The sequence below is a fragment of the Astatotilapia calliptera genome, chromosome 17 (assembly GCF_964374335.1).
Source record: "Astatotilapia calliptera chromosome 17, fAstCal68.1, whole genome shotgun sequence".
Taxonomy (NCBI): Eukaryota; Metazoa; Chordata; class Actinopteri; order Cichliformes; family Cichlidae; genus Astatotilapia; species Astatotilapia calliptera.
In genome coordinates, this window is record NC_137438.1 from 14,386,039 (window position 1) to 14,530,217 (window position 144,179).

Consider the following 144,179-nt stretch of genomic DNA (forward strand, 5'->3'; position numbering starts at 1 on the left):
TTCCCCGTTTGATTGAAATATGTTAGAACATTCTATGTTCTATCATGGATAAAATATGGGTTTATGAGATTTACAGATCATTGTATTGCGTTTTTATTTACATTCCACACAGCCTGAACTACCTTTTTGGAATGGGGATTGTAAAGTGATACGCACAATACTCAAAAAGCAACTATGATTCAGTAATATTATGGATATGATTCTGTAGAACTTTTATTTTGGGTATTTGGAGTACAATTTGATGCAAAACCTTTGTACTATTTGGGTATTTAAACAGAACCATAATTTAAATCTTAACAACTCTAAATACATGTTTATCCCTTCCTAAAACAGGTATTCAGTGCAAAATGAGGTTTAAACTTTTGTGCATACATTTTTCAGGAGCTACATCTGCATGGCAGTACGGAGCCTGAAAGTTATCCTGTGTTATCCGTTTATGCAATTAGAGTACAAACCTCGAACCTATAAACACACCGTTTTCCCTGCTCGTGAAGACTCCACTCGCTGTTTTCCCTCTTGTCAGCGCGCATCTGCGTCTGTGTGTTCTGCTCCATTTCAGGGAGGAGCGCAAACTGTTTGGCTCTGTCCAGCACCGGCTCCTCTCTGCGTGTAAATGCGCACTGTCTCACTCACCGGACACTGGAGAGAGACCGGGCGGCATTAATACCGGCGAACTGTCAGCCGGCTGCTCAGTTCATTGGGTGTTGACAGTCGTGGAAATTTAAGGAGGAAATAGTTTGTTGTAATCTGTTTTTTCTACTTTTCTACATGCACTTTGCAAAGCGAGCATAGATGTCATCGCAGAGCATGCTTATCACTGGAAGCTCACGATTGAAATGGACGGACGCATTTCTTTACTTGGGTCTGTTCATGCAGTCGGCGGTTTGGGAAACGGTGAGTCCAAACGCACAGCTTAACCTCATCTGTCTTATCACAAGGAGAGTTGGAACATGAAGTAATGTGTCTGTGTGGGTGATTTTAACACGATTTCAGTCACATTGTTTTTATACTGACATGACTTAAAAGATTTGAAAATTATTTTTCAATCAAATAAGATCAATTCTTTTACTTTTTTTTTATTAACTTTTACTTTTATTCACTTTGTACATTTATGAATTATTTCATTGTAGTAGTGGGACTGTACATTGGGTTTATCATGAGTGTAGCCTTTGTTTGAGCATTGAGGAAAGGGAATTAGGGATCTTTGCCCCTTTAAATTAGAAGTTACAGACTAACAGACATTTTGTGTGTGTAAAGCTTAGAATACAAATACAATATGAACAATAAAAACCCCCAAAAACGATAGTAACTGTACAATCTATATTTGTGACATTTTAAGATTCTCTTGTTCAGCTTCAGTCTGGGAGTTTAAAAGAAACATAACACATTTTAGTCTTATTATTATAGGCAGGCAGGATTGATAAGGTTTGCTGCCTAATGGTTTTTATTATTAGCAATTAGCCATTAGTCACTACCTCAATGAAAACAGATGGCTGATATATCTATTGAGTAAGTGCTAATAGTTAAATAGTTAAATGCTGTTGAAATGGGAGCTTTACTTGCTACACCATCATATACGTTACTCTCCCCAAATGTTACCTGAGCAGATTCCTCCATATTTTGTTGTAAGCAAATTCATTTTACATTAGATGGACTTTTGTGCAAATGGTGAGTTATACATGACGCTGGCATTTTTGTAAAGAGCTAAACTAAACATCTAAATTGTAAAATATATATATTTTTTTTAAATCAAACTGCACTGTATACATTTGCATCAATATTCTAACATCAAACATTTATTTTGTCATAAATAGAAAAGCATGTTTTAAACAATTTTATAAATTAAAGTGTTATAATAATTTTCTGCTTCCAACGTAATCATGATCTTATGTGAAAATCACTAATATTTGCATGAGTATTTCTAAAAATTTAAGGTGGAAACATCGCATCCATCATAATCACAGAATGTGTAGATTAGGAGTTGTTTTCTGATATTGACCTGCTGCGTTCATGTTTGTCTGGCACATCTGATTCGAACTAGGATGATAATTACTTGCTAGATGACTAATTTGTCTCCAGTGGTGACAAATCGCCACGGATCATGTGACTTAAGAACCAATACATGCATGCATTGCATGTCTGTCTGACTTTTGTTTTTCTGCTTTGATTTTTCTTTCCTTTATAACGAAAAAGTAGAATTTGAGATGTACCTCAGCCATCAAGAGGAGGACTGGATTTCAAAGAACAAACTCGTATAGCTCAAATAAATATTGAATAAATAGTATCTCCTGTGACTCCATTAACCCTCATTGCTCACTTGAGTCTTCTCTGCTTTTGGCTTCAAAAATTTTTTTCAGTAATGAGAACGTAGAAATATTTTCTCCCTTTTCCCCCATTTCTACTATGCATGTGGGGTTTGAAATTCAAATGGCGTAAACAATTTAGTGTGAAGCACATTTCTTTTGCATTTTGTCCTTATATGAATTTTGATTCAAAACCATTGTGGAGTTTCTTCTTTTGGTGCTATGGAGTGATTTGTGTCTTTTCCCTGATCCCGAATGCTCATAATAATCCTGTGTTGCCTCTTCATTTATTAGCTCTTTGCTCCAGATGAAAAGATCAGATTGTCATGGACTCAAGATGCCTTTAACCCCTTTTTCCTTATAGATGGCAGCAGATCAGTATCTTTTGTGAGTTACTGATCAGCTGGAAAACTTTATTCAACAGAAAATGACTGCCTTTTATTACTTTATTGCTGATGTTTTCAGTGTAAGGTACAGTAACAGTCTTTACTTAAAACCCTGGGTTTTTCATATTTCTCTTTCAAAATCACTGCCATCCATATCTGACTCAAAGGCTTTTGTCGAAAAACATTTGACCACATGGAAACACTTGATCTTGATTTAGTTTGCAAACATGAGATGGCGCCTGCATCCGATTGAGATTATATAGCTAGTCGAGCGCCTTCCAGACCTGCACATTCGTAAGTGCAGTCACAAGAATGTATTCTGTGTCTCCCAGTACAATCTCAAGTGTGTGGAGGAAATATCGGAAAACTGGTCATAACACTAGGGGAGCTGGACAGGGCTGTAGAAGGGCATCAGTCAAGCAGCAGAATTGTACCAGGAAAAACAGGAGGAGCATTGCCACTTGCACTGACCTACAAAAACTCCAGTAGGCTACGTGTGCATGTTTCTGACCAGACAGAAACAGTCTCAGAGAGGTTGCCATGTTGAGTGCACTCAAGCACAAGTCTAAATGGTTTTAGCATCATGCAAGGTGTTACCATGAACCATAACCAGTACATATGCACCAGGCAATAGCTTTTAGGTGAAGAGGTGTTCTGGTGTAAGTCCAATATTGATTCTTCTGTCATCCAGCAAGTCTGTCTCTATAACAGATGAAAATTTTAGCCAGAGATTTTTATGAGAATGCTGACTGAACCAAAATGGGAATAATGTGGACTAAAAAGTAAATCATAAAGATATCCCAGTGCAGAATAAGGTAATTGTTCCTAGTTTGTTTGATAATAGGAGGCACACATACAGTACAGTACAGTGTAGTACAGCTTTGAAATGTTAGTTTTTGATCTCCATGAAGTTGTTTTTCAGTACTACATTCCCATTTTGAGTGCATGTGCACACCAGTGAGGCCACAGACATCCCTACTAATGGCTTTACACGGTTCCTCTGATCTACAAGCACTACATAACAAGGAAGGGAGTTATACAACTACAGCTGTCTTCTTCTTCCCTGTTGTGGGTGAAAACATGAACGTAAATAATGAAGGTTTAAAATTACCAAGAAAATTCAACACTGCATTTAACTGATGGAGAAGAAAGCTGCTATATTAGAATGATATGTATCAGCCAAGTTCATAAAGGTGGGTTCAATAAATTCTTAGGTTATTTAATATAAAAAGTAGTGCTGTCAGCGTTAATCTAGTTAAAATGACATTAACGCCATAACCGCATTAACGCGGAAAATCTCCGTTAACGAGTTAGCATGGATCGCCCCGTGCTTGGGGCTGCACGGCGTTAACGAGCTAACTGCACTAATGCATTGATGCTGTGCAGCCCCATGCATGGGCCAATCTGCACTAACTCGCTAACAGAGATTTGCCGCATTAATGCGGTTATGGCGTTAATGTCATTTTAATGAGATTAACGCTGACAACACAAAAAAAAGTATGTGTTCATAAATATGCATAGATTACTGTGTAATTATGTCTGTTATATCAAGAAATTGATGCACTCTGACAAACTTATTGTCAATCCATTGAAAAAACATAGGAGCAGGTTTTTGGTTTGTGGAAGCCTCCATATTTAATATTTACAGTGGTCAGGAAGGACATTTTTCTTCAGATGAATTCTGCATTTTTTGGATGTGGCTAGAGACAGGCCACATACAAACACTAAAGACCAAGGAGGGGAGAAGTGGTGTTTGCATGCTATGGAGGGAGATTTCAATTCATTTTTTTTCTATTTGAAAAATACAAATAGAACTACCTTTAATATCCTAATAGCAGGTCTTGAGTAACAAGTTATAGATTGTAACGTTCCTATCGCCTGCAGAAGCCTCTCCCATTAGACATCAAATAACCTGTTACCCTCTGTCTGCAGCCCAAGGCAAGCTCTACCTTAAAAAACAAGCTGTAAAATGCTAAAATCAATTCTAAAGGCCACATGTAACCAGTGCAGAGAAGCCAACATGAGGAAATGTGCCATCATCCTGTTAGTGCCCTTCTGATGGCTGCGTTTTTTTTTTGAAACCGAAGGCAGTCAATTGATTTTTGGGGGCAAATAATGAGTGACATTAACTCAGTTGCTGAAAAGACAGGAAGGACTTTTGTGCCTTGAAATGAAAAGATTGACTTCACAGTTGATTTTCAGCATACAGATGGTTCACTCTTTTATATCTTATAAGAAAGTCTGATTTTAGAGAAAGGATATAAATAAAGTATATAACGCCAGCAATTTAGATAATTTAAAAATGTAAAAAGTATAAAAATATTTTTTAAAATTTGATTTAATCCTTGCACTTCTCTGGAACCTACAGTAAGATAAACATGTGTCCTTTTCAAGTTTTTTTATTTGACCTTAACAACGGAGTAAAATATAACTCACATTAATCAAAATACCATCACAGAGGTAAGGAAGCACCTCGACTTTCTTTCATCAACTACAAGTGCATGGATAGAGCTGGAGTTCTTTAAGTATTTCCCAAAGCCTTAGATCACAATTTTAGCAAAAGGTTTCTATCAAAATATTACAGATCTTAAACAAACTACAAAGTGTTAAAGTGAAAATGACAAGGGCTGGTCTCTGGATCTATGGGTTAGCTTTAGATGAAGCTGGGTTTGCTGTTTCATTTACAGTCTTTGTGCTAACATGAGCAAATTAACTGCTGTACAGACATGAATATGAACCCTTAGTAATAAGGCAAACATGCATGTTTACCAACATGTGAGACATTTAACAAAGAGGACAGACAGACAGACTCAGGGACCAGTGTATGTTAAAAAAAAAAGGAATGCTAACAAGTGGAACTGACTAAAAATTGGCTGGAGGTGCCTGCAATAACGACCTGTTTTAGATAGTGATTGGATTTAAATGACACCACAGCCGCATAAACTGCTGCCAGATAGGATGGAGAGTTACAATAATTAAAGTGCTGCTCAAATGGCACTCACGCTCTTCTCTCTGAGTGAGTCTATTATTCGGCATCTGTTAAAGGAGAGAAACCATCAGCAAGCTTGTGTTGCTCATATGAGCTATTCCAGGTTCACTGCGCATCACTACATTCGAAAGTGACACCCCGTGCTGCTCCATCAGACAGTATGTCATGTTACGATCTTGCTTGTATAAAAGAGGCTTGTTCTATAAGCCTACAGGGTAGATAAGAAAGCACTGTCTTGTGTCACAGTGAGGCTGTGCTGCCAGATCAAGTCTTCAGCCACGCGCACTCACGTGTTACTCCCGGACATTTGAACTATTAATGATGTAGGAGTTAACAGGCCACCCAGATGGAAAACGTTACGGGAATATTTAATATTTTCACTGTAAATTCTCCTCCCTCGTGTACAGTAATATGTTTAAAGGGCTGATAGAAACAGTACTTAAAATAGAAAATAGCTGGTGGAAAGATGGCCTTCTATGTTTATTAATGACGGAATATAACAAGAAGGTTTTTATACAAGGATTGTAGTCTGACATCTAAGGGAGCTCACGCCAGAGCACCAGTTTACTTTCAAGCATGTGTCCTGACACACGTTACCTTCAACCTGCACAATCGAGCAATTCTTATATACACAATCGTGTAAGCTTCTGTTGTTGACTGGTTTGTACTGTATATTTGTAAATGTGTAAACTGGTGCCATCAAAGGAATATGTCCCGTTGTAAATCATTAACTCACCAGTCATCATGCATTAGCTGAATTCTAGCAATTTCTGGGTAAAATAAAACTTTTTTTATGGCAAAAACAACAATTTATATAGCGCTTTTCAAGAACCTCAAAGCGCTGTACAATTCCACTATTCATTCACTCTCACATTCACACTGGTGGAGGCAAGCTACAGTTGTAGCCACAGCTGCCCTGGGGCAGACTGACAGAGGCGAGGCTGCCATATCGCGCCATCGGCCCCTCTGGCCATCACCAGTAGGCGGTAGGTGAAGTGTCTTGCCCAAGGACACAACGACCAAGACTGTCCGAGCCGGGGCTCGAACCATTTACTTGTATTCATCGAGAACTATCATGTAACCAACCCAACCTATTGCCATCTGGTGGCCTTAAAATGTAGATTTTTAAACACTTGTAAAATAATAAGTAGGCTGGTTCTTCTTATAGTGCTTTTCTCTTTACACACTTGAAACACTTTATATAGCACATCTCATTCACACAAGTACTTTCCCCCCTACATCTTTGTATTTTCTATATGGTAAATGGACTAGTTCTTATATAGCATTGTTTTACTCCAACCCCTCAAAGCACTTACAGAACTATAAAGCATTTTCTATGCTTGGTTTCTCCTCTACATAAGTGCTTTTTATCAAACAATCATACTCTGATGGATGCATTCGAGAGCAGCTTGGCGTTAGTATCTTGCCCAAGGATTTTTGCTATGCAAACTAGAGAAAAAAAAGGAAAAAATTTAGGTCACTGGGTTGCTGTGAGAGCACTAGGTTAAATGTCACACTCCCCTGCAGTGTCACCATCTGATCTACAGGCAGGTGTTCCACTAGAGCTTCTTCACACAGTTTGAATCAAACACATCCGAAGAAATCAATTGCATGCCAAAAATAACAAACAAAACACACACACACACACACACACACACACACACACACACACACACACACACACACACATTCAAAAAACAAACAAACAAACAAAAAAAAATTATTCACTTGATAGCAAAGTATGACACAAATTTAACCACAGGTTCCAGATGCTGTTGGAATCTACATTTTTGGCACATGTTACTATAATCTCAGATTTTTTTTAGATCTAAGCTTCTGACGTCCTCCTGTTCACATTCCTGAGAAGGCGTGAATATAAGTAAAAATAGAGAAGCCTTGACAGCAAATGTCAACGCTTTGAGAGGACGTCAAACACCCACATTTTTTGCTGTCATGGGTGCTCATTACAGTTCATTCCAGGGGTTCATTTCAAGACTCCAACCTCTGAATGCCTCATCCAAAATAAAAAAGGACTTCCGGCTCGTGGCGCTTCCACGAGCAGGCAGCGGCTGATAGCGCTTTGGCAAATTCAGTGTTTTTTTTAATGGTGTATTCTTTTTTGACCCCTCACACCCCTGACAGGACTTTTGTCCCTCTTCCCATCTGGCAGATGCTATCACAGCATCAGGGCCCGATAATCCAGACTGCGAGATAGCTTTTTCCCAAAAGCCATCAGAGTCCTGAACTCACTACCGGCTCAGCCACTCCCCCCCACCACACATACCCACACAAACCATTAACGGACTCTATTGCACTCCACATACCACTGCCTTTGTAAATACAGATGCTGCTCTATGGACAATCCTACACTTAGGAATATTGTTCATGTTGGTCACTTTATTTCACTCAAGGTCACTTTAAATCACTCATACTGTAAACTGTAACGCTGCCACGTTGGTCACTTTAAACCACTTCAAGGCTAGTGTAAATTTACAATTGTAAATTGTAAAGTTAGACTGTTATTGATCCTTTTTAGCTTAAAGTGTATATTTACTCCCCTTACCTTAGTCTTAAAGTGTATATTTATTTCTTACTCTTCCTATGGAACTGGAGCCTAGTCGTCTCGTCTCTCTATATCCTGTACTGTATATAGCAGCGATGACAATAAAGTTTCACTTTGACTTTGACTTTGAATAGTAGATTCTCTAAGCCGTCACAGGGAGAATGAAGTAAATATGTGCACTGGGAAGAAGAATGTTGAAACCATGTCAAAAGATAAATTGACACTTCATTTTGTCACCAAAATCTCAAAAAACAAAATCTGACTAAATCTGCTGGTGAGATATTCATTAAATCTTCTAGCTTGACCTCAGGGCTGGACTAGAGACCGGCCCACCAGGTATTCTAGGAAAAGCCATAAAGCCTTTGAATGAAAACAAACACAGTTGTGACAGTGGTGTACACCGTCTTGTTGGTATATGTATGATTTCTATACATTTTAGGTCATAATAAAAATTTGGTTGTAAGATTCAGATAATTATTTAATAACAGCTAGACATTTTAAATGAGAATAAGAAAGAAAATTATTTCCTTGTGCCCACCTCTCCTTGTTAATGCCCTACCTGGCCCCATGGCAAAACTTTGCTAGACCCGCCCCCACACAGTTACCAGCTGTTAGCTACATAGAAAATGATATTGGTGTTATTTATCTCTCAGAAACAGTTCATAACTTCCCTTCAACTCATTCATGTCACCTAAAAGGTAAACCTGTTTCTCCATCACCTGTTCAGCTCTGATGATTCAGTAAGGACATCTCCTGGTTTCATCTTCATGTTTCCCTCTCACCACATATCGAAACCGATATCATGACCGGCAGCTTTTACAGCTGTGGCTCCAGCAAACATCAGCTGATACTAGAAATTAATATTAAATAAATTCTAACAACAGCTGATCAAGCTTAAACGTGCTGCTGCATCCGCTGGTTTCCTCTTTTTGGCGCAAAGTGGGTGATAAACAAACAAGAGAGACAGGACTTGCGTCAGAAAAGCCGATCAGCTGATCATTGATCAGTTTCATGATTGAAGTAGCAACAGGAGAGGGAGGGGGAGAGAATGAGAGAAGAAGAGGCATCTGACAGCATAACGACAGAATAAATCCAGCTTTGTGTCTTTTTCCATCCTAGCTGTGTTCCTTCTCAGCTCAATATTAAACGCACAATATTTTCTCTGAATACCAGATGATTCCATTTTGTACGGGACGGTTGGCAACTCTACTAACTAACCTTATGACTAAAATAAAGTTCACTATCAGTAACATCATAGCACCCACCCAGCTGTATAGAAACTCCATCATGCTAGCTAGTACGCAGTGCGAGTTATTGTAACTGACTGTAAAAAGTCAGCACAACGAAAAAAAAAACTACACCTAAACTTGGTTTATATCTGACCCAGATAGACTGCAGGTCACAACTTCTTACCTGAAGTTCAGTTCACCTGACACTCGGCGGCCGCCTCGAGTCTCTCCTCCACCTGCCTCCCCTTTCCCTCATCCACCTGCTGGCCTCTGTGGAAGCTCCGCCATAGCCACCACCAAACAACTGAGTTATTTTTACACATCGGCCAGCATCTGGCCAATCCACCACCCTTCATTGTTTATACGTTTACAAAAAAAAAAAAAAAAATCATCGGCCCATAAAAACGAAAAATCAAAGCCAGCCCAGTTATGTTTGACCTCATGAAAAAGTCACACAATCAAGTATCAGTAGTTTTCCCTTAGGAACCTTGCCTCATCCAAAATAAAAAACATACAAATTAAAATGTATAAAAGTGAAAGCAATCCCTTCCTTCTCTTTCTATAATTTTTTTTGCCTTTTTTCCACCCATCCTTTGTGTCACTGCCATCTTGTATCTGCAGTTGGCTATTGTCACTGGAAGCATGCTTGGCTTGGATCCCATTGGAAACTGCAGCTTGTCTTCATTTCACCGGTGTGTCTATGTCCCATTAACAATGGCCTGAACTCATCAGGCTGAATGGCTAGCAGCCTTTTCTGGTTCCACTTGCACATTGAGGATAAACCTCTGGTCTTTGCATGTTCCACGTTAAATTTAGGCTGGCAGAGACAGGATTAACCATTGGGCCAATCACAAAAGGCCCTATAAATTAGGACTCAGTTTCCTGGAATCAGTCTGGACCAGGACATACCTCGTGGTGAGCCACACCTTTTGTCCAGGCTTGTAGGGAGGTGCAGGATTCCGACATTGGTCCGCCAGGTTTGTCTTCCAAAGATGGCGGCACCGGGAGAGATAGTGTTGAACTGAAGGAACTTCATGCTCACCATCGACTGCTGGAAAGAGCCGTGGTTGATAAGCCAGCTACGCTTCAAAAGAAGATAACCCAGTCGCCGAGGAGGTGAGGCTGTTGTGGACATACTCGACCCAGGCGAGTTGGGCGCTCATTGTGGTTGGAGTGGAGCAGCACAGTCCTGGGGTCTGGTTCTGAACAAAAACCTACTTGACCTCCCAAGAGATCGCCCTGATGGTGCAGGAGGCTGGAAGGATCAGAGAATCCTCTGGAGCTCCTTCTAAGGAGGAGAATTGCCAGGACAGAGCTTCGGGCTAGATGTTGTGTGACCTGGTGCTATAGGTGATTGTTTTTTACTCATTTCCATTTTTCCGAGTCCACCTGGCTTGCCAGGCGTTTAACCATTTAGGAGTTTGAAGGTAGGCAAAATTCTTGTAATCCGTCCAGACGATAAAGCCAGTGCTGGTACTCCTCCAAGGCGAGTTTGACTGCCAGGAGCAATCTGTCCCCTACATCATAGTTCCATTCTTTGGGGAAGAGATGATGAGAGAAGTAGGCACAAAGATGAAGCTTACCTTCATACTGTTGGACAGCTGCCACTCCCGAGTCCAAAGCCTCCACTTTTACAATAAACTGGTTAGAGACAGGTGAAGACAGGATAGGAGGTGAGGCAAAGCATTGCTCAACGTTACTGAAAATGGTTTGAGCAGCCTAGTCCCACTGAAAAGCACCTTAGAAGAATTTAGGTGTGTGAGAGGTGAAGCGATCTGGCTAAAGTTTCGGATGAAACAACAGTAGAAACTAATGAAGCCCAGAAAACACTGGAGCTGTTTCCAGTCAGAGGGTTCTGGCCAGTCCACCACCGCTTGGACCATGTCTGGGCCAGGTTTGAGGTTGCCCTGCTTAATGATACAGCCCAGGATAGACACTGTTGTCACATGCAATTCACATTTCTCCGTCTTGACAAATAATCTGTTACCATTCTCTCTCAGACCTATTTAAAGGTATAAAGCTGCTATAAAGGATTCCTCAAAAAACTATGGTTTGCCATAAAACTGTACAACAGTTCTTTTTGTGACAAATACATACAATAATCACTATACAAGATGTCATAAACATTTCCGCATCAAACTGAATCCTTTGCATTATAATGCGCTATTTTTGATCAACTACTTTTGCTATTTTATTACTGTGCTATGTTTATTTAACAATGTTGTTTTTATATTGTATCATCAAGATGTTTTCTGGCAAAACAGAGACGAGCCTTTGTGTTCATTTTGCTTGGCAGTGGTTTTTGTCTTGTAACTGTGCGATGCAGGCCCTTCTAAACATTGACCTTAATTGAGGCATGTGAGGATGTGTTGTTCTGGGGTCTTTTGTGACCTCTTGGATGAGTCGTTGCTGCGCTCATGGGCTAATTTTGGTTGGCTGGGAAAGTTCGCAATTGTTCCACGTTTTTGCCATCTGTGGATAATGGCTCTCACTGTTGTTTCCTGGAGTCCCACAGCTTTAGAAACAGCTTTATAACCTGAGAAATCTCAGTTACTTTGTTCCTCATTTGTTCCTAAATTTCCTTGGATTGCTGCATGATATCTGGCTTTTGTGAATCTTACTCCACTTTGTCCGGCAGGTCCTATTCAAGTGGTTTCTTGAGAGCAGGTGTGGCAGTGATCCATCACATGGTGCTGTTACAGTGAGGAGAGACCTTGTCTTCTTCTTCCAGATTCCATCTGGACCAAAGGCCAACTATGTACCAAAGAGTCAAAGGAGCTTGCAAAGAAAAGCGTCTGGAGTTCTTTAAGTTGCTTGAAGATGTTTCACCTCTCATCCGAGAAGCTTCTTCAGTTCTAAGGTCAAATGGTGTACCAAAGAGACTGGGCATGGTATACTTGGCTCCTTTTAATGTTGAGAAGCAGAGGCTCTACTCTGAGCCACTCTCAGATGGCTGAACTTCTCACCCTATCTCTGAGGGAGATGTCAGCCACCCTTCGGAGGAAGGTCATTTCTGCCGCTTGTATCGTGATCATGTTTTTTTGATCCACAGTTCGTGACCATAGCTGAGGATAGCGACATAGATCGACCGGTAAATTGAGAATGTCACTTTTACACTCAGCTCTCTCTTGACCACAATGGACTGGAACAGCGTCCGCTTGACTGCTGCTGTGGCACCAATCCATCTGTCGATCTCCCGCTCCCTTCTGCTGTCACTTGCGAACAAGACAACTCTTCTACTGGGGACAGGAACTCATCCCTGACCTGGTATGAACACTCCTCCTGCTGAGGACCATGGCCTCAAATTTGGAGGTGATGATTCTCATTCCCACCACTTCATCCTCGGCTGCAAACCATTTCAGTGCGAGCTGGAAGCCATCACACAATGAAGCCAACAGAACCACATCATCTGCGAAAGGCAGAGCTGAGATTCTGAGACCAACCAAGTGAAAGCTTTCCACCACTTAGCTATGCCTAGAAATTTTGTCTTTTTACAAACAGAATTGGTGACAAACAACAACCGTGGCGAAGTTCATCACCCACTTGAAACGAGTCTGACTTATTGTTGACTATGCGGACCAAGTTCTTTCAATGGTTGTATAAGGATCAAATGGCCTGTAGCAATAGGCCAGACACCCCATAATCCCCAAGGACCTCCCACAGGACATTCAGAGGGACATGGTCGAATGCCTTCTCCAAGTCCACAAAACACATGTAGACTGGTTGGGCAAACTCCCATGCACCCTTAAGTATCCTCGAGCGAGTAAAGAGCTGGTCCAGTGTTCCATGACACAATGAAAACCGCGTTGTTCCTCCTGTATCAGAGGTTTGACTACCGGACCAACTCTCCTTTGCAGCAGCCTGTCATAGACTTTCCTGGGAAGGCTGAGAAGTATGATGCCCCTTCTTAAAGATGGGAACCACCACCCCGGTATGCCAATCCACAGGTACCGCCCCTGATATACACGCAACTTGTAGAGCAGTGTCAACCAATGTTCCCTCTAATTTTTCATGTGTCTGAGTGAACACACAAACTCCCTGAGCGGTCCCTTGGACCACTGTGAGCAACATCAGACGTGTGCACTGTGGTCACGCCAGCATTGAATCCATCCAAGTTACATGGTTTATTAAAATAAGCAAATTACAGCATTTACATTTATGTTAGACTACTTTTAATTAACTGCTTTGGCACACTTACAATGAAAATTAAAAAAAAATCTTGTTCATGATCTGTGTAGTATGTTAACACTATTGGAAGTAAAAAATAACTTGAACTCCAATTTTGAAAACACAACTTTCTTTTTTTTCTTTTTTTATATAAAGCTCTGACTTGTATTATGAGTCTGTGGTCTGGGAGAGAGTCTGTAACTCTTTGTCTGCAAAATACAGTATATAATGACCAATGTTGGGCAATTAATTATATAGTTACTTCTTCAAAAAAGTAACTGAGTTATGCAAACAATGAAGTTTTTTGCAGCTGTTTACCTAAAAATGCAGCCAATGCAGTTTTTTAAATAAACATTTCAACAATCAGCTGTTCTGCATCAAATTTGATGCCACACAAATTATTTGTGCCACTCCAAAAAATAATTTCTGTCCACTATGAGATAAAGGAGAACAACAGCCTGATACCTGCAGGCCTGACAACAGGAGATGTATCACTCCTGTAACAACTGTAACATTCAGAAGTTGCCTCATTGTTCTGACACACACAACAAAACTATTGACTACACTACACACTAACTACACAAGATTTGCGCAAATCTCTCACATCTCAAAACACCGCCGTCACTCCTAAAACATCCCCCTTTCTAAACAACTAAATGCCATGTTGCCATATCATTTTTTGACTGGTCGACATGGTGCATTGTTCCACCAATAGGAAAGGGTGGGGGTTTTTTTGTTTTTGTTTTTGACCACAGGCGTTTTCGAGCGTTTTCCTTATAAAATGTATTTACTGTTTCTTCCCGCAGTAAATATAAACAACGATAGTATTCAGAAAGAAAACCAAACATTGCAGATAATTTTATCATAAGTCTGGGTTTACGTGGCTTATCAACACAATAAAAACTAATAAAAACATTATTATTGGCTGGACTATGGGATAAGGTGGCATTGTTCTAATCCCATATGGGAGCAGCCAGTCACTTACTGACTAACAGTGCAAAACAGAATTGTTAAAGTATTAGTTTTAATTTCAATTCAGGTTAGATTTCTTTTTTGCGCGCAACACAGATTTTCTGTGCGCAGAGACCGTGCCAGCAGGGTTAGGGAACATTGGTGTCAACCAAGACAGCCCTGCAACATACAGAGCCTTCAGGAACTCAGGGTGAACCTCATCCACCCCAGGGGCCCTGCCACCAAGGAGTTGTTTAACTGCCTCAGTGACCTCACCCCCAGAGATAGACAGGTTGTCCCCCTCCTCCGAAGACCCTGAAGAAAACTGAAGAAAACCATGAATCATCATATGAACATTACCTGATTGAAGCAGTACAAAGTTACAGAGGTTTTATTTGAGTCACAGCTAAGAGTTTTGCAATTTGTCATAATTTTAAAAAGTTTACATTTCTTCGGTACTGAGGCTTTCTTGTCTGTACGCAATGGTAGACTGGTGTGTAAAAAGCAAGTGAATAATGTAGAAAACAGAGATTTTTAAATGGGAAACTGTTCTTGAAGTACATTGAGAGGGGAAGAGAGCTGTGCAGGAAGTGCGATTTTGTGTTTGGTGGTTGTTGAAATAATTTGTGAGGTTTAAGCTGAGATTCTAGCGTTTCTGGCAAAATACAAATATATATATATATATATATATATATATATATATATATATATATATATATATATATCTCAAAGAATTGTTCTATGTGGTGAATATTACATTACAATGTGTCTTATTAAAGCCTTTAATAAAAATAAGTAATACTTTTGGGAGAGGCCAACAACAGGTTCCATATGATATTTCTTTAATATATGGTCAATAGTATAACAAAGTCCAAAACACAACCACTACTGAACTACTGATTAATAACATTATCTTTGCCATTATCATGTCATGTAAAAGAAAATTATGGTATTTCTGCACTTCTGTGTGTCTTTCTGTGTTACTGGACTGTGATGAAAGCTTTTTTTCTCGCCTTCAGACAGAGGCCATCCACCCAGATTGCGCTCTGGTTGTTCAGCACATGAAGGCTGAGGAAGAATGTTATCAGATCCTCAAGCAGGAGGAGAACAACCACTCTGCTAAGACAGGTCAGCCCGTGTTTTAATCTCACAATGGGAACAGATATTTTCATGGTAGAAAGCATTTCACACTGGGGACAAATATACAGTCTCAACGAGGTCTAACACTTACTATAGTGTTACATTAGAATGGTATTCTTTAGATTTCATATAAGGCAGATAAGCCATATGTTGTGATGCTTCCAAACTTTTCAGAAGAATAACCAAAACACCTTTTTAGTTATATTTTATAATACTGCTACATTTTCAAAATTTCACACGACACAGTATGCTCTAATGTTTTATAGAGTTACACCTAAACCATGAGCTGTTCCACACCTTCACATTTTCTTCTAGCCATTATTCTGGTATAGGTTGCGCTTGATTTCATCTGTCCAAAGAATGTTTTTTCTGAATTTTGGTGTATTTTTTTTGTTGTTGTTAGCATCCATAATTTCTATTCATGAGGCTTGTCACTTGCATCTTGTAGTGAACCCTCTGCATTTACTTTCATGCTGTCTTCTCTCTATGGTAGACTTGGATATGGATGCCGACTTCCTTCAGAGTGGTCACTTGGTTGGCTGTTGTTAAGGGGTTTCTCTTCACCATGCAAATACTGTTGTCTTCTGTGGACTTCCAGGTCTTTCTTCATTGCTGAGTTGCTTTCTTTCATTCTCACAATTGACCAAATCAACTCCTTCTCTCCAAAACCAATGCCTTTTATCTGCTTAGTTGATTAAGATATAACAAAAGAACTGCCCACATCCACGCATAAAATTGCCTTTGAGTCAATCGTTCAATCACTTTTGGTTGACTTTTGGTTTTTAAAGAGGGTGTAACATGCACAGGTTAAGGAGCTGAAACTCCTAAACTTGTCACGGCTGGGGCAGCAGTCGTGTAGTGTATTGAGAAAAGGATCCAAAATGCAGGTACTGGCTGGGGTGCGAGTGAGTGTTTATTTACAGAAGTGACAAAGTGGCAAAAACAGGAAGAGCAGAGCGGGGAGCTAACAAACCTAAACTGGGGAAAACTAAAGAACTAACCTGAAACCAAACACTCACGGGAGGAGGAGCAAAATGCACAGAGAAAGATGGCAGAGAGCCGCAGAATGAACACCGGGTTACACAGAGTAATGCAGACTGACACGGAGTAACACAGACGACGCGACAGAGAGCACAGGAAAACACAGGGCTTCTATACACAGGGCGGTAATCAGGGAATGGGAAACAGGAGGGAGCCACAGCTGGGAGAAACTAGGCTAACGAGGGGAAAAGTAAAACTGAACACATTGACATCAGGCATGAACATGAACCTTCAAAGTAAAACAAGAAAAACGACTTTACTAAGACACGGACTAGACAGAGTGAGACAGACTTGACACGGAACTAAACCTGCAATAATAATAACCATAATCAAAACAGTATCACTAAATAATCAGAACATAAATCATAATCAGAAAAACACCAACACATAAGAAACAGAAAAAGCTGGGTCAAAATGACCCAGAACCATGACAAAACTTCCCTCAAATGAAAGTTGAGACACATTATGTCCATATATAACTATAACTGTACAACTATAATTGGATGTTTCAGTAAACAGGTAAAAAACACAAAAACAAAGCTTGTGTCAGTGACCAAATATATATGTGGCTAACTGTATGTAAACCATTTACAACAACAGCACTCTGAGCGCTCGACAGCCCCCCCACAATGTTTTTATTACCGTTTGCTGACGTCAGCCTGCTTTTATAACAACATGCTGATGTCTGACTTTTGACCAATGACTGTGAAGCATTACATACTAAAATGGTATTTTGTTATCTTTACCCACATGATTAAAGCAGAACTGGCTAAAATAATTGGCCAAAATCATTACATGAGAATTTTGAGCTTTTAAGCATTCACGCAGTGTGTATTTTTGTGATCATTCTAATGTCATAGAATTTTGTACTGAAAAAAATAAAAAGTGTGTTGTAGAGCTCTCTCCATGCCCTTTCATATGATACATTACTAAATATGGGTTCTTGGAGATTTTTTTCCAAGGTCAGCTTTGATCTTGGTAACCTACGATGAAGGTCAAGGTCAAATGCTTAGCCAACCTAGGTACTCATGTCCCCCAACACCTAGCATATTGTTGTAAAGTTTAAAGAAGACCCATAAAAAATTGTGGATAAGCTAAGGTTTTTGGTTTGACCTGATTGACCTTGAGCTGTTATTGGTATCTACCATTACACAAAATCTGAGCATGATATCTTAAAAACTGTGGACATTAAACTGCCAAAAAACAGGCAGCCAGACAAACAAACAAACTGAAAGGATTACATAGTCTTTCTTTTGGGGGGGAGAACATACCGTCTCACCTCAAAACAAAATAAAAAAAAAATCATTGCCGTTTCCACCCCCTAAATAAAACAAGTGTAAACACAAAACAAGCATTACACTTGACAGTCCCTTTTCCTTGGTAGCACCTACATTTGGGGCCATCAGAAGCTAAATGGGCTCAAGTCATGTCACATAAAATTATAGCCATCCTGGGAACAATTTGAAATGTTCCATGATGTCACTGTTAAACATACATACTGATTTTACCGTACAGTAAAAATCCAAAGATGACAGAGATGTTGTTTTTTTAATCAAGCAATATTTAAAACATTGGTTCCTTTTAATGTTTATTTGATATCTAGGCCAACGTATATACTGTGCAGGACTGCATGTCCAGGAAAAACAAACAAACACACAAACAAAAACAACAACAACAACAACAAAACAGTCTAAAACATAACATATTTCAAGTGATTGTCCAGGCTTCAGAGATTGAAGCCTCCTTTCCAGGAGATGGCCAGCGGTGTGGGCAGCTGTAGCAGGTAGACAAAGGTGAAAAGTTTTGATGACAAAATCCTTCATCTTTATCAACTGATGTAGCAAATCCAATAACCAAGGAAGGCCAGAAACCAGTCTTTGTAGACTGTGATTAGCTGCCCCCTGGTATTCCTTACTGGGGCTTTTCAACCAATCATTGCACAACTTCTGCACTGTATAAATCCTGTCATAAATCATGAGGGGCTGAGAGCTGCTGGGTCCATAGTCGTCACGTTATTCTGTCATGCCGGCTGTGTAGCAGGAATCCAAGAACATTACATTACTCAAAAACAGCTGGAACTTTACAAAATAAACCAAAGCCTCGAACGAAAAAACTGACACAATGAATCTTATGTGGAAATATCAGTAGTGATGTCATCAGACAGACGGAAACTAATTAAGTAATAATGTTATTTAATACTGAAGAACAACAGAAAAATAAGAGGGATCAAAAATTCATTAAATGGTAGAACTTCAGGTAATTAAGGCTAAAGGAGTGTTTTGTAGTTCACTTTTTAAATTGTAAATGTAAACTTACTTTAAGTTGGTATTATTATTATTATTAAAATATTACATTTTTTAAAATAATTATATGTTTATACATCAATCCAACAGAGCAAGAGAAGATTAATGGATTCATATCTGTGAGGGACACTGGTTTTATGACTGTTAAATAGATAAAACAGATCCGGCCTGTGTGTTAAATATCTAACTATTATTTATGATATGCTATTAAAAAAAAAACCTTAGCATTACCTTAAAAGCGTTGCTCTGTCAAAGCTGTTTTGAAATCTATAATTATATTTAAGGAATTATTTTTAAGCAATTATTTCAACTAAGCAAACACTTGCACACAAAGTTTTAGCACTGTACTATCAGGGGGAAAAAATTCAAAACAAGAAAATCGCACTTTCCTCAGCCTTGTCTTAATTTAATACAGTAAGAGATTACAAGTTCCTAATTTAATTTGAAGTCCTGTTATGAAGTATGTACGTCATTTTCATTTAATCTGATAACATCTACCAATAACAATCAATTATTTTCAAGTTAAGGAATTTTGTGTTAAAATCAAAACAAGAAAATTACTGCTATGCAGTGTGTATTTCGAAAAGAATAGTATAGGATACCAGTGGTCTGTGGTGTTATGGACTGAATACTGTGATATTTCCTATGTAAATTAAGAGAGAGAGAGAGAGAGATCTTATAGAGCATAGGCATCTACTTCTCAAGCATGTGGCTGAGCAGCTGTGGGATGAAAGTCTTGTCAAAATAAATCTGAAAGAACTTGGAAAAAAATGTAAATGATCATTTCTGATGTTGGTCTTTTCTGTGGAGCCTTTCCCACCCTAGGACTTTAGAAAATGCTGGAATTTCTTTCCGTTTAGGAAATGAGTACTGTTGATTTACGTAGTCCATGTTTGTCTTATAATGTCATGAAGCAACACACAGTGATTTGAGGTTAGTGGTTGTCTTCTGGTTTTTCTGGATTGCTGTTTCCTTATAGTGAGACAGATAGTTTCAAAGACAGTTGACATCTGGAAGGTCAAAGAGGGTGTCATCCTCAGTCATCCTCTGGCAGAGCATGTGTTCCAAATCAATCCTCCATGTGATGCTCGCAATGCTGAGTCAGAGATGGCTGTGTTGTTTCAAAGAGTTCAGAGTTACATGTTCTGCTTCCAATTGGGAAATTATAAGGATGATTTTGTAATGTCCTTAGAACTGTTTTCGCAGTCAAGTACTTTCCATATAGATACTAATTATAAAATATGGGCTTAAGTTACGTGAAATAAACTATCGTTTGCAATTACACAATTCACACTTTTAAGCACCAACTCTAGCATTTCGCCATAAAGCATAAAACATGGACATACTTTCTCAGTCAGAAAAATGAAGCCAATCCGAAAGTACCTTGTCTCTTTGCTGGTGATGTTATGGGGTCAGTCTCTTGTTTGGGGTCATACTAAATAAATAGTTCAGTTTGTTTTGTAAATCTTTTCAAAATGATGGATTGATTGTGGTATGAAACACTCGTTGGCCAACAATTTGTCAGCACAAGTTGTTAGCCAATGACCTGTGGCATCATGGTTGGAGCTGACACGCCTTGTTTTTTTTGCACCTAAGTTTGCAAAGGGCAGGAAAATCTCATCTCAAAGCTTCAAAATTAACATTCTGTGCCACCAACATGTTGTTTTTTATAATCCCACAAGTGACCAGACCTGTCAGTCTAAGCAGCCACAATTCTAATAGTAATAATCAAATACTGCAAAAGGGTGATTTAAAAATAAATAAATAAAAGTCACCAGCTTTACTATTGTTTGGAAGGATGATACCATTTGTTAAATTTTGTTTAGCTGAGCGTCCTTACCTAGAGCAAAAAGTTTAGATAGACCAAAAGGGTTGTATATTAATTGAAGCCCCATGCATACACAATATATTATTAGCATGATTATTATTGTTATAGGGAGGAATGACCAGGTGATGGAGAACAGCCGTGTGGGCTAGCTTTCCCTGACACCACACCCTGAACCCATTGCTCCACCCCTCCCCTGTAGCTGAGCCACAAACCACACCCAGCCACATTAATAATAATAATAATAATAATAATAATAATAATAATAATAATAATAATAATAATAATAATAATAATAATAATGCTTACAAGACAAAATGAAAAGAGAACAATTAAGAAAAAACAGTGAGATTAAAAACAGAGCCAAAGTTAAATATCAGAGGAGCTTCTATCCCCAAGCCATCATTCAGTAATGGCAGAGCTGAATGAAATGAGCAAGTGAATAAGGAGATTTGCTCTTTCATTTGAACCTTCACACACAGCTGGTCTAGCTGTCCAGTACAAACTGAGAACATGCTGCGGAGATAAAACAAGTGTAGCTTGTTTCACATTTGTTTTTCCTATATTAAATGTAATTACTAAAGACATGGTTTATACAATTTAACATATAAATAAGCTTACGGCCATACCACCCTGAGCACGCCTGACCTCGTCTGATCTCGGAAGCTAAGCAGGGCTGGGCTGGGTTAGTACTTGGATGGGAGACTGCCTGGGAATACCTGGTGCTGTAAGCCTCTCCTCCTTGAATCGCTACCTTATTGTGGTGGAGGGGTTTGTGTGTCCCAGGGATCCCAGGGGCTATGTTGTCTGGGGGCTTTTGCCCCCTGGTAGGGTCTCCCATGGCAAACTGGCCCTGGGTGAGGGACCAGACAAAGAGCGATTCATAAGACCCTTATGAAAAGGACACAGAGGGAACAGTTTACCCTGCCCGGGATAGGGTTACCGGGGCCCCGCCCTGGAGCCAGGCCCGGGGAGGGTGCCCGAGGGCGAGCGTCTGCTGGCCGGGCCTTAGTCCATGGGGCCCGGCCGGGCACAGCCCGAAGAGGAGACATGGGCCCATCCTCCCGCAGGAGGCGCCATAGGGGTCGGGTGCATTGTGTGCTGGGTGGCGGCCAGGAGCGGAGGCCCTGGCGGACTGACCCCCGCCTGCCAAGACTGGCAATAGGGACATGGAATGTCACCTCTCTGGTGGGGAAGGAGCCTGAGTTAGTGCGTGAGGTTGAGAGGTACCGGCTAGATATAGTCGGGCTCACCTCTACGCATGGCTTGGGCTCTGGAACCAGTCTCCTGGAGAGGGGCTGGACTCTGTCTCAGTCTGGAGTTGCCCCTGGTGAGAGGCGGCGGGCTGGGGTGGGTATTCTAATATCCCCTCGGCTTGCTGCCGGTACGTTGGGGTTTTTCCCGGTGGACGAGAGGGTTTGTTCCCTGCGCCTTAGGGTCGGGGAACGGGTCCTGACTGTCATCTGCGCTTATGCGCCGAGTGGCAGTTCAGAGTACCCAGCCCTCTTAGAGTCCATGGGGGGGTGCTGGAGGGTGCTCCACCTGGAGACTCTGTTGTCCTGCTGGGTGACTTCAATGCTCACGTGGGTAACGACAGCGAGACCTGGAGGGGCGTGATTGGGAGGAACGGCCTCCCTGATCTGAACCCGAGCGGTGCTTTGTTATTGGACTTCTGTGCTAATCACAGTTTGGCCATAACGAACACCCTGTTCGAACATAAGAGTGTCCATAAGTGCACGTGGCACCAGGACGGTCTAGGCCGTAGGTCGATGATCGATTTTGTAATCGTATCAGCAGACCTGCGACCATATGTTCTGGACACTCGGGTAAAGAGAGGGGCTGAGCTGTCAACTGATCACCACCTGGTGGTGAGTTGGATCAGGTGGCGGGGGAGGACGCTGGACAGACTTGGTGCACCTAAACGCGTAGTGAGGGTGTGCTGGGAACGTCTAGCAGAGGCCCCAGTCCGCGAGATCTTCAACGCACACCTCCGGCAGAGCTTCAACAGCATTCCGAGGGAGACTGGGGACATTGAGTCCGAATGGACCATGTTCAGCGTCTCCATTGCCGAAGCTGCTGCATTGAGCTGTGGCCGCAAGGTGGTTGGTGCCTGCCGTGGTGGTAATCCCCGAACCAAATGGTGGACACCAGAGGTGAAGGGAGCCACCAGGCTGAAGAAGGAGTCCTATCGGGCTTGGTTAGCCTGTGGGACTCCGGAGGCAGCCGACAGGTATCGACAGGCCAAGCAGAATGCGGCTCGGGCAGTGGCTGAAGCAAAAACTCGGGTGTGGGAGGAGTTCAGAGAGGCCATGGAAAAAGACTTTCGGACTGCCTCGAAGAGATTCTGGCAAACCGTCAGACGTCTCAGGAGGGGAAAGCGGTGCTCTACCTGCACTGTGTATAGTGCTGGCGGAGCGCTGCTGACGTCGACTGAGAAAATTGTCAGGCGGTGGAAGGAATACTTCGAGGACCTCCTCAATCTGACACGTCTTCCGAGGAGGAAGCAGAGTCTGGGGATGAGGGGAATGACCCGCCAATTTCCGGGGGCGAGGTCACTGAGGCAGTTAAACAACTCCTTGGTGGCAGAGCCCCTGGTGTTGATGAGGTCCGCCCCAAGTTCCTGAAGGCTCTGGACGTTGTAGGGCTGTCCTGGTTGACACGCCTCTGCAATGTTGCGTGGAGATCAGGGGCAGTACCTGTGGACTGGCAGACCGGGGTGGTGGTCCCCATCTTTAAGAAGGGGGACCGGAGGGTGTGTTCCAACTACAGGGGGATCACACTCCTCAGCCTTCCTGGGAAAGTCTATGCCAGGGTGCTGGAAAGGAGAGTTCGTCCGTTAGTCGAACCTCGGATACAGGAGAAACAATGCGGTTTTCGTCCTGGTCGCGGAACACTGGACCAGCTCTTTATCCTCTCCAGGATACTTGAGGGTGCATGGGAGTTTGCCCAACCAGTCTACATGTGTTTTGTGGACTTGGAGAAGGCATTCGACCGTGTCCCTCGGGGTGTCCTGTGGGAGGTGTTGCGGGAGTATGGGGTGTCTGGCCCATTGCTACCGGCCATTCGATCCCTATACAACCGTTGCAAGAGCTTGGTTCGCATTGCCGGCAATAAGTCGGACTCGTTCCCGGTAGGTGATGGGCTCCGCCAGGGCTGCCCTTTGTCTCCGGTTCTGTTCATAATTTTTATGGACAGGATTTCTAGGCGCAGCCAAGTGGCGGAGGGCTTTCGGTTTGGTGGCCTCAGAATCTCATCTCTGATTTTTGCAGATGATGTGGTTCTGTTGGCTTCATCGGGTGGGGGCCTCCAGCTCGCACTGGAATGGTTCGCAGCCGAGTGTGAAGCTGCGGGAATGAGGATCAGCACCTCCAAATCTGAGGCCATGGTTCTCAGCCGGAAAAGGGTGGAGTGCCCACTCCGGGTCGGGGATGAGTTCCGTCGTGGTGAAGAGGGAGCTGAGTGTAAAAGCGAAGCTCTCAATTTACCGGTCGATCTACGTCCCTACCCTCACCTATGGCCACGAGCTGTGGGTAGTGACTGAAAGAACGAGATCGCGGATACAAGCGGCAGAAATGAGCTTCCTCCAAAGGGTGGCTGGCCTCTCCCTTAGAGATAGGGTGAGAAGTTCGGCCATCCGGGAGGGGCTCAGAGTAGAGCAGCTGCTGCTCCACATCGAAAGGAGCCAGCTGAGGTGGTTCGGGCATCTGACAAGGATGCCCCCTGGGCGCCTCCTGGGTGAGGTGTTCCAGGCATGTCCCACCGGGAGGAGGCCCCGGGGCAGACCCAGGACACGCTGGAGAGATTATATCTCTCGGCTGGCCTGGGAACGCCTTGGTATTCCCCCGGTTAAGGTGGAGGAGGTGGCTGGGGAGAGGGAGGTCTGGGCCTCTTTGCTTAGGCTGCTGCCCCCGCGACCCGGCCCCGGATAAAGCGGATGAAGATGGATGGATGGATGGAACATATAAATAAATACAGCAATTTACAGGATTCTTGTACAAGCCAGCACATGTGTTTAGATGACATCTAATCAGGTTATTAAGTGTCACCAGGCACTTCTTTCTGTGCTTCTCGTCCACAGGAAATGCATCATGAATGAACTGAAGTACATTATTGCCATTTTTATTATTTATATTACACTGGTTACATGTCAAATTTGCTCTGGACACGGTTTACTTTTATTTTTGTCTCACCAAAAGACAAGAATGTGATGATAAAAAAGCAATGTCCATAACTAAGCTCCTTAAAATTTATAGACCACTCCACCATTTCCTTCCCATCATATGAACTGTTATCAGATGATTATAGCGCATTAGGAGGTAGACCAAATTTTAAAAGGAGGCCGGGCTTGATAACAAATACTGAATCATCAATAGTGGGAGGTGAAGCTTACTTGTCACACTGTAGGCATGACTATGTTTACTGCGGCTGTTGAGCAGGGGAGAATGTGCTGGCGGGTGCACAGGTGGAACAGCGGAGTCCAGGTAAGTGAGATCAGAAGCAGGTGAGCAAGTGTTTGGCAGTGGCTCAATTCTTCTGGAGGGTGAAATGTAACTCTCAGGAATACTGGAGACCAACAAGGAAACTTAGATTTGTCTATCTAAGAAATGCATTATCTGAAGTCACTAGGAACAGGTCACGTTACCACAATAGCAGAGACAATGATCTAGCAAAGAACTGTTGCCACAGCTGATTCTGAAATATGGTGGCTCGATGAGAGAACCCAGAAGTCTGACAGAAATCAGAAATCTTGGAGAGGGAGAAAAAAACAAACCCCAGCATGTCCAAATCCTAACAAACATAAGAATAACAAATGATATTAGGAAAGAAACAAAACTGGAACATAAATCATTCTCGAAAACGAAAAGGCAGTGTGTAGACAAAGTGGAAAGAATCCCAAGAGTAGTGAATCTGTAAGGAAGATATAAAATGTGAGGTATTAGCTGTTCTCATTCTGCACTTTGTTGTAAGGAGTTGGATCATCTTGAAGAAAGGATTATACCCAATTTGCAGATGAAATATAATTTGTAGAGTGCAGGAGAATTAAACATATTCAAAGAGCTGTGGATGGAATAGTTTAAATCTCTTCTTCTCTGCTAGGATTGCCATGTTGAAATGTAAACCTTAGGGCAGGGCTCTAGACTAACTTTTTGCCATGGGCGTACCGGTACGCCTAACTTTAAAAAGTTTGGCGTACCGGCACAAAAGTTAGGCACACACAAATTTTATAATAATTTATATAATATAATGTGTTTTTCTGGATACACTGTGCTTTTTCAGCATTCAAAGATTGATGACACCGTGTCAGAGCACTGGCTATGAATTTCAGAAGGATCAGGCCTTAACATAACAGAAAAGTTAGCAATAGTTCTTTTCCTATTACAGCTACATCCACTTCTGTCGTGCCTAGGCTGCTCACTAGGGCTGTGTATCATCACTGATTTCTATAATCCATTCGATTCCGGTTTTCAAAGTCCCGATTCGATTCAACTTAGCCTCAGACAGTCAGAAATATTATAATTCTGATCATTTATCAGTACTGACTTCATCAGAATTGTGAACATCACGGCAGATGCCTTTGTGCGAAAGTAACTGAGAATAAAACACAGAAAAACATGAAGGAGATTTTCCTGGTCTGGCTTTTTATAGCAGATAACCTTAAAAATATTCTACAATGTTCTGCATATAAAGTTCAAATTTCTTCAGTATTGAACAACAGAAAAAATAGGCTTTCTTGTCCGAGGTCATTCAAGTGAAAAAAAGAAAAGAAAAAGACAGCAGCCGACAGCGCTGTAAACAACGGTAGACTGGTGGGTAATAAGCGAATGAATAATACAGAAAACGGAGATTGGAGACGGGAAACTGTTCTTGAAGTACAGAGAGAGATAGAGAGAGAGCCAGCTGTGCATGGAGTGTGATTTTAATAGTCGTGGAAGCAAAACAGCAAAACAGTTGGTTGCACAGGTGCAACCAAATTTTTTTTTTTAGTCGCACCACTGAAAAATTTGGTCGCACTCTACAGCCCTGCCTTAGGGGCACTTTGGACAGAGTCGGTACTTCCAAATCTGGTTTTCTTTCTACATGGTCAGAAAAGGGAGTTGGTTGTTTTTTAGGCGAGATCACTCACAATACTAATTCACTTCAAAGCCTAAATGGAGAATATTAACTTTTCGAATTAGTTTATTGTCATTATACAGTTTTAATCATTCTCACAGGTTAGTCTAGCCCCAAAATGAATAGCTCTTTGGAGGCTATTGTTAAAGCCACTGAAGTAAATGTCTTAGTGATTTACCAAGTGCTCAGATCATTTAGTGGAGTGCTGTTGTTAATGTGTGCAGCCAGTGACTGTACTTAATGGTTAGTGTTACTCTCTGAGTATGCAATTCTGGCATTTATATATTTTCACTTAAACTTTATTTTATTTTATTTTTAATGGGGACCAGTGTACCACTATAACTCTGTATCAAGATGGTACCTTATACATTGTTGCAGAAAGACTTGCAGTGTTAAGCCTTTATTATACACTGTTGCAGACACAGATATGGACACCAAAAGACGTGACCACTAAGTAGTCATTTCTATTATATCTCACACAAACAGAACATGTATTATGAAGGCATTATAGAATATGTGAAAACAGCCTTCAGACTTGATCACTTTCCTGAGTTTATGGGCTCAGTCACTCATTTTGGATCATAATGAGTAAAAAACGGAGTCTGATTGACCCTAGATTATCCAAGCCACATTGGCTAATGACTTGATTGACAAGCCAGTATGCATGTGGGTTTCACTATCAGACCCACTATCAGATCACACCTGACTTTAAAACACTAAGATGGTAATATCAAAGCCTCATAATGTTACTTCACAAAGCAGCTGTCGTAGCTACATCCATTGTCTAGATCAGAATCCACCCTTTAAAGTAAAACTTAAATAAACTAAAAGACGAACCGAGACTGAACTCTTACAAACAATGTGGCAGAGAGGCGAACACAGGAGGCACATGAAAAAGAAAAGCTCTTGGCAAAGCAACATAGGACAACAATAGAAATCATGGATCAATATTCAACAACCCAAAGGAAGAAGATTTAAGTTATAACATGTAGCGAGTTAATCTGACAGTAGAAAATACACACTGTGATGCTACATTAAACGTTTGATGTACAAATTTGGTTTAATTCAGGTGGGGAGTGCAAATAGCCAGCACATTGCAATATGAATTAGAGATTTAGAAACAATGCACTGTGTTACATTGTTACAGAAGCCCAGAACATAAGGCAGGGGCTCCTAAATGAATAAATAAAGGATTTGTAATCATTAGAGTGACAATTTGGCCGTCAAGGTTAAAACAGGACATGTAAAGCACACCAAAACCATTTTCTGTTTCTTTCAGCTGTCCATTGGCAGAGAGATTTGGCAGCTGAAATTTTAAACTTTGTTTTGTTACCCCCCCCCCCAAAAAAAAAAAAAAAAAATGTTTTCCTCTAAAACTTCAGCTTAGGCTTGGTGTACAGTTTAAATTTGCTATATACTATTCATAAAATCTATATTAATACTACAGCAGTTAGCCTAAAGGGAGAAAAATCTACATGATCTGGTTCCTGATGTCTGTCTGCATAGCTTGATGTTTGGGCTATTCCTGCTTCTCTGTTCTGTCACTTCCACCTTTGCACAATCCTCTCATTCTCAATTTTCTTATAGCCAGTTATTACACTATTCAAACCGTTTTCTGTGGAACTCTCAGTTTTACATCTCTTCCTGGAGGTACAGAGCCTTACTCAAAGTCTCTGTGAGCCATCTGTTAAGTGTAATCATAACCACCAGTATTTAGACTCTGGAGCCCTGTCCTATTTCTTACCTTGATACACTTACACCATGCTGCTCAGTTGCTTCAGACTGTAAACAGCCAAAATACTTCTATTGCATAAACTCTTGTACAATCACTAATGTTCCTTACTTTCACAGAGTTCTCCAAATAATTCTTTTTTTTTTTTTAATTTTCCAGAAAATTTGAGTAGCTAAATCTAAAATACATTCATATGTCTTAGTAATAGTAGTATCCCCGATTGTCAGATTGACATTATTCATTGACATTTTAGTAAATTCATTATTAAATTATTAACAGTCAAAATAATCTGATTGTGTTAATATTGACACAAGGAAGCTACTGTTGGTTTACTGATGCGGAAAACTGTGGGTTTGCCAAGTGTAAAAATTATGAATTATAGTAGCTAAATTGTTTTTCATGCAATGAACCGGTATTGCAAATGAAAATGCTAGTGAAAACTGTTGGGAAATATAGGTACTTTCTTTACACATTAAATTAACTCATTACATGAAGGTTTTATGCCTTAATCTGCATCACAATGCAATGATAATAAAGGGCAGATATTGTGGTACATGTATCAAAGGTCCCTTTTTTGTAATATCAGTAGTACTGTCACAGCAGCAGCAATGTACATGCTTTTTGTTGAACCATGAAACACTGGACAGTTATAGCAGGGGGTAGTTGTAGCCAGATAGGAATAATCTCGAGATATTGTAAAGACAGTGTAAGGGGTATACAGGAAATATGTTTTAACTGACACTAAGTTAGTGTAATTTTCCTTCAGCTGTCGTCAGAAATGATGAAACCTTCGTCAGGCTAATCCAGACAGTTATTGTTTACTTGTATATGCTTTTTGAATTCTCATTGATCTTTTTTACCCTTATGTTTTGAGCCATAAGTGCCCATGAGAGCTTAAAGTGCATATTTATCAGTTAATTGTAGCAAACTTGGTTAGTAGGCTGTATCTATGAACTGTAAAACTGCAAAACACATAGTTCCACATCTGCTAATTAGTAACAGACTAAATAAAAGTTAGAAATTCACTCATAAAAATTGTAGGACAACCTTCTTGGATGGCCGATGCCAAATAGTAGGCCTTAATAATCACCACATACTTTCCTTAGAAATGCTCCAAAAGGCACAGACAGCCCAAACATAGTCAAGTGGTCAAGTTGAGTGACTTGAATTAGCAGAGGTGAAGCCTATCAGCTTCCCGCTGCAGCTTACTTTAGCCCTGGAGGGTGCCGCTTTACAAAAATCCCAATCCACAAATCTAAGAAAAAACAGCAACAAAATTAAAATCTTTACCTCACCACCTTACTGTGTGTGTGTGTGTGTGTGTGTGTGTGTGTGTGTGTGTGTTTAACTAATCTCTGCAAATGTTCAACAAAATATTACGCTAAGGCTGTGGGTAACTTGTTAATCATGTGCACATCTCTTAGGATCTGTCTTTGTTTGTTTTGTTTTGTTTTATTATGTCAGCCCTGTATGAATGCATTATTATGATGAAGAAAAATCACATTGTTTGACAATGAAAAAAACTGTGACACAAACCTAGAAACCAGAGACTTTGTTTGCCTTGTTGCCATAGGGCCTATTATGCTGAAATGTGCAAAGGTGTGCATCAATAAGATGTTCATGCATGGTGAGCATAATGATGCTCTTTACATCAATCTGTCACACAGACCATTGATCCTACTAGAATTATGGAGTCTCTGATGGAAGTAATTACTGACAGCATGAAAAAACAAAGGTCTTTCTGCTATGGATACTTTCTGCTAATAGAACACAAATCGCAACTAATAATACTGAGTAAGAAGAACCAGCCATTCATCTGTTGTGTCATCCTGTAATGCTTTTATTGCTACATATGAAGGGTTCCATCCTGCCTATGGAGTGCAGTTACACACGCCAAGTTGAATAAAAGCACTGCATTCATTAGTACCAACCAGTCCTTAGTCTCTTTGTGGCAGTTCATTACTTGGAGGGTCATTAACGAATTTAGATTAACAACATGCTGTTTTCTTTCAAAATAGCATATGCTTAGTCTAAGTTAATGTGTTCATGGACAATAGTTGTGATGCAGAAGCCGGTGGGTGTGGTGGGGGTTATGGGGGTCCGATGTTTGCTTCATCACTGCTTTGGCAGCCAATCTTCCAGCACTAGCCAAGAGCTGTGTTTTATTATGAATGAGTGGCGGGGTGTCTTTTTGCATAGCTCTTTTAATTGACACAGGAGCAAGGAGCTTTGATGTATGAGACGTGGTGGTGGAGAGACTGAATCCTCATTACTGCTCTCTTTTAAACTCTGCCACCGTCTCCATGCCTCCCTCGCTTGGAGCAATGCAGACTGCAGGGAGAGCTCATCAGGCAAGTGAGGGGAACAGCAGAGACAGAGTGTGGGTAGAGAGGAGGGCTGAGGACGACACCAAATGAAATGCCTTTTCACTTTCCCATAGTGGGGAAATCCTGAATCCTGTAGTACCTGCAGAATCTCAATGTTCTAATGAAGGAACTTCTAAAACAAAGCTACAGGAGTAACAACAGGACATACAATATTTTACTGTATGGAATGGCACAAACGTGACACATAGGAACATTCATGTTACATACATTTTTTTTGTATGAGTATGCCTCATGATTCAATAGCTTACAGAGCCAACTTTAGCAGCAGTAACTTGAAGTCAAAGGAGTTTGCAAAGAAAAGCGTCTGGACTTCTTTAAGTTGCTTGAAGACGTTTCACCTCTTATCCGAGAAGTAACCTAGTTACTCCCACTAGGTTCTCATCCGAGAACCTAGTGGGAGTAACCCCCCACAGAGGGACAAAAGGACCCCCTGATGATCCTCTAATCGCCTGAGCCAAGGTGTGAAACTGGGTGTGGGTCCCAATCAGCCAGAGTTTCGGGTGAGCTCATTGTGAAACCTGGCCCCACCTTATCATGCGAATTCCTGAGGTCAGATGGCCCAGGATGTGAGTGGGCGTTAAGGCGTCTGGGAAGGGATCTCAAAACTGGATTATAGATGGCAGAGAGTTGGTGTCGTAAACCCCCGCCTCTGTTCAAAGATGGTCGCTCACAGTGGACATAGATGGCTTCTTTCACTCCTCTTTCAAACCATCTGTCCTCTCTGTCCAAAATGTGAACATTGGCATCCTCGAAAGAGTGTCCTTTATCCTTAAGATGCAGATGGACTGCTGAGTCTTGTCCTGTGGAGGTGGCTCTTCTGTGTTGTGCCATGCGCTTGTGAAGTGGCTGTTTGGTCTCTCCAATGTAGAGATCTGGGCATTCCTCGCTGCACTGTACACCACATTGTTAAGTCTGTGTTTTGGCGTTTTGTCTTTCGGGTGAACCAGTTTTTGTCTGAGCGTGTTGCTGGGTCTGAAATACACTGGGATGTCGTGCTTGGAGAAAACTCTCCTGAGTTTTTCTGATACACCGGCTACATAGGGGATGACAATGTTGTTGCGTCTGTCCTTCTTATCCTCCCTCGCTGGTGTCTGGTCTTCTTTTCTGTGCCTCTTTGCTGACTTTAAGAACGCCCATTTAGGATAGCCGCACGTTTTGAGTGCTTCCTTTACATGTGTGTGTTCCTTCTTTTTCCCTTCAGGCTTAGAGGGAACATGTGTAAAAGCCTTCGTTGTATTTGAAATATGTAGTGGTGAGGCAGAGGTCTAACAGTGTGCAAATCTGATCGGGTGTGAAGTTGGTCCTGTCCTCCAAGGAGCTGTCTTCTTGTAGTCGTTTTCTGACAGTCTCCAGAAAACGGAGGCCATGGAGACTGTCAGAAAACGACTGCAAGAAGACAGCTCCTTGGAGGATCGGGTGTGACCAACTTCACACCTTGAAATGCACCGTGTAGAACGAAAGACCATCGTACCTATCATAAGTTTACCAGTCTCACAAATCGTCTTCATAAATACACATTAGTTAACCGTTTATTAATAGGACCTTTGAGCTCAACGGTAATTAATTAGCAGTGGAAATAATTTCTGGTACGCGTTACAGAAATGTAGCAGTGACAACAATATTGTATGCTGTAATGGTACTGGGCAATTAGTGATACAAAAAAACTGTTTTATCCTGTGAATAAAAGTATATGTTTTTGTCAATGTACCATAATAACAGAAGCGAAACGCAATATTGTGTCAGGACAATTCACTATTTATGCACAATAAACAAAGGAGCGACAATTTCTGTTCAGCGCCAGACTTGCTTGTAACCTATATCACCAATTATGTTAAGAAAATGATGTGTTAACTACAACAGCAGACTGACCTTTGTGGAAATGCTTGGAGCAGACTAACCTGTGAGCTGGAGTGTTCTGGGACGTTATATTTGGTCTTTGAATGGCTGCAATCCAGGCCATCCGTCGCCTCTTTGTTACTTCGGAAACATGGCTCGAACAATTTCTCTTCAACGACGTAATCCGATAACAACCGATCTCTTTACCCGTCGGCTTCCCGTGGCTGTCATGTGACCGGCTATTGCAGTTAATAATACAACGGCTTCTTGACATTTTTGTGTTTCTTTTTATCGCTGTGTGACTGATTTCAATTGAAAGCCTAGTACCTCTTGCCACAAGTTCCCAGAATCCTTTGTGGTTCTACCCCTGAATGACATTTTCAATCTCTATATAATATGCATGTTAAATTTTATATTTGGGGTGAAATATCAAGTCTTTTCAAGTAAACCGGTTCAAGTCCAATTCAAGTCCCAGGTCATTGGTGTAAAAGTCTAAGTCAAGTCACAAGTCTTACAACATTTTTTCAAGTCAAGTCTAAAGTCATAAAATTAATGACTCGAGTCTGACTCGAGTCCAAGTCATGTGACTCGAGTCCACACCTCTGCGGACCAGTACCTCCTCTTTGACTCCCATCACCCTCTGGAACACAAACTTGGAGTAATTAGGACCCTACACCACCGGGCAGAACATGTTCCCTCTAAGCCTGAAGGGAAAAAGAAGGAACACACACATGTAAAGGAAGCACTCAAAACGTGCGGCTATCCTAAATGGGCGTTCTTAAAGTCAGCAAAGAGGCACAGAAAAGAAGACCAGACACCAGCGAGGGAGGATAAGAAGGACAGACGCAACAACATTGTCATCCCCTATGTAGCCGGTGTATCAGAAAAACTCAGGAGAGTTTTCTCCAAGCACGACATCCCAGTGTATTTCAGACCCAGCAACACGCTCAGACAAAAACTGGTTCACCCGAAAGACAAAACGCCAAAACACAGACTTAACAATGTGGTGTACAGTGCAGCGAGGAATGCCCAGATCTCTACATTGGAGAGACCAAACAGCCACTTCACAAGCGCATGGCACAACACAGAAGAGCCACCTCCACAGGACAAGACTCAGCAGTCCATCTGCATCTTAAGGATAAAGGACACTCTTTCGAGGATGCCAATGTTCACATTTTGGACAGAGAGGACAGATGGTTTGAAAGAGGAGTGAAAGAAGCCATCTATGTCCACTGTGAGCGACCATCTTTGAACAGAGGTGGGGGTTTACGACACCAACTCTCTGCCATCTATAATCCAGTTTTGAGATCCCTTCCCAGACGCCTTAACGCCCACTCACATCCTGGGCCATCTGACCTCAGGAATTCGCATGATAAGGTGGGGCCAGGTTTCACAATGAACACACCCGAAACTCTGGCTGATTGGGACCCACACCCAGTTTCACACCTTGGCTCAGGCGATTAGAGGATCATCAGGGGGTCCTTTTGTCCCTCTGTGGGGGGTTTCTCCCACTAGGTTTATATCTGGGACTCTCCACCATTTGACCTTAGAACTGAAGAAGTTTCTCGGATGAGAGGTGAAACGTCTTCAAGCAACTTAAAGAAGTCCAGACGCTTTTCTTTGCAAGCTCCTTTGACTACGATGACCTGGATGACTGAGAACCTTCACAGACAGTAACTTGAAGTCATTTCTCTATGACTTTATGACCCCATCACATCATTTTTGGCGAATTTTGGCCCATTCTTCTTCAAAATGTTGCTTCATTGAGCATTTGTTTATACATAGTTGTATCTGGAGTTGACAGGTGCGCCGGTGTGTCCAAAGCAAATGACTCTTTTAAGATGATGTAACAGCAAGATGCAGCCTGTTTCACTGGGTCTCCATTTCTGTAAAGAAATTTAAATAATTGTACAAAAAACATCCGAGGTATTGGCTGCATTGTTATATAAATAGTTGTATGTAACTTTGTTGTGTTCAAAATTTGTGCATAAATTTAAAAAAATTAAAATATATATTTGCATTTCAAGTTTTGAAAATGATTTGTTAGACATGTTGGTTGGTTCGTCAGAGTAAAAGAAAAAAAAATCTAACCTTTTCATACTTTTATGGTTTTTGTGTGATTTCAGGTTAATTGTATTAACAAAGTATATCAAAATGTAAAAAACTAACTGTAAATTCTAGCCAAGTTTTAGCTGTCGGGTAGACAACCTCACACTCCATTATAGAATCATTTTCATACAGAGTTCACGGTTGATGACTTAAATGTGTCCAGGTCCTGTGGCTGCAAAACAAATCCAAAATTACATCTCCTCAACCAACATGTTTGCCAGTTTCTATGAGATGTTTGTGCAGATATGCTGTGTTTGGTTTTCACCAAATATGGCACTCTGCATAATGGTCAAACATGTCCACTTTGGTCTTGTCTTACCAACAAGCCGTACTTGATTAATCTTTTTCTAATTGTCCTCTCGTGAACTTAAATATTTAACATACTAACTGAGACCCGTAGAGTTTGAGCTGAAGCCACATTAGCAACTTTTATAAAGGTCATCACACTTGCTGTTGAGCAGTTACTCATGTGCGTTTAATTATCAGCACCTGGCTGCTGTTTTACACTCCTAACTCCTCTTGGAGCAATAACGGTGTGCTTAGTGTTTCCACGCACTGGTTCTGTACGTTGTGTTGTCTTCTGCTAAATAAATAATGACAGAGTGAAATGTGTCATGCTTTATTGTTCAGCTGAGATTGCATTTATCTCATTTTAAGACCTGGTAAGTATCACATTACTCTTTAAGATGCCCTGAAAAACAAAACCTTCACTGTAACACTCTAGGTTAGTCAAAGACTAATGTTCTCATGTTTAAAAAAATTGAATAATATGTGTAAAGTGAAATCATGAAGGCGTCCCAACTTAGATAAGCAGAAGAGAACGAATGGCTGGATGGGTTTAGGAATTATAGGCTTTTTATAAATGTTTATACTTATACATTTTCAGAGGCTCAAAATTATTGGAACACACACATGATTTGAAATATCATATTAAAAGATAAAATCGTTTTTAATAATTGGATAAAAATCCAAATTCAGTGACTGACTACATGAAACCTAGAACACATGGACATTACTAAATGCTGCATTTCCTCCTGTGAGATGTCTATCAAACCTTTATTTTCCCTTAAGTTGCTGCTTGTTTGTGGGTCTCTCTGCATTCAATTTTATATTTAATAACTACTTTTAATAAAAGCATGCTGGGCTAGGCTGAAGGAGGACTGACATTGCCATTGAAGAGTATGCTGTTATTTTGCTGTAGGGAATTTGCACCTTGTTGCAAACCTGTTTTTACATTCAGGATGGTGTCTCTTGATTTTACACTTTGAAAGTGAAACACCTGCCTCCTCAAGAACATTCTTGATTTACCTTTTGACCCTACTGGGAACATTTGCAGTGTTGTGGTGACCAGAGACTATGGATAGTGAATGACATTTGGCAGCTACAGGTGACACAAATTGGTGATAAAGTTTTCTCAACTTCCTGGCAAACAGCTTAAGCGATTACCAATGTCAGCATGGATTGAGATATTACTTGGTAGTAAATACGTTTTTGCCAAGGGCTACCAAGGCAACCAGGGCCCGGAAAGTCAACAAACAACCAGCTTTCAGTTTCAAACTAATGAAGATCAAGTGAATTACTTCCAGTTGTGAATGCAACTGTATGACTCGCAGGCTTTTTCTTTACTATGTAAATACATCTATCATCATGCACTTTTTTGATGCTGTTGGCATTTATTCTTTTTAAGAACACATCAGTTTTTGAGTTGACCAATCCAAATGTTTTCTCTTTCATGGATTTATGGTTCATGTTTTTCCTAATCTAATGATGGCTCCTCTCACTTGCACAGGCATCTCTTTTGAACTCGTATTTAAAATTACTAATGATGATGATGATGATGATAATAATAATAATAATAATAATAATAATAATAATAATAATAATAATAATACATTTTATTTGAGGGCGCCTTTCTAAAACCCAAGGTCACCTTACAAAGAGAAAACAACATCAATAAAACAGTAGATTAAAATAGATTCTAATAAATTAAAATACAGAAACCAGCAAAATACAACTACAAACAACAAATTTAAAAAAACAAACAAAAAAAACCCCACGATTTGACAGCAAGTTTTAAAGCGAGTAAGCCAGGTTAAACAAGTAGGTTTTGAGTTGTGACTTAAGTAAGGGAAGAGAATCCATTTCTTAAGGCTGAAGGAAGTGAGTTCCAGAGCCGAGGAGCAGAGTGACTGAAAGCTTACCATAGTGGTAAGGCAAGCAGAAGGAACAACAAGATGAGTGGCAGATGAAGATCTGACAGAGCGGGAAACTGTGGTGATACGAAGCAGATCACAGAGATAAGGAGGGGCAAGGTTATGAATACACTTAAACATGAGAACTAAGATTTTATCTTAGTTTATCCTGGCTTTTATGGGCAACCAGTGAGGCTGTTGAAGAATTGGGGTAATATGGTCTCTTAAGAGAGTACGAGTTATGACCCGAGCTGCAGAATTCTGAAGAAGTTGAAGTTTATGGAGGGACTTATTAGGGAGACCAAATAACATACTTGCCAACCTTGAGACCTCAGAATTAGGGAGACATTCAAAAGGGCTGTTGGGGGGGAGTGGTATACATATACGTATATACACAATAAACTTGAATTTTGCAATGTTTACTTATCGGGTAAATAGGTTAAATGTCACCGTTATTATTGTCCGGCTGGAAACAGCAGAGGTGTCCAAATTCACAGGCTGTGTCCACCTGAGGACTCAGCCTTCGTGGTCTAAGTGGGCCGGGTCCTCCGAAGGCCGAGTAGGCCGGAAGTGAGCGACTGTGAAATTGGACGGTCCAGCCTTCAGAATTATGTCATGAGCTCTCTTGGTGGAGTGAAACTCTGCTGTCTGCTCCTTGCGATCTAAAGTATAACCTGACGCTGGCGTAAATTCTCAACCATCTTGGACTTCTGTTTAATCAGTTCTCTGTTTGACGTTTACTCAGCTGTGTGAAAACCCTGGAGCAACCCTCCCGAGGGATTAATAAAGTTTTATTTAATCTAATTTAATCTAATAACTTTAATCTCAGCCAAACTGATTTAGTCATGAACACATAAAACAATAACATGTTTAAGTTATTTAAGTGACTTATATATCATGTTTAACCTGAGTAGCGAAAGACCGCGGGGGTTTGAAAACGATGTGCCGGGAGTTTGCTGTTCTCCCCGGCTCAGATATTTGAAGTTTACACAGCTACATTCTCGCCTGAAAATATGTTAAAAGTTTATTTTGTGACCCACAAAGAGTAATAAGAGTAATATTAAAACTAAGTAGCTGCACCAGTAGTAGCCATTGTTGGAAACTGGAATTGCCTGAGCCAATCTGGGATATGGTTTTTCAATTTTGTTGTCCGAGTGGAAAATCGGGAGAAATTTGGGAGAATGGTGGCTCCAGGAGATTTTCGGGAGGGGCACTGAAATTGTTCGTAGAGATTATGGTCGTTGAGGTATGAGTGAAGCTGGAAGGCAAAAACTTTCTCAAGGATTTTCGAAATAAAGGCGAGGTTTGATATAGGGTGGAGATTATCAAAGTTATTGGGATCTGAACCAGGCTTTTTGAGAATTGGAGCGACAGAAGCAGTTTTCAGGGGTGGAGGAATAATTCCAGTGTTAAGGGAAGCGTGGATAATACTATGAGAGGAGCCAATGAGGGAAGACAAGCTTTAACTAATACAGTGGGAAGAGGGTCGAGCTGACAAGTGGATGATTTTGATTTTTGAATAAGATTTAATACATCAGCTATGGAGGGAAGAGTAAAACTTGAAAATAACTGGGAGGAAGACAGTGAGGAAAACAAAGTCTACTTCACAGTTTGTTTTCGCTGCTCTTGCGGCGACCAGCAGGTTGTCTCTGTCTGTCAGTGTCAGTGTTTTAACTTATTTAATTTCATTCTTGAGTTATGTTTTTATTTTTTTGAGCATGAGGAAATCCTACAGCATCCGCTTGTGCTTTGTGGAACTTCTTTTAACGAAGATGGGGTTTTTATTTCGCATGTTTTTATTGGCAATCCTGACTGTTGTTTGGAGTCATTGCTACTGACAAACAGTTACATACTCACGGGAGTTTCTTCTGGATCTTCGGTGGAAAGGCCCGTCTCTGGACTCTTTTCACCCTCCAGTGTTTTCCAGCTCTGGATTATCTGGTAACCACAGGGGCACTCTTGTTTTTAACAGAGTCAAAGCAAGGAAGCGGGGTAAGAAGGGAGGCCTACGTCAGCGATTGAGGAAGAAAATACGATACACTTTACTCCTCACTGAGGAGTAAATTGGATGAACTGCATTTGAATGTCGCACATTTACGGGACTACAGAGATACATGTCTAATGGCATTCACAGGGATTCTGACCTTGATTCTTCTCTGGAATTAAAGGGTTTCGGGTTTCCCATACATCTGGATCGAGACCCCGGAGCCACCCAGAAATCTCAAGGAGGAGGGGTGTGTTTGTATATAAATCAGAAATGGTGTAAAAACGTTACTGTTCGTAAACAAGTGTGTCTGCCTGACATTGAGTTCCTCTCTGTGTCTTTGAGGCCGTTTTATCTGCCGAGGGAATTCCCACAGATTAACGTCACCGTCGTTTACATCCATTCTAAAGCGAATCCTAAGAATGCGACTGGCACCATCTCCAACGTCATCCACTCACTACAATCTCTCTCCTGAGGCCCCTAATATTGTTCTTGGGGACTTTAATCGCTGCGATGTGAAGAAAACACTGAGCAGTTTTTATCAGTATGTGAACTGTCCCACGCGCTTCAATAAGACTCTGGATCTATGTTACAGTTCCATAAAAGGTGCGACCAGAGTGGTCGGTGTTTACAGAATCATGTAGAGACATTAATGAACTCACTGACGTTGTCTGCAGCTATATCTCCTTTTGCAGAGACATGATTATTCCTTCAAAGGTTTTGCATTTTTCCCTAATAACAAACCATGGTCTTCAAAAGCCCTTATGAGGCTGATTCATGAAAGGAAAAAAGCTTTTATTGAAGGGAATATCTTGAAAGTAAGAGAAATTAGGAAGGAGATCAGATCAGAAATTAAAAAAGCCAAAATAAAATACAAGGGTAAGGTAGAGGCGGAGATGGGTAGCAATAACTTAAGGGTTGCCTGGGCAGGTATGAAACACATGACTGGTCACTGTTACAGTGACTGTAATAAGATAAGTCTCCCTGGTTTTAGTTCAGACTCTCAGTTAGCCAATGAGCTGAATAGATTTTATTTGAGATTCATTGATAATTATAATTTTAGGAATACACTTGATTTCTTAATAGAGAGCACCAGAGCCCCCCTCCCCCCGCTTTGTTCTTTGATGAAAGAAGGGTGGAAAATCTTTTTAAAATGAGTAAGACTAATAAAAGTCCAGGTCCTTAAGTATATGTGACCAGGTTCTTGGAACATGCACTGAGCAATTATGCAGTATTTTTTTTATTACATCTTTCTTTTATCACTTCAGCTGCAGAAGGTTCCAGAGGTATGGGAAAAATCAATTATTTCTCCAGTTGCTAAGACCACAAAACCTACATCATTAAATGATTTTAGGCCTCCTAAAGTCCTTTGAAAAACTTGTCAGGAAGGAGATCCTGCAGCAAGTAGAAAATCTTATAGACCCACTACAATTTGCATACAGGCCTCGTAGAGGTGTTGATGATGCAGTGGTCACTCTGTTGAATTTCCTTTATTGCCATCTCGATGGTGCTAAAGCTCATACTCGGCTTTTATTTATCGATTTTTCTTCAGCTTTTAATACTATCCAGCCACATCTTTTAGTTGATAAACTTCTTAACCAGTTTAAACTTGATTTAAACTGGTTGGTTGGATTTTAGACTTTTTAACTGACAGATCTCAGTGTGTGAACCGCTGTTTTTCCAAACAACTGAACTCTTCTACTGGCTCACCACAAGGTTGTTGTCTCTCTCCTCTACTGTATATTTTGTACACTAAAGACTGTCGCAGTACACAGGCCAACAGGCATTTCATTAAATATGCAGATGACACAGTCATTGTAAGCCTCCTTCATGGTGAAGAGGATTCCCATGGGCCTGTTGTGGATGAGTTTGTTTCGTGGTGTGATCAGTCCTTCTTAATGATCAACACCTTGAAAACCAAGGACATGGTTATTGACTTCAGGAAGACATCCCCACATCCTGCGCTAACAGTGGTAAATGGTGCAGCGATTGAACTGGTGGACAGTTATAAGTATTTGTGGGCTGTTCTTGATACGGCTCTGTCCTTTTAGTCACATCTTGCTTCTACAGTGAAAAAGGTTCAACAAAGACTGTACATTTTAAGGAGTTGAGAGGTTTTAATGTTTCATCTGAAATGATGACTCGTTTTTTATAAAAGTTTTATTGAATCTGTTTTAACCTTCTGTATCATTGCCTGGTATGGTAATATGTCCTTGAATAATAAGACCAGATTTAGCAACCTGGTTAAAGTGTCTGGTCAGATTTCAGGTCCAGCTTGTGAAATTTTCTAACAGGCAGGTGCTGAGGAAGGCAACCTCTGTCTTGTTGTGTTCAGATCATCCTCTCTTTAATGATTTTCAACTGCTTCCTTCAGGTCGTTGTTGTAAAGTGCCTGCAGTGAAGACATAGATTGTCTTTTCTACCTACTGCTATTATCATGGTTAATAACACTAAACCATAAGTGTTGTTGCCATTGCACATTGCACTTTCTTTAATGATAAAATTTAGGTTGTTTTCTCAGGGCTTATATTGTTTTTTGTGTGTATGTGATGTGTTTGTTTGTTTTTTATATTTCTGTATGGACATACTGCAAATCAATTTCCCGTTAGGGACAATAAAGTTACTATTGACCACTGACATTGACCATTGACAGTTAGATGCTCCTACCGAGTTAAGTTGGCGGATATCAGCGATTTTATCAGTGAAAAAAGATATAAGAGAGTTGCAAAAGTCAGCAGAGTTCATATGAGAGGAGAATGAGTCCGGAGGTTTTGTAATTTTACTAAACAATGAAAAGAGACCTGGAGTTACCTTCACTAGAACTGATTAAACCAGAATAGTATGCAGATTTGGCTGAAGCAATGCAATCCTTATGCAACAAGATATGATTGTTATACATTTCTTGTATCGTAAGTCCGGTTTTCTTGAACAGACGTTCCAGTTGGCGTCCTTTAGCTTTGAGATGGCGCAGGTTAAGAGTAAACCATGGTGCTGAACGGGAAAATGAGACAGTTCGGTGTTTAAGTGGAGCAAATGTGTTAAGAAGGTTATGGAGGTTGACATTATAGTGAGAAACAAGTTCATCTGGGGATCAGGAGCTGTGAATAAATGGAAGGTCATAAATGGCAGATGAAAGATCAGCAGGGTTAATATTACTAATTAAAGTGAAATAAAAATTCAACAATCTAATCAACTTTATATGTTATATCTACTTATGTCTGCTCATAGATCAGGTCTTCCCTGCCCATGAAACTGCTTATTAGTCAATGGTCTAATAATTTTTGAGCACTTGAACACAGCTCGAAAATCTGTCATTTCTAATCTGTAACCTGTAATTCTTAAGCTTTTAATGCAAAGTTTTGGAATTAATGCTAAAAATCTGCACTTCAGTCACATTGCAATTGTTTGACTTGAAGCATTTGATGGTGTGCAGAGGCAGAACTACAAGAACTGTGTCTTTGTCCAGCAAGTATATTTTTGTTTTGATGATGGTCTGACCATATGTAATATTTCTGTTTACTCACCTGTGCTGTGAAAGTATTAGTGCTGCTAACTGAGACTCTATAATGTTTGGTAATTACTGTCTTTCCTTGTTAGGCTGTCCAACAGTTTGGGACAACCTTCAGTGCTGGTATCATGCTGAGGTGGGACAGGTGGTCAATATCTCGTGCGCCTCTGGCATCTGGCAGCTGTTGCCTAATAACCAAGGTAAGTCCATTTCACCTCAAATTGAATGATTAGTTTTCTTTGGTTTAATTGGCTAATTTAAATAATTGCTACTGTACCAAAATTTGACATTTTGAGGATGCTTGGCTGTGTTTTTTTAATGCTCTAAAAACAATGTTCTTATGTTAGGGATCCTAACTTGATATAAACTGCAAGGAACTGCAGCAGAACCATCAGCGTTGGTTGAGGCAGGGCAACAAAGTGATTAATAATGCTGCCAACAGTCATGGCGATCTTTTTATCCTCCTGCTTCTGTCTGTATAGTGTTTTCCTCCTTGATGTTATCTGTGTGTGTGTGTGTGTGTGTGTGTGTGTGTGTGTGTGTGTGTGTGTGTGTGTGTGTGAGCCAACTCAACAAAAGAATGTTGTTGTTTTTTTTAGATGCCACTAAAAGGAAGATTTGAACCTAAAACCCATTTGCATTTGTCCATTTTCACTTCAGAGCTCAGCAACTGACTGTGGTATATTTAGAGATCTTTGAGCACCAATGTTTTGTTTTCACTGAGTGGTTTACAAAAACTACATTTTTCTAGACTGCACACTGTAGAGACTAGTGCTGTCCTGACTGTTTACACGACCCTCACCTTTTCCAGAACTCTGACTCATCCAGCTGGCTGGTTTAAAGAAAACATAATAGACTCTCTCCAGTCTCTCATAACAACAAATCACTGACAGATAGATACAGACACAACTAAGAATAAAAAAAAAAACATGCATTTCTGGATATCTGAAAGATAAACAATGACAAAGAAGATATCAGTATTTAGACATGAGATGTAAAAATAAGCCACTGAAACAAAATGTAATGTCTTTACTAAATGTCTTTTACAACCCTTGCCTAGACCTAGACACAACATAGGTGTGACTCCCCACTCCTGCTACTCCCAAGAAAATGGGACTGGACTCTCACACACATCACATCACCACACGCACTCTGGTTTTTCTTCATGCACACTTCCTATAATTAATATCTCTTTCTGCTATTTGCACATTTTTTACTGTAAATTTCTAAGTTAAATCTGTAAATTTTGTATAACCTATAAATTGCAAATACTGTAAAACCACTGTCATTTAATGGTCGGGCATTGCATTGCACAGCTACAAGCATTTCACCTCATGTCATACTGTGTATGGTTGTGTGTGTGACAAATAAAATTTGAATTTGAATTTGAAGCAACACACACTCAAAGCTGGTAAACAGCTGGCTCTTTACTGGGTACAGAGGAGAAAAGGGGAGTGGTGAGGTGAGTTGGAGGTTAAGAGGCCATCCGATAATCCCTGGAACTTCTCCAGTCTCCACCTGTCTCAACAGCTACCGCACACCACACACACACCTAGGAGGGAAACCTGCACACACCCACACACACTCTTATGGCAGGAACCATGGAAACAGACATGGGACATGATCATGGATCGTAACAATGTATAAACTTGCAGTTTACTTTGAAAACAGTGTACATTAGATAAGCAACTTTTCTAATGCACTCCCAGAAGCTTCTCCACATTGCTGTAAAATTCTTACAGAAGTGCAAAAGGAAGAAATCTTACAAGCAAGAGCAACTAAATTTGAATCACATTTTTTGTTATTTTACCTGTTTTCTTTTTTTCTTTTTTAGCAGAAGAATCTACTGTCTTCTGTGGAACCAGTTCCCAGTTTAGATTTAGGGGACAGAAATTTACAGGATTAGGTTTAAAATATGGTGACCCTGAACCCCCCGTAGTTACACTGCAACTGACCTAAACAACTGGGGATTTCCATGATGTACTGAATGTGTCTTCTTCCCTCTCTGTGTTTATACACCACTTGGAATTTAATCATTATTAATAATCCTCTGGCTCTCTCCAATGTGTGTTGTCTCACTTCCTTCACCCACCAAGTGGTCACGGCAGATTCCTCCCTCCCTGAGACTGGTTCTGCTGAAGGTTTCTTCCTATTAAAAGGAGATTTTTCCTTTTCACTGTTACCAAGTGCTTGCTCACACGGGGTCGTCTGATTGCTGGAGCTTTCGCTCTGTTGTTGTAGGGTGTCCATACTATAAGAGTTGAGTTGTGCCTATATTGAATGTAATTAAAGGTATGAAACTTTCATATGAACTGATCAAATAGCTCTAAGATCACTGGCTGACTGAGTGCCTGCCCTTTTGTTGTGTCAGCTATTTTGCTAAATTGTTGCTAAACAGAATAAGTAGTTGCAGCAGAGAACATGCACAGTAAGTGAGAGGCTGTGTGTAGAAAAGATTTACTTGACTAATTTCCAGTCTTGAATAAAACACTGCTTAAATGAAAAAAAGAAAAAGGAAAAAATGCAGAGTGAAAGTGTATACTTTGCGTGGAGGGATCAGGAGGCGGAGGTAGCTGCTGATGACCAAATAACTCAGTGTTAGTGGGTTCTCGGACCCCACTGGATTTCCTCCTCCACAGACAGTACCGATAAGTCCAGCTCTGTAACTGTGCAGGTGATCCAGGCTTTTCAGTGGGAGAATATAATGAATTGGAAAATCAAAGAGTTCACTGTATAAGCCTTCCTTCAGGAATGAGTTGGCGCTGCTCGATAGGAATAGCATTGTGAGCTCTAATGCCCTCCCTGGAGCCTTGGCCTTCAACCTCCATTCACATCCTGCCATTTGCCGCGGCTGCAGGCCTGCAGGCTCTACATGCCACTTTATACTGAGGCTAATACAGCTGGATAACGCTAAATCCACCCACGACTCAAACCCACACTCTCCTCGCTTAAGCGTCGGACAGGCATTTTCAAATAGTGAAACAGATTTTTTTTTTTTAAGTGTAAACTTTGTATCCTCCTCTCACAAACACAAACTTGCACCATATACCTGGTGACCTTGTGTGCATCATTTATTCCATAAGGGTCACTGTGGCTGAGCTCCACTATTCTAACTCCAGGCAATGGTGGGAGAACATTGCTTTGAATTCAGCTAATTCAAATCCAGCATTTGCACCCTTCACCTGCATCATCTCCATTAATACTTACAGTTATCTAATAAAAACGTTTCTAATATTATGTTTTTGTTGTAACCTTGGATTCACAGGCAGCAAGTGACAGTTTATAGAAATCAACTAAAATGTTGCTCGCTGTGCAGACTTATGGAATGGGCTATTTTTATGCCCTAAAATGACAAAATCATTAAAATACACCTTACAAGTACAATTTTATGTTTAAAGCTTGTGTAAAGTGTAAACAAAGCAGCCAAAGTAGCCTAGGCCCATTGCAATGTATTGAAGGGAGGATTTAGGGTCACTTTAGGGCCACTTCCAACCCTAACTATATGCTTATCAAAAGCATATAGTTAGGGTTGGAAGCAATGTGCCCTCTAAGCTCTGCACACAGAAAATCTGTGTTGTGCACAAAGAAATCTAACCTGAACTGAAATTAAAATAAATACGTTAACAATTCTGTTTTGCAGTGTTATTCAGTGAGTGACTGGCTGCTCCTGTATGGGATTAGAACGATGCCACCTTATCCCATAGTCCAGCCAATGATGCGATTCACATTCTTATATACGCACCTAATCAATGTCGTTGACAGGTTATGACAGCGTCCTTATGTGCCGGTACCACTGTAATTTGATTATTTTAATAAACCATGTAACTTGGAATGATTCGATGCTGGCGTGGCCACAGTGCACACGTCTGCTGTTGCTCACAGTGGTTCAAGGGACCGCTCAGGGAGTTTGTGTGTTCGCTCAGACACATGAAAAATTAGAGGGAACATTGGTTGGAAGTGGAAGTAATCTTGAAAGTAGTCTCACTAATCCAAACTGGGAGCTGGTTCCACAGAAGAGGTGAAAGCTGATGGCTCTGCTCCCATTCTACTTTAAATATCCTAGGAACCACAAGTAAGCCTGCAGTCTGAGGACGAAGTGCTCTATTGGAGTGATATCAGGCCATTTCCTATGGCCTGATCTAAGCGCTGTATTAAATTATTACAATCAACAGTATCAAACACAACACTGAGATGACAATCACAGAGATGACTCCACTGTTGGGGCCATAAGATCATTTGTAACCTTCACTAATGCTTTTTTTTGTGCTGTGATGAGCTCTGAAACCTGAGTAAAACTCTTCAAATCAACCATTTTTCTGTAATTGATCAGTTAGCTGCTTTATAACTTCTCTTTAAAGAATTTTTGCGATAAAAGGTAGGTTTGAGATTGTCCAATAATTAGCTAAGACAGATGGATGGAGTGATACCTTTTTAAGGAATGGTTTTATCATTGCCTTTAGTACTTATACCATTATTAGCTTAAATGTCTTTGGCAAGTAACCCAATAATAGAGACAGGAATGCTTGGCTCAGCAGAGTTTTGACTTTGTGTCAGCCTGGCTACAGTGAAGAAGTAGCCATCGATCATATTTAATCTCTGTATAGTTAATATTTCTTTTTACATGCACTTTGTAGATCCTTTTTTAAAATCCATGGACAGTCAGTATATATATGTTTTTTTTTACTATGCTGCTTTATTGGCAATTTATATTAAACAATAAGGCAAATAATCTACCATATTTTCTGGACTACAAAGCGCACCTGAATATTAGCCGCACAAGCTAAAATCAAGAGAAAATCCTGTTTTGTACATACATTAGCCGCACCTGACTAAAAGCCGCAGGTGTTTCAATGTTGACTTATCATATGTAAGAGAATATGCAAAAGGAATATGCAAGGGAATTGTCAGGAAAGAGATGGCTGTTTGGAGACACATCCCTTTTATTAATATTTTGAAAAACAAGTTATGGGTACATATTTGCATAACTTTTTAGGTATACGTACAAGTACCGGTAATTACAAGTACGAAACATGTACTGTGCTTCATAAACGAGTAACAAATGTAGTATATAACAATAACCTACAGCACACCAGAAGAATAGATTCGGACTACCTTTTAGGCTCAGGTGCAGTGACACGGCTTTAACAAGAAGAAAAGTCAGTCATTCACCACCATCTTTCTCTTCTTCGTGCGCACTAAAACCACTAAAGTCCTCTTCTCCAGTGTCGGAAACGAACAGGCTCAGGGTGGCTTCGTCATCCACTCTTAGCTCCTTTCCTTTGTTGTCACTTTCAAAACCAAACAAATCCTCGTTGTCAGTGTCAGAGTCGAACACCCTCTGAAGGGCCGTGGCGGTGTCCTCCTCTCCACCATGCAACAGTCCAGCCCTTCAAAATCCGTTGGTGATCATGGATGTTTTCACACTTTTCCACGCTGTCAGAATTCACTGGTGGAGTTGGGCATAAGTTGCTTTTCGCAAGTTTATCGCCGTTCGTCATCCACGCCTCCCGCTGAACACGTAGCACTACTTTGAAGTTTGTTTTTCGCGCTACTTCGTACGGCACTACGTTGCCTGGCGGACGGACATGTGACCAACATACCACTCTTGAACCCCGATACTGTGTATCTGATCACATTCCCTTCCGCCAGGCAACGTAGTGCCGTACAACAGCGGAACAAACAAAACAAATCCTCTTATGATATCACAAAAATCATGGACAATCCTTAGAAAAGCCGCACCTGACTAAAAGCCGCAGGGTTCAAAGCTTGTGCAAAAAGTAGCGGCTTATAGCCCGACAATTACGGTAATCAATCTGTCATATACATAATTAATATCCTGGTTCTCATATTTAACCTCAGTTCTGTTAAAAAGCAGTTAAAGGAAATTACTGAGGACTCATCTGTATTCTTCATTTTCTTTTCATTTACTTATGCTTTTAGTTCCTATCATAAACTGCAAAAACTGGACAATGGTCACTGATATTATTTATTAATAATCAACCTATTTACTTTATTTTCAGTATCATTTGAAAATATATTGTCTATAAGAATGCCATAATATGATGTGATTCTAGAACTTCTAATGATTTCAGGTTACAGGCTCTTATATATTATAGGCTCTGTCATTTTATGTTTATTTGGGTTTAACATTTTAATTTTTAAAATTTACACAAATTAAATTTTTTGGCATTTTCCTGTGAACTTTTCCTGCATCCAGTCTTTACAGTCTTTGTAGATTTCAACTGTTATGCATTCCAGCACATTATTAGTCAGTGTCATCACCAGAGGTTACTGTAATCCAATTACTTTTTTCAAGTAATGAGTAAAGGATTACTATTGCAAAAAAGGTAATTAGATTACTGTTACTTTCCCGTAAGCATGCTGCGTTACTGTGTTACTAAAACCGTGATTAATTGCGAGAGTGTCTCATGACAATGAGGTAAGCGAGTGTGACATTCGTGGCAACAGCTGTGTGCAGATCAACAATGGATAATATATTGAGTGCGGAAGAGCATATGATCATGCAGCGTTTAAAGCGTGGAAGTACTGACCTTACTTTGAGTTTGATTCCGTAAAAAGTGACAACATTAGCGTCCGCTGCTCACTGCGTGGGAAGAAAACTTCTTTTTACAGCGAAAAAAAACCCTTAACTTCTGAGCAAGCACCAAGTACGCTACCAGGGAATGGGAAACTCACAGACAAACCCGCAGATTCTTCCACTGACCACTGCGGCACACCTGCACCAGGGTAAACCTCCGCCTACCCAACTCCTGCTTTACAGGTGAAAATAGAACAACAGGACCGCTAGTCTTTGATTTTATTTATTTTCTGCTGTGTTTTACTTGCATTTATTTGAAAGACTGAGTGTAAACACCAAAAACCTATTTTATTTTATGTGCAGAAAATAGGTTTAAATGTTAAACAAATTTCTTCCAGTCAGTGAATGTTGCATATAATTGAATTTTTGCTTGATGCATAAAGTTAAAAGATTAAAACTAATAAAACAAGTTTTAAAACGAGACTTTTCCATTTGATTACATTTTGTATGATGGATTATGCAGAAAAAGTAGAATTGGGCTGAAAGATCTATCGCTTTATCACCTCTTCAGGTTGTAAATCGTGTTTTTAAAAAATAACTAAGTAACTAAACTTATTTGCTTTGAAAATAAGTAATCAGTAAAGTAATGGGATTACTTTTTTGGGGAAGTAATAAGTAATTAGTTATCAATTACTTTTTTCAAGTAACTTGACCAACACTGGTCATCACATTATCCAGTCCCTTAAACTTTAAATATTTGTCCACACAAGGCCACTCCTCAGCCACCAAAGAAGCAGCATCACACTTTGATCCAGTAGCAGTCCTTGTGAAAGAAGTCACATACTGTTTAAATTCTATTCATGTGTACACATGGTTACAAAGAAAAAACAAAACATAAATACCTGACTCTATCCACAGAATCCCAAAAGACTGAAGGCGCTACACAAAAGGCTGATTCTGCTCCAAAATGACTGCAAGCATAATAGGCAGTTTCTCACATGGATCAACGTGTGACATAGAATGTTATGTATGAATCCTGAATAGCTGACTTTGATTGTCAGTAGAGAAACATTGAACTGGAATTGCATGATTTAGAACTGACTTACTGTGGCAAGTGACCAGGGAATCAGCTTCAAATACATATATATCTAATTCAGCAGCCTGATGTTCACAGCTCTAGAAATGTAAGTGACATATCATAACCCATAATATTTGTGGTATGGTGTTCTGCTGGGTAGAATTATATTGTGTAAACTGGTGAATCAATAAAAGCTTGGTAAATGGCAAGACAGCAGTGCAATGGTTAGCACTCTCACCTCACCTTACAGCAAGAAGATCCTGAGTTTGAATCTTCTGACTAGTTAGGTAGATGCTTTCTATATGGAATTTGTAATTCCGCTTTAGCTGTGAAACACACAGCTGTTTAAATGTATTGACATTTTAAATTTCAGTTAAGGAAAAGTTGCAAAACTAGTTGCATATGCTGTCAGTTATAAATTTTAGAAAGAAAATATGAAGTGGTACAACAACTGAAATGGAAGACAAAAAAATTTCAAATGGTGAACGTGTAATTTTTAGTAGCAGCAGTAGTTATGTACTGTATCTGTGGTAATATTATCAGCGTTTACACGTGGTTGTCATGTGCCTGCTGTATTTTCACACTATTAACAGGAAGATGGAGTAATCCACTGAATCTTAAGAGCTGTGGTGCAGTATCTCTTCTGATAAACTCTCAGAATATTTGTGCTCATGTGCATTCCTGTGTTTATAAGGAGGTGCTGGTGTATAAGAGTGATGGATGAATGTTTTCTTATTGTGCATCTGTGTCCCAGTTTTTAAAATGCACGTGCCGATGCACACAGCAAAGGATATAACCCTAATCCCGGTCCATTTACACTTTTTTCCATTTGCTTTTTGGTTGGCAAATGGAAGAAAGGGGGTTGGTTGCTGGTAATTTGCACAGCAGCACTGTGCAAAAGTCTTGAGTCAAAGAACACCCCCATCCAGCTATATTGGAATTTTTTTTCCAGTTTATCAATCTAAAGTGAATTCACTGTTTGAGTTTTGCTCTTCAACTCCCAAGAATAACACCTGGCACAATAACCTTTTTGCCTTTTTGTTCACATGGACTTTTTGTGTACATGGACAATTGTTTAAATAAATAAACAAATAAAAAGAAATTTTAAATGAATTTCCTAATGCATATTTTATTGCACAATTCATTATTGAAGCACAACATTCTTCATTTGCATGCATGTGGCACTTCTGGTCCTCCATACTGGACACAGGAATGCAGACTTGAAACAGAGAACACAGAAGGGCACGGAAAAAAAACCTTGGGGAATAAGTGATAAGTTGAACTTCAAAAAGAAAACATAATCTGGATATAACATCACAGAAAACTAAAAAAATAGAAACTATAGCTAGAATATGTAAATAAAGAACAGACTATGCAGAAAATATAACAATGAGCAAAACTAAAATACTAAACTCAGTCATTTTTTCATTTGTTACGCCACTTAGGACTGACATGTGAATGACTGAAAAAATAAGAAAAGACCCTACTTAAAAGGGCTGAATGAGACTTCTGTCTGTACATAACAAGCAAATTTGAAACACCACAGTTTGGTGGTATTTCCCTTGGCAGAAACCACTGAGTTTCATGTATTTTTGTTGTTGTTGTTTTAGGTTATATCTATAGGAACTGCACTGAGAAAGGATGGTCGGACTTCTACCCATCCTATGAAGAGGCCTGTAAGATTCCAGAGGATGAAGAAATCGAACCAGAGGTAAACATTGCTCATTCTCACTTAGAGATCCAAGACTATTTGCTGGATTTTTTTTTCTACTGATATTAAAAGAATTCATTGTGATAAAAATATTAGAGTTTTTTTTAATGATCTCAGCACCCTGCACATTTTTCAGCTACAGCCTTGCAGAAGACCATCTGGGTCGGTATATATTGTGATTTATTTACTATGTTTTGTTTGTTTTCATTTTATTTTAGTTTGCTATGTTGATTCCAGAGGTGGCAAAAGTGCAGATATTCTTTACTTGTGTACAGATACTATAAAAATACTATGGTAAACGTTTAAGTACCGAATCAACTTTTTTTACTCAAGTGAGAATGAAGTGGTGCAAGCTCTGAAATGTACTCAGAGAAATAAAGTTAAAAGTAGCTCCTTGAAAAATAATTCTACCAGATATTTTTGTACAAAGGGTAACTGAACTAAATGCTAATTCTAAAGAATGTGGTCAGATTGAATCTGTTATATAAGACACAAGCAGTAAAAAAGAATAAAAAAGAAATATTTTCTGTTGCCTACATTGTAAAGGGTGACTTTGCTTCCACATATAAACAGAAAAATACAGTAAGGAGTTCAAGTGGGATTCAGCAGCTGGGTGAACCCTAAGACTACTTGTAGTAGCTCAGTGTGGGGACACGAATCACAACTCACAATATTTTCTAATGTGAGCTTCAGTAAATTGTCTTTGTGTACAGGTTGTGATCAGGTGACCTGCTGTGCTTTTTGGATTTACAAAGCCTAATTTAACAAGATATCAGCAGATGTTTCTAGCTAACCTGTTTACCCTGCACAAAACTACTGATAATTTTCATTTAGCATTTGAGTAACACAAATTTAATATACTTAGTTTGTTTTGCTGGACATTTCACAATATGAAACAATCCAAACACATATGTATATTTAATATGTAATTAAAAATGATGGCACTACATGTCAAATCTGCAGTTTATCAAGTATAATTGAGCGGTCCTTATCTATAAAAAAAATAAATAAGGGAGTCTCCAGAATTTTTTCATAGGGGTCGCCATCTTGGGGCAGCTAAAAAATATTGAGGTGGCATAACCAAAAACATAATTTCCATTTTTATTATGCTATTGTCAAATATAGTTTACTTGAAAAGTTTGGCAAAAAGGAGAAAGATAAAATAATAATTTGTCTAGTTAATTTCCTGCTATTAAAGGTGATACCACTGAAAATATGTACATATGAAAACCAGGTACTTGATTTTGAAATCCATAATACGTTTTAACTGACTGATCAATTGACTAGAAGTCCCAACCAACACTTTAATATTTCTCAGCAGAGCTGAGCAGAAGCAGCCTGAAGCGTCACGGTCAGCGGGAGCTGACTGTGTGCGGAGTAAGTAAACATCATTACAAAATAAAGCAAGGCGAATAGGGGCAAGTAAACTAAACTAAACTGTGAAGGACTGACTATAACAAACATGACATGAAAATAATTCTGAACATTATAAAGCAAAATAATTATACATGCAAGGAACTATGACGAGAAAACATGAACTGAGGAGAATCATGAAAATGCGTTAACCTGATGTGAGCTGGAGAGAAGGAAAACAGACGACCTGACACTGAACAAAGGAAGACAGGACTTAAATACACACAGGAGGTGATTGTGGAAGTGGAAACACATGGGGAAACAGCTGACTCAAATGAACATAATGACACCACAGGGGAAGAGTAAAACTAAACACATGGAACAAAGAAACATAAGACTTTTAAAATAAATCAGGAAACATTGAAGGATGTAAACATGACAACACAAGCTTGACAATATGGAACACACAGACATAAAACACATGACACAAAAACCAAGGACACAGATGATAGTAATTGCTGAACTGAAACTCAACTAGACCCTAAATAAGAATAACACAAGAACTTATAATCACAAACTTAACATAAGAACTCAAAAATACAGAGCGAACTGAAAATGTTGGGTCACAGACCCAGCCCCTGACATAAAGCTTCACTCTCCCAGAATGAAGTTAACTTGTCCAGGAAAGACAAATCAGTCCAAATCAAATTAGATCATGTAAGAGTGTGAAGTGTTTCCGGTCTCTATTTTGGGGGCTGGCCAGTGCAAACAATCCGGGTGATAACTGTGTGGAATCCTGTGAAACATGCTTTTTACGTTTTCTTCACAGGACTGCAAGAACAAGCATGTTTTGAATGTGATTCCTAATTAATCAAGTAGCCATGGATAACTGGAGAGGTGAAATATATTAATGCAGTTGCTGGTATTCTGGTCATCAGTGTTAATAATGAAACTGCTCCACCTATTTCTAAACAGATTTCTCCAGGGTTGGATTACAGTAAATTTGGTTCAGGTCGCATCAAATATAGTAGCTGCATTATTCAATGAACAACTCATAAAGACAAACATAATAAAACAGCAGATGGGTCATTATCTCGTCACATTATTGAACACTTGAAGGTTGTGAATGAGCGTTAGGTTAATACTTGCTGGTGTCTGTTTAGGATAATAGTTTGCCATTTCTGGACTGTGCTGTGCACACTGGGGAGAATGGAAAAGTCAGCATTTAAGTTTACCCCAAGCCCACACACACAGACCAGTATCTACTCTTTGACTCCCACCACCCTCTGGAGCACAGACATGGAGTAATCAGCACACTACAACACTGGGCAGAAAGCATTCCCACTAAGCCAGAAGGGAAATAAAAAGAACACATACATGTAAAGAAAGCTCTCAAAACACGTGGTTATCCCAAATGGGCTTTCATCAAGTCAGCAAAGATGGGTAGGAAAGAAGGTAAGGCACAAATTAGGGAGAAACAGGATGAAAAACGGAAAAGGTCACTCTTTCGAGGATGCCAATGTTCACATTTTGGACAGAGAAGGCAGATGATTTGAAAGAGGAGTGAAATAAGCCATCTATGTCCACTGTGAACAACTTGTTGAACAAATGCGGTGGCTTACAACACCAGCTGTCTGCCACCTACAGTGCAGTTTTGAGATCCCTTCCCTTAACCCCCACTCACTTCTCTTTTTTTTCAGACAACGTATTTCTCCAACTTCAAACAGGTGTACACTGCTGGCTACGCTACCTCCCTCATCTCTCTTATATCAGCTATTTTTGTCTTCACTGTCTTCAGGTAATGCTGGAGGTCTCATTGAAAAATATTAGACTCTTTTAGACTAAATGACTCTGAAATAAAATAGTATATGAACATTTATCCAAACAGATTAATTGAAGGTTCTTTTTTCTTCTACTCTTTAGGAAATTTCACTGCACCAGGAACTACATCCACATGAACTTGTTCTTCTCATTCATCCTGAGAGCGAGTGCTGTCTTTATCAAAGACGCTATCCTTTTTTCTGATGAAAACATGGACCACTGCTTTATGTCTACAGTGAGTATGTCATCTTCCATGCCCATCAAAGGCACTATATTTACTTAAGAAAACTGGCAGTAGGATTAAGGATAGTATGGTTATCTAAAAATAAACTAAAATTCAGCGTGACAAAACTATTTTACTTAAGTGAAAAACACATTAAAAACTAGGTTACAGAAAAAAACCCTCACTGAAATTATATTATGTGGTTACAAAATGAGCTAAAGTGGGAGATTGACTTAGTTTTTAGGGTTTGGAGGCATTGATGCATGCTGTTAATGATATAGATATTCCATTCTCATTAAACATATAGCTCATAGACTCCAGTTCCCCCACGACAGAGATAGATGGGGGGATATGTGGATGTGTCTATGTGTCAGTGTGTCAGCTGTTTTCAAAAGGTCTCATTTGTATTGAAGCATCAATACAGAACATTGTAAGATTGACCATTTAAAATACTTATTTTAAATATTTTAAATAGTAAAACTAATACAGAAACTTAAAAACTAAAAAAAAAGTTTACATTTTTTTAATTATAAACTAGCTGAAACATAGCTTAACTAAAAGTAAAACCTGAAGATTGGGGTCATTACTCAAAACAAGTAATGCACTACAGCTTACACTTCACTTTTTAAAAGATTTTGTTTCTTTTGCTTATCTAGTGAAGGGTTACAAGGGTGCTCTCAAACTATGACTCTGTCCTGTCATAGTTTGAGAGGGAGGTACAACAGGCAGGTATGCAGACATCCATTCTGGGTTACATTCACCAGTCACCAGTTAGATGAGAAAACTGCAGTCCCCAGAGAGAATCCACAGAGGCACAAGGAGAAATATGCAGTCTCCACATAAAAGCGCACCACCTTGCTGGCCTTCACAGGGAAGGTTACTCCTTGTGGAAAATAATAAATTACACAACTTATTATATTTTTTATTTTGTTACTTGGCAACAGTGCCTGTGTAAATAGCAAACTAACAATAAAAATATGATATGTACACATATCATCCACTATTTCGGGACTGACCTCACTGACTGCTCTTTATGGTCCCCCTCTGATCCACTCTTGCAATAAGGAAGAACTAATGAGCATAATATCACTCCTCAGTTTTTAGAGTGCTTGGTCCCTTTTGTACTTCTGCAGCATGAATTAAACTCAATAAAAAATATAGCTTAGAACATTTTTTTTCTATCCACCCAAGATGCAGATAATTAAATGATACTTAATTGTCAGTGTGGTACTTCAATTCAATTCAATTCAATTTTATATATATAGCACCAAATTACAACAACAGTCACCTCAAGGTGCTTTATATTATAAGGTATACCCTGCAGCAATACATAGAGAGAAACCCAACAATCATATGACCCCCTATGAGCAAGAGGGGCAGCTATCTGCTGCGACCAGTTGGTGTCAGAGAAGGAAGACAGAATAACAGACATGCTGTGGAAGAGAGCCAGAGATTAATAGTAAGTATGATTCAATGCAGAGAGGTCTATTAACACATAGTGAGTGAGAAAGGTGACTGAAGAAGAAATACTCAATGCATCACAGGAGTCCCCCAGCAGCCTAGAACTATTGCAGCATAACTAAGGGAGGATTCAGGGTCACCTGATCCAGCCCTAACTATGTGGATAATCAAAAAGGAAAGTTTTAAACCTGATCTTAAAAGCAGAGATTGTGTCTGTCTCCCGAATCCAACCTGGAAGCTGGTTCCACAGAAGAGGGGCCTGAAAACTGAAGGCTCTCCCTCCCATTCTACCTTTAAATACTCTAGGAAATTCTGGGTTTCTTGGACAAGTGCTCCAATTTCTACTTAAGAATATAGTTGGGGGGGAAAGGCAGTGGTCCTTTCAAAATAGCCCTTTATTTTGCCAGCACCACAATTACAATGACTTCCAAAATGTGCAACACAAGAAGTATCCATGTTTTAAAGCTATAATCAGAACTTGTCAAGTAATCTTGGAAAAAGTAACTAAACTTGGTCAATTATTTCTTCAGACTTTACATGTCAAACCTTCTCAGAAGAAACAAGACATGTTGGCAATTTAACAATGTATTAAACAAACAGGGGTCTCAATAGCATGTGGAAGAACAATACACAGAATCAGCCTGGCACCACATCTTCATGCTGGCCACAATCTGGACACACTAAAGCAGTGGGATGGTATCGCATTCTTCAATCAGCACTTGTCACAGGTCAGCCAAATAAACAGGCTTTCCAGTGGTATGAGATTTATACCCGTTGCAACAATAAAGAAATAATAAACCAAATGCAAATTTCCTTACTTTGCATGCTGCTAATAATCCAATTTAATAGTTTTTTAATTTAATCTAACTGCACAGGTTAGATTATTGTTTCTATCCAGCCATATTCTTTTTACAATTACTAGGTAAATCTGTTGCAGGAAAAAAGGGAGATAAAATATCCATGTTTCAACTGCAAGGTTTCTTTAAACTGTAGCAATGAGTTTGGTTAGCTGTGTTTGGTTTTCTTGATATCGTCTCTGATGAGGTTAATAACTTAATATAAGAGCAGCAAGGAGCAAGACTGAAATGCTGGGAATGGCTGAGCAAAGAGCCGGTGAGAGCATAAATGTGTTTCCCTTTGTGTTTTTCTCCTGATGAGGCTGTCTGGAGTGCTGGTAAGTGTGCCTCTTGTGTCGGTATGAGGGACCAGCACCAGAACATCAGCATGACTCGTAGAAAGGCTTTGAGGCACAATGAATAGGTAATATGAAGGGAAAAAAAGCCTACTCATGACATCAACAAAAACACGGTTTAAAGAAAAATACAGTGGGCAAGGCTAGATATGGATAAGAAGATGGTTCTAGAACAGGATTCACAGTGAAATCTATCAATCAGTAATACATTATGTATTAATTACAAACTGTCCAGATGTATCAAATATCATGTACAAAAGGTTAGCAGCTAACTAGTGAAGAAAATAGAAGAAAATTACAGAAACAGGCAATGGAGAGCAAAACTAGAGCTAAAACACCTTGAATAGTTGGCATCCCTTCTGGTGGGAACTATCTAACTGAGGGTTACTCTTCAAAAACGTACAGGGAATTAGGCAACAGATTGCTAACAAGTCTAATTTAATATGCTATATGCATATAACATGCTTTTTAGCTTTCATAGTGTGAAGTAGGAAGTGGGCTCACCCAAGTATCCCAAAATTTTGTCCAACACCCGAAAGGTGACAATGACAGAGTAGCGAAAACTACAAGTAATGTTTGAAATACAGTGGGGCAAAAAAGTATTTAGTCAGCCACTGATTGTGCAAGTTCCCCCACTTAAAATGATGACAGAGGTCAGTAATTTGCACCAGAGGTACACTTCAACTGTGAGAGACAGAATGTGAAAAAAAAATCCATGAATTCACATGGTAGGATTTGTAAAGAATTTATTCGTAAATTAGGGTGGAAAATAAGTATTTGGTCACCTCAAACAAGGAAAATCTCTGGCTCTCACAGACCTGTAACGTCTTCTGTAAGAAGCTTTTCTGTCCCCCACTCGTTACCTGTATGAATGGCACCTGTTTGAACTCATCATCTGTATAAAAGACACCTGTCCACAGCCTCAAATAGTCAGACTCCAAACTCCGCCATGGCCAAGACCAAAGAGCTTTCGAAGGACACCAGGAAAAGTATTGTAGACCTGCACCAGACTGGGAAGAGTGAATCTACAATAGGCAAGCAGCTTGGTGTGAAAAAATCAACTGTGGGAGCAATCATCAGAAAATGGAAGACATACAAGACCACTGATAATCTCCCTCGATCTGGGGCTCCACGCAAGATCTCATCCCGTGGGGTCAAAATGATCATGAGAACGGTGAGCAAAGATCCCAGAACCACACGGGGGGACCTGGTGAATGACCTGCAGAGAGCTGGGACCAAAGTAACAAAGGTCACCATCAGTAACACACTACAACGGCAGGGAATCAAATCCCGCAGTGCCAGATGTGTTCCGCTGCTGAAGCCAGTGCATGTCCAGGCCCGTCTGAAGTTTGCCAGAGAGCACATGGATATACAGCAGAGGATTGGGAGAATGTCATGTGGTCAGATGAAACCAAAGTAGAACTTTTTGGTATAAACTCAACTCGTTGTGTTTGGAGGAAGAAGAATACTGAGTTGCATCCCAAGAACACCATACCTACTGTGAAGCATGGGGGTGGAAACATCATGCTATGGGGCTGTTTTTCTGCCAAGGGGACAGGACGACTGATCCGTGTTAAGGACAGAATGAATGGGGCCATGTATCGTGAGATTTTGAGCCAAAACCTCCTTCCATCAGTGAGAAGTTTGAAGATGAAACGAGGCTGGGTCTTCCAACATGACAATGATCCAAAACACACCGCCCGGGCAACAAAGGAGTGGCTCCGTAAGAAGCATTTGAAAGTCCTGGAGTGGCCTAGCCAGTCTCCAGACCTCAACCCCATAGAAAATCTGTGGCGAGAGTTGAAAGTCCGTGTTGCTCGGCGACAGCCCCAAAACATCACTGCTCTCGAGAAGATCTGCATGGAGGAATGGGCCAAAATACCAGCTACTGTGTGTGCAAACCTGGTAAAGATCTATAGTAAACGTTTGACCTCTGTTATTGCCAACAAAGGTTATGTTACAAAGTATTGAGTTGTATTTTTGTTATTGACCAAATACTTATTTTCCACCCTGATTTACGAATAAATTCTTTACAAATCCTACCATGTGAATTCATGGATTTTTTTTTCACATTCTGTCTCTCATGGTTGAAGTGTACCTCTGGTGCAAATTACTGACCTCTGTCATCATTTTAAGTGGGGGAACTTGCACAATCGGTGGCTGACTAAATACTTTTTTGCCCCACTGTATTACTGTTTCTGTTGCACAAATTAATCTTTTAAGATGTTTATAGGCAAGAAGGTAGATGTGTAAACTTCAAATATCTGTTCGATTTATCAAGACATGGTGTAAAAGTGCTCCAGTGTTTTCAGATAAGTCCCTTCCTGCTGGTCTAACAGCTAACTTGCTCCACCAGCTGTCAACTGACCAGAAGGTCAAGGCTCACTATACCCAACGAGAACGCTTATTTCAGGGACATCGTTTTAAGAACCCTCTGTGGCTTTCACCAATCAGTGGAAGTGAAAAGAAAGAAATAATTCACAAAGCTTCATAACCAGATTATTTAACAAATTTTAAGGATTACATAAGCACATAGGCTTTATGGAGTGTGATTTCTGCAACACTCAAAAGCCAACAACTCTGTGATGCATTGAGTGTTTCATCCCAGATGCCATGCTCCCCAAACACCATTTTGGCTGCCAGCTGTTTCAGAGTTCTGACATTTAGCGCACAGCAACAGAAAAAGACAAGAATATCAAAATTATTCTGAGATATAGACAGTGTACCAGTTTTGCTGGAGTTAAGGGAATCTAAATCCAATAACGTTTAGTTAAACAGTAACAGGCTTGAATATTATTTACAAGCAAAATAAATATCCCAAAGTCCTCATCTTAAGACTCAAGTATAAAATAAAGTTAATTTAATAAGTCCCTTAAGACAAAGGCAATTTATTGGTAATATAATTTATAAACTTCAATTAGCCATTAAAAGCCCGTTTCCATTTTGGAATAGCAAAAGAGCATTTACAAGAGAGTGACACGATGAATGAATTAAAATCTGTGGGAGAATTCGTCAACACCAAAAATGATGGTAGAAGTAGAACTTCGAGGTCAAAGTCAGCATGCTTTTTAAGTCGGTTCTTTTAGATTTGACAAAAGATTTTATGCATGCAGTGTGTTTTAGTGACCATTCAAATTCAATCAGATATACCATCTTAAAATGAGCAACATGACAATACATAATGTAGATGCTGCAGGTGGATTCAGATTCAGGTGAATAGTCTTTTGTGATTAGTTAATGAAACTGAAATCCCAGCTACATATGGGGGTCCCCGCTATGATGTCACTCACTTGTTGCTAAAGTCCTGTTGTTTATATATTAATGACAGTTGATGATTTATCCTTCTTTTTGATTCAAGTGGTAGCTCTGGAATGCAGCTCCATTGCTATCTCCTCTTCTTTGTAAACAACCTGCAGATTTATACAATACTCTGGCATTGCTCCCCTTCCTCAATCAGGAGGTCTAATCCCTGTTGCTCATTCATCTGCTTGTTAATAAGGAAGTTAAACCGGTCTACTACTTGAGTCCTCTCACTCTTTTAATGGCACATGTTATACTTAGTAGGACTCAGAAATTAGTGACGGACACCATAAAGCCACCAGGAAAGTGTTTACTGAAGAAGCTAAAGGCCATTATCTTCTATACATCTTGACTTCTTTTTGCAACCGCCACCTACTGTTTATTAAAGAGGTGCAGGTTTAAGGTGAAATATGACCGTCTTGTTTGACTACCATTATAATAAACTATATTTGAACCATTCCAGAAATATTATAGTGTTAGTAAGAGGAGGATGAGACTGATCATTAATTATAATGAGTATAAATAAATACAATGCAAAACCCATGACTTCAAGCACATGTGAAGGGAAATGGATGTTTCCCTGTAACACTAAAGTCTTATGTTTTTTATAATTCTGAACATCACTGTGGCTCATAAATTGATGTTTTTTATTGTTGCTGTCCCTGTAGATAAATGAGCCCTTCAGATGAATCTGATGTTCACGAATCTTTTTGTTTTTTTGTCCCACAGACATCCTGTAAATCAGCCGTGGCCTTCTTCCAGTTCAGTATCCTGGCTAACTACTTCTGGCTCCTGGTGGAGGGCATGTACCTGCAGACACTGCTCACTCTCACATTTGTCTTCCAGAAGAAATACTTCTGGTGGTACATACTTATTGGCTGGGGTGGGTACCTCACTTGTCATCATCCCTGTCTATCATATGTCCCTGTTTCCTTTCATTTGATTTCCTGTTTTTCCTCTTGCTCCACTTTAGTTCTTTTCCTAATGATCAGGTCACTCTGTTTGTGCCTCCCAGGTCTCCCGACAGTAATCATAACAGCTTGGATTCTAACTCGAAACTTCTACGACAACAGGGGGTGAGCAACGGCTGCAGGAAATCAAGACAATATCAAATTAGAGAAAATTTAAATAACAAAAATGATAGTAACACATACTCACTCAAATAACTTTAGACTAAACATAAAATGTTAACAAAAATAACATATTTTGTGATCTAGTCTTTGTGGCAAAAAAAGGCTTTTTGATAATATATTCATTTGTACAGTAATTCACACCCACAGTGCTGTACAAAACTCTCGAGGATGACTCATTTCTAATTTTTTTGCAATGAAAGCAGGAAATAGTTGGAGAAAGTTATTGGAACATGTTTGAATACAAGTGAAAACACAGTATACAAGGAAAAATTAACAAGTTTGTACAATTCTAATGAACTTGAAAGTGAATATTTGCTATGACTTTGTTCTTTAGCATTGAAACCTCTTTGGCAAGTGTTCTTGTAATTTTTTTTGACTTCAGGATTAGTTTTCCGGGCTTCTTTGAGAACACTCCAAAGTTCTTCTTCGGAAATTGACTGCTTTTGCATTCTCTGTCACCTAAATTAGAGCGTCCACCATGTTTTACAAATGACTGTAGATACTCCCCTGACCTCCTCTTTATGGAAATATGATGATTCATCACTACACTAATATTGACAGTTTCAGTGCAGTCCTTGTGCCATTGTGCATACCTGTCTTTTCTCCTGGTTCTGTTCCTTAAGAATGGCTACCAACATTCAACTGAGACCATTTCTGGTGAATCTTCAGTTAACAGCAGATGGCTCAACTGAAGGGGCTGATGCTTTTCTCACATCCTGTGTCAGGCTAGTAACAAATTATCTAAAGGGGAAGCTTATCTAAGGTTTAATTCAATTCAGTTTTATTTATATAGCACCAAGTCACAACACCAGTTGACTAAATGTACTTTATATTGCAAGGTAAAAACCCTACAACGATACAGAGAAAACCCAACAATCAGATGACACAAGCAAACACTTTGTGACAGTAGGAAGGAAAAACTCCCTCCTAACATTATTGAATCTCTGCTAAAACCAGGCTCAGGGAGGGAGAGCCATCTGCAGCAATAGGTTGGGTTGAGGAGGTTAAAACGGGACAAAAGACACACTGTGGATAGTGTAAAAAAGCAAATAGGGTGTCTGTCTCTCCATTTGTAATATAACATTGATTTTTGCAAAGTTGTCTGTTATATGTAAACACAACACTAGTTCTTCCCATAAATTATGTGTATTTTTATACCTGTATGATTCATGTTAGTAGGAAGTGGCTTAACAAACAAAAAAAAATATTTTGAAGATGGCCAGGACTGCAGTCAATACCACCTTCACAAATGACATTATTATAAGAAAATCTGGTTCCTTGGAAGCAAACTATGAAGAAATGTGGAGTGGCTCAAGATATTTGCACAGTACTAAAAATGTATTAGCTTATTACTATTGGTTTTAAGCTTAATATATATTGTTGATTGTTCAAAGATACTATAAACAGCCTTGTAAGCCAGTGGTAACACACATTTCTGCCTGTTGTGTGTCTCAGGTGCTGGGATGACACAGATGTGGCCTTTATCTGGTGGATCATAAAAGCTCCAATAACGGCATCACTACTGGTGAGTACAGTAAAAGTGGGAGCCATTGCTGGATTATCAGAGTCCTCAATCTTGGCACAGTCCTGCATTTTGACTCTGTGGCTGCTATTGCAGACACTTATCTTGTCTTCACACTAGGAGCGACAATAACAAGTCAGGGAGAGTTGAGTGATATTCTACCTGGTCAATGCACAGAAGGTCAACAGAAATGACTAAATCAGAATCTCTCTGGTTTTCCTGCTATTGTGTTATGTTTGTTTCATTAAGACTATTATTACAGCTCTCATATCCCTCCTGACTCTAGAATTTATTATATTATATGTTCATATTATAACTTTTTCTCTCTGCAGTGTTATAAAGTGCCTTTACACTGTGGTACTTGTTTCAGTTTATTGCATCATATGTTGGTGTGTGTATATGTGTGTTTACAGTGGGGGTACAAATTCTCAATTCTTACTCATATAATTTGCCCTTGACTTGCCACTGAAGGGAATCACGTCTAGATTCCAAACCTCTCCTTGCACATGCGCAGTCACTAAAATCTTACTTGATTATTTTTCGACTTCTTTAAGGGCATCTGCTCGTGCAGTGGCTTTTTTGGTCTCTCTTTTACCGTTTCCAGCATTGCTATTTTTAGATCGCTCCATGAAAGTCAAATTCAAACCACTCATACATGTATTTTGCAATTTTACCAATGACCTTAAACTCAGTAAGTGTCAACTTCCTCACAAAAATGGATTTTGGCCATCATAATTGGTGATAAACAGTAAATCTTGATCCAGAAACCAAACAGTTGTCAATGAAAGACTCTACAGCAGGGGTCCCGAATTCCAGTCCACGAGGGCCGGTATCCCTGCAGGTTTTAGGTGTGTCCTTGATCCATCACAGCTGATTTAAATGGCTAAATGACCTCCTCAACATGTCTTGAAGTTCTCCAGAGGCCTGGTAATGAACTAATCATGTGATTCAGGTGTGTTGACCCAGGGTTAGATCTAAAACCTGCAGGGACACCGGTCCTCGTGGACTGGGATTGGGGACCCCTGCTCTACAGTGTCCAAAGGTGGTGCATCTGGGATATTCAGCAGAAATGTTTCATTATTTGGTTGCTCTTGTGTGAATGGGAAACAGCTGGAGCTGAGACTGGTGAGTGGCAGCTTGGTGTCTGCAGTGGGGCTGGCTGTCTGGAGCAGCAGTTGAGGGTATGTAAGGGATGAGACTGAATTGAACTCTGGTAAATAAGGCCGGATGGGATTAATTGACTACAATTGTCTTTCCATCTGGGTCATGGAGATACACATGCTTGAAACTGTTCGAGACTGCAGCATTTTAGGACAGCTGGAAATTATTCCTACTAGCTGACAAACCCACTGAGAGAGGCTTGTCCATAGATTTTTAAACTGGGGAGGAAATCCTAAAGATCCTCATATCTCCCCAGAGATCTTCTGGGTCCATGTTTAGTGCCAATGTTTTGTCATAAATTTCAACGTTTTTGACTAAAATGCAGACATATGAAGACAGGCAAACAAGCCTTTACTTTAGCTGAGAAGGAACAAATTCACTGGGAGAATAAACAAAATCCAGAACTGGCAAGAAATATGCAGGAGAGAATAACAGACACTGACAGAAAGGACCAATAAGAAGACAGCGCTATGTATACACAGAAGGACAATCAGGGAAAGGGGATACAGCTGGGAAAAACAGGTGCAGACAATCAAGACAACCAGACAGCAGGGAATGTAACAGTAAATGCAAACCACTACAGACAAGTACAGCTACCAAAATAAAACAGGAAGAGAGAATGATAGCTAAATGAGGAAATCCTGACACATGAATGAACTAAATCTAGGGGCATTTATATGAGTGTAAAACAGAATAACTTGAACTAAACACTTAAAACAGAAAATACTAAGGAATAATACATCCATGTAGAGACGGGTGGATGAAGCGCTGTGAAACTTTGAGGCTTCTTCCTGATTGTACTGAAAAAACAGGCAAAGCTTCAAAGTCTCAAAGGCAGATACTACTAGTATCTGTCTACATCTAGTGCTCATGTGCAATTATAACAGCCACAAATTTCCAAATGATTCACACAATTCAGTGATTCCAGTTCCAAAACAAAAGAGATAAATTAAATCTTAAGAATCAGAATACTTTATTAATCCATAGGGAAATTGTGTGGGTTACAGTTGCTCCAAGACAGTAACAGTAACAGACTAAACTATTTAAACAATACAATATGTTACAGATTTTGCAAATTTAAGAAATAGCACCAATATATAAAAATCACTCAATTATAAATATCAAGGATTAACAGGGGTGGTTATAAATAGATATCAAGAATATTGACAAGAATATTACAGAGTAGAAAAGAGCATATGCAAAAAGGGTGTAACTATTGCTGTGTTTACAGTGTATTCGATGGAGGAGTTCTGCAGGGAGACGGCCAGGAATGATTTCCTGTGTCGTTCAGCAGCATCTTCCTTCTAAGAATTATTGACCACACATGAAAGTGCTACAACATTTTGAAATGTCAAGTTGCTAATAAAATGTTTAACACTGGAACCACGATGGAGTCATTTTAACCCGTAGGAATTAATGCAACACCACTTTTCCAGGATGCTGGGTTGACTAGCAAAACTTACTGTTCAGAGACATTTTGACATAAAGACTCACAAGATTTTTTTTTAAATATATATATATAAGAGGTTGTAATTAGATAAAAGATTAATAATTAGGCTACTGCAGGCCTGAATGGGTAGTACAAAAACATGATTTCCTGCATTTAACTGTTGTAAATTACTTATTTATTACTTATCAAACCCGTCAAACATCCTCTCATGAATGATATTGAGTCATTTTGAGGTGAAAGAGCATTCCTCTCACAGGGTAGAAGCTGCAATCAATTTAGGCAAAGTCAGTTTTTTAATATTCTTTGTTTATCCAGGTATAATTCAATTCAATTCAATAAAACTTTATTGATCCTGAAGGTTGACCCCGAAGGAAATTGGGTTAAGGCTGCCAACCTTTGCCAGCGCCGACTTACCCTTCTGACCATACATACATTACACAAACATCACATGGGGAAGACAGGTCAGAGAGGTATAACAATGGAAAATGCACCACATGAGGAAAGATAAGCAGAAAAAAAATAACTCCCCTCAGACTGAGCTCCAATAGGGAGATCAGTTTGAGAACAGAAAAAAACACCTCTGCACATAGCACATGAAAAAAACTCTAAATACGCCAAAGAAACACATGACAAGCAACAGGGGTGGGTAAAAGGTGAGAGACAGCCGACTTAGACAGTACATCCGGGCCTGCACCATTTGCGCTGGTCTCCATGATCCACCATCAGCATCGGAAGGGAATAAGCGTCGAAGGCGTTTGGAAAGGGAGGGGGGATGAGTGTGTGCATATCAGTGTATATGTATGTGTGTGTGTGTCCAGAGTTCAGCTGAGACAGTGTCCTTCGCCCTGCCAGGCTAAGTAAACAGTCTTCCAGCCAACCCAGGTGGCCTTGCATGGAATGGGAAGGAACAGTCTAAACACAGTCGTTATCAGGGTGTTTTTTGTTCGGCTCCAGCCTTGCAACTGCAGCTGGCGCAGAGAGGGTATCCACATGAAGTGGTGGTGCTTTTTACTTTAGTGCGAACAACTCATATGAATTTCAAAGCTGTTCTAACAGTCCAACACTGGTCTCTCAATCTCCTGTTGGAGAGCCTTGAGCTTTCTATGATGTTATCCAAACTTACGTTCCGTGATGTTGTCATTCTTTTTGCTCAAAGAGCAGGTTCTGAGAACTCACGACCGCAGTGCACTTCCCCAAGATGTGATCGAATTTGCGCTCAAAGGTGTTATTCGAGCTAGTCCCTCAAGATGTAATCCAGTAAATGCTTAATGGAATTAAAAATGTCTTTTTCAAAAGAAATCTGTCCTCAAAGGCAGCAGAAATTACAATAATTATGCCACTGTGAAGTGGCTTAAAGGGACTAGATTGATTATAATGTAGCTCGCACAATAGGTAAAAGGCAGAGTTATGAAGATGCTGGTAAAACAGGTATTTTTTTTACAGGCTAACCCCTTGATAACTTCTGCTGGCTACAGGCATAATAAACATATCAAAGTTTTTAGACATAACAAAGTAAGTATGAGTTGTTAAAACCAATAATCAATCAATAATTGATCTTTTTTAAAATTCAAAAAGAAATTAGATGGAAATAGTCAGGATGATCCCACCTGGCAAATCTAGTGTTTAATGTGTCGTCCTGTTATCAGGCTACTTAAAACATCATTTAACCCTTGTGTGGTGTTCGTATTTTTGTTACTCAGCCAGTGTTCATGGGTCTGGTGGACCCGCTAGAGTTTTGGCTTTCCAAATTAACACTATCAAACAATTTTATGTTAAATTACTCAACAGATGTTTACTTCATCCCAATTACAAGACATATGAACAGCAAACATGGTTAATTTTTTCCCTTTACCTTTGTTAGATCACATTTATGAATTAATGTGCTTCTCGTTTTTCTTTTATATAAAATGTTATAAATAAATCAGTTATAATCAAGTGGAGTGAGTGGAAAGACACAACACATTTACACGTGAAAAAATAATTAATTGTTTAATTTTTCTTTTGAAAAAACTGAACACGGGTCTCACAGACCCAAACACCATACAAGGGTTAAATTGTTATGACAGGTTTGTACTGTGAAGTAAGATGATAAGTATTTCAACATCAGTGTTTTGGAGGTATGATTGAAGGTTTTTGGCAACTTTTAATGCCACAAAAGATCTGTTGCAACACTACAAAGCAGGGAAGGTACACCAAACATTTTGCATTTCCCTAAAACAAATGAAACAATGTTAAAGAGTTGAACCCATCACCTCACTTCCAGTGTTCCACTGTGACGTATGAAGCCTCAAGCATTATCTGTCATATGGTCACAGAGGTTTGATTCAAGCCTCAACACAGTGTTTTGGACCAGTCTGCTTCAACAGAGTGAAACAAGCTTCAGCCTAAGAGCCAAATGTTCCATCTCTAGTTAAATGTTAACAATATTCTGACAGATTACTAATTTGGTGCTTCCCACTTGTTTCATGTAGGTGAACTTCACGATCTTCATCAACGTAATCCGTATTCTGGTCCAGAAGCTTAGGTCTCCTGGTGTTGGTGGCAATGATACCAGTCACTTCAAGTGAGACAGAATAAATGCTGCTGCGTGTGAATGCATAAACAACAAATATAAAGTCACAAGGGATTGTGAATCTGCATGTGTAGAATGTGTCTGTGTTTTGCATGTGTGTGTGCAGGAGGCTGGCGAAGTCCACGCTGCTGCTCATCCCACTGTTCGGGATGCATTACATGGTGTTTGCCTTCCTGCCAGAAAACACAGGGACAGAGGCACGCATCTTCATAGAGCTCGGTGTGGGTTCCTTCCAGGTAGAACCGAAAATACACATCAACATATAAAGGTAAAAAAGAATAAATATGTGTCATGAAAGCATAAGTAATACTTTTGAATACTATTTCTCTACTCTCAAGGGCTTTGTGGTGGCACTGCTCTACTGTTTCTTGAATGGTGAGGTAAGTAAAGTAAATACTAAACAACATTAGGAGATGTAATGCCTCGACTATTTCATAGTCATATATAGTCTGACTGTAGATTTTTCTTTCATTTAAAAGGTTCATAAAACTGCACAGATGATGCAAATCAAAGATAAAATACACAAAACAGTGCTGCAGTACGGCAACCTTAATTAAATGTAATAATAATAATAATGGATTGGATTTATATAGCGCTTTTCTAGGCACCCAAAATATCACTATTCATTCACTCTCACATTCATACACTGGTGGAGGCAGCTACAGTTGTAGCCACAGCTGCCCTGGGGCAGACTGACAGAAGCGAGGCTGCCATATCGTGCCATCGGCCCCTCTGGCCAACACCAGTAGGCAAGTAGGGTAAAGTGTCTTGCCCAAGGACACAACGACCAGGACAGAGAGCCCAGGGATCGAACCGGCGACCTTCCGGTTACAGATGCGATTCCCAACCCCCTGTGCCACGGTCGTAGAAAGTTTATTAAAGATTCAGTATTCTGAAGTAGGGTTGGTGGAATCAATATCAAGTCAATCCTGAAGGAATCTAGCTTTTAGTGGAATTACCAGCACAATCTCTCTATGTGCTCCATTTTTTGCTTCTTTTTGCCCTTCCCCCCGACAGCCTGTCGCAGTCAATAACTACCACCCCCCAAACCTAGTTCTGCCAGAGTTCAATAAACAAAGATCACTTGGATCACTTGGAAGAATTGAACATGATAATGTTCAATTCTTCCAATCCTATTGAGATAAAGAGATGAATGTATTTGGCCAACAGACTCCGGTGGCCCATCATGACAGTGACAGGATTTAGGACAGGACCCCTGGGAATCTAGACGCTGGTGGTGGTGAAAATGAAGGTTGATCCTTTAAACTATGCAACATGGAGGCTGATTGGTCCAAAGAAGGCAGGCAAGAAGATGATTGGAGTAGAGTAATGATAACAGTACTGAGTTTGAGTTAGTTAAATTTACCCTTTTAAATTTTTCATATTTATTTCCTATCTTATTCATAGCCTTTTCCTCTTTTTTTTTTCTTTAGGTCACGAGCAGTTGTCTAAGCATTTCACTGCATATCGTACTGTGTATGACTGTGTACGTGACAAATAAAATTTGAATTTGAATTTGAATTTGACAGTGTAGAAAAGCAGGGATGTAAAGAACAGAAAAGCAGCCTTACATCAGCGAAAGCAGGAGGAAGACTGATTACAGATTGTTGAATGCACAAGCTTAATTTCTTCCTTTCCAAGTGCCACTCAAGGGATTCTCTGCTGTATTACATAAAATGTCACTATATTACAATTACTGTAACTGTTGTGTTGTATAAATAAAACTGAAGGGAATTGAATAAACTAATAAGATGTCAGGAACCTCACAATCTATAGGCACCTGAACAATGAGAACTATTTAGAGATGCCATTTAATCATCGTGCTTAGAAAAGCACTAATCAGATTAAAGCACCTGAGTAGCAACAAGAAAGACTTGTAGTGTTTTGAAATAATTACTTTTTGTTTTACTATCTCTTACTAGATGAGGCATATTTAACAAAATGTGCATACTGGAAAGGCTAAAATTGGTTTAGTTTAGTTCTCTTTTATATGGTAGAGAAAAAAACACTTGGAAAGCTTCATGCAGGTACATTGTGTATTTCCTGCTTCTAAAAACAGTTATTTGGAATGTATGTTTTCCATCTTGATTTCAGGTGCAGGCTGAGCTCAAGAAGAGGTTTTGGAAGTGGCAGACTCAGAGTTACCTGAGCTACAGTAAACGACGGCGCACCCTGTTCACTGAAAGCAGCACAATCACTCAGATATCTGTCCTGGACAAATCTAGCCCAAAAGATAAGCCAGGCTCTGAGACACACGCCCTCACCAATACCGTCACACACAGCAACGTCTCGGCTGTGTGAAAAACAGCCGACAGCACGTAGTTGTCCTTTTCTACACCTGCCTGGTTAGCAGAGACTAAATCACAGAGCCTGATTGTTGAACGTTTAAGGTACCTCCTAATTTGTATGCTACATTTTTTTTTTAGAAGTGTGGGACTTGTAGGCTTACCGTACACTAAGTCTAATTTGAGTTCAGCTCATTAATTCATAACATCCTATACATCATTTCACATTAAACCTTTCTCCATGATGACACTAGATATCATGTTGGCAGAACAAGAGGTCATTTGTTTTTTGTTTTTTTCAGATTTTGTTTTTATGCTCCGGGGCCCCTCCTCCACATCTTACTCACAACCACCAAATTTTTTTCTTGCCTTGTTTATCACAAAACCATGTCTTGAACTGCTCAGTTTTGTGGGTGACTGTTTTAGTATTTAGCTTTCATTCTCATTATTTTCTTCCAACCTGCTCTTAAAAGGAAATGGGCAAAAATAAATAAATACATATGTATTCATTGTTGTCTCAAGCAGGCGCCAGACAGACAGTTTTAAATGTATAATTACAGGCGAATCAATTTTAAACCTTTCTAAAATTCTGAAAATTGTATCACTCCTTTTTGCTTAGTTGTTAGTGGTTGTCCAGTATTGATAAATCTATTTATTGATTAGAAAACATGAATTAAACTGATCCTGTTACGCTCATTTCTAGCTCCATAATTTTATATTTGGAGAATACTAGAATAGCTTTGCATGACAGTTCAAAACAATCCTTATTGTTTTATACTGGGCTTTAGTGCTGTCCATCCACTGTTTGAAACAAGCTCCTTCCTCCTTTTATCTGATTGGTTCTCCCCTAACAGCAGATGATCATATTTGGGAGATCTCCTCTCACTTATGTTGTAGATTACTTCTGCAGCCAGTGACCTCGTTGTGACCATTCAACACTGTAACAGTTTAGTATATGAAAAAAAGGAAAAGCAGAATAAAATAAAATAAAATAAAACAGATATACAGAGCATACGTAGTTTTTAAAACAGGTTAGTGAGAGACAGAAAAGAAGATGAAAACAGGGTAAGGATGAAACGACCATGTACTTTTTACTAAATATTCTTCTGTTTGCTAATTCTAAGGTGAGCACAGCTCATGAATGAGTTTTCTTTCTCAGTCTCCAGACTTTACCAAAGCCCTGTACATACAATAGTTAGTTTTTAAATCACTGCTGAAGTAAACAATAACACATGTTAATTAGACTAGATAGTTATAAACTATATATAAATGCTGGACATAGCTTTGGGGTATAAAAGTGATGCCAGTGCAAAAGTGCCTTACATTTGGGATTTTTCACGGCCAGTAGGGGGCAACTCCTCTGGTTGCAAAAAGTCTTGAGAGAATGACGCTTAATTCAATTCAATTCAATTCAGTTTTATTTATCACCTAAGGTGGTTAATATATTTTAATGTAGACTTTACAATAATAAATAAATTAGCTCCCTCTTGGGGCACTTTATGCACTGACTCGGTAGTTTCAGCTCACAATGATTAAAATATAAAGTTAATTTTGTTCAAGTTTGTCATTGTCAGCGTCAGAAAAAAGACTTATTCTGGAAGCGGCTTGTCAGTCACTGGTATCCTTGATTTCATTTCTGAGCTAAGTCGTCAGTGAAACATCAAGATGGCAACAGTAAAATTGCTCAACTTGAAGCTTAATAGGACTTCAGTAACCAGTGGGTGTTGTTGTGGTGGCTGTGTACATGTCTTATATACAGTCTCTGGTGATGACAGATTAAGTAAGGGACACAAAGGATTTCTGTATTGAAGTACAGCCTGAAATTATTTTAAAAAGTGATTTTATTTATTATGTTTAAATACAATAAGCCAGCATGCAACTACCGAACACTGCTGTTCCCCAATGTTCCCTAATGTTCCCATCACAATCGTACAAGGATACATAAATTCAAATTTTATTAAGACTTAAAACACTGGCCACTTTCTCAGAAGACATTAGGCAGCTGTTCAGATTTTTCATTTTGATTTAAACTATCCAACAATAATCATCACATTGAAATTTAGATGCAACTTAGTAACCAGACTAGCAAGCTAACACTGATAGTAGCTGATTACAGAGCTCTGGCTAATGTTAGAGTCTTTTTTCTTGGCAGTAAAAAACACTTGCTCCCTCAGCAGCTTCACGTTCCCAATTTAGTCATAGCCAGTTATATTTGCTGTTACACATGACATGCGGTGCTGCTTGTAAAAATGAAAACTCTGGGGAAATGTTCACAAAAGACACTACTCTAGTTGCAGACACTTTTGACACCTCTAGACCTGAGGCTAGTTTTTCATGTACTAAATACAAATAAAGAGTTCCTTGCCCACAGATCAGAAGAGGACCTAAACATGTGTTCCCTAAAAATTCATGGAAGCAGATTTTGTAGGGGTACAATTTCTCAGTCTCAAAATTATTAAAAAAAAAATAATTTTTTGAATATAAAATAGATCCTCAATCAGATGATTTTTTGTTGTTTTTTGGTTTTTTTGGTACCTTCAACTTAAATTATGTCTGTGATTAAACGGGATGTAAAAGAAAAGTCTAAAAGGTCCCACATACATGTTCACTGTGGCATTTAAGAGCTCTAGTGAACAGTGATTAATGGCATGTTGAATGTTGGGTATTGTATTGTAATCAAGTTTCAGAGAGACAGGCCGATACACATTACACATTGCACAGTGCACTTGTGCACATCTGGAGCACTACACTGTAAAATCTATTTATTGTGAAATTATTGTTTTAATGTCTCTGTGTGAATGTAAATAGACTTCAAATAGAGTTTACATATATTTTATGATCTTGCAGTTCGACTTACAGATTTGTACAACCACCACATTAAATGACCTTCTTATCATAGTAAATAAAAGATAGTTAAAATGTTTAAAATTCCCAAGTTGATGTTTATTCAGTTATATTCAGTTTTGTTTATACAGCACCAAAGCACAACCGACGCCTCAAGGCGCTTTATATTGTAAGGTAGACCCTACAATTATACATACAGTGTACATTCAGCATTTTTTGTATCATACTGTACATACATGTAACTTACTTTTATTCTTATATACTATAATATTACAAAATGTTGAAAATGAAAAAGAAGTGTTTGTGTACATGTTCCTATTTATTAGCATAGGTTCAGATAAGTCTAGTTACTAATTACTAAGCTAATGCTAATGCCAACACTGATCCAGAACCTCTTTCCTCTAATAAAGAATTTTGATTGATAGGCTGCTTTTACCATGTTAACTGAGTACTGATGTGGTATCACTCTGTCTTTTGACACAATAGGAATTACGCATGTATGTAGACTGCATACTGCATACACAGATATGTACATGTGTATACATTTCAAGTGTTGTCCATGAAAGACATATAACCTTAATCAGCTACTTACCAGGATAGTGCCTTTTCTCATGCGGTATAGCTCGATGTTTCCCAGCAGTTCAGCTGGACTGTAGGTTTGCATCCAAACTCTGTGTAATCCAGTAAGACTGTGATACTGTACCACATGCTTTTGGCTTTTGCTGAGCTATGTGATAAATGTGTTGCTCTGTTGAAAATTGTATAATTAGGAAGTTAATTTTTATTGTAATGAGGGAAAAAAAGCTATGTATGTTGTGTGGACCTTGCAGTTTAGATTGTTTTCATTTACATTGTAGGAATTGGACAATGCCCCCCCCCATTTTACTTATAAGTGTGATGTGAATGTTTCTCATGCAGGTTCCAGTTTACTACATGTGTGCAAGTTTCTGCTTTGGTCTTTGCTTCTACAGGGAGGAGATACATAAGCATACGGCTGGCTTTTAATCAAGCATAGCATTAGTTCACAAAGTGAAGCTCTGCCGCAGGCCCAGTAGATCAGCTGGACTGAGTGTCAGCTCACATCAGCTGATGGCTCAGCTGATATTCGTTTACACGTCCAACTGATAATGAAGAGCAAATTATTTCAACTGTACTTCATTTCATTTTTTTTTTTTAAATAGCACCTATTAACCACAATACTCATCTCAGGGGACTATTGTAGTATATCTTATACTTGCTTGCTGCTTAATGTTGTGTAACAAACAGAGTCATACTACTAAATATAAACATGTAGTAAATGTGCAGAAAGAAATATTATTCTTTTGATGACAATGGACCTCCCTGAAATATTATTAAGTATAATTTTGGTGGTGTCTTTGGCCCTAAATACTAATCCTACAGGAAATGTTGGGTAATGTATAAAAAACTCCATAAAAGAGGGCTGGTGCCACCCTCTGACCCCTCTGGATGTTGCCCTGATTAAATCCTAGAGTGCTCAGTTGTTATATGAACAGCAGTCTTTTAAAAAATAATAATAGTATTTCAAAGATTTACATCTTTGAAATACAAAACAGCATTAACAAACAACATTGAAACAACAAGTTAAAAACATTTATTGTTGATATTTACATGATGTACAAAAAAACCCTTCTAATGTGCACCCCCCCCCCCCCCCCCCCCCAAAAAAAAAAAAAGAGAGATCAAATAAAAAGGAGCTGATGAGCAGACAGGAGCAGACTCATAGCAGAGATCTTGAAGTTAATTTTACATTCAGCAATCTGAATCTATGATGAGCCCCATAGCAATCAGTACAATAAAACAATTGAAGAGACAGCATATGTCAAAAAAGAAATTCATTAGAAATCAACTTTGTTGTCATGCTATACAAAAAAAACAACCCAGCAGTTTTTATGGCACTGTACCTTTCCTCATGTTTGTGAACATTAACATTCAAAAAGTATTTAATGGGTCATGATGGGACTTAAACTACAATCTGATAAAGCATTCACAGTTGAAACCCAATATCTGTGTTCTAGCTTATTAATTGCTTCACCCACTCGTCGGAGGGATTTAAAACAAGGACACAGCTCAGATTCCCTTAATGGCATGGAAGCACGACCCTCCCCTGTGATTACGTCTGCTGGTCAAATGAGATCAAAATGTTTTAAAGCGCATGCATCAGCCGATTAGAGTACAGAGGCATTACAGGAGGCTTTATACTTTTAGCAAACACAATCACCATTTACTAAAAGTAAAAATATGAAAACAATCACAGCGCAGTTTTTGAATGACAGCTATTTACTTTGAACCACAAAAACTTTTTGCAAGGTACACTAGCAGCTTGTTTCTGTCTTGCACATTTACACTGCAGTTTATTTAGTCACAAAGGTTGATTACACACCTTTCAAACACTTTAACTAACTACTTCATTGTCAAAAACAACAGGTTCCTATAGTAACAGCAACATCTTTGTTTGACATCAACATAGTACTGGCAATATAAGGCTCTAACTTTAATTTTAACATTAAAGGAAATCATAAATATATGGTTTAAAACTGGACTGGTGAGATTGTCAAAATGTTTGTGATGAGCTCAACTGAAGACCCCAAGTGAACCAGAGCAGAGGTGGTGATTGACCAGCCCTTTCCCTGTATGACCCCCCTATGGCTGCTGTTGCATCTGCACTGGTATTGTTTTAGCTCAGACTAAATGCATACATAGCAGATTAGCAGGACAACACAGTTTCTGGTCAGCCCTTCTTTTCTCTCTTTGCTTTTGACTCATCTGAACTCCCAGAAAATGTGAATATTTGCAGGTCCAAAGACGCCTTAAGTTTAGGGGGGAAAATGACACTCTTACAGTTACAAATAGTATCTATGTGAATTTATTGGCTACATTTTAATATCATGTAGAGAATTTCTATGTTTATTAAGAGAACCACTGCCTGTAGTTGTAACCTCTTAACATTAACAAGACTACGCATGAATATATATAACCTAGATGTCTACTTTTTTTTAGTCATACTTTCAAATGAGCCAAAGCATTTAACCTAAACATACATTTGTTTAGGACAATGTTATCTTTACTTTAAAATATCTGTTTAAGTGATTTTAGTCCAAGTCCAAGTTATTATTATTTTTAACTTTTGGGGTTTAATATAAGGCATCTTCTTACCTGTAAATCACCAGAATGATATTTATGGTGTAAATTCAAACAGCCGATATGGAAAACAGCTCAAACTATGATAACATGCTGAACTGAGGAGATGTGGTTTTCTTTTGTTATCGGTCATAAATAATGTGTGACATACTTAGCAAAAATGCATTATGCTAATCAAAGAATTTAATCAGTTTTTGAGTTTTAAAGGTCGTGTCTGTCTTTCATATTTAATAGATAAGAGTTTATCTCCTGTAATGAAGAAAACTGTCTTATTTTTTGCAAATCCCCCAACAACAAATCAAAAAGAAAAATCATTAACCCCTTTCTTTACTGGCTCATGAGAACTTTTTCTCATATTTCTGCCATTAAGCAAAAAAAAAAAAAAAAAACAGAAAAAAAAACAACAACCCCAAAACGGCCCACTAAATTAACCATTTATTAGTGTGTAGACGTGATGTTGTGCTGCACTGTACAATGGCCGCTATATTTAGAAGCCATTATACTGTAGCACTGCTTTACTGACAACACTAACTGGTCATGTTCTCTGTGTCTCCTTAAACATGCTTTAAGGACTTTGAAGGCCTCCGGGGTTAAAATTAGTGTGAAGCATTGTAAAAGCACTTTGTAAAACCCTTTACTTTGCAGTTTAGTTTTTCAAAAAGAAAAGACAAATCTCCTTTTATTTGAACTCATCAACAGAAGTCAAAATACTTATTTTGTGCTTAAAGGCACTTTAGGAGACACAAAGTAGAGTCAAACATGGGGTTTTAGAGGATAGCTGAGTCAGACCAAAAGGAAAAATCTGCAGTGACATCAGTTGCAATGCAAACTTGAGCATCGCAAACAGATACGGCCGTGCAAATACTCACTGAAGAGCCGATTCATTTGTCTTTGGAATGAGAAAATTACCATCTTGGTATAAGTAACATCCATCTCAGCGTACTTGTCTTTAAGCAGAATGAGCACATACAGCATCAGTAACAAAGAGCTGTTCCAAGCGAGGAGAAAACCTCATTAATCAAAATAATTCAAACAGATTTTTCAAATGGTCCTCTGTAAGGAGAAAAATACAAAGGTTTTAGCCCGAAAAAGAAGTGCTGTGATGTTTCTCATGGTCTATATCTCCACTTAGACCATTATAGTTTTATACAGTTTCCTCGTGCAATAGGCTGTGGAGGAGATACATGTAGTACATTAGCTCCACAGCAGCCTGATAAACACTAATAACCCTAAGAAAAAGAAAAAACAACATCCAAAAAACACTGAATTCTCACAAACAACCCACGTGGACAATAAATGCAGTTTCATGCAAGCAACTGAACTCATGACATTTCAGTCGTGTGCTCATTTTCATTGACATTTTCTGTACTATTGGCTGTTAAAACTACAGACCTGCTGACTACATCAGTGTCCTCTTCTTAGACTTTCTAGAGATTAAAAAAAAGGCCTGTTTGTGGTCGCATTTGCAAACCTTAGCACTGTGGACACATCTGAAGATCAACATGATACATATTTTTAACTTTAATGGCATATTACACAGAAATATGTCCATATAATAATCTAGTAAATACTGATTGGTGAAAATTTTCTGTGACAGAAGTTGTCTTCAACTACCTTTATATTGTTTTAAATCTGTCACAGCTGAGGCTGCGAATGATAATACTAAGCTTACACACAGTCACTGTTTGTGCTGCAGTCATTGATAGAAAAAAAGAGGATGGCTTTTTCAGTGTTTTATATGCACCGAAACAGAGGAGACAAAGAGGGATTGTTTTGAATGCGAGTATGATGCCAATGAAACTGGCCAGGTTTGCTTTAGAGTCCCTGATTCAGTCATTAACACTGATAAAGAGGCTGAAAAAGAGAAACTTTCCTCCATGTTCAGGGTATTAAATATACAGCTTCTTTTAAAAGATTACTCCTGGTGTTTAGGGTTAGGGACCCACACCAGAATAAACTGGAGTAGCAGCAGCACTTATCCTTAATTTACATGCTCAGATTGGGGCAGGCTTCACTTCCATGTGACACAAATTATTATTAATATTTATTTATTTTATTATTTTTTCAACCTCATCTTTCACACATCTCCACAGTGTGTAACACAATCGTTTTGTTAAAAAATCCAAAGTCCCAGTTGAGATAAGCGTCGGACACGGAGGACAACAGTTTGTACAAGCTAATAGGAAACTAATCTTCATATTTAAATCCAGCGGCGTGTCCCAGTAAAATATTTACATCAGAGTCACCAGTGTTTACTTTCTTCAGTTAAATCACTTTCCATGGCACAGGCGCTAGGAGATTAATTAAGGAATTAAGTGTAAAGTCATCTAAAATGTATCTTGAGAAAAGTGTGAAACCTGAAGACCAAAGTGTCCTCAGACAGACTGGAATGATCAGTGTGATGGGATACATACTGTATTGTAGAGCTATTTGGTCCCTCTGTGTTGCAAAGCAAATACTGCAACACCAGACAATTCTGAACACCAATACAATATATACAGAGAGAGCCGGCACACATGCCTTTTTAGTGGGGTTCCAGAACGGGAGAGTGAACCTACAGGCTGCACCTGAATGTGTCATTCAATTCACCTGTCATGACCTGTTTGGTCATATTTCATTGGATGTGGACTCAGACAAGTGGCTGTTCTGGGTCGCTGGAGGTGAGTTGGGTTTCCATCATGATTTCATCGGGGTACGGGTTGGGGTAGGGATTGAGGAACGGGTTGGTGAGGCTGGTCATTGGGAGGATTGTAGGTTTGGTGGCATCAGGTCCGGAGGCGGCAGTGTCGTCATCAGACTTGGCGTCCCCGAGAGCGCTGCTCAGGTGGCTGGAGTCTCGGCCTGCAGGCTGGACATGCGGATCTGCGAGCTGCTCTTGCTGAGGATGGACAGCTGCGTCCCCCCGTTCACCCCACTGCTCGCCAACGAAGGATGCCGGTGCTTCAGGTCCACAGCAAAGTACCTGTTCACCGTCCAGCTGCGCCATTTCCTCTTGATCTCCGATTGCACCTTGAGGGATATACTTCACAAGGTCATTATTAATGGACCTCGCTGGAAAGAGACAAGCTCAGTGCCTTCAGGCTCTACATTTCTGAGTGGACTGTAAACAGTCATTTTCTTGTACCAGAAAATGCAGTCTCATGGTTTTACATCTACACACAGTTAAATTAGTCATGCATTCTATTCTAAGAAAGTGCTGAGCTCCAAAAAAAAGTTTCTACTAAAGGGATGAAAATGCGAATGTGCCAGACTCCCTTTACCCCTCGTATTTTTTACAACCTGTTAAACTGAAGAAAGTGTATGTAAGACACACAACATCTTTAAAATTATAAGGGCACGCTGAGACAATGTTTTCTGCTGAGGTCAGTGCTCACTTTCACAATTCATAGCTAGGGAAAAGTCTCTTCATGAACTAATTAATAATGATAAAGTTACAATTAAAAAATATTGTTCAGTACAACATTTTTCTACACTGGGTCATAGTGTTGCTGCCACATTAGCTGTTACACTGTGTTGCTACATTATGTTGTAGACTTCATCTATTTATTCTCCTCTAACACACAGTGTTTACCTGCTGTTGGTTTACCATTATGTCATGTCATTTATTTATCAAACTTTATTATTACTGTCCTTTTTTATTTAATACTTTTTAAAATTTATATGTTCCTTTTTTTATCCTTTATTTATGTAGTTTTCAGAACTGCAAAGTGTTTGTGTAAGAGCATTTTGATTGGCATCAAACTCTAGACAGACCATGGTGTGCTGCAGAAAGGTGACATAATTCATTTAAAAAAATAAGAATATTAATAGTAAAAATGTTTTGACTGTAAATGATATTTTTTTCACTTCAAATTGAATTCTTTAAATATTGACTTAATTAGGAAATATCTGGTGGAGACCCCAAAAATAAAGTGCATTTCTGTTCAATGCAGAGATTCATAACTCAAACCTCAGATCTCATGTATAAATATTTGGATTGAGAGATTATGTGCTGTTATAAAGTACTTTAATAACACCAATGTGTTGTGGTGATAGCTTGCTATAAAAAAGACTTACCTCTCCATTCAGGAAGCAGTAGAGGACGGCCACCACAAAGCCCTGAAGAAACACAGAAAGTCAGAGCATGAGACAAAGAGACTAACTCATCTAAAGTGAACACGATGCAGTCAAGAATCCTTCTGCTTGACTTTAACCATTAATGTGGCAGTTTCAGCTCAGGATGGATGGCTGAATATGCAGGGTGAATAAGTCACGCTGCAAGATGCTGCCTTCTAGTGGAGGTTTATAAATGTTGCTAGCAAAAATTATGTTCTAAATTTTGACTTTGGATTTGAAAATAAATGTAAAAAAATGTTTAGACCTACTTTGCTCATTTCCAGCTCCAGATTTTAATTCTTTGACACTACTAGATCAGAATTTTGTAACTTAAGACTTCAAATTATTAATTATTATTAATTATCTTACTGGGCCTTGAAGCATCCCCTCAGTTCACCCTCTGTGTGAAACAAGTTGTTTTAGCTTCCTTCTCACTTTCTTTAAGTCACATTTATTCTGACTGGCTGCCACCCATAAAGAAAAAGTTTGAATAGGGGGTGGGCAGAGGTTCTGTGCTAATATTAAGGATGTTGTCTCCCTATAAATACAGATCATAAACAACAACAACAACAACAGCTATAAAAACAGATCAAAGAGTAGAAAGAAACTGATGCACTGCCACAATATAGACTGAAAGTTTTTTTCTGAAAATAGTTCACACAGGCATTATCCTTGCCTACATTAGGCTATGCAGGAGAAATAATTACCTGGAAGGATCCGAGCCCAAGCTCAAATACCAGACGTTCCCTCTTGCTGACATTCTCAGGAGAGAAGGCGAACACAGTGTAGTGGATCCCGAACAGAGGAATCAGCAGCAGAGTGGAGCGTGCCAACCTCCTGTAAAGCAAACGCATGAAACACACTCATCATCATCACCATCACAATGAGAGAGCTGTTCTACCAATGTGTCAGTCCTCATACACAGAAGACTAAATTTACAGTAGGGCATATATGCATGAGGATAAATATGCCATTTCAAGGTTTCAAGGTTTTAAATTCAGTCAGTAACATATCTGTAACTTATATATCTATAACTAAACACTTTCCCCCACAATCAGATCAGCGTGAGCTCTGAAAAAGCTGGCAAATCAGAACTTTAACTTGGAGAATAAATAATAGGGTTCCAGGAATCATGGAGCTTAACCCAAGCTCCCACAAGGCTCCAGCTTCCTCCCACAGTGCAAAGGCATGCATGTTACATTGACTGTAGGCATGAATGTGAGTGTGAATGGTGATAGCCCTGTGATAGACTGCTCAAAGCTCCAGTGCCCCTGAAATGTAAGGATGGACAGCTGGACTACATAGTCATCCATATGTATTCAGATCTATCCACAAATGGGTCTGTGACACTGGGGTTACTATTGTATATAGTGAGGTGACTAAATGTAGTCAAGTAAAAAGTGAAATATGTTCTACAAAAATGGAAAGACAAAGTTAAAGTTTTAAGATGCAGAAATACTGAATTTGTCTCCAAAATACCTCAATTTTTTAAAAGTAAATGCTAATAATAATGTGCTAATAATGTGTTTTCATTAACAGTGAAGCAAACTGCATGACAATTCCAAAACTTATAGATAGGGAGAAACGCTCTCCTTATTGGGTAAAAAGTACTTGTTGTTAATTAATTACACAATGAAACACTTATGTTTTAGCACTGATCACAAAATGGTATAAAATTATGTTAAATACACAAATAAGATATTAAACACATTCAAAACAAAATGCATTTACATCTTAACTCATCTAATAAGAAACTTTATGTTAATGTCAAGTACTTACAGGTAAATACTGGATTCATTTCCACCAATATCTGGAGATTGTAACTTCTGAACCAGGATGATGATGATGCCAATGAACAGCACAAAGTTAACCTGTAGAATAAACCAGTTGTATAAAAGTAATACAAATATACTTGACAAAAGAAAGACTGTGTTTTTGCATCCTGGCTTCTCACCATAATTGAAGCCAGCACAGGTCCTTTTATCACCCACCAGATGGCAGCATGGTCATTCATGTCCCAGCAGCTAAGAGTGCAGATGATAAAATGAAATGTTCAGCACATATGCAACAAAAACATGAGACTCTACTTACAGTGTTATTCATAACTCACCCTATATCATCAAAGTGCAGCCTCAGCACTGCCCAGATGGTCACACACACCGTCGGGGTCCCTGAAACCAACATCACCAAGTAAACAACATGACATTTGGAAATATGAATACAACGATAGCATGGCATGTAAGACATCTCACCCCAGCCTATTATGATGTACCAATAGAAGTATCTTTTCTCAGGGAAGAAGGTCTCCACTAGTAACGTGAAGAGATACAGACCCTCGATGAAGAGCCAGAAGTAGTTAGAAAGAACACAGTAGTGGAAGAATATCATCACCGCTCGACACTCCAGCTTCAAGAAAAGACAGATAAAAGCAACGTGCAAGAGAGTGTCAGCAAAGGTGCCACAAACCATCACCAGCATGAGTACAGCCTGCTTTACTGGCACATGTGCAGCTTGTTTTACTCACAGTGTGTATGAAGCAGTGCTCGCTGTCCTCTTTTGCATACAACACGCCGTCTTTGATGAAGACAGAAATAGCTCTTAAGATGAATGACACAAAGAGGTTCATGTGGATGAAGTTCCTGGTACAGTGCAGCTTCCTGTGTGAAGGAATAAATGTGAACACTCTGGATAAAAATTGATTATTTTGTAACTAATATTTTCTTTTCCCTGATAAACACACACAAGTGCTGTTCTGCAAAACACTGATTCACTGTTAACACATAGACAGGATACCAGTGTTAGAAGCATAAGTACTACTACTTCTGCCACATTAATTAGTGTCCATAGCCACTTGAGGCTGGCTCCAAAAGCATATCAGTCTCCAGAGACTTCCATAGGAAAATGTCCAAAAGGTAATACCAGTAATATGACCAATTTGGGTTTTTCTAAATCTGAAGTTAGGGGCGTGGCCATTTTGACTGTGAACCACTGAACTGGACCTCTCTGCTGTATTTGGAAACATTTTAATGGCATTATCTGATAATTAATATGGACTGCTAAGCAGAACAGACTACTCAAATAGTTTGTGCTTCAGTGTTGGTGAGTGAAATTTCAGTGTTTATTGTAGTGCGATAATAAAGACCTATTGGCAGGTATCTGCGTGTTTAACCTGTGGAGTTTATGGATGCCGTATCTTTTATATACAGTCAAGTCTGTCAGATCCTCACACTAACAATTTGTACCAACTTCATAAACTGAGCATCCACAGGCTGACTCATAAATGGCACAGAAAGATTCCATTACAAAGACGAGGTCCTTAGTACTCTTTACTTCACCTGTCAGTGGTTTTGATCTTGTAGCAGATGCATTTCATCTGGTTTAAAGTCAGTCTTATCTCCTATAAGACGTACAGTATTTCTCACCTGAACCTGCACAGGATGACCATGGCTGTGGTTAGAGAGACCAGAGAGGTGCTGTAGCCCACAGTGTACAGAGCTTTCACTGACACGTAATACATGTCCTACAATGGTGATAGAGACACAGAGCATTTCATGTAGAAAATGTCAAATACAACTGTGCATTAGACACAGTTGCAGATGCTGAGGTGCTGTTTAACTCACAGGGTGGGTGCTGTTTCCTTCCTCGTACAGGCAGGCATCAAGATAGTGGGGAAAGGGCTCCGACCAACCAAACTGAGTGCAATTGCGGCTAACCTTTCCCAATTCTGCAGACACAGAGCCCTTTACTTACTTACAGTAAACACGCCAAACACACCAATGTAATTCTACAGCAGTAGAGCTGTCTGAAATATAAAGATAAATGTATAGAAACAGACCGTAGTCTTCTTCACTCATAAACTGAGAGAAGAGTTCAGGACAGTTGACCTCAACCACCTCCCCGAGCCTGGCAGGCTGCCAACATGTCAGATTGTCCCAAAACCACGGGCAATCTGGGGACACGACGGGGAGAAAAGCTCAGTGCTCAAGTCCAAAAAGCCATATGTTCATTTCATATCACTGCTACTATATCAAATTACATTTTGACCAGGTACCTTTTCTTTGTTTCCATCTAATTGGTCTTTGGACTAAATAAATCAATTATCAGACTACTACATGATGATAGTAGTAAAAAATAGTCTTTGCTGTTGCATCTTTTTCTACAACACTTTTATACAGGGATCGGTTTGCATCAGAAATCAAGGAGCAAGTCTCATAGATTTGTAACCTTTTAATTTGTTATTCTGTTTGAGTGTATTTACATGTCACTCTAAATTAGACACAGTTTTAAAGGATAACTGGAAAACAACTGGATATTTTAGCTTTAACTATAACTAATAATTTGTTGTGTAGTTACATTGGTGAGGTATGCCCTAATTTGATGATGTGGTGTGTTTGATGTCAAACATTCCAACGAAAAACACTAAAAAGCTGTGTTGAAAAGCTACCAAATAATTTGTCCCTTTTTTTTCTTCTGTGTCATAAAATATGATAGTGACAAGCCATCTTTTAGATTTATTGTGGGATTCTGCTGCCATTTTTTCCAGCATACATATATATATATATATATATATATATATATATATATATATATATATATATATATATATATATATATATATATTATGGCATGCCCTTTAGGAAAATATTATATATATATTCCAACCAAAGTCTGAATATATAGAATGAAACTTGAATATATAGAATGAAGCTTGAATATATAGAATGAAACTTGAATATATAGGATGATCTTTTGAATATATAGAATGAAACTTGAATATATAGGATGATCTTTTGAATATATAGAATGAAACTTGAATATATAGGATGAAACTTGAATATATAGGATGAAACTTGAATATATAAAATGATCTTTTGAATATATAGAATGAAGCTTGAATATATAGAATGAAGCTTGAATATATAGAATGAAACTTGAATATATAGGATGAAACTTGAATATATAGGATGAAACTTGAATATATAAAATGATCTTTTGAATATATAGAATGAAGCTTGAATATATAGAATGAAGCTTGAATATATAGGATGAAACTTGAATATATAGGATGAAACTTGAATATATAGAATGATCTTTTGAATATATAGAATGAAGCTTGAATATATAGAATGAAACTTGAATATATAGAATGAAACTTGAATATATAGAATGATCTTTTGAATATATAGAATGAAGCTTGAATATATAGAATGAAGCTTGAATATATAGAATGAAACTTGAATATATAGAATGAAACTTGAATATATAGGATGAAACTTGAATATATATAGAATGATCTTTTGAATATATAGAATGAAGCTTGAATATATAGAATGAAGCTTGAATATATAGAATGAAACTTGAATATATAGGATGAAACTTGAATATATAGGATGAAACTTGAATATATAGAATGATCTTTTGAATATATAGAATGAAGCTTGAATATATAGAATGAAGCTTGAATATATAGAATGAAACTTGAATATATAGAATGAAACTTGAATATATAGGATGAAACTTGAATATATAGAATGATCTTTTGAATATATAGAATGAAGCTTGAATATATAGAATGAAACTTGAATATATAGAATGAAACTTGAATATATAGAATGATCTTTTGAATATATAGAATGAAGCTTGAATATATAGAATGAAGCTTGAATATATAGAATGAAACTTGAATATATAGAATGAAACTTGAATATATAGGATGAAACTTGAATATATATAGAATGATCTTTTGAATATATAGAATGAAGCTTGAATATATAGAATGAAGCTTGAATATATAGAATGAAACTTGAATATATAGAATGATCTTTTGAATATATAGAATGAAGCTTGAATATATAGAATGAAACTTGAATATATAGAATGAAACTTGAATATATAGGATGAAACTTGAATATATAGGATGAAACTTGAATATATAGAATGATCTTTTGAATATATAGAATGAAGCTTGAATATATAGAATGAAACTTGAATATATAGAATGAAACTTGAATATATAGAATGAAACTTGAATATATATAGAATGATCTTTTGAATATATAGAATGAAGCTTGAATATATAAAATGATCTTCTGAATATATAGAATGAAACTTGACGTCACGGAGGCGCTTGCGCCATCTAGTGTTTTCCTTGTTTGTACCTGCGAGGAATGGCACTATGAGCCAGTCCGCACGGAATTTTGTGGCTCAAATTCTAAGTAATGAGGAGCTAATTAACACCCTGGCAAATGCATGTTCTGGGCAACCTAATATTTGTACTAGTGTACCGCATCGTACTACTGATGAAGAAATTTATTCACTTTTTCGTCGTGGAAGACCAAATGCAGTGAACCTCTCCGGTCAGATAACCCCTGGTTATCCAGCTAACGTTACTGCGGTCAAGTGAGCCCTCACTTACGAAGTCGCAGTCAAGCTAGCCGCCCCGCCAGCCGCACCTAAAATGTTGTTGCACTACTCTTACGCATATTACGGTATAGGTGCCGACTGGCTTAGAAACGCAGTGTTTTCTGTCCTGACACTATTTTACTTCACAATCCACTCCCAGTTTTGGTTAATCTCCACTTTCACCCCTGTGATCCACAGCCCAAATTACTGTATGATTCAGAGAAAATTAACAATAAAATTTACCCAATTTACTCAACTATACTTTTAATGTCCTCATCTTTGAGCTCAGATTACAGGAAAACTGAAAGAGGTGACGCAGATATCTCACTGGATTATGACTCTGGGTTAACCCCACTCTGCATGCTGTGATCCACAGCCAAAATTACTGTACAGTTTTTGAGAAAATTGATAGTAAAATCTTCCCATTTTGCTTTACTGTACTCTACATATTGACATCTTTGATCTCCGATTACAGGAAAACTGTAGGAGGTGACGCAGATATTTCACTGGATTATGAATCTAGGCCATCTCCACTCTTCACCCTGTGATCCACAGCCAAAATTACTGTACGGATTTTGAGAAAATTGATAGTAAACTTTGCACAATTTACTCTACTGTACTTTTAATATTCTCATCTTTGACCTCAGATTACAGGAAAACTGTAAGAGGTGACGCAGATATCTCACTCGATTATGACTCTGGGTGACCCCCACTCTGCACCCTGTGATCCACAGCCAAAATTACTGTACGGATTTTGAGAAAATTAAATCCTATTCCATTACCAAACAAAATGAGTTCATTGAAGTATTTACTTAACTACAAGAAATGTCTTTCCACACACAATTTAAATTTTTCAAAATGTCATTCACACACCACCTCAAGTATCAACTTCAGTTTTAGACATTATTTATTCAGTGCTTAATCACAACAATAGTCAACTTAAGGCACTTACATAATAAGTTAAACCTTACAATAATACATACAGAGAAAAACCCAACAATCATATGACCCCCCTATGAGCAACAGTGGGAAGGAAAAACTCCCTTTTAACAGGAAGAAACCTCCGGCAGAACCAGGCTGAGGGAGGGGCGGCCATCTGCCTCAACCGGTCAGGGTGAGAAATTACATTTCTCAGATTACTGATTTCTCATATTACTACTACACAGTTTAGATATACTCAACAAAAATATAAACGCAACACCTTTGTTACTGCTCCCATTCCCCATGGGATGGACGTAGAGACCTAAAATTCATTTCAGATACACAATATAACCATCCCTCCCAAACAGTGGTCACAAATCAGTCCAAATGTGTGGTAGTGGGCACATCTGCTATATTGAGATAATCCATCCCACCTCACAGGTGTGCCACATCAGGATGCTGATCTGACATCATGAGTAGTGCACAGGTGTACCTCAGACTGCCCACAACAAAAGGCCACCCTGGAATGTGCAGTTTTGTCTCACAGCAAAATGCCACAGATGCCACAAGCAATGAGGGAGCGTGCAATTGGCATGCTGACAGCAGGAATGTCAACCAGATCTGTCGCCCGTGCATTGAATGTTCATTTCTCAACCATAAGCCGTCTCCACAGGCGTTTCAGAGAATATGGCAGCACATCCAACCGGCCTCACAACCGCAGACCTCGTGTAACCACACCAGCCCAGGACCTCCACATCCAGCAGGTTCACCTCCAAGATCGTCTGAGACCAGCCACCCAGACAATTTCTGCACAAACTGTCAGAAACCGTCTCAGGGACGCTCAACTGCATGCCCGTCGTCCTCATCGGGGTCTTGACCTGACTCCAGCTCGTCGCCGTAACAGACTTGTGTGGGCAAATGCTCACATTCGATGGCGTCTGGCACGTTGGAGAGGTGTGCGCTTCACGGATGAATCATGGTTCACATTGTTCAGGGCAGATGGCGGCTGAGAATGTCCCAGTTCTTGCATGGCCAGCATACTCACCGGACATGTCACCCATTGAGCATGTTCGGGATGTGCTTGACCGGCGTATACGACAGCGTGTACCAGTTCCCACGAATATCCAACAACCTCGCACAGCCATTGAAGTGGAGTGGACCAACATTCCACAGGCCACAATTGACAATCTGATAGACTCCATGCGACGATGTGTTGCACTGCATGAGGCAAATAGTGGTCACACCAGATACTGACCGGTTCTGGGTCCCCAGACCCCCAATAGCGCAAAAAACTGCACATTCCAGGGTGGCCTTTTGTTGTGGGCAGTCTGAGGTACACCTGTGCACTACTCATGATGTCAGATCAGCATCCTGATGTGGCACACCTGTGAGGTGGGATGGATTATCTCAATATAGCAGATGTGCCCACTACCACACAACACATTTGGACTGATTTGTGACCACTGTTTGGGAGGGATGGTTATATTGTGTATCTGGAATGAATTTTCGGTCTCTACGTCCATCCCATGGGGAATGGGAGCAGTAACAAAGGTGTTGCATTTATATTTTTGTTGAGTGTATCTAAACTGTGTAGTAGTAATATGAGAAATCAGTAATCTGAGAAATGTAATTTCTCACCCTGACCGGTTGAGGCAGATGGCCGCCCCTCCCTGAGCCTGGTTCTGCCGGAGGTTTCTTCCTGTTAAAAGGGAGTTTTTCCTTCCCACTGTTGCTCATAGGGGGTCATATGATTGTTGGGTTTTTCTCTGTATGTATTATTGTAAGGTTTAACTTATTATGTAAGTGCCTTAAGTTGACTATTGTTGTGATTAAGCACTGAATAAATAATGTCTAAAACTGAAGTTGATACTTGAGGTGGTGTGTGAATGACATTTTGAAAAATTTAAATTGTGTGTGGAAAGACATTTCTTGTAGTTAAGCAAATACTTCAATGAACTCATTTTGTTTGGTAATGGAATAGGATTTAATTTTCTCAAAATCCGTACAGTAATTTTGGCTGTGGATCACAGGGTGCAGAGTGGGGGTCACCCAGAGTCATAATCCAGTGAAATATCTGCGTCACCTCTTACAGTTTTCCTGTAATCTGAGGTTAAAGACGAGGATATTAAAAGTACAGTAGAGTAAATTGTGCAAAGTTTACTATCAATTTTCTCACAAACCGTACAGTAATTTTGGCTGTGGATCACAGGGTGAAGAGTGGCGACAGCCTAGAGTCAGAATACAGTGAGATATCTGCGTCACCTCTTATAGTTTTCCTGTAATCTGAGGCCAAAGATGTCAATATGTAGAGTACAGTAAAGCAAAATGGGAAGATTTTGCTATGAATTTTCTCAAAATCCATACAGTAATTTTTGCTGTGGATCACAGGGTGCAGAGTGGGGGTCACCCAGAGTCATAATCCAGTGAGATATCTGCGTCACCTCTTACAGTTTTCCTGTAATCTAAGCTCAAAGATGAGAATATATAGAGTACAGTAGAGTAAATTGTGCAAAGTTTACTATCAATTTTCTCAAAATCCGTACAGTAATTTTGGCTGTGGATCACAGGGTGAAGAGTGGAGATGGCCTAGATTCATAATCCAGTGAAATATCTGCGTCACCTCTTACAGTTTTCCTGTAATCGGAGATCAAAGATGTCAATATGTAGAGTACAGTAAAGCAAAATGGGAAGATTTTACTATCAATTTTCTCAAAAACTGTACAGTAATTTTGGCTGTGGATCACAGTATGCAGAGTGGGGGTAACCCAGAGTCATAATCCAGTGAGATATCTGCGTCACCTCTTTCAGTTTTCCTGTAATCTGAGCTCAAAGATGAGGACATTAAAAGTATAGTTGAGTAAATTGGGTAAATTTTATTGTTAATTTTCTCTGAATCATACAGTAATTTGGGCTGTGGATCACAGGGGTGAAAGTGGAGATTAACCAAAACTGGGAGTGGATTGTGAAGTAAAATAGTGTCAGGACAGAAAACACTGCGTTTCTAAGCCAGTCGGCACCTATACCGTAATATGCGTAAGAGTAGTGCAACAACATTTTAGGTGCGGCTGGCGGGGCGGCTAGCTTGACTGCGACTTCGTAAGTGAGGGCTCACTTGACCGCAGTAACGTTAGCTGGATAACCAGGGGTTATCTGACCGGAGAGGTTCACTGCATTTGGTCTTCCACGACGAAAAAGTGAATAAATTTCTTCATCAGTAGTACGATGCGGTACACTAGTACAAATATTAGGTTGCCCAGAACATGCATTTGCCAGGGTGTTAATTAGCTCCTCATTACTTAGAATTTGAGCCACAAAATTCCGTGCGGACTGGCTCATAGTGCCATTCCTCGCAGGTACAAACAAGGAAAACACTAGATGGCGCAAGCGCCTCCGTGACGTCAAGTTTCATTCTATATATTCAGAAGATCATTTTATATATTCAAGCTTCATTCTATATATTCAAAAGATCATTCTATATATATTCAAGTTTCATCCTATATATTCAAGTTTCATTCTATATATTCAAGTTTCATCCTATATATTCAAGTTTCATTCTATATATTCAAGCTTCATTCTATATATTCAAAAGATCATTCTATATATTCAAGTTTCATCCTATATATTCAAGTTTCATCCTATATATTCAAGTTTCATTCTATATATTCAAGCTTCATTCTATATATTCAAAAGATCATTCTATATATATTCAAGTTTCATCCTATATATTCAAGTTTCATCCTATATATTCAAGTTTCATCCTATATATTCAAGTTTCATTTTATATATTCAAGCTTCATTCTATATATTCAAAAGATCATTCTATATATATTCAAGTTTCATCCTATATATTCAAGTTTCATCCTATATATTCAAGTTTCATCCTATATATTCAAGTTTCATTCTATATATTCAAGCTTCATTCTATATATTCAAAAGATCATTCTATATATTCAAGTTTCATCCTATATATTCAAGTTTCATCCTATATATTCAAGCTTCATTCTATATATTCAAGCTTCATTCTATATATTCAAAAGATCATTTTATATATTCAAGTTTCATCCTATATATTCAAGTTTCATCCTATATATTCAAGTTTCATTCTATATATTCAAAAGATCATCCTATATATTCAAGTTTCATTCTATATATTCAAAAGATCATCCTATATATTCAAGTTTCATTCTATATATTCAAGCTTCATTCTATATATTCAAGTTTCATTCTATATATTCAGACTTTGGTTGGAATATATATATATAATATTTTCCTAAAGGGCATGCCATAATATATATATATATATATATATATATATATATATATATATATATATATATATATATATATACTGTTCCATGATTTGTCCCATTGCAATTAGGGAAGTTCTACAAAAACAGACTTATTTCAATTAAACTCTCGATTTAAACCCCGCAAAATGTGCTTTTTAAAAAAGGTATTCACAAACTAATGAAGCTCAGTGAGTAAATGTTAAGTAATTGGTCCCCATGTGTTCCACTGCCCCCTCAAAGTGAACAGTGGGCAGTGAACCAACATAAAGAACGGTTCTTTAAACAGAGCAACTGCACAACAACACCCTGGCTTGAATTATAATCAATCAATCAACTCAGCCATTCATCTTCTGCTCCAGATGCTCTCCTTTTAGTGTTAATTTAGTGTTGCATTTTGAATGTCTAAAGCTCACTTAAAACAGACCTTGAGTTAGAAATGGAGAGATGCCTGCAGAAAGCATGTAAAGTGGTACATCAGGTTTAAATTCTGTTTTTAGGACATTGTTGTTAGTGGTTGTTGTGACTGTTTTTTGCAAATAGTACAATGGGCTCTATATTCCATGCTTATATTATCATTAAAGTTTTAATATTAGCACTGGTCTGAAGTTCTGTGGTACTGGTTACATAGTTTGCTTTTGTGTTTTGAAGCCAATTTCATGATGACAACAGCTTCTAGCTCATCTCAGTTCAGTGCAATTGCCATTTCTTTGTGTGTTTCAATTGCCCGAGTGATTTTCTTCTGTGCTGCCCCTCCCTTAGGCCAGTTCTGCCAGAGGTTTCTTCTTCATGGGTGTAACATGTTCCAAAGTAATCTGTTATTTTAATCAGTGAAATACTTGAAATACTGAATTATTTCTATGATTTCTAGTGCCATCACATGCAGCTAATGAAATGAAACATCATCTGGGTAGTGTAGGAAGGGTTGAAAAAATTTATATGGACTAAGTCTACCTAAAGACCAGTTGAATTAACATTTGCTAGAAGGCAGTAGGTTAACAGTCCAGGAATGTCAAAAACATCTTCCTGCCCTAGATTTAACAATACATTCTGCAGACTAGTAGACAGACAGCACAGACCATTAGGAAATGGGGGGTGAATCAGGATCTAACAACGTAGTCTAAGCACTGCTTTAATCAGTGAGCTTTCCTGTCAGAGATTATTAAACCTGCAGTTGTAAAAAATTGGTGCACATATACGTTAATGATATGGTTATATATGTGTGTCTGTTAAACCGACTCTTTGTATTTGACAGTGAATTTGTCCCAAAAAGTGAACATGTTTTGTTTCTCAAATTCAACTACTGCTGAAATGTTTGTAATATGCCAAGAAACCATGATATTACAATTTAAAATCTATACATGCAAACACCAAAAACAACTGCTAGACTCCCACAACCCACATGAAAAAGATATATATAAATCTTATAAAGTTTGTCTTGTGTGAAACTTGTATGAAAAGCATACAAGAGTGAAAACAGATACAAGAACCCTTGAAAAATTATATAAATTAAACTTGTATGTTTTGGATACTTACTAAAACAACATATGAAAGTAATGAGAAAGTGGCCACTTTAATGAGTGAATCATATAAGTTTTTACTATTTCTTTTCCATATGGGAATGGTTGCACAATAGTTGGAAAGTATTTAAGTAGCTAATGTTAGTTTACTCTGTAAGATTATCTAAATTCTAGCACCACAAAAAAGTTTTTAACAACACATAACAAATGTTTTTTTTATTAAAGGTCTGTGGAGACAAAATAAAAGGCAAGGCTGGATATATATGACAAAGGGTTGTTGAATATGGAACAGTTCGCCGTTAGTTTCTGACAGTGAGAGTTAAGTCAGAAACTAAGGTCACAAAGGAGAACTGACACAAGTTGCCCATAGTTTTAATATTCCCTTCATTCATCATCTAATCAGCCAGAGAGACAGCTGTCACTCACCGATCAACTTTCATTTTCAGAATCATCATCACAAGACACTAACAACTAAAGCACGTGCCCTTGCTCCAAAAATACAGTCTTCCTGTGGCCTCATTAGTTATCCGATGCTTCAAATCAAGCACAGAGGCTATGAACTGTGAGGTTCGTTTTTTAAAAAACATTTTCCAAGGATCAGGTGAGTCATCTACAGTTTGTGGAGTTATCACCAGCTCATTAGCACGAAGAATCCAAAGATGCTTCTGTTTTAATACAAGTTTATCATGAAGGCAACAAAGACTCACCAAATTCTTGATTGTTGGAATCCAAGGCCATCATTTCCATGCATTTCTCCTGCTCCATCTTGATCACACAGTTAGAGGGGACCTGTTGGCTTGAAATCTAGAAGACAATACACACCCACACAGGGACACACACACATACAGAGAGTGTGTGTGTGAGTGAGAGAGAGAGAGTCAAGCAGCTAAAGAGCACATAGAAAAGATTCAAAGGCAAAGTGCTTGGTTGCTTCATTAGCCACTCATGTGCTTCAATCTACTGTGGGAGAGGTCTAAGTCCTGGGATCTGTCTGAAATCCCAACCAATTAAACTAATCATTTCAGAGCTGCTGGCTCTCTCTCCATTCTAACTGACCCACAGGACGACATTATTCCAATGAAAACAAGTCAGGAAAGATGAGCCTTTTTCACACCACACGTTGCCAAGCTTTAGTCCCATCTGTTCTGAACCACAGACATGAAGTTTATAATTGTGCTCTCCAGACATCCAGACACGGATGACTGCATGGCTACGACTGCAGACATGGAGGTTATGACCAGGGGCACATCATTTACAGCCCCTATGGTGAGGATCAAGGTATGAACATGTCTCTGTGCTGGCGTCAGTCCAGGAGACTCCACGTGTTAGCTTCAAGAGGAATATTAATCTGCTGAATAACATGGATAAGCTTCAAACATCTGGCATACACTGAGTGCAGTTTGTTAATAAATATTTATTATTTGATGTAATGATTTAACATAAATATTATTTTTTAAAAATGTTGTAGCTTAATTTACCAGGTAGCATAATTGGTTTGAAATAATTTTCAGTTTCATGTATCTTAAACCTTTCCTTTACACAGCTTGTCCATTGTTTGATTGCATCCTTTTCAGGCCATCATGTCTATAGAGCAAAGCTGAAGCTGGTGTTCTTTAATCAGAAGGAACAAACTGTCACTTGTCAGTAGGACGATTCTGAAAACAAACTGTAAGCCTATTAAAAATACAATTCTTTGACCTTGACTGAAAATGAAGATGGGGATTTCTCAGATATATACACAGGTGTACATGGATGTAATAATTAGAGCTAACTTGCATTTGAATGTTCATGAGTCACTGGTTTGCAGGTATTCAGACATCAGGACAGAGGCAAGTAAACACTGTTTAAGCTTTCAAATGGTAAATGATGACTTGAAAGAAGAGTGTTGGTGATTTGCAGTATGTGAATATTAATGAAACCAAGTTAAATAAGGAGAGATCACTTGGAAGAACCCAACATGATTTATTGAGATAGAGATAGATAGAAATGAATTTATTTGGCAATTAGACTCCGATGACCCATCATGGCAGTATGGAATCCCAGCAGTGATAGGATTTAGGACAGTACTCTGTGGAGTCTAGAGATTGGTGGTGAACATGAAGACTGAGGTTTGGATGGAGCTCTGACTGAGGTGTCTGTGAGGTGGAGATGGGAAGGAGGTGGGTTGCACGAATGACAGCCTGAAAGGGAGAACGACGGAGAGCACAAATTTAAACCATGTAAAGTGGAGGCTGACAGGCTCGAAGAAGGCTTGCAAGAAGATGACTGGACTAGAGTAATGACGTCAGTGTTGAGACTGACAGTGTGGGAAAGCAGTAGACATGTACACAGAAAAGCAGGGACAGAAGGCAGATGAGTGATTAAAGATCTTCCTCATTGAACTTAAGCATATGCTTCATTTTTGATGATGTAAGTACTAATAGTGCACTGCATGTACACCCACAAAATTTTCAGACCTTATCTTGTAATTATGAGATGATGTACAATGGACTAATGAGCCAATAAATATAATTATCCCAGTAATTTGGATAATCAGGCTTTGTGATTTATAGATTCGGTCAAAAATCATTTACTATATAGATAGATTTGCAAACTAAAGTACATTTCAAGTAAAGGAAATTGAAACCACTTGGTTAAAATGTCAAGAACATCCACTCATGTGTTTCAATTAGTGTCTGTTTAACTAAGATTAAAGTTGCTGAAAATTACATCCATTAATCAAAAGAAGAGATCTATTCTAGTAAAACAAATGGAAACACTTGTATTGGGCATTTTGGCTACAGATACATTTCAGCTGTTGCTAAATATAGCAAACCTTTGTGTATTGATAAATCACACAATTGGATAACAATTGTTGATTCTCTGTGTTTTAGATTTAGCATCTAACTAAAATATGATGTTTTTATTTTCATTCATGTAGACATTAAACTGACTGCATTGGCTTGCAGTAGGGACGTGATTGAAATGTGGGCTGTGAATTTTATTAAACTCTGAGGTGTAGAAAAACATCCACCCTGACGAGTTCCACATTCTGCTTTTAGATTTTAGATTTTAGACTTTGGGACTGCTCTCTAAGTGCATATGAGACTAAGTCATAGGAAGCAGAGGTATTAAAATGATAAGTGGCTTGAGAGGCAAAGACATACAGTGTATTCGGCTTCCTCTGTTTATGTCTCTGCTCTGTAACCTCCTGTGGTTATATCATATCTGTCTGCCCTTGGTCACACTGCATCAGATCAGCATCAAATATTAGTATGTTGCTTGTCTGACTAAACTTGATCGTGGGTTTTTATTCTTATTTCAGTAGATTGTTATGTGAATCTTACAACAGCTCAGAATGAAGTTGAACTAGTTTACAGGTTTTTCCCATCAAAAAACTAAATAATTGGGGGGGGGGAAGGGATAAATAGGGATTTGTTTTAAATCCCTATTTTACAGATTACTTATTTTATTTATTTTAAATTAACCAAAGAGATTTTTATTCTTTATTAAATAATTATTAAATATTATTTATTTATTAAACACACCTAAATACCTCCCTCACATTTTCTCAGTTTAGACATTTTTCATACGTTTTCTGTGTGCTATTGTGAATAAAATATGGGTTTATAAGTTTTGCAAATTCATTTTATTCAGTTTTTATTTTCACTTTACACGGAATTGCAACTTTTTGGGAATTGGGGTTGTCATCCAGGGAGTGTCTCCATTCTTTTACCAGCTCCAGCAGAAAAACACGTTGACAAGGAGAGATTTCTTTGAAGGTCAGACACTTTCTAAAGACTCATCTTAATAATTCTGAAACAAGAGCTAGCTTATAATTTAAACCTGTGTTTGAGAGACTGCATTTTAAAAAGGCATGTAATATTATTAATGATGTTAATAATGATAATAATTTATTAATGATGCATTAAGAACAGAGACAATTAAACATGAATTGTCTCAGGAAGGATTGTGAATGAATTGTGAGTTGGGAATGGATTTGTATTGTGTTAATGCTAGGCGCTGTCTGTATTCTTCTCTGGCGGAAAAAGGACATGTCAACCTTTAAATCCTGTATTTGTATTCCATATGTCCTTAGTGCCAGATGAAGGGTTTTGAACAGACTTGGCAACCATTGCTCTGTCTTCTGTTATACAGAACAAGATGCTAAATAAATTTCCTCGTTTTTGGTTAGCACTGGTTTGTGTGGGTATATGCAGCATCGTTCACTGACTGACTTATACAACTGAAGCACTATATTCAATCTAAAAGTTTTCACTTGCATTGTACATGTTTCTTAATAAAATATTTGAAACAGACTGATATTAAACTGAGCTTAGCAGTAGCTATCATTACAAAACATACACACTAGCAAAACAATCAAGTCATAAGACAACGGTTACTGAAGATTGCAAATGTATGATTTAGAATTAAAGGAAAGGGGACCATAAATAAAGTTGGTATATCTGGCAAGAGAGTTATTACAGTTATGATAGTTTTAACAGACAAATTGAAATATATATTATTTAAAAGCATATATATGTTAGCAAAACAACATTGGCCAGTACATTATTATATAATTCTAACAGTACCAATAACATAACACTGGTTTATGTTTACAAAGTTGCAAAGTTTAGTTTGAAAGAACTTCAAATAACTTTAAACACATACTTGGTAATTTTGTAACAATTGTAAATTATTTTGGATATCCACACAAGGTAGTAGCTTTATCATGATACAGGATACAAGGCCTGTTGAGTCTGTGTTTTGTCCCATCATCCTCCCCTCACCACCAACTAGTTCTGGCAAATGACTGGCCCTCCATGACCCCGGTCCTGTTAAAAGTGTGTTTTTCCTTCCCACTGTTGCCAAGTGCTCACATATACCCAGTGCTGGGAAGGTTACTTTTAAAATGTATTCCAGTACAGATTACAGAATACATGCCCCAAAATGTATTTTGTAACGTGTTGTCAATGAGAGTAATGTATTCTGAATACTTTGGATTACTTAATATATTACCATGCTTTTTACAACTACATGAATGTACTATTGCTGTGTGATTTATTGCTTTTACTGAAGGTTATTCGTCATAGCAATGCCAACTAGATTTTTAAATCTTAATATAAAATGAGTAACAGGGTGGACATTAGGTGAGGCTGCACTTTTTTCAGTGATCTCGTATAGAAAACTATTCCGCTCCGTAACCGTAAAGGTGTAAAACCGTAAAGGGACCTCTGGCTAATACGTCAGGTTCTGTGTCGGGCTCGTAGCCAAAAACTAGCTTTACTTTGTTGTCTGGGTCAACTTTGCTAGTGAGAGACAGAGAGAGGCGTTGAAAGGCTCCAACGGAACTTATTGTTTCAGAGGAAAACACGAACACAGTGTACAGTTGAGTCTTAAAAGCTTTCTTACAGCTGGGCTCGTCAGGCACTGTTTTTGGCTGCAGTGGTTATTATTATATTTACATGCTTCCAGCTCCCGTTTCTGCCCCGTGACAGCTTGTACTTTTCCACTCTCCTTTTTCTCCCTCCTTCGCTCACAGACACATAACAGGTATAGCAGTCCATTCTCCCTGCAGCACGGACTACTAGCACGACTAAAGACTGTAAGCTCTCCATTTATTTCCCTTCCTTCAAACACCTTTGAATTCAAACACCATTCATTTTGTGTGTATGTGGGTATGAGTGATTACATACATAGTGACGATTTGTAAATATTAACTACTGTCTTCTGTGTCCCTTGACAGGAGAGGCCATTCTTTCCTCACACAGTTAACAGGCTGGAATAATGCTGAACAATCCATGAATAAATGATGAGGATACATCTTTATCCATTATTCCTGTCACATGCTGATCAATGAATTATTGATGCAGATACTCCATATGGTTATTCTAAGTAAATTAGTGTACAAGTGTGTGAAAATCAATCTAATATGCAAACACTGCTGAAGTGAATCTCCACCTGCTGCAAACAGAATGTTTCAGAAGCACTTTGACATGAACAGTTATCCTTGCTGCACACGTTTTCATAAACCCATTTATAAGACATGAGTAAAGAAATAACACTTACCGAGGGCATAAGGAAGAGTAGGGTGAGGGTCAGTGAATTGATCTTTGCACCAGACATTTTTTTTACTTCTTAGGAGTTTCCTCTACAAAAAAAGATCCAGCACTAAACGTGATGGGATGTCACCTCACCTTGGGATCTGAAAATCACAAGTGTGGAAAAGTATGAAACAGCATGTCTACATTACATCTCATTAGTAGTTATAGACAGACACTTAGCATAGTTTTATATGATTGCTTTCAATAGAACATTGCTTTGATGAGTGGTAGAAAGACCTTTCTAAAACCTCTGAATAAAACTGAGATCTGCTAACTGTAAAGACCACACCCTAAGACATCATTTTCACCGACATGAAAAAAGCCACTGACCTCATGCCTCGAGGCACTGTCCACTGGTAGAGAGAATTAGCATGAGAACAGAAAAAAACTGACAAATGGACCTAATCCATAGCAGCAAAAGACCCCACACAAAGTAAAAGACCCAAAGGATACCATGCAGGATGCAGGAGTCAAGGGTTTAGGTTTTTACTTTAAAATAAATCCTCGATATCTGGACTTGTTTTAGTGTTAAGGTCCATTATGGCCTGTATTTGTATAGCGCTTTACTAGTCCCTAAGGACCCCAAAGCGCTTTACACAACCAGTCATCCACCCATTCACACACACACTGGTGATGGCAAGCTACATTGTAGCCACAGCCACCCTGGGGCGCACTGACAGAGGCGAGGCTGCCGAACACTGGCGCCACCGGGCCCTCTGACCCTCTGACCATTATGTTTTACAACCATTATGTTTTTACAAAGGCAGTATTGCATGTGCACAATGCACTGTAAGTCGAGGAACTAAAGTGATTTCACTTCACTGCACATTTCTAATGTGTATGCCAAGAATAAAGGAAATATAGAGTTTATGGCTGTGATTTTTTGTTTGTTGAAAGGAAACAAGACAAGTGATAGTAAGGTGTTCCCCATTTCACTAATTTGTGCCTCCTCATATCCTCTATCCTCTGATGAATTTATCCCTGGATTGAATGGTAATTTGAATTGAAGACGGCTTGTCAGATAATGCATGTATGAAGGATTACAGTGAATCCAGAAAGTATTCACAGTAGTTCACTTGTTCAGCGTCCATGTAACCTGAGCCCTATTTCAATGTGGATTAAATTAATTTTTCATCTCAAAGTTCTACACACAAATTGAGATTCTTGCAAATTTCTTGGAAGAATTTCTTGCAAATTTAGCAAAACAAAACAAAAAATTCCCTTCCCGGGCAGTCAATCCTTCAAGCTCGGGTCCTCTACCAGAGGCCTGGGAGCTTGAGGGTCCTGCGCAGTATCTTAGCTGTTCCCAGGACTGCGCTCTTCTGGACAGAGATCTCCGATGTTGTTCCTGGGATCTGCTGGAGCCACTCGCCTAGCTTGGGAGTCACCGCACCTAGTGCTCCGATTACCACGGGGACCACTGTTACCTTCACCCTCCACATCTTCTCCAGCTCTTCGCTCAGCCCCTGGTATTTCTCAAGTTCCTTGTGTTCTTTCTTCCTGATGTTGCTGTCATTCGGAACCGCTAGATCTATCGCTACAGCCGTCCTCGTCTGTTTGTCTACCACCACTATGTCCAGTTGGTTAGCCACCACCATTTTGTCCGTCTGTATCTGGAAGTCCCACAGGATCTTAGCTCGGTCATTCTCCCATTTTGACCTCAGGATTTCCAGGCCATACTTGGCACAGATGTTTCAGTACACTATGCCGGCCACTTGGTTATGGTGTTCCATGTATGCCTTGCCTGCTAGCATCTTTCACCCTGCTGTTATGTGCTGGATGGTCTCAGGAGCATCTTTACACAGCCTGCACCTGGCGTCTTGCCTGGTGTGATAGACCCCAGCCTCTATGGATCTTGTGCTCAGAGCTTGTTCCTGTGCTGCCATGATGAGTGCCTCTGTGCTGTCTTTCAGTCCAGCTGTCCATCCACTGATAGGATTTCTGGATATCAGCCACCTCCTCTATCTGCCGGTCGTACATACCATGCAGGGGCCTGTCCATCCATGATGGTGCCTCTTCTAGCTCCTCTTTCTTGGGTTTCTGCTGCCTGAGGTATTCACTGAGTCCGTTAGGGCCATCTTCCTGATTTATTCATGGATGTTCGCTACCTCATCCTGGACCGTGGTGCTGACGGCCACCAGTCCCCGGCCTCCTTCCTTCCACTTAGCATGCAGCCTCAGAGAGCTGGACTTGGGGTGAAACCCTCCATGCATGGTCAGGAGCTTTCTTGTCTTGATGTCAGCAGCTTCTATCTCCTCCTTTGGCCAGCCTATTACCCCAGCAGGGTACCTGATAATGGGCAGGGCCAAAGTGTTTATAGCCCAGATCTTGTTCTTGCCATTCAGCTGACTCCTCAGGACTTGCCTGGTACTTGGTGGTTGCACCTTTCCTACCTGCCTCTTCATTGTTCCCATTTGCCTGTGGGATCCCATGGTACTTGTAACCAATGTTCCCTCTAATTTTTCATGTGTCTGAGCGAAAACACAAACTCCCTGAGCGGTCTCTTGAACCACTGTGAGCAACAGCAGACGTGTGCACTGTGGTCACGCCAGCATCGAATCTATCCAAGTTACATGGTTTATTAAAATAAGCAAATTACAGCATTTACATTTATGTTAGACTACTTTTAATTAACTGCTTTAGCACACTTACAATGAAAATTAAAAACAAATCTTGTTCAGGACCTGTGTAGTATGTTAACACTATTGGAAGTAAAAAATAACTTGAACTGCAATTTTGAAAACACAACTTTCTTGTTTTTTTTCTTTTTTCTTTTATAGAGTTCTGACTTGTATTATGAGTCTGTGGTCTGGCAGAGAGTCCTGTAACTCTTTGTCTGCAAAATACAGTATATAATGACCAATGTTGGGTAATTAATTATATAGTCACTTCTTCAATAAAGTAAGTGAGTTTTGCAAACAACAACGTTTTTTTCAGCTATTTACCTAAAAATGCAGCCAAGGCGGTTTTTTAAATAAACATTTCAAACTATTTACAGAACATTCAGCTGCTCTGCATCATCTGATGCCACACAAATTATTTGTGCCACTCCAAAAAAAAATTTCTGTCCACTATGAGATAAAGAAGAACAACAGCCTGATACCTGCAGGCCTGACAACAGGAGATGTATCACTCCTGTAACACCTGTAACATTCAGCAGTCGCCTCATTGTTCTGACACACACAACAAAACTATTGACTACACTACACACTAACTACACAAGATTTGCGCTAAACATCGCAAATCTCTCACATCTCAAAACACCGCCGTCACTCCTAAAACTTCCCTCTTTCCTAAACAACTAAATGCCATGTTGCCATATCATTTTTTGATTGGTCCACATGGTACATTTTTCCACCAATAGGAAAGGCTGGGGGAGTTGGGAGGGGGGCTGTTTTTGCTCACAGGCGGAGAGTGCTTTTGGGCGTTTTCCTTATAAAACGCTGTTTTTACTGTTTCTTCCCACAGTAAATATAAACAATGATAGGAAAAAAACCAAGCATTGCATATATTTTTTTTATCATAACTCCAGTTTTACGTGGCCTATTAAAAACTGGTATAAAGTCCACACTCTCTTTATTTAGGCCTCCAACTTTCCCTCATCCAACACCTGCAACTAGTCCAGAATGCCGCAGCACGCCTTTTAAGCGGCACCAGAAGACATGACCATATCACACCCACCCTCGCCAACCTTCATTGGCTCCCCGTATGTTTTTTAAAATCCTTTTATACACTTTTACAATTTTAAATAACCAGGCACCCAGCTACTTAATCGACCTCCTTGACCTATACATCCCCACGAGAGCACTCAGATCCTCTAACCAGGGGCTCTTAATGCAACCAATGTCTTGACGGAAGAGTAGGGGGATCGTGCTTTTGCTTTTACCGCACCAAAACTCTGGAACAGCTTGCCGATTGATGTCCGTGCGTCGGAATCCATCCAATCCTTTAAATCACGTTTTAAAACCCACCTGTTTAAGCTTGCCTTCCTAACAACTTAGTTTTTAACTTTTCCCCGGTCCATGCTTGTTTCCACGTCACCATCTTAAAACTGTATTTTCTTTTGCTGATAACTGTATTTTCCTGCTCCTTTACTGCTGTAACCCCACAAATGCGCCTTGTCTGTGAAGCACTTTGATGTACCTGGGTCTTTTAAATGTGCTATAGAAATAAAATTGAAACTGAAACTGAAACTTTTTTCATCAACTGTCCTGCTCACATCTCCAATGGTTGTACACGTTGTCATTAATGTGGCTTCACTCCACATCAGCCACCCCACTTTGCTAGCTAAAACACCGGTGCCGGCACATAAGAACGCTGTCATAACCTGTCAACGACGTTGATTAGGTGTGTATATAAGAATGTGAATCGCATCACTGAGGCGGTTAAGGCCTATGCAGAACAGCAGTGGGGTCAGAGCATCTCCTTGGTAGATTCCACACTTGATGGTGATTTGTGCTATGGGCTTGAAGTTGGCCTCTAGTGTTTTATGGCACATCCCCATTGAGTTCCTGATTAAGGCTCTTAGGGTCCTGTTGATCTTGTATAGTTCTAGGCATTCCAGGATCCAGGTGTGGGGCATTGAGTCATAGGCCTTCTTGTAATCAATCCAGGGATTGCACAGGTTGGTCAGCCTAGTCTTGCAATCTCATTAGTTACTTATGATGATAAAAATCTTTTGCCCATCACAGTTTGTGTGTGTGTGCAATATTAAAAAGGTAAATCTTGTAACATTACACCATGTTCTGAATTTGTAAAAAGTAATGTCACTTATATTTGAGCAGCAGTAGTTGGGGAAGGAATTATTATTGCAGTCGTGCCACATGTCGTATTAAACCGGCATTTTAAAATGAGACTGCAAGGCGAGGGTGCTTCACATAGTTCCTATTGCCTGGACTCCTCCCTACTCATGTCTCTTGAGAGTAAGATATAAGTCAGAAAGATGAGAACTGAAGATGTGGGGAATGAGAAAGGGGGTATGTTTTTACAGCTTTATTGTTGTTAAGAATGCCCAAAAGACCCATGGCTGTGTCACTGCGTTCTCAGACAAAGCTCTCAGATAAATTCTCTCAGTTGGTGAAGAGTCGTTTTCATCAAACAGACCATTTCTTCTCTTAGAAAAAATAAAGTATCATTCAGTAAATTTTCTTCCTTACCTTACACTGAGGATCAATTTGAAAATGTTGAACATAACACGCTTATCTTGCTGTAGGGACAAAACCTGCTTGAACCACATGATATCTTTAGTCTCACTGCATTGCAACACAAAGAGCAATAGCGCTCTAAATATTTTGATATATATATTTTTTTTTTCAATTTGAAAATAATTATCTCTACAGTACGTCAAATGTTGTTAATGTGGGATTTAAATTGCCGACTCAGGTTTTCACTCATCCATATTCAGCACAGTTTTGTCAGTCAGTTCTATTTTCAGATTTATTATCATAGAGAAGAACTCTTGTATCGTGAATGCTGTGCAGAAGAGACTCAGTCTGCCAGCACAGCTTAAGTGATGGACGTTTTCATTCCAAGTACTGGAGACCAAGCAAGAGACATTACAGTGGACTGTACGGTAGGCCTTCATTAAAGACATAGTTTAAAAATCTTGAATCTGCAACTCACAAGCAGAAAATTAATTATTAACACAAATAACGCAATGTTTTGAGAAAAAAACACCGAACATCCTTTCATCTGTGCTGAAGGAGAGAACATAAATATGTTCAGAATATTTGTTTTGAGTTCATAGGGAAATGCAGTTTGAAAACCAAGAAAAGAATATTATTTCCCCTACAGCATCAGTTGTGAACCATTACAAAGTCACTATCTTGCTATCAAATGACTGAGTATTCAAACTGTACATGAACCAGCAGGTCAGGTTGTGTCCGTGTAAAGAGCTCTTGTGTATGCATGTGTGAGCCCTCATGGATGCACCGTGACGCAGCAGGCTTAGAGGGCTTGCATGAACAAAGCCAAGTATCAGGACTGGGCCTGGGGCATCATCCCACAGGGAGAACTTGGCAGCTTGGCATTCCTACTCTACCAAAGCCCTGCCAGCACAAGCTCCTCCTTCTGCTGTTGTCAAGAGCAACCGCTGAGAGAGCTGCTGAGTTTGGATCTAAAGTGGACCACGTGGCCCTGGGACCTCTTTCTGCTCCTTCTTGAGCTCCACTGTAAATAGTGCCCCTTAAGTTTTCTAATGTGCTTCTATTTATCTCTTAGACAATAAACACCAAAAAACGTAGTAGAAACAGCAGAATCATTAAAGCCTAAAATCAGTCGGTTTTCAAGTCCTGCTGTTAGACCACAGCCACACAAACACTACCTTCACTTGCAGTTTAAAGTAAGAAGGACACACACACATCAGACAAGACTCAACATGAATGGGAGTTGCTTCATTGCCAAAGTCACCTCAATCACTTCTAATGCTCTTCCTTAGAAAAGCTTTCATGGTAAGTGCTAAAGCACAATCTCCCATGAATTCATTTATTTTACACAACACCATGCATCACAGCATTGATGATATATTACCAAGGTGTAGAGAAAAAAACAAAAAAAACCAAAAACAAAAACCTAACACTTCAGTTTCATTTCCATGACACTGGATTGTTTAGGAAAGCACCTACAATCTTTCTTTTTTTAAAGAACGCTTTCCTTTACGGTCCCATCAGTTTAGAAAAACTTAGATAAAGTAACTCAAGCTCAGCTGAAATTCATTATACTAGAGACTTGATAGGTCTGTCTCTCAGACTGCATACAGTCTGAACACACCTTGTGAACATATTGTATGCCCCGCCAATGCAGTCCATGAAACCAGAAACTAAAACTCAGTGGGAAAAAGCCAACATTTACAGCATCTCAAATATCCTCCTATCTCCATGTGTGTGGCTATTTAGGGAGATTTTGTAAACAGCAAACGCACTGCACATTAAAAATGTTTGTGATTTGATACATAACATTGAACCTAAATCATGCTTCAGTTTCAGTGAATGAGAGATAGAGTAAATATTTAGATTGCTGCCAGTGTAACCATACTCCAGTACTCCAACTAGGCACCCGGAACTGTCAACACCTCCCACTCTGAACTGCCTGAGGCCAGCTCCATCGAGTGCAGTTGATACGCTCGTCTTGGTCTTTCTTTTCAGTTGATTTGAAATTAAACACCAGGAAAGCAGTGTTTTATCACGTCTGCTGATTTATTAGTTGCGGTTTCATGGATGAGTTTTTGCTTTATTCATGTACGCATGGAAATTGTCTAAGTGTGGCAACAACAGGTCCCACTCTGTGCAGCAAAGGTTTTCCTCCACAATCAGGAGTATAGACATGAGCGCTGGTACACCATCAGCATGTTGTGTTTCCGACGCTGCTTCGAACCTCTGACATCATAAACCGTAGTTTAAGAAATGAAACTGATTATTATTATTATTATCATTATTATTATTATTGAGATATGCAGGAAATTCTGGTGCCATCTTGACTTACAAGACTCCAGATATGACCTACATTTCACCGCAGTACTGGAACAACGGTGGGCGTGTTCCCTATTAAAGCCTTCTGTCAGCAGCATCTCTGGTCTATATTTTTTGTTTATTTGTTTTAAGTCAGACTGTCCTATCAATCACAAAGGACATCAAACACACTCAGGAACTTGCTTCCACACTTGCTACTCCAACGTTTCTTACACTTGGACTTGTATTAAGTCACATCCTAGTACAGGGAGTGCAGAATTATTAGGCAAATGAGTATTTTGTCCACATCATCCTCTTCATGCATGTTGTCTTACTCCAAGCTGTATAGGCTCGAAAGCCTACTACCAATTAAGCATATTAGGTGATGTGCATCTCTGTAATGAGAAGGGGTGTGGTCTAATGACATCAACACCCTATATCAGGTGTGCATAATTATTAGGCAACGTCCTTTCCTTTGGCAAAATGGGTCAAAAGAAGGACTTGACAGGCTCAGAAAAGTCAAAAATAGTGAGATATCTTGCAGAGGGATGCAGCAGTCTCAAAATTGCAAAGCTTCTGAAGCGTGATCATTGAACAATCAAGCGTTTCATTCAAAATAGTCAACAGGGTCGCAAGAAGCGTGTGGAAAAACCAAGGCGCAAAATAACTGCCCATGAACTGAGAAAAGTCAAGCGTGCAGCTGCCAAGATGCCACTTGCCACCAGTTTGGCCATATTTCAGAGCTGCAACATCACTGGAGTGCCCAAAAGCACAAGGTGTGCAATACTCAGAGACATGGCCAAGGTAAGAAAGGCTGAAAGACGACCACCACTGAACAAGACACACAAGCTGAAACGTCAAGACTGGGCCAAGAAATATCTCAAGAACGATTTTTCTAAGGTTTTATGGACTGATGAAATGAGAGTGAGTCTTGATGGGCCAGATGGATGGGCCCGTGGCTGGATTGGTAAAGGGCAGAGAGCTCCAGTCCGACTCAGACGCCAGCAAGGTGGCGGTGGAGTACTGGTTTGGGCTGGTATCATCAAAGATGAGCTTGTGGGGCCTTTTTGGGTTGAGGATGGAGTCAAGCTCAACTCCCAGTCCTACTGCCAGTTTCTGGAAGACACCTTCTTCAAGCAGTGGTACAGGAAGAAGTCTGCATCCTTCAAGAAAAACATGATTTCCATGCAGGACAATGCTCCATCACACGCGTCCAAGTACTCCACAGCGTGGCTGGCAAGAAAGGGTATAAAAGAAGAAAAACTAATGACATGGCCACCTTGTTCACCTGATCTGAACCCCATTGAGAACCTGTGGTCCATCATCAAATGTGAGATTTACAAGGAGGGCAAACAGTACACCTCTCTGAACAGTGTCTGGGAGGCTGTGGTTGCTGCTGCACGCAGTGTTGATGGTGAACAGATCAAAACACTGACAGAATCCATGGATGGCAGGCTTTTGAGTGTCCTTGCAAAGAAAGGTGGCTATATTGGTCGCTGATTTGTTTTTGTTTTGTTTTTGAATGTCAGAAATGTATATTTGTGAATGTGGAGATGTTATATTGGTTTCACTGGTAAAAATAAATAATTGAAATGGGTATATATTTGTTTGTTGTTAAGTTGCCTAATAATTATGCACAGTAATAGTCACCTGCACACACAGATATCCCCCTAAAATAGCTCAAACTAAAAACAAACTAAAAACTACTTCCAAAAACATTCAGCTTTGATATTAATGAGTTTTTTGGGTTCATTGAGAACATGGCTGTTGTTCAATAATAAAATTATTCCTCAAAAAAACAACTTGCCTAATAATTCTGCACTCCCTGTATAATTGTAGATATGTTGATTTATTTGTGGCTTGCATAAATGAGCTCAACAGTATAAAAACATAAATACAAATATAAAAATAGCAAAAATGATTTCTGCATATTGAGTTCCTCATTTATTCATTTATGAATGGTTAAAATCCTATTTAAGCACAGAGTTGTTGCAGCACCTCCTTGCCTCATACAGCAACAACTCCATTCATTTAGATAACCCCCACCCCCTCTTTCCCACAAATAGAGTGACCCATAGAGGAACAGACCTACAGTTTCTCAGTACAAACATGATCATGCGTGGGAGGAAGGAGTGTTTTTGCTTCTTCCCATCAGAGAGCAATGACTGTACTGTTGAACAGAATCAACCCGTAGTTCAAAAATGGTTAATGGCAACATTTCTGCTTGAATATGTCTAAAATAAATGCTGACAAGTTAGTCTGTAATAATGGTGTTAATAATGGAGACACAAATTTCACAAATCTCCAGGCCAGAAAAGAATAGCCAGACTTCTTCAAAATGATAGAAAGGCAACATTTGACACAGATGGGCTACAGCAATAGAAGTCCATACCGGGTTTCCCCTTCCATTACCTAAAAGCAAAATACATGGGTTGACTAAAACTGGACAATAAAAGATTGGAAACATCTTCCCTTGCATAAAATACATGAAATCATGGATCCATCCTGCCTAATAATGTGGGGTATTTTTTCTAGGGACGTTTTGGGCTCCTTAGTACAAACTGAGTACTACCCAAGTACTGTTGATGACTATTTCCATCCCTTTATGACCACAGTGTACTCATCTCCTGGTCAGTACACTGCCATAGTCATATACTGTAGTTACATATGTACTGTGTTTGTATATATGTAACTGTGAGTATATATGATCAATCAACATGGCTGTGGCCAACCACACATTTCCAATCTACAAAAACACCTAAAGACCATCTGGAACCATTTTCAATGGTGTGGTCAATAATCACAAATACATAAGTAGCGTAGTTGGAAAGGACAGCTATAAGTTCATGACAGAATGTTTATAATGTTTCACCTAAAAGTTACAAAGTGATTCACAGAAACAAAATAAATTAAAAACTTTGAATAAGAGCAAAGGAAAACAGAAATCTGAAAAGCAGTGGAAGCAGACAGCATTAATATTCATTCTTGAACTCTTGGATCTAAATGTTTGCAAGATGATTACTGGAAAACATTTTAACTGTGTGATTAACGATCAAATTAATTTGATTTACAATATTTCCACACAGTGCAACTGTGGTAGCAGCTGAAGCAGAAAGCCAGGGGCAAAGGAGCAAAGGAGCAATAGCTGCGATTAATGAAGGGAGACATACTGCTGTCCAATACCCAACAGAAGAAACAAGAATTGAAAGCAGTAATTCATTGTGAAGTTATCTATAGAAACTCTCCTGATAGAAATTTGTGCACATTCTTCCTGTGCATCCAAACATCACATGAAAGATAACACTGGGGAACTCAGGAAATTGTGGGCAGTGGCCAGCAGGGAGTCTAGAGAGGGCACAATCTCACACGATCACATAGCCAATTGACTATATCTATTAGCACTATCAATCTCTATATAGCACCAAACTATGATCAACTCACAAACATTTGTTTAAATAATAACCAAACTGGTCCTACTTAAAAACAAACATATTGTTACCCATGAACACACATAAAATGAGAATGCATGAGTGTGTGTGGGTGTTTGCCTGTAAGCTCAGCAGCTGCTCAGAATTCTCCTCCCCAAGCTGTAATCAGTGTCCTAATGAGTCTCAGCGGCTTTCATGTTGAACAGTGTCAGCCTGGATGTGTGTAATGTTTGATGCTTCGTTTAAAGAGCACATACCTAATTTAAAAAAGCACACACTTATGCACACAGAGGCACAGTCACTCTCTAAACTAAACATACACACAATGTGGAGACTGCGGTCTGTACTTTGAATAAACATTCGTGTAAAGTTTCACCCAAGAGACTGAGAATAAGCAAAGAAGGGATGGAGAAAGTAAGAGGGGAGCAGGCTGGCGAAAAAGAGCTGCATTATGAATATGTGGGTGCTGAGAAAAACTATTCACTCGGGAGAAGAGGAATTGGTTCGCTCCGGCATAAGGAAAAGGAGAAGCAAGGATATCCTAATGATCACTCACCTGTAACACTGCTGCGGTGCCGAGAGACACTTTCTCAGTGATGAGATGTATCATTAGAAGGAAAAGAGACAGGGAGGAAAAAGCAGGATTGCAAAAAGCGTGAGCCTCCTTTGATTTTAGTTAGAGCAGTCTAGCCCCCCAGGATGTGTTCTGGTCAAGCTTGACAGCTGTTGTAGCCGGGAGAAGAGGCATGCACTGGCTTATCCCCCTCTACTCACTGAGAGAACCTCAAACCAAAACTATTCTTCTCTTTCTATCTCTAATCAAGGAGGTGCTTACTCCTCTTTTCAGAAAAATGAAATGTTCTTTTTGTGCTTCAAGATTAATTATCTCATGTGTTAATCCACCACCGGACTGTCTAATTCCCACTGAATATCTCACTAAGTCACTCAAGTCTCTGGCTCTATATTTAGCCCAAGGAATTATGGGAGGAATTAATATACACAGACATGACTTAGTCTTCATTATTTTGGAGATAGAGAGAGAGGTTCACGCATTACAGAGAGAGGGATGGAGAGTGGGAGACAAAGAAGAAAAGACAGTATGAAAACTGGCCTGGTTTCTCGCTCCTATTATGTCCCATTTTTCCCACAATTCTGTTGGGAATTATGCAGTCACAAGGCCGAGGCAATGGCTTTTTAAAGCGCAAAAGAAAGTAACAGTTTAAATAACATTAAAACATCCTCAAAATGCACCACAGCTAAGAGTCATTAAACAGCCAGATTCTCTGTGAGTGTCACAGACTGTATTGCCAATTTTCATGGCTACAAAAACCTGGCTGTAGGCAGGTGTGTTTTAGGAGCCAGTACATTACATTACTTTCAAATTACAATATTGTGAACACAATGAGACAGAGAGACAGCTATTTACCTTGCATTTGATTGGTTCCTGTGTGGCATAATTCATAACAGGCATAATATTATGACAGAATGCCTAATATTGAAGTTGATTTCTGCCAAAACAACCCTGAAGGAGAGCTGTGGTTATCTGGCATCAAGATGTTAGCAACACATCCTTTAAACCTTGTAATTTGCAAGATGGGGCCTCTATGAATTGGACTTGTTTGTCCAGCACATCCCACAGATGCTTGGTTGGATTGAGATCGACTGGATTGAAGATCAGGTCAATAAATCCAACAATTTGTTCCTCAAATCACTCATGAATGCTATGGTAGGAGCATTATCCTGTTGAAAGAGGCCACAGCCATCAGGGAATACTGTTTCCATGAAAGGCCGTAATGGTCTACAGCTATGCTGAGGTAGGTGGTGCATGTCAAAGTAACATCCACAAGGTATATACAAGGTTTTTCAGGAGAAAACCTTGGTTCGCAGCAGATGGCCGTCCCTCCTGAGCCTGGTTCTGCTGGTCATTTCTTGTTGTTAAAAGGAAGTTTTTGTCACAGCATTTTCTGTTTCTTATGTTTTGGTGTTTTTCTGTATTATGATTTATGTCTGATTCTTTAGCTATCCTGTTTTGATGAGTATTATAAATCAATGTTTCAGTTTGGTTCTGGTCATGAGTTTAGTTTGATGTTAATTCTTCTTTAAGTCTCTGTCGTCCCTGGGTTCCATGTGTTATATTCTTTCAGACTGCCTCTCAGCAGTAGCGGTTTTTGATACGGGCGACACAGGCGGTTGCCTGGGGCAGCATCGTGGTGGGAGGCGACATCACGGGCATCGGCTAAAAATAAATAAATAAAAAAATAGCTCATTCTCATGCTGCCCCGACGTCATGCCAGAGCATAGTAGGAATGTCATAGGCACCGATCGGTTTTCTATCGCCCATTTGCTGGGAGTAGGGGCGCCCTCCGTTTGCGAGGTGCGCCTGCTGCTTGCGGCACAGGGAGGAGAGGGCGGGGCGACGGGGGATTCTCTGGCTGGCTAGAGCGGCATCTAATAACCAACTTGCAAAAGAAAAGAAAAAAGAAAAAGAAAAATCATGCAGACTTATAATTTGCACCGATGTTTTTTCGAAATTCTATATGCGAAAAGTGAGCGCGAGAGCCCTCGGTGCGCCTGCTCGCTGCTGGAGTCAAAGTAAACTTTATTGTTATCTCCGCTACATACAGTCCAGAGAGACGAGACACAAGACTCCAGTTACAGCAGTGCAAGTAAACAAACAATAAATATAAGAAGAGTAAGAAAATAAATATACACTTTAGGACTCGGGGTAAAGGGATCAATTTAAAATTTATAATTTACAGTTTGATGATTTAAAGTCTCACACACAGTCTGCCCCCCCCTCCACTTTCGTGGAGGGGGGCCGGCTGCTTCCAAATAGAGCACATTTCATTCATAATGATGTAAATCCAAGCCCATTATGTATTCATGATTTGAATCCTGGGTTGTGTGAAATCCCAGAAATAAACCCTACACAAAGTGAATCTGTGAGCTAAGGTGTAGGTCTATTAGGTTATGTAAAACGAGCAAAAGATGCAGGTAAGCAGATGTGTCATTGGATAATGGCAGGTCATCCTGAAACAATCAGAATCAGAATAATTTATTAATCCCTAAGGAAGTTATGCGGGTTACAGTTGCTCCAAGGAGAAATGGTAAAAATAGTAACAGTAACAGACTAAACTCCAAACAATACATTATGTTACAGATTTTAATATTAATTAGTCAATTGTAGATTTGTCCTGTTCTCATTGTATGACGAATTATCATGGCTGTTTGGTAGCCGTTTGCATACAATGTACACACTCTCTCTCTCTTCATATGTGTGTGTGTGGTGGGGGGGAGTGTTCGCCCAGGGCGCCAAACAGGCTAGGACCGCCACTGCCTCTAAGTGTCAAGTCTGCGTCTTTGTGATTTGTTTTGTGTTGTGTTTTATTTTGATAGTCCCAGTCTGATGTCAGTGTGTTCTGTTTTACTTCTCCCCTGTCTGGTTAGTCTAATTTCTCCCAGCTGTGTCTCCCTCCTGTTTCCCATTCCCTGGTTACTCCCCAGTGTATATAAGCCCTGTGTTTTCCTTTGCTCTCTGTCGTGTCGTTAATGTCTGCTCACCCTCAGGTTTTGCTGTGTGTTCCAGTACCTGTTTTGCCTGCCTGTTAGTTTATTTTCCCTCAGTATAGTTAGTCTTCTGTTCAGTCTGCAACCCGCAATAAAGCTGTTTATTTTGAGTTCAACTTTTCCTCAGTGAGTCATGCATTCTGGGTCCTTCCTCCCTGCCTGCCTGCACACAGCCATGACAGTTTTTCCTTCCCACTGTCGCCAAAGTCCTTGTAGGGCTATATGATTGTTGGGGTTCTCTCTGTTCTCTTTTATTATTTTAGGGTCTTTTCCTCTTAAATTCTCAAAGCACCTTGGAGCAACTGTTGTGGATATTTGGCACTATATTAAAAAAACTGAATTGAATTGAACTGAAGCATCACACTGCCTCCACTGGCCATAGTGCATCCTAGTGCCAGGTTTTCAACAGAAGAACACCCTCTCTGCCATCACAAAGATGGCAGAGAGGGTGTGTGCTGGCCTAGTGGCGCAGGTCACTTTCTTCCATTGCTCCGTGGAACAGTTCTGACAGTCAGGCCCATTGTTGGTGCTTTTGGCAGTGGACAAGGGTCACCATGGGCTCCTTTACTGGTCTGCAGCCATGCAGCCCCACACGTAACAAACTGGTAAGTACTGTATATTCTGACAGCTTTCTATCAGAACCAGCATTAATTTTTTAAGCAATTTGAGCTACAGTAGCTCGTCTGTTGAATCAGACCACATGGCCCTGCCTTCATTACCCATGTGGATCAATGAGCCTTGGCCACCCACGAGCCTGATGCTGGTCAAAGACTGTTCACCAGTCAAAAGATCATAGTGATATTTGCACCTCTAGCAACTTGCATTTCCTGGTATGGGTCTGTTCACTGTACACACCGCCTCACGATTCCACATCCATACTGGGAATGCTGGAGACATGGAGTGGAGCAGCAAAAGCCCAGCTCAGAGTAAACAGTGACACCAGATACAATATTTAGCCCTTTAAAGCCAAGTGTATCATATTTAATACATGTGTGTTGTGAGTTTTTGAGACTTCTACATCATCAGTGTGACTTTTTTTACCCTCAAAAATGATATAAATTGCATGACACATTGTAATGACTAAATTGCAAACACAGAAAAATTTAAAATCATATATGTAGATTAAAATTTATATATCTACATTGTCTAAAGGTTCAACAAACACTGTATTATCAAAAAATTAAAGATTTCTGGCAGTTATTTCATTGGTTCCGGTTTTAAAAGGTTAGGCACAGAAAGAGAGATGGGGTGGTGAGTTGCAGATTTGCAGCAACTGGGGACATACAGCTAACGCCTTATGTGAAACAGACAATTGGATGTGTAAAACAAAATCAGCTGATCTCCTGTAATAGTGGCTGAGCTTTGCGGCCTGCCTGGAATAATGCTATGCTCAACATATTGTATTGAAATAGTAACATTACTTCAGTGTCATTTACAGTTACAGGTTCCTGGAGCATTAACAAACTTGAATTGAATTGAACTGCAAAGCACATGTGTCGTTTTGGGGAGCTGGAAAGATCACCTCCCAATATTTAGAGCAACCCCTGCATACCAAAAATAAAAACACAAAAGAATCTCATTGAATACAGCCACTACATTTTTTGTGATGACTGTAATTGCAGTTATATAACCATGGATGAGCCAGAAGGAAGTGGGATAAGGACAAATGTCTAAATACCAACTAAGCAGTGAATGTACACGTGAAAACACACCGCATATGCAAACACTGGAGGCTGTACATATCTCAATGTACAATACTCAATACCTGCTGTTATTAACACACAACCACAGCACTATAAAACATTTTTTCTGCTGCTGTAACAATGTGAATTTCCCAACTTTTGGACTAATAAAGTTTATTTTATCTTGGAAAGTTGTAGATTTCTGTTTTTGGAGTTTATAGCCCAAGTGTTGTGGCTAGAGATGTACATGAGTCCGAAGAATGATCAAAAAAATCCCCCAAAATAGTAACCACAGTCAAAACTGAGAGGTTTATAAGTTAATTGATTAAGACATTCAGGCACATTCAGGCAGGTCACTTCCCCAAACAAATCAGCCTGATATTAGACAGAAGTGCCAATTTGTTACGCTCATGTCTAAAACCAGGCAAACACAAAAGAGGACAGAAAGGTAAATCAGGCTTTTATGTATCTGTATTCTGCAGGGAGAACATCCAATGAGGGAAATTAACAATTAATATTTAAAAGTGATCAAGAATGCCAGGAAACCTCACTGTATAATATTTTTCTTCCTGTGATTAATTATTTTGATAGAGTGTATATACATACCACTGTCTTTACTGAGTCTAGTGTCAGTTGTGCCCTTGCATTCCTTATGATTTGGTGGGTTGGCCATCACTGACAACACATAGAAAACAAAAAGACGATAGTGGATAAACTTTCAGTGTGCCTTTCTCTGTCACAGTTCCAGTTATCAGCTACACTCCTTTAAACAGTTACACCAAGGGTTTTGACAGGTCTAGGTAAAACACTATTTTCTTACTTTGCACCTTGGACTTGAAATAACTTGCAAAACTTTTAATATGATGTTTCTAACAACTGGTGAATTTAGCAAATAGGCATAAATAAAATGATAAGGACCCCAGTGAAGGAGACTTACATGTTTTTTAAAGGCAGTTTTTTTTTAGTGGTGGACATTCGTATACATCATGATCTAGATCTTGAAATTTACATTACATTTTAAAATATTTTGTGTATGTATGGCTGCTACCATAACCAGGTCTTCATTGTGAAAGGCCTTTAATTTCAACAGCATATCCTGGTTACATTTTTTTTTTAAATTATTTTCTTTTAGATAAATTAAACCACAATGCAGAAAAGATAAGTCTCCAATACTCGAAATTTATTGGGGAGAATTGCCAGAACCCTTACTCAATGTGTCCCCTAAATGCAGACCCCCAAGCCTCCCCCATTCTTCATAATCTGTTTAAAGTGACATCAACAATTACCGTCCAGAATGATATGTACTAATATGAAGAACTCTGCTGGCAGCTCCATATTTGGTCAAATTTATAAAGTTCAAATGTAAAATTTTGTGGATTTTGTGTGCATTAAATGATGCACATCACATCCAGAAAACTCCTATTTGATCGGATGGTGTAGCCATTAAAATGTGCTCTCTTTGCCATTCAGTTCAACCATCGTATACCATTAATTGCAGACATGGATGTGGCAAGTATTTCAAAACTAACATTACTTTTTATTGTGTTCACCCTTTTGCATGGGAACTGGATCGCCTCAATACAACTATAAATGACACTCGCTCATGCATGACACTGGGTGTGTTACAAGGCTGCCTTGCTGAGACTGGGCCTGATGCCTAATATCTTCTCCTTCTCCGGCCTGACTTTTTCTTCTCTTTCCTCTGCTGATCAGGCCAGTCAACACAACAAGGCTAATTGGGTCATTTAAATGTCAGCATCACTGAGATCTAAAGGACAGAAAAGCTCTCTGGTCCTACTTGTGCTGTTACACTCTAAATGTCTCCTCACTTTCCTGCACGAGGTATTATGGGAATGTTTGTTACTCTTAGGTCAAGCAAATCTAAACAGGATTCTGTGGTTTCTCTGATATGCTGAGCTGTAAATTTAAACAAATTAGAACTGCATACACACTTTTTCTTTGGGATGAACCAACTCAGATATTTAAACAGTTCTCACGCATGTTCAGATAGAAAAACAGAGCATTACTTATCGCATTTGTGGCGAGTCTTATGAATGATGCTGCAGCTGAGCATTCCGAGATGTAAATAAATAACTCAACAGCATTTTATAATGTCATCGGAACAGAGGGACGCAGACTTGCATGCACACATATTTCCCCCCATCATTAAGAAACACAAGTTCTGAGAGAAAACACATCTTCTGCCATCATTCAGACACAACAGACGTGTAGATGTAGGCGGCTGGGACTGAATAGCTTTTTCAGTGTAGCTTTAACCCTCCCAAACCAGCCAGGCAAAGAAAGAAGAGAAGCCGCAATTGTTATTCAGCGACAGCAGGCTGCATTACAAGGTCACACACAGCATTTACCCAAAGGCCTGGATTTCAGACAGACAGAAACACACACACATGTGCATATGCATGTGTGCGTGTGTGTGTGTGTGTATATATATATATATATATATATATATATATATATATATGTATGTGTGTGTGCCAAATTATGGGATAGATGATAATATTAATCTTATCTTTGAGTAATTGAACTGAATACTCTAATAACAGAGGAAGGACTGGATAACTCTTTTATCCATAAAAGAGCTCATGCATATTATTCTGATTTTAAATATATATAAATATATTCTGATTTTAAGAATTACTTAATCAGAATATATTAAAGACTCCTCATGTTCACAGACGAATATATAGACAATGCGCTATTTTGTACATAGGTGCTTTTCTGCTCCAATATCCTGTCTTTCTGTTTTCTCATATTCATTGCTTAGTGATGGTCCTTCTCCTTTGCAGTGTGCAAACTGCGCGCTGCCGGCAGCCACTGATAGGAAGCAACCTCCTCACTGAGATCATCCGACACATGCCGCAAGATCCCGGCACGCTCACTTCCATTCTCCTCCCTTTACATGCAGGTTTAACCACTTAAAATGTGATTCGTGAATTCCCCCCGCAAATCTTACCATTTTATCAATTTGCTCCAAATAGAACTCCTGCGCCGCGGCCCCTTCGCGCACACCACAGGAGACAAATCAAGCCTGGCGGAGCTGTAAAGATACAAGATTCCCCGGTGGCTCCAGGCGATGCAACTTCCAGCCGGTATGCAGTTTGGGTTTGTTGCAGAATTACCGCTTGGAAGAATGCGGTAATTTTGCTTTTGCGGCAGAGATTAAGGAATGAAACGAGGTTTCCCGTGCCGTGCGTGGAGATTGTTCGGTTGTTAAGTGCTGATATGTCGCTTGGCCCAAGGACTGCTGCCTGCTCGTCTCGTCTTCCACATAAGAATGTGCCGCGCATTTCAACTAGTCCACTCGCTATCAACCCCCCCTTCCCTCTCTCTCTCACTCTCTCTCTCTCTCTCCCTCTCTCTTATCCATGCACAAACACTCTCACACATGCGCGCAAGGAAGCTGAAATCCAATTCTACATGATGGATGTGAATAAACGGGGTGTGTTAAATTATCTAGTCTCATCTGATTCTACACAGAGACACAGAGACGTGGTGGAACATGAAGAAAGTGTGTGTGTGTGTGTGTGTGTGTGTGTGTGTGTGTGTGTGTGTGTGTGTGTGTGTGTGTGTTATTCCTCAGGCATCAGAACGGATCAAAGAGCTCAAACAAAAGAGATCAGAACCCCGGACAGCGACCGTGACCATTTCAATATAAATGTATCAAAGTGTGATGCAGGTGAGCAGCTGTGCTAATAAAGTCCATTTACAAATCTGCACGTTATAAAATGTCTGCAGGAAATTATCTTGGAAAGTCTATCCTCTTCATTTTTTGAGAAATCGTCATAAAATCTGTAAGATGATTTTAGACACTGTGTGTTAGTACACTATGTGTTTAAAGCTGCTCAAGACATTTTATATTATATGTAACTGGCTGCCTTTCCTGCAACAGGCTAATTATGCCTCCCATTCCAAGATTATAAGGTGTGTTTACTGGGAGGAGGTGGTGTGGCATTACGATAGTCATTTGATGAACACTGGCAAAGACAATGGCAGTAGCTTTTAATGGCTTCTCCCATTTTTTGTGTGTTTCTCAGTTTGCCTTATCAGCTTTTTCTTGGCACCTCTTTCAGTTTGATTCCTGTTTTAATTGAAGACCTGTTCTTCATATAATTTTCTCTGTTTTTATTTCCCTCTTTTGTTCTTTTCCCACCCTCGTCAGTGTCTGACTGGCATTCTCTGTGCCTTATTACCCTGTTAATCCTCTCTGATACTGATTGTGCACTGCACACTCTGTGAAGGTGATTTACCTGTTTTGCATTTTATTTAGATACAACTCCACACATATAGATGAGTATGCTGTGGTTATTTCGGAAGGACCACCTCAATTATAAACAGAATAAACATGTCTTTTTTGTATGTTTGTTGACCTTTCCCACATTAGGTTATGTATTGGCTGTGTGAGCTGGTAATTCTGAACCCAAAAGGACAGAAGGCAGGAGTCGAACTCAAAATGAGCATTTAATGCTGATAGTCCAAAATGTTACAGCAAACATGGAACTGAGTAAGTGAATCAAAAACACAAAGAAAAGCCACGAGATACAGATTTGTTGGGGACGTCAGAGTGGGAAGATATAAGGCTGGGGTTCACAAAGACATAAAGGACGAAGGAAAAATAAACAGAGAGAGACAGATAGACTATATACACTCTCATTATAACAAGGAGAGATAGGCTCGAAAAATGAGACATAATGAGACGGAGGAAGCAAATTCCACACAAGACACACACCTCTGAGGCCTCAGTGTCTAAAGAATGGTTGCTGCAACAGATGATGATTGCAAAACCTCCTCTCTTAAGCCAAAATTTAAAGAGGATCTTTCTGTTTTGTTTTGTTTTTTAATTTATTGGTTGCAGGGTGTGGTTTTGCCTCAGCTAAAGGGGAGGGGTGGAACAGAGGAACAGGGGGCATTGCTAGGAGACAAAGGAAGGCACAGCTTCCAGCTATTGTCTAATTACTTCTATTCATGTAGTAGTGCACCAGAACTGAGGTGTGCAACATCCACTTGGACTGGCAGCCAGGGAAGCTGCAACAACGGATAACACTGAGTGAACTGTGCATTGTCTAAAAAAATCATTAAAGATAGTGTGTAATGTAATAAATAAAAGTATAACAAAAGTGTTGTGTCTGACTGTCTGTGTTAGGGAACCCACAGTGACACAGAAATACTGCACTGGTGCCCAACACTACCAAACAGCAGAAAAAAATATTGGACTCACAGCCTATAACAGCCATTGCAAGCACTGACACAGATGGTGGCAGAGCTGTCCACAATGCACCAGAAACAGATGACTGGAAGCAGCTGGAGGCACGGTACTGCAGGCCTAGGTCAAGCAGCACATCCAGGAAGTGGAAAACCTTGGACCTTGGTATACGCCCACCACTCTGCTTCACCTTGTTACCTTAATCAAGAAGCTGGAGATAGGTGATATACATTCTTGGAGAATGGCAAGGCATGGCTGGCCATCTCTGCTCTAATCCATCTCAAAGTTGTTCTGTTGGCTTGAGGTCAGGACTCTGTGCAGGCCAGTCAAGTTCTTCCACACCAAACTCACTTACCCAGGTCTTTATGGGCCTTGCTTTGTCCACTGGTGGGCAGTCATGTTGGAAAAGGAAGACCCCTCCCCAAACTTTTCACATACAGTTGGAAGCATGAAATCGTCCAAAATGTTTTGGTACAGTGAAAAATTACATTTCTTTTACTGAAACTAAGAAACTACGATCTAAATGTTGGAGAGCTGTGAGCTTCTACGAGATGTTATCAATTTTGCGTTCAAAGAGCATAGTCTGAGTACTCACGACTGCTGTGAGCTTCTCCAAGATGTTATCTGTGCTGCATTAGATGAGCACATTTTGAGTATGCACTGTTCTTTTGCTAATCTCAAGGCTACAGGAAGTTTGGAGGTATCTGGCAATGAACTCTGCAGAAAGTTCTTGACCTCTGTGTACTATGCACCTGAGCATTGCTGACCCTGCTCTGTGATTATAGGTGGCCTACCACTTCATGGCTGCTTTTCTGTCGTTCCCAATTGCTTCCACTTTGTTACTGTAACACAATTGTGTTACAGACATAATACAACACACACACACACACACACACACACACACACACACACACACATATACACACAAGCAGAGCCGGTGTTTGCAGGGAAGTGATGGATTATTTTCAGTGTGATTACACAACAAAAATTGTTCTCCTCCATCTCAGCTCTTCCTCTGTCCCCAGTCCTGGCGTAACTGAAATATGCAGAGCATGATTAGGGAATTGGTCCCAGCTGCTCTGCCAGACACTGCCCTCTGAACTTATTTCACCACCCCTCCCTCTGTAGCGGACCCACAGACCACACTCCTCCACAGATATAATAACACTAACAGTTGACTGTGGAATATTTTGTAGTGAGGAAATTTCACGACTGTACTTGCTGCACAGATGGCACATTTTCTTTTTCTTCAACCAGTCTTTGACACTTATGTTTGATTGGGTGAGCAAATCCATAGAATTGAGGCTGTGATTAGCTCCTGCCTTGCACACCCTTTAAGGCAGGCCTTTGCAATATTCAACATCAAAAGAGACATTTTCTGCCAAACACATTGGTATTCTCTTTCTGGCCAGACACACGGGAGCTTCTGCAATAATTTTGTTCGTATTTAACAAAATAAAAATGCAGACATAAGTGTACACATTAGTTTTTGACTGCTAGTGAAAACTAACAAAAAAAGTATATATGTATGGTTAACTCTAATTCTAACCTGTGGCTCGTAAGCTGCATGCAGCAAAAGAACCAGATGAGCCTTGTAAGCAGTAGGTTGCCTTTGCTATAAGGGATGGACTGACCTCAGTTTAATAAGTTTGTGGAACAGTGTGGGGATCAGTCTCATGATCACACTCTATGCTTTGCTTTTAACCATGTGACGGTCAAATGTTGTACCTTGCCACAGCACAAACATTCCTCTATTTGGCAATGATTAGAGACAGACTTAATTATTGAAAAAAATCAAAAAGCTAGAAGCCTGACGCTGACTACATTTGCACATCACAATCAATATCCAATCCATTTTGCAAAACACAGTTATGTACGCCTTTGGGAATCCAGTTTCCTTACTAATGACATTTGGAGGTAGAAGGGGGAGTGTGAAATGAATAGACCCTACGTAGCCTCTGGTGACAGTTTTGTGGTGTTTATTGCCACAATATTTTTTCCTTTTTCCTGACATTAGGAATTCTTTTCAGCTGCTTCTCCAGTCCACACTCAGCTCCTCTCTCAAGCCCCAGCATCACTGAAAAGGGAGAGTCTGATTACTGAGTGGCAGCAGCTGCCCTGCCAGCCACCCTGGCACTGCCCCTCAAGCCCACTTCACCACCCCTCCACTGTAGCAGAGCCAGAGACCCCACCTCCACCACAGTGAGCCTTTAGAAGAGTGTCTCTAAAAGTATATTTGTTCAAGTTTACTGGCTTGCCCAGTGCAGTTGTTGTAAAACTCTGCTCATCTGCCAAAAAATGGAAAAACAAGCAGAAATGTCAGTCCACTGGAAAAAGAAAGAGTCCAAACCCAAATCCAGTTCAAGAGAGAAATAAAAAATATATGTATAACCTGGAATCACGCACTGTTAGCATGGCTTATTGGTTTCACTGGTGCAATGAACTCACCAAAGATCTCCTCAGTATTCTCTGTTCTTGTGTTGGAAAGAAAAAGGTGCGAGAGCTGCTGCAGAGTTATAAAATTATGATGGGAGTTATTTTATCAATTTGTACTATCAGAAAAATGGCAGAGCAAGGTCTCTAGTTGACGTGGAGCACATTTTTGTGCTACTTTTTCCTTGAGGAGAAATGTGATACTTGCACCTGACATGTTGCTTCCTACTTCGTTCCATGTCTCGTTTTCATCTAACCCTCATGCTGATAATCAGTGGAGTTCATTCTGCTCCTGTTCTCCATTCTGCTGCCATCCAGGCCTCCCACACAGTGTGTAGTGGTGGTGACTCAGGCACCCCAAGTCTGCCTTCATCTTCCAGCCTGAGCTGCAAGGAGAAGAATCTAACCTTGCTTTTTATTTTTTATTTTTTTAACTGTTATTTACACTTAAATTACTATGTACCATTAAAACCCCTCTCTCTCTCACACACACACAGGCTGGGACTGGCTGCTCTCAGGCAATCGAAATCGGGATTTGAGTGTTTCTCTTGACGCAATGACATCATCACTAATTGATCCTCTTTTGAGTTCTGAAAGGGGAATAATATGCTGGTGTATGGGGTTGCCATGGAAACTGGGCCACTTCATTGCAAGGGGATGTGGAGTGCTGCTGGATGTTGGGGGTAAGTCAGGATGCTGGGGTGGGAAAAATTTGGTAGCGGCTATTTCAATATGTGTAAACAGAAAGGTGGTTGTGAGTTTCCAAAGAGGAATGAAATAGTTTAGAGCAAGAGGAATGCAGCATTGTACAGTATAAAGAACTGATAAAACTCCATCACTGCAGTGTGATGTAATATAAAGAGGAGAAGGGAAGAGCTGGTTTGCTCAGAGAAACAAATCTACTTATACTCATGCTGGTGATAAAATTATGGAGACAGAGCTAGTGAGATTTGGATCAATCACAAGGCTTCCTTCAGCTGGAAGCTACTGAATTGACCTCATACCTTTCTGCAAACCCAAAGGTCACACACATCCACAAGAAGAACAAACACCCCATGTACCCATTTATTGACCTCTCTAAATTAAAAGAGCCACTATTACATCAGTAAATCAGTGCACAGTGTCACGGATCAGCCTTTTCCTTTACTTTTGGGGATGGTTGTCTCAGTGGTCAGAATGGTTTGTTTTGAGCCATAAACCAACAGCCAGCCCAAGGAAGTATGGCTTCCATGTGTCTTCTAACAAACTTATCTTGCAAAGATCATACCCCTGGCAATCCAGGCGTATGCATTTGTCATAAGTGACTTGTAAGTGAGGTACAGGGTTTCTAGATCAAGATTAGAAACTTGAAAATGGAGACCTCAGAAACTTTCCATAACTGTATTATCGATCAAGCATCAAGACTTAAAACAGAGACCAAGTCAGAGTAATGTTGATAATATTGTATTCTTTAAGCATCGTATGGTTTCTCTGATCTGAAAAAAAGAAATAGTTGTTGTTGTTTTTTTATTACATTTTTCTTTGTGAAACCTCATTGATAACTACAGGGCCAACCTACCCCACACCTTGTGACAATGAGGGGTTGGCTGAAACAAAGGGCCAGAGTGTCTTGATGGCTAATTACCTTTTGTTATAAGTGTGACAAGTGGCAAATTCCCTTATTCTATGTATTGATCACATATTTTAATAATATCACTTTAGTAATAGTAAAATCACTTTCTCACGTAGTTATGTGCATGTAGAATAGCATCACAAATTTTGTCCTTATCTTGGGAAGGGGGTATTTGGGACATAATTCTTGACTGGTGTGTAGGGATGGGAATCAAGAACCAGTTCTTGTAGAAAACAGTTCCCACTAGTTCAATTCTTTGGTTTTGTTAGTCTGCTTGCTTATCGGTTCCACTTATTAATTCCACTTGCACTAGCACCACAATCAGCAGATTTCAGTTCAGATGTCAGAGGAGGAAAATAGTGGCACAGTCTATAGAGTGGATATGGAAATTACTTCTTTTTATTACACAAAAGGATGAGAGCAGAATGGCAAGAAGCAAACTGTATCCAGGACAGAAACAACTGCATTGTGTTGCTAACACAACAACAGTCAACTTTGTAGAATCTTGGGTGGAATTTTGTACCTTTTCATCTTTCTAAAGCAGAATCGTTGAGGTGAACACTTTGAAGCCTCTTTTGGCTGGTTGTCAACTTTGCTTTGTATTGATAAGTAAAGCCTAAAATAAAGCTATTATTTTTTGATATGTGATATTATGAGACAATGCATTTCCGGTCAAAGTATGTAACAAGTAGGGATGGGTACCGGTGTCCGGTGCCATGATGGCACCGGTTCTGACATAAACGGTAGTAACCAGACCGAAAAGCAGCGCACATTTCGGTGCTTTATTTCGGTGCTTTTTTTTCCTGAGCTGTGATACACTTCTAGCCAATCATTTTACGTTTCCGAGGATAGTAGGCGGGTCCAGGTACGTACGTTCTTTTATGCAGAGCTACAGATTAAAAATGCCCAAGGCGAAGCGGTCAGAAGTCTGGCTGTACTTCACAGCAAAATATGCAAACTCAGCAGCAACAAGTGCTTTAAGCTGATACTGTGATACTGTCAAAGGAGGTAACACCTCGAAACTGATGAAACACCTGGTGACGCATAGCGTTGTTTTTTTTTAAAGCTGAGAAATGCGCCGTATTTGATGGCAGCAGCAGCCGTTCTTCTCTGCGTGAGTAGCTTAATGTTGTTCGTGTGTAATTTACGTTGAGTAGGCTAACCACGTTATTACATTAATGCATGTAAGGTGAACTAGCAAACATCAAGCATGTAGCTATGACAAACATCATCATAGCTACATGCGGCTGCCTTATTGTTTGATGGCAGATGCTCCCTTCACCCTGGCCAAAAAGGCTAAAATGACCAAAGAAAAAGTGGAAAACAGCTAAACATGAGAGGTTTTTGGACAAAGTTTGTATTTTTTCCATTGTTTAAGCACTGCTTCCAGCTAAGAGTGATACCATATATGCCCCATAGCTGCAGAAAAGGCTAACATTGTTATCTTTTTACAAAAAACCAGCTGAATATGAGAGGTTTTTGGACCAATTTTGTGTTCTCCATTCTTTAAGCACCGGTTCGAGCACCGTTTGAGCACCGGCACCGTTTCAAAAGTACCGATTTGGCACCGGTATCGGATAAAACCTAAACGATACCCATCCCTAGTAACAAGTAATGTAGCAAGTAATGTAACAAATTACTTTCTCTGGTGAATAATTAAGTAGCTTACTGTATTTTAAGAAAAGTAACGAGTAATGTGTAATTTCTTTTTTTGAGTAATTCACCAACCCCAACAGTGGTTGCCACAGTTTGTTGCAGGGCCAGTGTTTTATGAATTCATGTCTTAGAGAATAGGTTAATATTCTTTTTACCTATTCATTTCTACATCCTGCAGTGTTGCTGTCTGATCTGGAATGTTGCAATTATAGAGAGAGCAGAAGAATAAATGCTGGCTGAGACATCTGCTTGTAAATGCTCAAGAATATAAATATATTGCATCTCCCGCTCCACCAGCATATCCCCCTCATCATGCTGTAGCAATAACAGCGATTGAAATCACCATAGCAACAGAGTTTCTGCCTGAAAGGGAGTCTGACGAGAAGCTCTAAGAAGAAGGAGAGAGAAATGGAACAAAAATAGAGCGTTATAATCCACCGTTATTTATGAAGGTCTGGGAAGAAATATCTCCAACATGTCCGTTTCCCACGCTGAAAAGATCAGAGGCATTTAAGGCCAGGCAGCTTTCAGCAAAATTCCTTCAGTGTCCTCGCCTGTCTCTCTGTCTCTGTTTGCTATGCTTTCATTCTCACGCTAATAAATGTATAAAATAATTATTTGACCAAGATCCTAAAGTTACTATAATATGATCCTGTGAAGAAAGGTATTTTATTACATTGGGTATATTCATTCTAGACATAATGCTTTCTTGATATCCAATCCTTTAAATAACAATGTGAATAAAAGACCTACATAAGTGAGTGCCTCTGGAGAGAGTCATTCCAGAGCAGTGTTTCCAAAACTGTTTTCTGTTGTGCCCTGTTTTTGGAAAATGGCCAGGAACCGACATTCTTACATATTTTTTTAACTAAACAATTTAGATTTCCGACCAAAAGATAACTTATCCTCTTAAGTAAAACTGGTAATCTCTGCGTACTTCATACATTTCTCCGATTGCCTCTGTTGTTTGTCTATAACTATTATTATTATTATTATTATTAGTAGTAGTAGTAGTAGTAGTAGTAGTAGTAGTAGTAGTAGTAGTAGTAGTAGTAGTATGTGTTCATTTTATGGCCTTCTCCCAAAAGAATTGATGCATCTCTTTAATTGTTTCCATATGGGCCATGAGAAAGCAAAATATTTGATCATTCTTCCACGTACTTCCACTTAAACTCTTAAATAGAAATGGATACAAGTGTAGGAAACAGTTAATGTAACATTGGCTTGCTATATAAAAAAGAAAACTTATACCATTAATGATGCATCATTATCATTATCACTTTTTTTTTCAAATTCTTTAGTATATTAGTAGGCCAATTATCATTAACATCATCGCTCACATGCAATATTTTCTAAAGGCATGATACACATACTGCTATTTGTTTAGTGTGATATATGCTTAGTTTGACTTGTGATTACAAGAGCACGCATTGTTGATGCTAATACTGAGAAAAGCTTTAACTGCATCCATGCAGTTCTCTCACTGTTCTGAACCACTGATGACTTGTGATTGTTTAAGATGTCTTAAACTTTAAAGTCAATTTTATAGCCTCACAGCCACACTATTTGCAACATGCAGAAACGTGACCCAAAATAAACTTTCCACAATTTCAGTTACAGTGGTCCCTCGTTAATCAAGGGAGTTATGTTCTAAAAATAACTCACGATAGGTAAAAGCAAAGTAGCCAGCTTTATTTTTTACAATTATTATAGATGTTTTAAGGCTGTAAAACCCCTCACTACACACTTTATACACTTTTCTCAGACAGGTATGAACATTTTCACACCTTTATCTCTTGTTTAAATACCCTCAAGCCTTCATAGAAAAAAATAAGTCCAGTATTATAGAATGAAACCAAAGATCAAACCCTGTTTTCAGGTCCAGAACATGAGAATAGAGCAGCTGCCAGAGAATTAAACATTAATGGATCAATGGTATGGAAGTAGAAGAAGCAAGAAGAATGAGTTGAGTAAAGTTTGACATATCTGACTGTTTTGTTTCACTTAATGAGCCTTGTAATCTGAAAAATACAGTAACTTCTACTTTCCTTTAGCATGTCCAGAAGTCCAACTTTTTGTGCAATGTTTAGCATCTTCCTCTGCCTTTTTGTTGCTACTGCAGGTGTCTTTGACGGTGCAAAACGTTTTGTCGACCTTGTTGTGTTTGTTGGGGAGAAAACTTACAAACATACAGTACAGCACTGCAGAGTCACACTGCTAGCGATCGAAGATTTATGTAAATTTGACAAAATGAACGCATTCTGTGCTGGACAGGAGATACGACAAGGAGGAGATTGATTGACAATGGTCTACAGCCAACCAGGATGCAGAACACAATGCGCTGTAAAAAACAAACAAACAAACAAAAAGCATGCAAAATTGCACAAAAAAAATCCACGAAACAGCGAGGCAACGAAAGGTGAACCATGTTATAGCGAAGGATCACTGTATTACCAATGAGAGTGGTAAAGGTAGGGTTATCAAGACAACCAGAAACTTTCAACAACACATCGGTCAGCTAGTTAGTCTGGACACATGATATTTGGTTCCGAAGTTTAACCACTGCACAGGGTGATGTTGTTCATTAGTCATTTTTGGACAGTTGAAGAGTGATCAGCAGACATCTCCAAGATGGAGCAGGCTTCTAGTTTGGATATCGTATAGATGTCCAGAATTGGTGCTGGACCAACAGATAAATATAGACATGATCTATCCAAGGTCCAGTGTTTAGTTGGGAGAAACCTTAAAAAATAAATAAATAAATAATACATTTTATTTAAAAGTGCACAAGATAAAATGAACAATACGATCACAGTGAATATGCAGACTTAAATGTTTTGAGTTGAGATTTAAACTGGGTGAGCCAGTGAAAGCCAGTGAAATTCCTGAAGGAGAGGGGTGATGTGCTGGTGGAGGGGTTACTGATAATAATGCGAGCAGCAGAGTTTTGAACCAGTTGAAGCTTACGGAGGTCATTTTTGGAGGTCATTTTTGAGGGAGACCATGCAAGAGAGAAGCACAATAGTCAATGTGAGCGGTACCGAGCCTACGAACAAGAATTGATGCAGACTGGGTGGAAAAAGAAGGATGTTGTTGCATAGATGGAAATAGGCAGAATGGGTGAGATCATTGATGTGAGATTTATAGAACAGTAAGCTGTCTAGGATGACACCAAGGTTAACAGACAGGTATTTTTAAAGGAAAAATGATATGCAGTATTGCTACAACATTGGACAGAAGTGAAAATAAAAATAAATTAATAGATGAATTCCTACCACATTTTGGTGGGATAGTGAAGTTGAACTACCTCATAGCTTCCTGTAGAAGTGTAGTTAAGCAAATATAAATACATTAGCACATGGAAAATGGGAGTTGAATTGTTCAGAATAAAAACACATAGGGTCGATGATTAGCAGAGATAAATGCTATCATGTGTCAGAAAGAAGACACCAAAAATGGAAACCAAAACCTGAGCCAAGAGAAGGTTTGAGATGACAATTTTCAACAAAATTTTCAGTTCAAATCTATTTTGTTTATGTAGCACCAAATCACACACACAGTTGTCTCAAATCACTTTATATTTTAAGCTAAAGACCCTACAATAACACTGAGAAAATCCCAACAATCAGATAAGCTCCTATGAGCAAGCACTTGGCAACAGTGGGAAGGAAAAACACTCTTTTAACTGGAAGACACATCCAGTAGAACCAGGCTCAGGGAGGGGCGGCCATCTACTGCATTGGATTTTGGGTGAGGGGAGGGAGACAGGACAAAAGACACACTGTGGAAGAGAGTCAGAGATTAATAATAGCTCATGATTGAATGAAGAGTGAAAAGAGGGAGTAGAGAAAAGACAGTGCATCATGGGAAGCTCCCAGCATCCAGTGCACATTGTATCAAGGGATGGTTTGGTTTCACCTGAAGTACAATGATTTCTTCAAAATATGACGGGGACTCATTATTCAAGACCATGAATATGATGAGAAGGATTTAAAATTCAATAACAAGAAGATGTAGAGGCTGAGACAGACAAGTGAATAGTTTTGGGAGGCTTGTGTCTATTCATGAAGCCTTACATCTTGTGATTTGATAGTCAAGTCCCTGTTAAAAATATAGCTGCTAATGATACTTTTTGTCTTTATGCATATAAACTTGTGTATGGATGGCACAAGAACACTGACCCAGTGTGTTAATAAAATGGCCCTTCGGTCTCATTAGCAGGCTCTTTCACAGTCAGGTCTTCAGTTACAAAGCTGTGATTTGAAGTGTGAATTTGAGAAAGTCATGGCTCTGTTTTCTTTAAAGAATGTTCTCCGGGCTGTGCTTATAATCTCTCACCACTCTGTGGTCTTGTTTTCTTTTTTGAGCGAGTGAGTGAATCATCCTCTCCAGCTAGTCTCGTCCAGATCAATGGAGATCTCCGCATGGGTCCTCACAAGCCTCCCCACTCTTCCTCCTCACTCCCCCAATTGCCATGGAGACTCTAATGAGCAGTCTTGCTGCATGGTGGTACTTGTCAGAAACATGCAATCCTTCCCAGTGAACAAGCATACACAGTGATTCAAAATGAAAATTAACAAATCAAATACTTTCCCCCCATTATTATTTAGTCCTTTACCCATAATTCCTTGCCTGTATCTCTTGTGTTTTGGGCTCATTGAAAAAAGTCCTAAACTTTAGTTGGCTTTCATTTTCCTCAGTGTGTGGTGGGTAACTGGCTTTGGACAAGTTTGCACAGTGCAAAGGAGGGGAAAAACAGGGTGACTGTGCGCAGCTAAACAGGAGGGGTACTGTACAATAATTATCAAACCTGACAAGACAAACTTTTTTTGTCCCCAAATGTAATAAAATACAGCCAGCAACAGGTGAACCCAACAAATATCTCCAGATTGCTCCAGTAGGCCAGTTTTAACATACAAGGTTCATCATTTTTGTAGTGGTTATACAAGACAAAAGATTATATGCACTGTTAAAAAAAACATCCTAAAACAACGGTAATATTCTGGCAGCTGGGGCGCCAAAATACGACCGTGAAATAACAGAAAATAACTGTCCCATAAAAATACGGTTATTTCCAGTAATGAAAATAGAGTTTGTTGCACTAATTTGACATGGGATTCTGCCTTTTCCAAGTGCTTTTAGACATTAAATTAGGAACATTTTTACGCGATCAAACAATGAAATTACCTATAAACAAGGTCACTGAATGTGGAAATATGAATCATAATACGTAAATGTACAGAAATATACAGTTAACAGTTGGTTTAAATAATAATTGATTGCATGCCCTAGGACAGAGGCGAGGCTGCCATATCGCACCATTGGCCCCTTTGGCCATCACTAGTAGGTGAAGAGTCTTGACCACGGACACAACGACAGAGAGTGTCCGAGCCGGGGCGCGAACCGGAAATCTTCTGATCACAAGGCGAACTGCCAATTCTTGAGCCACGAACGGCCTAACTAGCAATGATAATAATACTTATGTGATGTAACACAAGCTTATAGGGATCATGTTATATACTTTTCCATAGCATTACATTTGAATTCAACAGTTCAATCTTTCAAATAACGGACAGATATTTGTGAAATCATGATACATTTGTGAATGTATTTTAACAATCTAAATATGCATATGTACAGACAGATACATTTAATAATCATGACAATTATGTTGTATTACATTACAGTGATTAAACGTTAATTTACATTCAAAATGTGAAGTCAAAGTCTATTTACATAACTTTAATGATATTCTAGAAGAACAGAACATTACTGTAAAATGCACAGTAAAATACCTTCATATTAGGGGTTTTTTTTACGGTTGCAGCGTTACCCGCGACCTTGTTGTTAGTTCACATTCATTGGCCGATGCTTAGCATCATGTTATTTATATTAATTGCAATTCCTACCTCTACATTTCTTTTTCAAAATATATAATTAGCACAGCGTGTCCGTGCAATGTTTTACATTGTGGCATGCAAAGAAATCTTAACAAAGAAGCTCACAGAGAGGTATTGAGCTTGTTATTTAACCCCAAGCTGGTAGGGGGAGTTCCTTATTAAAACACTTGCTGTGCTACAATGTGCCTCAAGGTTCAACAACAGCACAACAGAAGTCACTCTTGGTACAGCACTCTCTCTACAAAACAACAACTGTCAGTGACGCTGCACCACGGCGTAAACACAACATTCAAGATAACAGTTAAAAGTAACATAACCATAAACAATAAAACAAGAACATCTAAACAGCAGCACATGTCCCAAGGCATGATGGGAGCCATTTCTGGATGTATTTTTACGATCTAAATATGCATATGTACAACAAAATATATTTAACAAACAAGTAAATTGTGTTTTATTACATTTACAGTGATGCTATGTTATTTTACATTTGACGTGTCAGATCACAGTCTACTTATGTAATGATATTTTAGAAAAACAGTACACAACTGTAAACTACACAGTAAAATCATTTCACATTACTATTTTTTGGAACAGTGTGCAACACATTCACAAATTTAAACCAACTAGATTGAACTCCTGATTATACCAGTCACTCAGATTAAACACAACAGCAATTTATTTATGGTAGATAGAAAGAAAATATCCTGAGAATGGCATCCGTAGTAAGAAGACACTTCCCATTTTTCATCTTCATTGTTTCATCTTTATATACTTGTTGTAAAACTCAGACTTTGCAAAGAGTTTAAGATCTTTTGAAGTTAAAATAAGATATTAACAGAATTTAAAGAAATAAGTATTGTTTCTAACACTTATTTGAATCTCTATGCACTGTGGTGAAGATATGTCAACTGAAGCTGAAGAAGGGCTGCACTATATTATTGTGTAAAACCACTTTGTAAGCACCCAAATGGTGCTTAAAGTCTTACCCCCCAAAAAATATAACAAAAAACACAAAAACCACTCTGTTGGGCAGTTTATGGAACAAGTATTGGTTGAAAGGGACAAGCTGTATAATGTATGCTTAATTCCGTTTGAATCAACCCATTGACTTCAGATGGGCAGTCTGAGATAACCTAATAGTTTGATACGGTCTGGGTATTACAATGCCCAATGTATAGGATAAGCATAGCCACTGTAAAATGAGTCACAAGATTTGGACTCAATTTTTTGAAATTTGTAGCAATTGACTCCGCAGAAAGTTAGCAACGCTGAGGTGCATTGTGCACAGAGGTTATTGAGGATGGAGTGAACTACAAATGCTACTTCAAAAACTTATCACTCACCATCAACTCAAGTTGCTAGTACATGACGATATATCCCATATGGAAAAGAAATAGTATAAACTTATATGTGATTACTCATGAAAGTGGCCACTTTCTCATTACTTTCATATATTGTTTTAGTAAGTATCCAAAACATACAAGTTTCATTATATAATTTTTCGAGGGATCTTATATCTGTTTTCACTCTTATATGCTTTTCATACAAGTTTCACACAAGACAGATACAAACTTTATAAAATTTATATATATCTTTTCCATATGGGATACCTTTACTGCAACACTTTCGTGATATGTAACATAGTCAGCATTTCCATGAACGCATGATCTCACATTCACCTTCACTCAAGGATTAAAGTCTACAGGGAGTGCAGAATTATTAGGCAAGTTGTATTTTTGAGGAATATATTTTTATTATTGAACAACAACCATGTTCTCAATGAACCCAAAAAACTCATTAATATCAAAGCTGAATGTTTTTGGAAGTAGTTTTTAGTTTGTTTTTAGTTTTAGCTATTTTAGGGGGATATCTGTGTGTGCAGGTGACTATTACTGTGCATAATTATTAGGCAACTTAACAACAAACAAATATATACCCATTTCAATTATTTATTTTTACCAGTGAAACCAATATAACATCTCCACATTCACAAATATACATTTCTGACATTCAAAAACAAAACAAAAACAAATCAGCGACCAATATAGCCACCTTTCTTTGCAAGGACACTCAAAAGCCTGCCATCCATGGATTCTGTCAGTGTTTGGATCTGTTCACCATCAACATTGCGTGCAGCAGCAACCACAGCCTCCCAGACACTGTTCAGAGAGGTGTACTGTTTGCCCTCCTTGTAAATCTCACATTTGATGATGGACCACAGGTTCTCAATGGGGTTCAGATCAGGTGAACGAGGAGGCCATGTCATTAGTTTTTCTTCTTTTATACCCTTTTCTGCCAGCCACGCTGTCACGGTCTGCGGAGGCAGACCGTGCGGAAATGTGTGTGGTGGACCCAGGAGCGAACACAAGCGAGGATGCAGGAGTGGAGTAAAACAAAAGCCAGCCTTTTATTCTGGCTGATGAAAGGAACAAAACAGAGTGAGGGCAGCATAAGAGTAATAGTTCAAACAGAAACCTAAACTGGACATAAACTAAGGAAAAGCTATGGCTGGAGATCACAGGGGGTGGTAACACAGACAACGCGACACAGACTACATGAAACACAGAGACTAAATACACAAGAGGGATGATCAGGGGAAGTGGCCACACATGGGAACACAGCTGACACAGATGAACATAACAAGACATGGCAGGAGTAAACAACACTGACGGGAGACTGTCAAAGTAAAACAGGAAGTACAGAGGTTCAAACAGGAGGAGAGAGAGCACGGGGAGAACACAGACATAACGGGCTGGGAAAACATAGAAATAAACACAAGGAGAGACGAGGGCTCACAGATACACAGGGGCACACAGGAGGTAATCAAATAAGGACCATCTTAACTAAATAATCCAAGGCATGACTAGGGAATGAAATACAAAACACACAAAACTGCGAATACTGGGCCCACATGGCCCAGGACCATGACACACGCTGTGGAATACTTGGACGCGTGTGATGGAGCATTGTCCTGCATGAAAATCATGTTTTTCTTGAAGGATGCAGACTTCTTCCTGTACCACTGCTTGAAGAAGGTGTCTTCCAGAAACTGGCAGTAGGACTGGGAGTTGAGCTTGACTCCATCCTCAACCCGAAAAAGCCCCACAAGCTCATCTTTGATGATACCAGCCCAAACCAGTGCTCCACCTCCACCTTGCTGGCGTCTGAGTCGGACTGGAGCTCTCTGCCCTTTACCAATCCAGCCACGGGCCCATCCATCTGGCCCATCAAGACTCACTCTCATTTCATCAGTCCATAAAACCTTAGAAAAACCAGTCTTGAGATATTTCTTGGCCCAGTCTTGACGTTTCAGCTTGTGTGTCTTGTTCAGTGGTGATCGTCTTTCAGCCTTTCTTACCTTGGCCATGTCTCTGAGTATTGCACACCTTGTGCTTTTGGGCACTCCAGTGATGTTGCAGCTCTGAAATATGGCCAAACTGGTGGCAAGTGGCATCTTGGCAGCTGCACGCTTGACTTTTCTCAGTTCATGGGCAGTTATTTTGCTCCTTGGTTTTTCCACACGCTTCTTGCGACCCTGTTGACTATTTTGAATAAAACGCTTGATTGTTCGATGATCACGCTTCAGAAGCTTTGCAATTTTGAGACTGCTGCATCCCTCTGCAAGATATCTCACTATTTTTGACTTGTCTGAGCCTGTCAAGTCCTTCTTTTGACCCATTTTGCCAAAGGAAAGGACGTTGCCTAATAATTATGCACACCTGATATAGGGTGTTGATGTCATTAGACCACACCCCTTCTCATTACAGAGATGCACATCACCTAATATGCTTAATTGGTAGTAGGCTTTCGAGCCTATACAGCTTGGAGTAAGACAACATGCATGAAGAGGATGATGTGGACAAAATACTCATTTCCCTAATAATTCTGCACTCCCTGTACTGGTCAAAGTCTGCCTCACTGGTATGGCCATAACTCTTAATTGCTTAGGGTGTAGATCTGGTGCATCTTCATGCTGTGACTTGAAGAAAGCCAATACACCATAATAATGGGAAACAAGCTAAAACACTGGATTAAAAGAAAAGAGAAAACCTTTCATAGACATTGTCAGAGCAAAGCGGAGTGAAGAGTTAGACATTAACAGTCCAAACAAAGAGAAGAGCATTTGGCACTTAAATAAAACAGTCAACATTTCCATTAAGAGCTGATCTCCCAGCTTGACAGGCCAGAGTGAGAAATGAGAAACGCGTGGCACCAGAGTTAATTTGTCAGTGTGTGTGTGTGTGTTTGTTTTCTCAGCTATTTAATCCCTGTGTAATTTACTATTCTTATAAACTCTAGCTTTTAAAATATGTCCATATGCAATTTGCAATGCACAGACAAATGTGTCAGCCATCACTCAGGATATATGAGACCAGAATATCATGATCTCTGTAAAAAAAAAAAAAAAAAAAAAAAAGAAGAGGGGGGGAATAAGCAAAGCAAATGAGAAGCTGGGAAATTCATTTCAGCACATGTAGCTGTAATGGTAACAGTCCACCACAGATTCTTTAAAAAACAATTACTTTTACTTATATGAAAGGATGTTTCTTCTTGTTACAATTTCATCAATCTTATTGTGATAAACCACTGCAAAAAATGTAAATAGAAATCGACATTTTTGGTTGTTTCTTGTTGGTCCTGTCAAGTTTTTCATCAGAACCATCAGAGAGATGTGAAGAAAAATACAAAAAATAGTTTAAATATGTTGTGTATGTATATGAAATAACTGATAAATAAAGCACTATATCAGTGCTCAGCAACTGCCGGAGCTCTAAAGGTAAAAAACCTCATAAATCCTTCAGCAGCTGTCATGTATTCTTGTACACAGCAAACATGGACAAGGAGAAGCAGCTATCACTGTGTTTCCCCATTTTTACTGAAAAGGGTAAAAGGCTTCAGTTTGGCTGAGATCCTTACATGAGAGGAGTGTGACGCCTACAAGCAGAATTGTGTGAACTTTGACTGATTCCACACTCTGTGTCTCTGTGCTGAGACGTACCTTTAGATCAAGGCATCTGATGATTTTGAAACATGCTCTCTGCTCCGACACACAAAGCAGCCCTTGCCCACTGCAATGAAATTACTGCCTTTATCAGAATGTAATCACTGTTATTGTGTGTCTCCTTTGCACTGTCACACAGCAAGAGGAAATGTCGGCAAGTCAATTTTTAGGCTGCCTACAGATGGCAGCTTACAGGTTAGAACTCTCTGTTTGAATAGTCTAAACTGATCCTCAGAAACAGACAAATGAAACTATTTCACCGGCAAAATGTTGATCATTGGCTCTCTGAGGATTACATTCCCATGCTCTTAGTTAAGGATTTAGATCATTACATTCTAGAGGATAAAGCATTGTCAGATCTGCATTCCTCATGCTAGCACTGGCTAGCATGTTACGAATCAAGCCATTTTAAAGAAAAACAAGGATTTTCTTAGTTTCTCAGCATTGTCTCTTCCAGCCTTTGTCCTGCCATTGGCAAAGATCACTGTCTTCACTTTGGAGGCCGAACGCTGAAGGATAAGTTCATTTTCGGAGGCAAAGGTTCTTCTGCGAGGGACGTGGGCGGCAGTTTTATTTGAAATGTAGATTCGGAACCGTGACTGTTGCACTTCCACCCTGTCCATGAAAAATGCATGCTGTGATCTCATTATCTCGCTCTCCTCTTGGAACGCTACATAAAATCAATCCAGAGCAGATGAGAGATGAGAACACTACAGATTCTTAACCTCTTTGTATCGGATCAGAACGATCCCACCTTGAAATGAAACCAAAAAAAAAATATTGTAACTGAAATAAATGTACTGAAAAATCTTGTATTGAAACTGAAAAAAAAATGATAATGAAAAACAATTAATTGAAATTAATTTTGTTTTTAAGGTTGTTACTTGTATTTGAACTAAAAACTTGTGATCTGGAATTCTTTCACTGTTTTTTGACAATAGTGTGTTATTTATCATAAAGTAATTCAGAGTCATTCATACCAGAGTAACCAGAGAGCACAACATATATTTAACTTTCTACAGGACTTAAAGCTATTATATTATGTAAAAGTCCAGACCCTCTGAGGATTATCTGAGTACTTCTAACATTACACAAAGCAAAGGTCTCCATCAGTGTTCATGAAATGCTGGGTTTATCCTTCTTGTGAGGGAGCTGCTGGTGAAGATCACGAGCCCTGCTTGATCCCGGCGATGAGTTTCAGTCTTCCTGGTGTTTCTGAAATGATGCCTCTCACTGTGGGTCAACAGAACATCTGGCACAGGACAGCTGTAATGAAAGAAATTGAAGAAGTTTTGAAAAAAAATCTTGGAAATGTCCTATATGTGAGAAAAAGATTTTGTATTTACTTTTCTTTTGCCAATCAAGATACCTAAAAGTATAATTTTCACCATACAATTAGTAACCTTGTCATCTCCTGCACTGTCTGTTTTGGGCTCTGGGCTCGTCCTTCCCAGCGCTCATGAGACTGCTTTGATGCACTGTGGTATGAGGTGCTAACCTGTTGACAGTGTTGGGAAGGTTACTTTTAAAATGTATTCCACCAAAGATTATAGAAGAAATGTATTCTGAATACTTTACAACTGCTGTGTGATTTATTACTATTACTGAAGGCTACTCGCCATACCAATACCAACTAGATGTTTAAATCTTAATATAAATGAGTAACAGTAGGTGGACATTAAGTAAAGCTGCACTTTTTGCAGCGATCTCGTATAGAAAACTATTCCATGCGTATATAAAACAGGTCCGCGGCTCCGAACCATAGTAAAGGGACCTCTGGCTAATACGTCGGGTCCGTGTTGGGCTGAAAACTAGCTTTACTTTGTTGTCTGGGTCAGCTTTGCTAGAGAGAGACAGAGAGAGGCGTTGAAAGGAACTTACTGTTTCGGAATAACACAGTGTACAGTCGAGTCTTAATAGCTTACTTACAGCTGGGCTCGTCAGGCACTCTTTTTGGCTGCAGTGGTTATTATTATATTTACATGCTTCCAGCTCCCCGTTTCTGCCCCGTGACAGCTCCTACTTTTCCTTTCTCTCCCTCCCTCGCTCACAGACACATAACGGGTATGGCAGTCCATTCTCCCTGCAGCATGGACTACACTGCCCATCAGGCTACATTGTTTAGGGTGATGCATGTAACACTCTGCTATTGCCTTCATATTAAATCATTTTTGTATAATAATTTTTAGAGCCTCTTATTGCGTGCATTGTTTGGGTTTCCACCGGTGTGGAATTACCAAAAATAGAGAGACCATAGCCTAACACAGTGGTTCCCAAACTTTTTTTGCTGGGCCCCCCTTTGTTTTACAAGAAAAATATTTGCCCCCCCTCCCTCGCACGTGCACACACACACGCACACATCCTCCAACCACACACACCCATATTTTGCTCCATTGCAGTTTATTTCCCACCTCAAACATTTAGTAAACAATTAAGCAAATAAAAGTAATCTGCAGGTAGTAAGAAAATAAACTACTAACTCTTTTACGCTGCGTCTGCACGTACACGGTGATTTTGAAAACGCAGCTGTTTCGTCCACACGTAAACGTCGTATTGAATCACCGAAAACGGAGATCTTTTAAAACTCATTTTTTGCCTTTATGTGTGGACAAGGAATATGGAGTTTGTCACGCAACGTCAACGATAGGTGCCTTTTTTCACGTCACGCTGTGCGCCACGTTATTGTTTACATGAGATGAATTGCAGAATGGCAGATAGTCAGATTAACAGTAACAGTGTCTCTATCTTCAGGTTTTACACGCTTACATTTACACACGCAGTTACTGTCCCTCCATTTAGAAAGGCAGAGGCGTCACAGTGTGATTATTTTACATGTAGTTGTTTTTTTTCCTGTGTAATAATATTCAACATCAATACATTGATATCAATACATTTTTCAAAAAATGCCTCTCTGTGCAAAATGGGTTTAAAAACTTAAACAGCTGTGGGATACTGTTTGTCCGTGATTTGAACCGAGGGAACAAATCGTGGCAGGATCAGCCTGCTGTTATTTGTATCCCGCTGTAACTTTACTGTATAACAAGCTAACATCTCCAAAATGTCAGGAGTAGTTAGTCATTACAACAAGTATTTGTGAACTAAAAATCAAGAATGTGGGATACTGTTTGTCCGTGATTTGGAGAGCCCAGCGCTGCTCCCGACGAAGGGACAACCAATTCTGCAGGGGAGACCTACCTCGGCACTTGTGCAGGTGAAACCAAAGGGCAGACATGCTTCACTATATTTTCTACTCTTTGGCTTAGAATGAAGTTGGTTTGGAAACATATTCAGCGATGCTTCATCTCCTGCTTTGCGTTTGTGTGGGCGCCCCGTGCCTGCAGTGTACAAGCTTTGTTTTTTGGTTTTTTTCCCTTTTCATGCCCCCCCTGCAATGGATCTGCGCCCCCCCCCCCCCCCCCCCCCCCAGGGGGCGGGCCCCACACTTTGGGTAGGTCTGGCCTTGCATATGAAACAGGAAGATACCGCCATGTAATCCATTTATTTCAACAAAGTAACTGTATTCTCAATATCATCTATTGAACGGTAACTGTAACGGATACATTTACTCATATTTTGTATTTTAAATACGTAATGCCGGTGCATGTATTACGTTACTCCCCAACACTGCCTGTTGATGAGATCTTGTGCCGCTCCTAAAACAACGGCCTCCAACTCCTAAAGAGACACGGGTATCCCTAAATTTAGCAAATATTAGCTTTAGGCTAGCTTGCTACGACGAATAGGCTAATACCAGCATTTTACCACAACTTCACCAGATGTAGCTAAAAAAAACTAAACTAATGTCCAGTCCAGAGCGACAGCAAGGAAAGATGACAAAAAATGATTACTTACCTGCGGTTTAGAGGGTCAAGCTGAAATTGAAGCAGCCATTGAAAGACGGGATGAGAGAAAGATGGCAGCTTGGTCAGCACTAGTGGCCTCTATAATGTATGCAAATACATGCGGGTCGGAATCCCAGTGCGAGCCTCTTATTGCGTGTTTTGTCCCACAATATATCCCACAATTTCTTTTTTTCAGTTTCATTTCAAGGTGGCATCGTTCTGATCCCATACTTCTCACAATGGGTGAGAAGCCCTACAAGTGGGAGGAAAAGTGTGAAGTAGTGAGTGTGTGTATGCACTAAACTGATTGTTTACTTTAGTTAAATGCATGCAGAAATGTTCTGCTTTGATTTTTTTCTTAAGTGCAAAAGCTATATTGACTGTGTAGGTTTGTAGTCTTGGTCTGTTGGCTAATGTTTTGATTTTCAAAGGAGCATATCAAACTTTCTATGTTTTTTTCTCTCTTTCCTATAATGTCAGAAGCCTATGTTGTTTGTGGTAGAAGCACTAAAATATTAAGTAAACATAAAGAGGAATGTTTTACTTTTTTAATGATTCCTGTATTATGTATGGTCTCCTTCAGTCGTGTTTTTAAATTGTTATTATCTTTCATGTTCTCCTGTGTCAGCATCGTAAATGTAACATAATAGTAATTAATAGCTTAAAATACACATTGACAGTTATTCAAAAATTATAATTGTATATAATTACACAATTATACAATAGTCTATATTTATAATACACTGTTGTTAATTTGTTGAGAACAAAAGAAAAAAAAAAAGGAACAGTGTTAACTAAAATCATCCACTCTTTGAGGGCTGTACTCAAAATCACACCAGAAACTCAAAGTTAAAAATGTTTAAGTTGTTCCTTTAACTTTTTAGTCGTATTTTGGGGTTATACTGGAGCACATTTTTCTAGTGCACACGCTGTCAAAGTTTATCATTCTAGGAGGTGGAACATAAACATATGCTTCTACCACTTACACTTTTATTTAAAATGCTGGGGTTTTTTTTAATCCATCAGATGTTCTTTTTAAATTGGCAGCAGGTGGAGAGCAATACTTGTATGTGTAGCCACAATTTAACCAATTACAGTAATGATGGGTGATGCCTGTGTCTCATTCCCCACTGTAATGGGCTAAAGTGAGCACACCTCACCAAACCAAACACACTGCATACCAATGGCACACCTGGAATTCCACTCAGTGGCTACATGAGTCTAGGTCTAGGTTGTGTGTTGAATTCCTGTTTATTTCAGTTATTGTTGTCATGCGAACCATCTGACAAAGGTTAAAGAATGCTATGACCTTGGTCCCCTGACATTTAATGGCCTGGTGTTTTTGATTGATGTCCCCGTAATGGTCACAACAATATAGGATAGGTACAGCTGTATTTACCATCTTCATTTAGATTGATGTGGCCTTACATCCTGAGTATCACCTCCAGCAATCTGGAATATATGCATCAGGACCTGTATGACAGAAACTCTTCAATGAAGACATTTTTTATCAGTAATATAA

The 144,179-nt window shown here is 39.4% G+C and overlaps 2 protein-coding genes, 1 long non-coding RNA gene and 1 other non-coding gene across 7 annotated transcripts; 2 read left to right on the forward strand and 2 right to left on the reverse strand.

Annotated features, from left to right (window-relative positions):
- Nucleotides 1–645: 645 nt before the first annotated feature.
- ghrhrb (growth hormone releasing hormone receptor b) lies at nucleotides 646–76,071 on the forward strand. Its single transcript, XM_026147033.2, has 13 exons — nucleotides 646–894; nucleotides 15,608–15,716; nucleotides 42,846–42,956; nucleotides 51,983–52,083; nucleotides 55,137–55,234; nucleotides 55,360–55,492; nucleotides 62,163–62,316; nucleotides 62,449–62,509; nucleotides 64,022–64,091; nucleotides 69,171–69,262; nucleotides 69,378–69,507; nucleotides 69,610–69,651; nucleotides 71,366–76,071. The coding sequence occupies exons 1-13, from the start codon at nucleotides 793–795 to the stop codon at nucleotides 71,570–71,572; spliced, it is 1,410 nt and encodes a 469-aa protein (XP_026002818.1). The 5' UTR covers nucleotides 646–792; the 3' UTR covers nucleotides 71,573–76,071.
- LOC113009829 (5S ribosomal RNA) lies at nucleotides 21,513–21,631 on the forward strand. The gene has a single exon (XR_003270253.1). It is a non-coding gene; the product is annotated as a 5S ribosomal RNA (ribosomal RNA).
- Nucleotides 76,072–78,204: 2,133 nt separating the features above from the next.
- Nucleotides 78,205–120,355, reverse strand: adcyap1r1b (adenylate cyclase activating polypeptide 1b (pituitary) receptor type I). 4 transcript variants are annotated; one of them, XM_026147031.2, is made up of 15 exons: nucleotides 119,963–120,355; nucleotides 117,595–117,663; nucleotides 100,832–100,967; nucleotides 95,491–95,587; nucleotides 85,490–85,603; nucleotides 85,275–85,378; nucleotides 85,077–85,174; nucleotides 84,179–84,311; nucleotides 83,907–84,060; nucleotides 83,765–83,825; nucleotides 83,609–83,678; nucleotides 83,434–83,525; nucleotides 82,362–82,491; nucleotides 81,616–81,657; nucleotides 78,205–80,581 (listed from the first exon to the last, which is right to left on the reverse strand). In XM_026147031.2, exons 3-15 carry the CDS (start codon nucleotides 100,886–100,888, stop codon nucleotides 80,189–80,191), a joined length of 1,545 nt encoding a protein of 514 aa, XP_026002816.1. In that variant the 5' UTR covers nucleotides 100,889–100,967; nucleotides 117,595–117,663; nucleotides 119,963–120,355; the 3' UTR covers nucleotides 78,205–80,188. The 4 variants fall into 4 exon arrangements, with proteins under 4 accessions (XP_026002816.1, XP_026002815.1, XP_026002817.1 ...); XM_026147030.2 differs by lacking the exon at nucleotides 117,595–117,663 and having other exon boundaries at nucleotides 119,963–120,351; XM_026147032.2 differs by lacking the exon at nucleotides 117,595–117,663 and having other exon boundaries at nucleotides 78,205–80,568; nucleotides 119,963–120,350.
- An 18,839-nt stretch (nucleotides 120,356–139,194) lies between these two features.
- Nucleotides 139,195–142,774, reverse strand: LOC145421584 (uncharacterized). The gene is made up of 3 exons (XR_013902970.1): nucleotides 142,668–142,774; nucleotides 140,219–140,313; nucleotides 139,195–140,081 (listed from the first exon to the last, which is right to left on the reverse strand). It is a non-coding gene; the product is annotated as an uncharacterized LOC145421584 (long non-coding RNA).
- Nucleotides 142,775–144,179: the final 1,405 nt, after the last annotated feature.

What these genes read in the sequence shown, in the direction of transcription:
- ghrhrb (XM_026147033.2), top strand. Translation starts at nt 793, where the DNA reads ATGTCATCGCAGAGCATGCTTATCACTGGAAGCTCACGATTGAAATGG. An exon ending in GTACATACTTATTGGCTGGG is followed by an intron (nt 62,317 to 62,448) that starts GTGGGTACCTCA and finishes TGTGCCTCCCAG; the next exon opens with GTCTCCCGACAGTAATCATA. An exon ending in TCGGTGTGGGTTCCTTCCAG is followed by an intron (nt 69,508 to 69,609) that starts GTAGAACCGAAA and finishes TCTACTCTCAAG; the next exon opens with GGCTTTGTGGTGGCACTGCT.
- adcyap1r1b (XM_026147031.2), bottom strand. Translation starts at nt 100,888, where the DNA reads ATGTCTGGTGCAAAGATCAATTCACTGACCCTCACCCTACTCTTCCTT. An exon ending in TTCCAACAATCAAGAATTTG is followed by an intron (nt 85,604 to 95,490) that starts GTGAGTCTTTGT and finishes TCGTGTCCCCAG; the next exon opens with ATTGCCCGTGGTTTTGGGAC. An exon ending in AATGAATCCAGTATTTACCT is followed by an intron (nt 82,492 to 83,433) that starts GTAAGTACTTGA and finishes TTTGCTTTACAG; the next exon opens with GAGGTTGGCACGCTCCACTC.